The sequence below is a fragment of the Homalodisca vitripennis genome, chromosome 4 (genome assembly GCF_021130785.1).
Source record: "Homalodisca vitripennis isolate AUS2020 chromosome 4, UT_GWSS_2.1, whole genome shotgun sequence".
Lineage (NCBI taxonomy): Eukaryota > Metazoa > Arthropoda > Insecta > Hemiptera > Cicadellidae > Homalodisca > Homalodisca vitripennis.
The window spans coordinates 189472836-189599876 of NC_060210.1; the positions used below are offsets into that span (position 1 = coordinate 189472836).

Sequence of the window (127041 nt, forward strand, 5' to 3'; positions counted from 1 at the left end):
AATATGAAAGAATAACAGGATTTTGGACAATCGCCATCGTTATACGTTACAAAAGGTATAACACAGCGTTTCGAGGGTTGGAACATATTCTCTTCGTCAGGTAGAGGAGGTATTTCTTTTCCTTAATCTTTATGAAAAATCTGTAACCATTAATGTGAAAATATAACAGGATTTCGGACAATCTCCATCATTAAATGATACAAAAGGTATAACAAAATGTTTCCAGGATTTTAATCTATCCTATTCGTCAGGTGGGGAGGTATTTCTATTCCTTAAACTTTATGAAAAATCTCAAATCACTATTGTGAAAGGATAACAGTATTTCGGAAAAATCGCTATCGTTATACGTTACAAAAGGTATGACAGCCGTTTCGAGGATTGGAATCTATCCTCTTTGTCAGGTGGGGGAGGTGTTAATACATACAAAAATAAATAACAGAAAGAAGAAAAGAAGGGAAAGAAAAGGGTTCAAAAATACCCAAAAGCTACTTGGAGACCAGTCCAGGCGTTTCACTGCTTAGAATCTACTTCCCCTACCTGACAAAGAGGTTAGATTCCAATCCTCGAAACTTTGTGTTATACCTTTTTAACAGATAACGTTGACAAATGTCCGAAATCCTGTTATCCTTCCAAACCTTCCATCGTCAATAACAAACTTTAAACAAAGAACCATTAGTGTGGTTATCGCTCGTCATTGTTAAAGTTTATTCGCATTGTAACATCCCCGAAGATGTGAAACAAACCCCAGACGAGATTAGGGATAGTGGTTAAAAAATTAGAACCTAATCACCAGAAAATTCGAAACTTATCGTTTCTAAGAAATTACAGAATCTGTGAAATTATGAAGGTAAAATGAAGCATCTTGCGCTTAGTAGAAAGTAAACAATTGGCAAGATATAGAAGAATAGACTTACCTAGATGGCCAATAAAAGTTTTCCGTTGCAAAAGAGAAAACTTTGTAGGCCTCCAAGAAAATAGAAATCGTAGAATGCATGAGCGCCTGGGACTGAGGAAACCGAGGTTGGTGAGTCCCTAAGGTTGGAAAGTGAGAAGTTAAAAACGGCGCAGACCATAACGCATCAGTAGTATATGCGTAAATAGCCTACATCGTTTATAACAGGGTACCACATATATAACAAAGATCAACATCACCGTTGCATTTATTGAAGTATCTCTAATATTATTGAGAGAGAGAGAGAGAGAGAGAGAGAGAGAGGAGAGAGAGAGAGAGAGAGAGAGAGAGAGAGAGAGAGAGAGAGAGAAAGAATATTAATATTTTGGCACTGCAGTCTGTAGTGAGCATCACCTCCGCAATGAACTAAATCTTACAATTCCAAAACATAAAACCACGTTTTTCGAAAATCAGCTTGTTCATAATGGAGTCAAACTTTACAATTCATTGCCAGAGCGGCTGAGGCAGGAGAGCGGGGATGGGGATTGTTTTTAAGAGAGGGGGATTAAGGAAACTTCTCTTGTCAAAAAAACCCCTACAGTATTTGAGGAGTTTCTGTCTTATCGACAAAGGTTGACAACGAGCATATTAATATATAGTATAACTATAAGAATATAACTATTACAATTAAAAAGGGTGCAACAAAACTATGAATAGTATAGCTTTTTATTAGTATAGCTGTTTATAGGAAATTGACGCTATTGTACATTGTATACTGTTTCAAATAAAGACAATTCGAGTTTGAGTTTGAGTTTTTATTAAATATAGTTGTCTTTTTAAAGTTTCTTGTCCATGGAAGGTTTTAAAGGATAATAAGATTTCGGACATTTGCAATTATTATATGGATACATTATAATTTTTGTAACATATGACGATGGCAAATGCCCGAAATACTATTATTCTATATTAAAACTGTGTATGACTTAAATAATATCTTATACCAGTGGAATTTAGAGAAATCATGGTTCCATGATTAATTTTGTCTTCTCATGTTGGACACCATTGAACATTTTTCTGTGTGGCAAAATGCCCTCAATTAACTCAGCAATTGGGATAAATCAATCGTTGTCCACTTCATCTCGCTGCATCAAGCTTACAAAGAGAACATCATCGGAAACTGCCAATTTCACCTCTGATGTTTGTAATTGCACCAGAAAAACTAATGGTACGAATTTTAAATTTAAATAACGTGCTGTGGTATTTTAAAAATGTTTAATATATTTTGGTAATTACAATGTACATTGTTTATACATTTATGATTAATTTTTATTCGACAAAAGAATTTCTTTTATAATTTAATAATACATTAATGTATCATTTTTCGGTTGCCAAATGTTTGTTGGCTGAGCGTTAGCGAAGCACTGAAAAAGAATCTCTCGAGAAATACGAAAAAAATTATTTCTGTATGTATCTCTGTCCGTGCGATATCTCGAGAATGAAAAGGAATTTTCCATGGTGCACGTCACTGCATAGGATCTGGCTGAGCGTTAGCGAAACCTTTTAAATTTGTACTATACCTAACCATTATGGGATCAGAAAACCCCATATATTCTACATAAATCTGCAACAGATTGAGTCAGGTACAATAAAATGTGATTACGTAACACATGTAGATAGCCTAATGAAATGAGCTATAAACTTTTACATGCAACCTCATCGATCGGATATGTGGTTTAGATCTAATCCTATGTGGATGTGGAAGCTAATCCTACATTTTATTATTATTCTCCCCCCTCCCCTTGTAAGAAGAGGAAACCAGCTCTATACCATCCTCTTCAGTCAAATCAGGGACGCCCTGAAGTGAAACTTCCTGGATACTTCTCATTGTATCCTTAACGTTTTATGTTGTATGGAGTTTTACCTATGAAATTGTACATTTAAAAGCCGAAAGGCAATAGAATACGTTGGTTTATTGTAGTTATACATAAAGGAATTGTATAATATCTGTATAAATATATTATCATTACATGTTAACACAGGGAGAATAAAGCTATTATCAGTTTGTCGTAAGGTGTGTATTTGCTTACGAAAATCTATTAACTATACAAGGCAGGCTTATTATCAAAAGCAATACAGTGAAAAATAATATAAATTTCTCTCTGGAAGCCTAAATAGCTGATTACGGTTCAAATTTCTATTACTTCTACTTTCCATTCATGATCTTTGAAACCACATGTATTCAAAATATTGCAGTATGATCCAAAAAGTGTTTTGCTTTTTTCATTTTGAGCTGTGAATTCTGTTCATAAGAGCATTATTATCAAGGAGAAAACTTTTTACATATCAAAAGAAATGGCATTCAATAATGTAACATTTACTTTATACAAGAGTGTTTTTAAATGAGCTCGTTAAGTTTTCAAAAGGCTCGTAATAAGATGTGCCTTCTTTAAAATGCTCCTCATTTGTCATCATTATTTTCCTCATTACTTATAATCAAAAGATAACCGACAATAAATGACGTCTTTCTGCGGAAAATTTAATTTGTTATATATAGTAATAATGATTTTTTATTTCAGTTCGGCAATATACACTCTGTTGCAAGCGTCATCATAATATAAATAAAAATTAGATAGTAAATTATTGTATCGTTAGTCTAGTCTGTTATGTTATAATGATATTTAAATAGTAATGTTAGAGCATTATAAAGTAACTGTGTATCATATTTATCATATAATACACAACTGTCACATATTTAAGCCTAATATTTTAATTGTAAATTATGGATAAATCATTTCTTTAATACAGCAAAAATAACTATACAAAACTTAAACTTTGAAACACAATAGTAGATTATTTACTACATAATCAACACTAACTAGTCATTACTATTTTATTCTTGCTCGGTTACGATATTTTTATTATTTTACTCTTTGTTTACATTATCCCGACACAGGAGCAGCCTTATGAGGTACGTACATTTCCCTTATAGTGTAACATGTATAAAAATCTAGAAGTATTTGAACCTACTTTCCATATTTTATTACTCTAAGGCGCACGGTTTTTTTTTTTTTTTTTTTTTTTTTTTTTTTTTTTTTTTTTTTTTTTTTTTTGGGGGGGGGGTTATTGGAAATAAGTTAAGTTATGTCATAGTATTATTTATTTTAAATCACTGGCAAATGATTTTTTGTTTGAATGTTCAGATTGTTATTTTGGGGAAATAAATGATTGATTATTATTATTAAATACAAATTCCTTGTACATTCAGCCATACATGATATGATCCTATCTCACTAATCCCTTTATTATCGGATCCAGATTTGATGTGGACTTTAAATTGTTCCATTGGCACATCAGCAGGTCATCAAAAGAATACAACACAACACATAAAAGCGTGTTAAACGTGCTTTAAATTGAGTGAATTTTGGATGTTTTTAAGCATTTCAGAAAACCCGTTGATTAGCCTGACACTGAATGTTTTCAGGGGCTTAGGAAAAGCTCCTATTCTGGGCTGTTGTTGATAATTGCTCCTACCCTTTGTCTTGTAAGTGTGGAAATTCACATCCTCACCAAAGAACACTTTGAAAAGCAGTACAGAATCACCTCAAGAATGTAGAGGCTGGGGATAAAGTTGGCAACACGAGCTCCCTGAAAGTATCTCTACACGGGCCCCAAAATAGTTCTTTCACCTCAGTCGGAAGAATAAGATTGGCAACATACTAACTATGTATTCTTATGGTACTTACATGTAATCAATATCTTAATAACAGATCAAAATACATAAACATCGTTGACTACTAAAAGTTTAAGAAATATTATTAGGATTCCAGAACACTTTTACTTTTTACCTAGGTTTATAAATAATGGAGTCCACCAGATTACAATTAAACGTCGTCCCAAGCGAGCCAATGAAAGTGATCGAGATTTTTATAAGGTCAATTGTAGTACATTGAACTTGTTTCAACATTATTCATTTGCCAGTTCTTAGTTAGTTATTAAACAATTATTTTATGAACAACATGTTATCAATGTCTCAAAACCCGTTTGAGATACAAAACACTGCTGACTACTAAACTTTTAAAGAATGCTGGAAGCTTTCAGGAACATTTAACTTTTTCTCTAGTTCCATAAATAACGGAGTAGTTAATTTAAAACCACTATATTTGAACAAATGGCGTGCCAAGCTGGTCAACGAACTTGGATTAAATATTTAAAAGATCGATTTTTTACCAAGTTCCAACTTGTTGGCTTTTATTTTACAGCATGAATATAATTAATGAATATATCCCCGTACATTTAAACTGTGGAATGGGGGTTAGTTTAAGACAATTACAATTGGTTGATTTTGTATACAAATTCTACCTAAAAATAATAGATTTAATACAAAATCAATAAAGTTTTTTATTAACTTTCATCTCCATTGCATGTTATTTATTAGAAATGATCAAAACAACAGTCTATGTGAATTTATAATCTAAATGTGAAATGAGATTCTCTTTTGTTTGGCTTGCATCTACCCCAGGAGTCCTTCATTGTTTTACTCTCCTAATAAATTAATTCCGCTATGTAAAGCTGAGTTTCTACAAAGACTTGATGAAGAAAAATGTTAAAACGTCCAAAAACAAATGTTTATAAGGAGTTGGGGGAAATTCAAGATGGACTATTATTGACTTTGGCTTTATATAATGTGCTGTAATAGAATTCTTAAGCTATTGTAACACACTCGTATTGTAATTTATTCATTTGAGACAAATTTATTCTTTTTGATTATTTTATATTATAAGCTGTGTTGTAATAATGATTAAAAATATCTACACATTGGAATAATGGCTGCCCCTGATGTTCATCTACCGAAATGGAAAATTCAAACGAGTGATTGATTTAAAATAATCAATAACTAACGAAGTGCATACAGTTTTCGTTCCCCATGATTTAAAGATGCTCACAAAATCACAAAACTACTATTATTTTGATTTTCAAACTAATTATGCTCATCTATTTTAAGGAAGGACTTTTAACCGAATATTTAGAACTCGTGCTGAAGTCGGAGATCCATGGTAAATACTAAATTCTTTATACTTCCTTAACTGACATGAACTGCACTCGTGTGAAAAAGTTCTCTACACATCTTCTAAGTTTGATTCATTTTGTAATGTCGAATGTTGGGAAACCACAAATTTTGTCAACAAAACGGGCAAGAGTGTTGCCTAGAACCCAAAAGAGTTTGTACCTGTTTGTAAAAAAGTGAGCACAATCATTATTATAATTTTTAATTCTGAGTGTATTGAATGTAATACGCCTACGTTTTTATCAAGTTTGTAACTAACTTGGGTTATTCAGTTTCAGTTAGTTACGTAAGCTGACTTTATTAAGGACACGACGGGTTCCTTAAAATAGTATCGATGTCTGTATGTCTGTTCGTGTGTGCGATTCATCTTTATGAAAGATTCTAGAGTTTTTAAACACATTTAAGCACATAGGTCCCTCATGGTCCAAGGAAGGTCACTATTGATTTTGGGGTCTAAAGGCCAAAGGATAACTAAGTTTCAGTCAGCTACTATCTAACGGTTCTGTACAGGTCTTTGCATGGATATGGTAGGTAGTTAAGTATTCTGTCAGGTCCTTCGATGCAAAAACGTTGTTGTCAAGAATAGTGTTCATACAAACAAATATATAACCTTTAAGAAATATATCAAATGCCATTTGAAGGTCTTGGATGAAAGGGATTCTATATTATTGAAAGTAATAAGTAAACGTGATCACCGTCAGTAGTCATACACTTGTGTAACAAATTATCCTTCAAAACTACTTTATCATTAATTGGGTATTTATAAATGAGAGTACTCCAGATTTTAAAATTTAAAAACATTAGGAATGTCTATTTTACCTGGCGAAGTTAGAACTAGGGAGCCCTATCTAACATTTAACGTAGATACCAACGGCTTAGAGACTTCCGAACCACCACTAATGGCCGGGTAGGCGGGCTGCTTGCAAGTACAGGATCACTCCCCAGTAGGGTTCACTTTTGGCTGGTTTGTACCTTCCAGTTGAACCTACACTGGACACAGCAAAAGCCGACGCGTCACTAAATCTTGGCAACCTTATGGATGTCCAGGAGCGGCACATCACTTACCGCAAATGTCGAGATTCTGGAGCACAAGGGTAATTCGATACGTTTAGTCTACTGGGGTGGATGACTGTTGGAGTTGGTGGGATTTATTCTTTAAGAGTCAAAAGTTCTTGCCAGCCTCTACATAAGGGTGTACCACCCCACGCCTGTTTTGACTGAGGAGGCTGATTCAGAGCTGGTTTCTCCTTCTTCCTAGGGGACATGCCTGTTTTCTAAGCTTCTTTTCCTACGAGAACAAAAAAAGGGACAGGTTTGCTCAGCGGTCACCCATCTACTTTGCTTGATTCAGTTACCTGTCAGATATCTACCTTTTGTTCTGACTGACACAAAACATAATTTATATTTAGCCTACTAAGGATCAAGATAGGAACAATTCAAAATTACGATAAATATTCAATTATGTAATGCCATTATGAGTGAACATAACTAGTTGAAAAACTTCAGCCATTTCAGGTACGGCAACTTTATTGAACATGATAGTCCTTAACAGATTCCAACCAAACCTGGTACGTGTGTTATAGGCTTAATATTAATATCGTAACTCAACCCGTTCAACTAGATCTTTAAGAATGTTGGATTTATTGTTTTAACTATATACATTTTTACAGCATAAAGTACACAATTCAGTGGTCTGAATTGGATGGTTCTCCATTTATTTAACATTGTTTAGGATTGTGACCCCATACAGAAAAACAATTTTGAAATCAAAGTTATTATCCTCGGTTAAGTTATTTGTCTCGTAATATCTCAAAACGCTAAGAAAGAATTTTTTTAATAATTATTCTGACAAATTAAAACTGTCATATTAATTAACCTTCAGTTAGTTAGGCATTTAAAGACAACAGTTCTACATGAAACTTACCCTTCTTATGATGCGGCGGCTCTGAAAGAGATAATGTTTAAGAATAATACTCCTACTTGAGCTGAGAACCAGCTTGCATTGTATAAAAACCTAAACCGCTTTTCCTTCAAATAGATAGAGGAATTTCCCTCAAAAGACTAATCGTCAGGCGTGCTAGTTTTGGTGAAGATTGAAATGCAAGGCCATTACAAAAATTATAACATTTCTCAAGTTCTACATATTTTAGTTTAATACACTTAAAACTAACCACCAGAACTTTACTATTAAATGTGAAATCAGCATCAGATAAAATAATATACAGACCCTAATAGTGGCAAAATCTTAGTCTTTTTGTTTCCTGACGGTTATATAACCGTTATTTACGTGTCTGATTCTTGCTTTTCAAACTTAAAAAAATAAAATCAGAAAAAGTATTATCATTTCATGTTTTTAACTCTTTCTATAAAAACACTAGCATGGCTTACGATTGTTTTTATTCTTAGGATAAATTCCTATATGGATTTGTATAAAACCCTAAAAAGGGCAAATTGACCCTTAGTTCCTAGAAACTTTATGTAAGTATTACGTAAGTCACAGCTACAAGATACTAATCACAAAACAATTAATTTCTGACGAACATTTTCGAACTTTTATGTTGACCGACTTGTATACAACAGTGATTAAAAATCAATACGAAATATGGTATAATACTTAAATAATATGGAATAAAAAAAAATAATATCAAATTTTAGTTTACAAGTGTGGCTACTTTTAATGTAAAAACAAATTAATATTGAAATAAAACAGGTGCTTTACCGATAAAAGGACGCTTCGTCCTCAAATGTCTCAAATAACTCCTAAGCCTATGGCAGATTGTCTTGTCATTCTTGCAGATCCTTCTTATCATATAATTTTAATCAATACTGTCATTTTAAAAGATTTTTTGTACAACTTGTAAGGGGCCATTTGAGGAAAAGTTACTTTAAATTACAATAATACTGTGAGTGTTGTTAGAAATATTGAAAACGTAGATTTAATTTACTAACCTGCGCAAAAATTAAATTTTAAACTTGAATACAAAGAAGACTAGAACAAAGCTGACAGCGAAAAATGATTACTTCATAAACCGTACGATTAGAATATAAAAGTGTTCATTGTAGTAAGATTTATAATCAAACACTGTACTTTAATGGAAACAGGGACTGATTTACATGGACTTAAATAACAGCCTTCATGCAATGTTGAGTGCTGCCCGAGAGTGTTTGTCGCTCCACGTTCATGTCGTCAGGCTATCCAGTCACTGAGGGGCGGGAAACTCCGTGAAAATTAATTAAACCAAATGAGTACTTTTATAACGTAAGTTAATTCCCCTCTTTCACTACGTGAATAAAAATGCTTATTTGAGTTTTTCGTCCACGTTTGTATTACTTTGAAATCAGGATTTAGAGCGTTTAATTCCACAATTTGCATAATGTATCTTCTACGTTTTGTGGAAGCCTGCACCAGTTTATTATTAAATGCATTGCGATTAATATGAATTTAAAAATTAAAATATTTCGTTTTCAAAGGAGCTAGTTTTTGTGTATTTAGGCGTATTTTAATAAAATACTTAATGCTATGATAATAGTTTATAATTAAAACAATGCTAACCATCAATGCAAAGTTTCAAATTAATTACATAAAACATAATATACAATTTATTAATTAATACGAAACAGTGGCGTGTATAAACATGTGTTTCAGGGGGGCTGTCTAAAGTAGCTTCCAAAAATAGAGGCTTAGGAATCTTTCCACTGGAAGTTTTTGAGCTTTAAAACTTCATATATGTGTTCTAGGTTAAAACACTTCATGTTAATGTATGTCTTTCAAAATTTCGGGGGTGGCTGAGCCCTTGATCCCCTCCCCTTATATACGCCCATGATACAAAATAAATTTACACTCTTGCAATAAGTTTACATGTATAAAACTAATGCAATAAATTGAAAACCACGCATTAAAACCAATATATCAGGATTAATCCTTATAACAAATTGGAATAATGTACTTAGTACTGAAGTTTATTTTACATTACGTGTTTTTAAATAAAATGCATAACATATTCCGAATCAATCCCACAATGCAATCGTAGCTTCTCTTAAAAAATATGCATTGTCATAAAAATATATTTTAAGATTTCCAAAATAAAGGATTAATAACAAATTTAACACAATCAGTGTGATAGGAAATAAGCGATCTGGCAGTTACACCTAATGATAAAGGTCAACTCTTAAATTAAAATAAGCATTTCAAATACAGGAGATAACAATAAATAGATATAGAGAAAGAGAGAGATAGAAAGATAGCTGATTACGTCAACTGCTCGACAGATGTTATCGTCACAGAAACTGCGGTAAATTTTATCTCAGGTCTGATATCAATTTATGTTCTACTTGATTTGTTGTTATTTTATCTCGAGGGTATTTCCGGATCTCGCCTGGATCGATTGGGACAATACTTTGGTTCAGCATTCTTTATATTGGTTTTCACCCATAGTTCAATGTGCAACTTTTACATTATTCTATTTAAACAATGACTTATCATCTCTATCGACCTCGGAATATACAAACATAACCGGTAAGGGTATGAATGAACGAAACAGTGGTTTGTTTTTAACTTTAATGTAGCCCAATACATAAACTAAAAGCACTATATCCACAATGGAATGAAGGCCATCCATATTAGTCGACAGAACTGAGATAGAAAAAATGTAAAAATCAATAAAAATTTAATTTGAAATGGCAAAAATAATTGTAACATAAAACATGAGTACACTGGGTCACATTTCCCAAAACTGACCATAAATTTATTTAGCTATACATTTAATACTAAAAGTATGATCAAAGAGATCTTTCGGGTCTGTTGCGTTACACGACCTCATTTCTTTAAACGTTTTCTACGATCACTTAGAGTGTTTAACTTACCTGAAATAGTGATTTGATGTAGTGAACAAATGTTCTGCACTATATTCTACACAAAAAACACTATATTTCAATAAAACACACACACAACATAACTTAACCTAACGAACTTAACAAATGAATTCCTCAAACTGTTGGAACCAGAACCACTGTACAACAAGACACAGCGACTGCATAGGTAGACCGGGACCTGCGCCAATACCAGATAAAACACACAACATAACTTAACCTAACGAACTTAACAAATGAATTCCTTAAACTGTTGGAACCAGAACCACTGTACAACAAGACACAGCGACTGCATCCCCCCCCACCCCCCCCCCCCCCCACCCCCCCCCCCCCCCACCCCCCCCCCCCCCCACCCCCCCCCCCCCCCACCCCCCCCCCCCCCCACCCCCCCCCCACCTTTTATTGTAGGATAAAAAAAATATTTATGGTTGTGTTGCCTCTCACTTTTTACATGGAACTGATTTTGCAACATGCACAGAACACAACACCAATATTATTTCTCTTAAGAGCTAAGCCTATCTTCAGATCTGTCACCAAAGTTGCAAAGATTTCTCCTTAGACTGCAATTATTCAACTACAGTTGACTTTCTTACTTGGAAAAAACAGTAACTACAAGCTGGGGGGCTATTGTCTAGAAAAAAAAAACATTAAAAACTTTCACTACAGCACTTTGAAGCATGGAAGTGTGGGAGAAAAATGCCCCATTTCTTTATCCTTGAAAGTGAGACTTGTGTGGATAGAAAAGTTAAATGAAATTAGGTAAACTCTAGAAAGTGGTGAAGAGAGCTGCAAAAATAAAGTGAAAAAGGTTCAATAAACAGTCAATTTTTTTAGAAAAATAGAGATAAAACAGTGTGAGATAAAAATGTTGTGGGATGTTTAAATGATTTGGAAAGAAACAAAGAATATTCATTCCAAAACTACAGAAGGTTGAATTCCTGTCTCAAATTTTCTGACAACTACTTAGGCTTTGCAAAGTGTTAGAAGACTACCAGAATCAATTTGATGGCTTGGTTGCTCAGTTGAAATACACAGTTAATATTAAATTGCACCACTTGTGTAGAACAGAGAATAAACATATAAAAAACAAAACTCTAATCCAAGTAAACCTCCAAAATCAACTGCGGATCCAAGTAAATACTGATGTGTTTGAGTTAGAAAATAAATGGTATGGTTATAGAGGACAATTTGTTCAATATTTTTAGGATTAGTTCACGTTTATTGACTTACATCTGAATACTGTCATAGTGGCAATTCAAATTGTTTTTGTACTGCAAGAGATATCTCTTGAATTTCCCTCAGATGGAAGCACAGAATTTTAACAACTTGCTTTAGATTTTGGTTTTAAAGAAGTCACTGGTAGTCTGCATTACCTAATGTCCAATGAGGAAGCAGAAAAGCAGCGGGGCTTATGAAAAAGAAAATTCTTAGTAATAATTCAAATATTAACTTGAAATTACTAGTTTACATGACATGAGCACTTGAATTGGAAGTCAAATTCTGTTAGAAAGTCTGACATAAAAGTTACCAATATTTTCTAGTTACAGATCACAAAAAGAAATTAAAGAACACAATTTATCACGACAATATAGCTGGACTTAAATAATAGCCTCCTCTGGAAGCAGGAGATGAAGTATGGTCACACATATAGGTCGGTATGCCAGTATGGAAAAAAACAAGACAGCTGGTCAACCATGCTCCTTCATAGTGCATCAGAACTGAATCAAGAAAAAATTCCACCCATCCATTCTGATTCTATCTTGTGAAGAAGAGTGTGATGAAAAATAATGAATTACAAAAAAAAAACCAAAATTCTCAATGATCTCTAAGAGTTCATCCCAGATGAGAGATGTAATTTAATTATTTGATCTCTCAATATAAGTCAAAGTCAAAGTACCTTTAACACATGCTCATTAAGAACAGTAATTTATCAGATTATAATACAAAGTTATTATAATACAATTGTAATATAATAGTTGTGAATTAAAAATTGGTGTTTAAATGTTGAAGGTCATGGTAGTTCTTGCATTTGCAGATTCCAGAAACTCTTCTATAGTGTAGACAGGATTCTTAAGCAGACATTCTGTAAGCGAGTTCTTCACTCTGTCGCCTGTCAGGTTTCGGAGGAAGTCTGGAAGGAGGTTTTTAAATAAACATATCAAAATTAACTAAACAAAACCCAAATAAAGATAAATGTTTTATAAAGGTACTAATGCAAACATCCTATCTATGTTTACATATTATCAAGTATCATGTGGTGATAATGTTTTTGAATATTGTTCATTAACTTCTTTTTTTTATCTTGCATGCTATGTTGTTTTTACTGCACTAGACAGTTTTTTGGCTAATAAAATATTCTCTTTCTTTCATTGCTTTACTATTCAGGCCTGGTTTTATAAGACTGGCAGAAATCATCAGAACTCATACGCCTAATACAATGTACTTAATCTATGATGGAGATAAATTAGAGAAACTAGAACTACATTCAATAATGGCAACTCTACAGGTATTGTTTAACAATTTTAAGGTTAATAATTTGATTAATCAGCTCTGGGTTCCCAATGATTATGCTGTTCCATCATCCATCCAATTGGTCCTTTAGATTAGCGGTGTAACTAGGGTTTAACTTGAAGGGGGGGGGATTAATATGATTGAAGATCACACCACAAGAGTGTATCGAACAAATTGAACTGAATATGAATAAATCAGATAGGCCTAATTAAAAAAAAAACATTTAAAGTAAACATTTAAAGCACTTTTAAACAAGTTAGATTGGTTATACTTTAATTTTTTTTGGTACTTTGGGATTATACCGACCACACCAGTATGAAGAACACAAAAATATAAATTTTATAGAAACAAACATGATAGAACGAAAAAACAACTGTTTAATTATAAAATTACAAACTTACAGGTGTTTTCCAGGTATTGTGATCGGTATCGTTGTCGCTGTTATCTTATCTTTCTCGAGAATCCTGATTACGGCCGTGCGGCATCACATGATTTGCACGGTACATAATTGCCTTTCCATTACAATTTAAATTTATATTTCTGATCAGCCCCTCTAGAATTTGATATTTTACTGATAGGTACTATCTCGAGGATGTTTTTCTTTCGTCGACATCAGCGCGGGGCAGCACCTTCGGATACCTTAGAATAAAAACAAGTTTTAAGTGTTTTTTCAATAAAGAGTTTAGTAATGTTTGTTTTTTTGTTGAATTTTTTGTGTGTTTAGAGAAATGTAGAGGTAAAACACGGAAGTACAACAAAGCGACGAACCAGCTGAACGGGCGGCGAGACTCTGCAATCACGTTATCTACTAGACCGCTCGACTTTGACCTCTGTCTGAGGATGGGGAGGGGTTTGCGATAAGACAATTCCTGTTTTATATTGACGAAATATTGTTCTAACGCTAATCTAGTAATCAGTAGAAACAAAATGTCAAATAACGATTCATGTCTGGGTGTGGTCGGTATAATCCCAAAGTACCATTTTTTTTTAAATTCTGGAGGAGGGGCAGGGTTGTATCATTCTCAACCCCCCTCCTCTTAGTTACACCACTGCTTTATCTAGATTTTCAATTTCAATGGGTCTTATAGTTGTATGGAGAATGTCACACCCTATCACAGTATGGAGAGTAAATCACCACCTTTCAAACACATAATACTTTTTCTCTTATTTTCCAAAAATGTTCCAATTTTTACATTTTCATAACCAGGTGTAGCACTCATATCCACTTTTTGTTCTTTATTTTATAGGCAATATGAAGCAATTGATTCCAAAATTCGCTCATGCTACAACATTTTTGTGTTGCACAATTACAATTGCATACTTCCTTCTGTATCTCATTATTTTACCTACTAAAATTTTCATGCTTTTCATCATCAGAAGATTACTAAAGTAATCAGTATAATTTCTTGGAAAGAGACTGTTGTGCAAGATTAAAGAGAATAGCTGTGTTTCAACCTGTTGTCATGAACTGGAGTACTTTTGAAATCTCTCCATCTAATCAGCTTCAGATTACAGCAGCCTTGATATTGCAGCAGCCTTGATATTGCAGCAGCCTTGATATTGCAGCTGCATTGATAGTGCAGCAGTAAATCTGTGTCACTCTCAAGTTCTGTGTCTTGTCAACACACACTGCTTGACTTGGACTTTGGATGAATCCAAAACTGAGTGATACCAATCATGGGTGTATATAAGGGAAGGCCAGCTTCCACCCTGAAGTTTTGAAAGACAAACAATCTACAATCCTAATTCTAATAATATTAAAAATGTGAAAGTGAATTTGTGACTATACTGAAATTGTACATGGACATTCTTGTGGTTTTCTGAGCCTATATGAATATAGTGCTATTCATATTTTGAAAATCCCTCAGAGCTACTGGTCTTTAAAGTAGCGAAAAAAATATGTCTTGTTCTCTAAAGTTGTGTAAACATTGTTTTTTATGTTCAATTTGTGTGCATTTATAGTGAGTATTTTCTAATAGTGGTAGGAATAACCATTATTTAAAGCCGTTTTAGATTTAAGAAATTAGGTAAGAACTCATCTACCTTAGAAAATGTCCTAAATATGATATAGTCAGAATTTGACTCCAAAGACTCCCTTTGAAGGAGACAGCAAGAAATATGCTAGATGTACCAATTCCAGCTTTAAATGTACTAAAATATTAAACAAATATTCAGTTTATGAAGAAACAAATGCGTTAGGGTCATTTTGAATGTACTTTTAGCTTTAAAGCTTTAGCAAATATTACAGTATCAGGTCTAAAAGACAATGTTACTATTTAACTTTTACCATAAATTTAAAGAGTGATGTAAAAATCATCTTAGTTCACTTTTGACAGAAGTTGGCTTCTCTAGTCTGTGATAGGCTATACATTTTCTTGATCGTGGTAACACACAACAAGGTCATACACGTGCAACACCTACTATATTGCGTGCAAAGTAACGGGCAACTGCTAGCAGTGCAGATATAAGAGACAATGTAGTCTAACATCTAGAGGTGGTGCTTGTGAGTTTTATTTGCCACAATTACACATATAAGTAAACTTTGCAAATCGATTATTTATTACTATGACACCAGAGATCCTCTGTCCACCCCATGTGTTTCATCCACTCGGTACAATATATACTAATATTTTTTAATTTGGCGCCCAACAAATCATGAAACATTAGAAACTGACATAATGTCTTGATCAGTTTATTTGTGATAAGTGGAAGTCTTGTTTCTAGATCAATATAATGAAAATAATCAGATATAAAAAAATAAGACCTAAAGATGATATCTGACTCATTTTTTGTAATGAGTATGGTCTTTTCAACTTCATCTTATGTTGAAAAAGGCCGATGAATCTGATAAAGGCCTCTTTGTGAGGATTGATGGTACAGGGATGAACACTTATAATAAGCTGTTGTTGACACTTTCCCGAGAAAGAATTCATTCATAAAGCAATTGTTTCATGAATAAAGTAGCTAAACCATTTATTTATGTATTTATATCAAGAGAATTCTTAAAATCAAGACTAGTACTTTACACTTGATTATCATTTCAACGATTGACATTGACACTGACCAGTACGTGAATCACAGCTGATTGTTACGTCAGTGTTGTTGACCTTGGCAAATATGCCAAAGATAGTCCATCCCTGGCTGGTAATACGTGATAGAGATGGGCGTTATTTAACATAACAGGATAAATAACAGTGTTGCCGCGCGGCAACAGTTATCCCCGCAACGTGTTATCAGAAACTCCCTGTTATAACAGGATGACAACGAACAATGAATTCATTCGTTTCGTTGCCGGCAACGGTAAGCCTGTGCTGGTAACAGTCAATAGCGGCAGACTGGAAACTCTTCACCTGTTATTTGAGCAAACGGTGTTATGACAAACAACAGAGTTGTAGGATGACAATTATTTCATTGCCGGGAAATCTATCTACGGCTTGACAATGACAACAGCAGCTTGATCTGTTATTACCAACACACCACCCGTAACGATAATATAGTAAAAGTAAAATAATCAAAATACTGGAGACGCGACATTGCGGCTTGGGGGAGGGGATGGTGCCTGTTCGGACATGAAAACCTGACCTGATTATTCACTTTGTTTATTCTATTATGATCCCATTCCCACACCCGCAGTACAATTGTTTTAATTTGTTCAAGAGCAACATACAGTGTAATCTCTGCCTTATTAAACTATATGTGGTTTAAATTTTTATTTAAAATAACTATATTTCTTAATGTTTTCTTTAAAATAATTCTTGACAAATAATTGTAGAGTGATTAAGTTATGTGAAATAACACGTTTAATTTGTGTTTACTGTTTTTTTATTATTTATAAATATCTACATTGTAATTAATTTATATTTAAAAATGAGTGGTAACAAGAAGCAAAAAAACCAGTTACTTGTGGACATACTATACTGTGGTTTGACGCTGACATAAAAACTGCTAAGTGCGATTTATGTGGGCAAGTATTAAATTATAAGTCAACTATAACTTAATCTTAGACACCACATTGAAAAGCGCCATCCTACTGTAAATTTACCAAAAAAAGATAAAAACTTCAACTAACTTGCCAAGCCCTACGACAGCTTTAATTTCTACTAAAAACTCTACAATAGGCTCTACATCAATTTTACGTAATGAACCCGAACAACCAAGTTCAGAAGCGCTAACCAATTCAAATCCACTAAGTGCATATTTTTCATCTTCTAGTGACGGTAACCAGTCAAGTATTAGATCATTTTTACCCCAATCTAAAAAGCTGAGTGAGACTCAAACGTAAAAAACTCGATAAACTTCTCTTACAGTTGTTTATTACTGACTTTCAGCCATTTTCAATTGTCGAAGACAGAGGTTTTGTTAACTTTGTGTCGGCTTTGAATCCCGCATATAAATTGCCAAGTAGAAAAACAATTTCCAATAGTATGATTCCAGCTGAACATGAGAGATGCTTGAATTTTGTTCGGAATGAGTTAAACTCAGTACAAAGTGTATGTCTAACCACTGATACCTGGACTCTTCTACAAATGTTGAAAGTTATTTGGGTGTAACTGTCCATTACATTTCAGAAAATTATGAAAATAAAGTCGATATTGTTGGAATGTTCTAAAATGTCTGATTCTCACACAAGTGCTAATCTAGCAAAAGAGATCAAAACTATTGTTGACAAATTTCATTTATTTGATAAGATTTTAGTCGTAGTATCAGACAATGCCAGTGAGTAACATCAAAGGGGCGGTACAAAAGGACTTGAAATTGAAGCACTTTGGTTGTTTTGGCCCATACCTTAAACTTGATTCTTCAGATGCGTTAAAGCTGGTAAAAATGTTAATTGACAAAATAAAATTGATAGTGACTTTTTTTTAAAAGGAGCACAAATTGCAACTGAAAAACTGTTGATATCCAGAAAAAATATGGGCCTTGAGCCAAAAAAACTTATTCAAAGAGGTTTCAACGAGATGGAACTCTACATTTTATATGGTTTCCAGATTTGTAGAGCTGCAGGACGCGGTAAAAAACTACTATCGCTTTAATAAATAAAAATTTACCTGTTTTGTCAGAGGAAGAGTGGGGATTATGCAAAGAGCTAAGCACAATCTTACGTCCTTTTGAGGAGGTCACTTCACAGATTAGTGGGGAACGCTACGTGACAGGTAGCCAAGTGATACCCCTAACAAGAGGGCCTGATGTCCGTGTGTAAAAAAAATGCAAAAGGAGCCATTCAAACCAGTTATTCAAAATATTATTAATGAAACTGCTGCATGGTCTCGAGAAACGCATGGAAAATGTTGAACACAGCAAAACAATAGCACTTGCTACTCTTTTAGATCCCAGATTCAAACTTGCTGTCTTCAAAGACGAAAACTGCAAAGCAATTGATCAAAAAAACATGTACAGAACTTTTAGCTGCAATCTGGACAGAGACACATGGCAAACCTTGCACAGCAGATGATGAAGAAATTGGTAACACTCAAAACAAAGATGGCAACGTAGATTCCGCAAAATTTTCCGTCTGGGAGGACGTTGACAACATAATTGCCAAGGAGAAACCTACAGGTAACCGCTTTTAAAATTTTATTCATAAATTTAGAATTTTCAATAAATTAAATTAGGGTTTTTACTTGTAACTACACGTATTTACTTTTTGTTTTAACTTTAACGCGTTGTAAGCTTTTTGGAGTTCACTGCTATGAAGGAATTGGTTTCAGGTACGAAGACCTCCGCTGCAATTGTCGAGTATTGAACCGGGTACTTAGATGACAGCTATCTAGGACGGAAAAAAGATCCTATGGGCTGGTGGAAAGAGAATCAACATGTATACCCTATTATGAGCAAATTGGTGAAAATTAAAATTTAACGTCATGGCTACATCCGTCCCATGTGAACGACTTTTTTCTAAAGCAGGAAATTTTTTGACAGAACGCCGATCAAGACTGAGTTCAAAACGAGCAGAGCAGTTGCTGTTTTTGAATGGAAATCTAAATCTTCTACAGTAAATAGAAATCAAAAAATTTAAGTTATATATAAGTTCTGCAAGTTAAATATATGAAATTATGTAATTCATTTTCTTGCAATTAATCTTATATGAAGCCATAGTGTACAGTTTGGTTATATTGCCCATTTTATTTTCTAAATATGCTTAATTGTGTCTTTGAATCTCCATACATTCGTGTATCTTCATTTAATCTAAAGTACAATATTTGACAGTGTAATTGTAATGTACATTTGAACAATATGTTTATGTATGTATATATTTGTAATTTATAAAGTGTTCCTATATGATTTAATTAGAAATAGCAGTGTTAACCATTTTGTTTATATTGTGATAAATAGTTTTTTATGTATACATTTTGCAATTATAAACGTCATTTGTGTTACTATTTGTTGTAGTTAAATATAAGTTATCAGTTAAAAATATGTATGTATACATCACAGCAGTACATTTTTATAGCTAAATATCACTGTCCAACGTTTTTACTTTACACTTACAAAATCTTACTTAAGTTGTAGGCTATAATTATTTCAATATATTTTATAATCAAATATGTATTTCACATTCGTAATAATTATATTTTAGATGTAATGTATCCATTTAATGTATTCTTCATTTACATACTAGTAGTGTAACTAACACGTATTTAACGGTTTTATTTTAACTGTCAATTTTTCCGTGTAAATACCAATTTGGGCAATTAAAACACGTTATTTTTTAAGATAAATGTATTTTAAAAGAACTTTTAGTCTTGTATATAAAATTACTTTTATAAAAAAAGCTAGGGTGTGTTCATTTAATATAATAATATTTACAGAAACGTTTTATTTGGTTTGTATTATTTTGTCTATAGCTTTTATAAAGTAATCCCTAGTGTAAATTATATTTAATAATACACTAAAATATTTCATTTTTCAGTTTGAATATTTAATGTTTATCTATAGTGTAAATGTACAATGCGCTGTGAAATGTTTACATTCAAACAATAAAAACCCGATTCTGTATTTTGTACTTAATTGAACCAAAAGATACTTTTAATTATCTCAAAATAAATTATAGTAACTAGACTAAGCAGCTAAATGACGAATTTTGTACACTTAATAATAGTAACAAAGTCCGTTAACTGAATGGTGGTCCATGTTTTAGTAACGGTATTTCAGTAACGTTCTATAGGTAACAGCCACTGGAAAACGTTATTGAACCAACGTTGCGCAATGGATAGACGAGGCGCAACGGTCAGCCGATAACAGTTGCTAAAATAACACGTTGCCGCAACCTGTTATCGGTTTGGCAGAATAACGTCGCAACGCGTTGCAGCTAAACAACGACATTTTCCATCTCTAATACGTGAAATACTCTCCCCAAAGAACATGCTACACGCCGCTGCGCAAGTCTCCACTACTCGTTGTGGCACTGCTGTATTTTCTCTAAGTAAACAATTTTGTCCTGACTTAAGATATAAGAAAATGAATAATTAGAAATGTTGTTGTTGTGCAGCCGAATATGAAGAGTGAAAAGAGTAAACGTAAAAGAACTTTCTCTTCCTGATATGCCATTTTTCCAATTGACTTCTGTTAATTTTCCCTATTCAGATTTTTTTGGGCCGTTATATATTCTATTATTAAAAGTTTTAGAATCCGTTAACTACTGCATTGTCGTATTCTAAGCAAATTCAGTAGGGCAAATGTTAGTTTGTAAATAATCCAATAACAATTTTTAAGATCACAGCCGAACTTGAGTGCGTTTTTATTTGTTGACAGAATTTGTTGGTAACAGATTAGCTCACCTTTTTAGCAGCTTAGGCAAATTTTGTCCATTATGTCAACACTTGTTGCAAACGATACAGTTCAATCAGATGTTCTTATTCTTTTCGGAACAATTGTCATTGCTCAAAAGGTTATCTATATTGGATAACAAACAAAACTATACTTCGATCATTGAAACTAACCAGTCAAGATACGCCACGAACCAGTCAATGAGTCAGACTGAAAACCGACCATGCGAGCGGGAAAGTGAAAGGAGAAATGTTGCTAGAACTGATGTTCTTCACTTAATCTCATCAACATTCTTCGATCTTTACCAACTATTGGTTTGAAATGTTGCTAACACAGCAAATAATAGATCGTCAGCATGATGGATTTGGTGTAAAAAAAGGCTTAGTTAGGTTAAATATTCGGGTTTTGATCTATATACCTAAACGCTAGCACAAAGGCGACACTCAGACAGTTCTATAATCCATAACATTTTTGGAATTTTAACAAAGTCTAGTCTACATGGCTTTTTATTTACAATGACATAATAAATTTTCAGGGTTCCCTGACTTCCAACAACCTAGCATCCCCCATGGTCAAATCCATGTAACGCTCATTATTGGAAGATTTATCCGTTTGTTGCTACTTGCTCCCAACTGATAATAATACAGTATTCATATGTGTAAGTCCGTATTCACAACATATAAATTGTATATCCAAATTAAACTATAAAACTAGACAGTAATATTTGTATCGTTGTTATGTAATTGTGGTTAAGAAGTAAATCCATTAGTGAAGTAAATGAGTAAGTACATAATCGATAGCTTGATAAAGCAACGCTATTCACAGAACATTAGATGGAGGAAGATCACGTCCGTTATTAGGAACCGCTTATCAGGTGGATGAGTAGTTGTTGCACTTGGACTTAGAGCTGGGTTTTCCGTGTTGTAGGCGCAATGGTGGAGGGGAGAGTGGATCCCCGCAGACACTCTCGCCGCCGCCGGCCAGACACAGTCGTCGTCGCGCGCGATGTTGGCGAACAACCACAAGTACAGTGCGGTGCCCACCATGGAGTTGACGCCGGTCTCGTCCCAGCAGCACTCCAGTGCTACCTCCGAGGCTTCTTCCGGGGGCGGAGACACTGCCCAGGGACAGCCGGACCGCCGCCGCGGCAGACTCAACTCTGAGTTGCTGAGCGCCGTCCTGGAGGGGAACCTAGAGGAGGTCACCAGGTGAGTTCAAGGCCATTATTGTTTTGTCTTGCGTCGTCTAAAGAGCATTTAACCTAGAATCGTATTTCGTGAAGTCGATTGTATCACTTCACTAGTGTAACTGGTGAAAGTTGCAGATCTTGTCTAAAAGTTCTGAATGTTATAAATTATTTTCCTTTTATTTGTTATGGGACATTAAAACACGAAACATGAGAGTTTCTTGTACGATTCAGTTTTTTAACAAACAATTATTGTAAAAATAGTCTAATAAGTAATGAATGAAATGTGCACACATAAGTAGGTATGAAGCGGCCAGCCATTAATATAAATAGGTAAACTTTAGGTAGCACACTAAATTTGTTTGAAATAATACAGAAGTAACAATAAACTAAACTGGGTATAATGAACAAAACCCAGATAACATGTAAATTGAACTTGTAAACAACATCGTGACTTCAAGTAGGCTAGTAAGCTATAGGTCTACATATTCATATGTTGTCATAAATTAGTTAACGTATATTACTCTGCTAATTTTATGTGTAGTATAACAAGCATATTTACTTTTTTAAACATTGGACGAAAAAAGTATAATGCAACGTCCAAAAAAATATATATTACGAAATATGTAGCATAAATACCGATCACATCCGAAAAGATAGATATTATCCTTAATTATGTGTCATGCTAGAAAACAGATTCGGGTAATTCAACTATCAGCTGATATGTTAATTAAATCTAGTTTTACATAGGCTAGTACTTAAAATCAAAGAATTAAATCCACATTAGAATAGTTGTAGAACTGCCTCATTAGCTATTCGTAGGCTAATGACGGATAGCGTGAATATTATAGACAATTTTCATCACTGCATTACCGTATAACATCTCCATAACTGGCACCTCGCTTGTTTCTTCAGGTGACGAGACTTAAACACATGATCAAACATGCAGACAGGAGTAAACGCTACACATCGCATTGGCGTATATAGAACATTATCTCGGTGGGGGGGGGGGGAGGGGGGCTGACATTCTGGGCGGTTTAAGAGGTACAAAATACACACTCAAATAGGCACTCGGGAATTTACCCCCCGGGAACGTTGTTAGGGAAAAGAACTCATAAATGTAAACAAATTACTCGGTAAAATTGTAATTTTTCAAAAATTTCGAGGGTGCTTTAGCTCCCTTATGATGACACATCGATTAGGCCTATGATGCATTAAAGCACATCAACATTTACAATAGATAACGGACATGTTTCAAACGGCCAATCTTGCCGAAAGAGTCACTTTCTTTTTTACCTGTGTGTTTTGTTCAAATCAGACTTCGCTCCAAGCGATCGCCAAAAAAGAACGCGGTGCTTTACTTACTGCCTATGTATGACTCATATGATCTTTTACAGAGTGTCTATTTAGCAGTTCTGTCATAGACGTGCTTTACAGTTCGTCGACTTAACCGACCAAATAACTATCTCATGTGGCTTTTGGTAGCTAGTTGGCCGGCTATTATAGTCGTGGAATATATTTTTGGTTGCAAAACTATTATTAGTTTAAAATTCATAATTCTGTAAAAAAACTTCCCCCATAACATAAAAAGTTAAACAAGAAGTTCTTTAAATCATTATACGAGAAATTAGGTGCATTTCAAGAATGAAATTTCGCCAATTTGGGCAAAAATGTATAAAATGAACATGACGAGTTTTCCGGAAGTGACACGTTTAAACAAAAAATGTGTTTATGACTTAAGGAAGTTGTATTTTAAAACTTAAATGTAGTTCAAAAAAATACGATTATAACACATTTTCTATGAAAATTGAATTTTTCATAAAAAAACATGTTACTTCATTCTCTTACCTTTTATGTACGTAGTGTGAAAAGGTCATATCATTATTTTCAACCGTGTTTCTTTGGGCCTAAAACGTGGCTAGTAATGGTCACGGACTTCAACTTGACTGTGCCGCAATAGTGCGGCCAAGTTTGCTGAAATTAACTTGTTAAGTATACTGATGGAACTGATGAAGAGGCATTAACACCAGTCCTAATAAGAGTTATACCACTTATACCATGTCTGAAATGGTATAAGATGGAAAGACCTCTATCTAATGACAGGTTCTACACATTTTTAAAAACGCGAACTTGAAAGCAATGTAAGGGCAGCCATCTTGATTTTCACTCCATAAGAACAATGCTAAATCATATAAAACTTCGTTCTCTTATTATTCGTAGAGTTTTGCTAGATAATTAAATTAATTATCCCCTATACGCAAATAAACTTTTTTTAGTAATTTCAAGTATTATTAATAGTTTTCCAACAAAAGGATAAAAGTATGTTTATTAAAATGTTTAATTATAGAGAATTTTACATATTTGCGAAAATCCTAACAGTATTTAGTTACGTAGAAACCGTATATTACAATAACACATTTAAAAAAAGAAAAATAAGGCAAAAGGTGGTTTAAGGTTTATTATTTTTATTATTATGCAAAGACAGCAAAAATCGGTTTAGTACAATCCCACTCCTAGAATTAATATGCAATTTTATATTTTAATGCTTGCAAAAGAATGAAATGTATTTAATCTGCCACTCATCATTGCTCTCCTAAGTTATAGAAATTAAGAGTAGTGAACAAACAGGATATTCCCACTACACTTCGTCCCATGAGCGTTTATTTCAATTACAAAAACTGTAAGGCAACAAAGAATTTTCTCGGCCTCTTGCAGATCGAAGTATCTAGACTCTTTCCGCCTTTGGGAATTCTCGGTCTCTAGATCTGGATTTATTGAACTCTGGAAGCCTCCAGCCTCTAGAAAGTCATTACCTTTGCAAGACCTCTGACCACTGGGTGTTCCTGGCATATGGAACTTCCAGCCTGGGAATCCATTGCCATTTACAGCTCTGAAATGACTATGATTAGCTTGAAGTTAGTATCCATAAGACAAATTGTAGTGCTTAAAACTTCCTCCCTTTTCAAGCAAAGCAATACATCGACTTTCCTCAATTAACGTTTGTTTCATGTTGAGCTTGGTTAAACCCGTGAATATATAAAAACCTCTTATGAGTTTAATGCTAATTGCTACGAGTAACTTGTATGGTAATTACAGGTGAGTCAAACAGCTGAGCGAAGAATCATGCCACTGCCAACTTGATATCGTTATCGTTGTCTTGCTGGGACGTTACTTACAAGGCCGAGACGGTCGATATGAGAAAAGCTTTCTGACAGTTGGTTTCCTGTTGTATACTTCTTAAATAACAACTGAAACCTTTCAACAGAACGTGACAAAAGCTAGTGTTAGTAAAATTCTCTTTTGTTTATTCTAACCTAATTTACTGCATTGCATTGTATTCTATTGTTTATTTCAACTATTGTGCATGTATTAATAAATGTCCTATATCACAATGTTGCAATCGATCGTGCAATTTGATTTCGTTACGTTAATTTTTCTAAACTTTAGAGACACACCCCTTTAAAGTTTGTCTAAAGACAAATGCTTGGATCATTTCACGAGGAAATTATAGGAGATTGAAGTTGGGTTTAGGGACATTTTCAAAGTCAATGACTAGTAAAACACACTGAAGATAATGTTAAACTTTTACAGTAGGCCTATGAGTATGAATTTATTATGACTTCAGGAAATGTTCAATAATATTTATTTAAGTAAATTACTTTTTTAATTAAATATAGTATACAACATTTTGAATACAACATAAATAAATGCTTTTAACGGAATATGTTTCATTCAATTACATTTTTACTTGCATTTAACATTTTTGTAATACAAATTTCCGTAAGAAATGTACACGATTTTATATATAAAATAATATGTTATTTCCTTCAATTATCTTTCCATATACGCATTGTAAGAAACAGATACTCTCATCTTCAACTGTTTTTCTATTAAGGTTAAAGGTACCAATTCATCTTCAAATGAACAACAGTTTTTCTTGCTTTCCAAAAATTTATTTTAAAGGGTTTTAACGGGAAAATAAACCCAACCGACACCGATTACCCCGCTGACTTACATCTGATCCAAAAACAAGGTGCACTAATTGTAGATATCGGTAAAAATTACATTAATTTATTTATCTCTTTTCAAGGCAGAAAATAAAATAAAACACTTTTAAATATTTTAATACATTGGTTAGTTTTCCAGTATCTTATGCGTAGTTATAATGATGGCCAGTTGACCAAACTGCAAGTACAGTAATAAGAAAGACACTCAATATTACTTTCTACGAAGTCAAACAATAATGCTTATCTTGAATCAACCAAACCACTATTTAGTTCAGCCAAGTTCCGTTTGGCGAAGTCCAAAAATAGCCGCGCCATTCAGTGAACGTTAAACTACCTGCCTCTTCCACAAACAAAACAACGCAGTTGCCAAAATAATTTCTGCTATTAGTGAAAGCTGCGATAAGATTGTGAGTTGAGATAAAAATATTTTATAGTTATTTTTTCATTCGTCACAACAAACTTTTCAGTCTCGGTGGAAAAATATGTTATTATTAGATGCAGTGGCGTATCTAGAGTTTGACTTTGGGGGTGCAAAATTACCAATTTATATTCATAAGGAGGGGATGGATTGTTTGAAGGCAAACGTAACGTTACTGTTTTCTGTTGTTGTTATTTGATTTTGTAGAACGTGGAGTGTTTTAGTTTTTAAGATTTGTTTGTACAGAGCTATTAGAAAATTTCAGATCCCTTGGTAATGTTTGAACGCTTGCAGACAAAAAAGTTACTGTGGACTATATTAAGTTCAATAGACCGTTCGTTTACTTTGACTTATTCAAAATTTTGAATTTAAGTTGGGCCGCCTGAAGATGGTCCATGTGAAAATTTGAAACTAACAATTCCCTGTTAATGGTTGAAATGGAATGAAAAGTCAGGGTTTAACCGCACATTACAGTATGTGACATACATCTGACATATTAATTATAAACAGAAGACAAATATTAAAATGTCCGTTGTGGCCTTTATGAGAAAAATTTAGGTCACTACGACACAATTACAGTAGCGGAAATATTGGAGTACAGCGTTTTACCAAAATCAATGGATTGCCGTGAGGTTCGGTTTAAACAATCCAGAGACCAATAAAACTATGGGTGGTTTACCACAAACTATTTGAGATAAACGTAAGTTTGGAATGTAGGTTAGTTTGAATAGTGTGAAATCACTTGCTGACGTTTAAAAGAATTAGGGCAAAAATTTATTACATGTTTTAATAAAGTAACGTTATGTCCGAAGTGTTACAAAACACGCAGGGAATTTGTGACATTTGCTCTAACCTTGCTTAGTACCCTACATTACAATATCAACATGGCGACATTAGACCGTATATGGTGTAGTGCGGTCAAGGCGATGACCTATAACTGCAACATACGTAACAAACTAGAAGAGTCGGCAGTGTTACAATGTATTGAATTTACTATTGTGTGGATGAGCTTGTGCTCTCGGCCTGATTGCTAGAGCTTAGGTCACGTGCACGTGATCCCGAGCGGTGACGTTTGTAGTCACGCTGAACAAGTAACATACTGGTGGGTAATGATCGAGTCTTTGGAATGATCCGGCTCATTAAGATTAGTTCACTAAAATGAACCGGTTCACGAGCCGGGTCTTCAGATCATTCAGATCACTGACTCACTCCGATCAGATCATCGAATAAACCAATTAAAAATAAACAATTAATTTAATAAATTATTTTATCTTCATGCAATCAATTATATTAGTTACAATAATAAATTTTTACTTTTATTTTGAAAATACTATGTTAAAAAAATAATTTAGTTATTTTACGTCCTGTGTACCATAAAATGCAATTGATAAAAAAATCATCGTTAGCATTAGCTGTACAGTACAATAAATTGTAATGGTTCAAAGTAAGTGAAATACAATGGTTTTCAACGAGGTATAACAGTTATACCTCGTTACTGTCGTCCATCATAAATTCAGATTTTAAACAGTTATCTTCTACGTCTAGCAGATCACTCAGATCATAAAGAACAACGAGAACCGAGGAATGTTTAACTGGCTGGTGACTCTCAGCTCACGGGTCACGACGCGATGATTCGTTCAATCAGGAGTCGACTCACCTAGTGACCCGGTTCATTTCATCTCAGGATCTGCATCACACGGATCTCAGATCATTCCGTGAACCGGATCAGTGAACCAGTTCGCTCATGATCTGCGCATAACTACTGTTGGGATCTGAACGGAAAATGTTTGACTTGTTAGATATTAGTAGGCCTATTTGTGATAATAACGTAACAAATATTCAAAGTAACAATACATCTGCAGTAATAAAATCTAAATTTTGTAGTGCAATGTACTTGATTGCTCAATTTTGCCCTTAGGTCCAAACTTTCTCCTGGACTAAGCTCGTGTATTGTGCAATTTTACCTATTTCTGTAACAGCGTAACCAGATGCTAACGTTTTAATAATTTTAGTCAATTAAAAAACAAATCCGAAATTTGCAGTTTGCTGTGAAGATTGTATATTGAAAGAAATTCAATCAGGGCGTTTAGTTACGGGCTTAACGCAACTTTCTGTTTTTAATGCCAAATTAAATATAAATAATGGGATTAGAACAATTAATTTATAATAATAATTATAAGTTAAACCGGGTTCACTAAATATGTAACCTTTTTAAGCAGCAAAGCTTCCAGTAAACAAGCACTATTTTTGGGAATCGTTTAAATTTTTTGCATATTTGTTCTTCTTAGAAATTGACATAATGTATGACTTGATCTATGTTTATATTTAAGAATTTCATTGTACTCTCAACGAACCTACTGTACTGTCGGTAAGTTTGGAGAGGAAAGATTGCCAAAGTAATAAATGCCAAACTACAGTAGTTGCATTTCCATATGGTCTGCCATATCTACGAGGAAAGTACAGTCGCGCCACATGACTCGGAGAGGGCAGGAAACCTTACAAAAACCAGTTTTGCCTGAACTCCCCGCTATCCACAGCTGTTGCTACTTTCAAGGTCACGCTCTCTATCTGTGGCAACTGGTTACCTCAGAAGTGTAATTTGATACTAGACTGGAAACTGATAACGTCTTATCAATAGTTGTAATATATTTAAAATATTTTTAGTAGAAACGAATCGTTATGAACTAAAACTAGTAAACATTATTTTATTCAGGAGTCCAAGTATATTTAATTTATATCAGACAGAAGTTAGTCAACAATCTCACTCTTTCAAGAACCACTACTTCTATGAGCTAAATTGCTGTAAATACCGTACAGTTCTGTATTATTCCATGACACTACTTTCTGGTAATTATATTCTAGAGTCAGATGTAATGCCTATCCAAAACGCGTTATGTTACTCTAAAATTAAGTAAAAGTAATTATTTAAATATTTAGTTAATATAATAATTAAATATTAATAATCATTTAGCTTCAAATTTCAGCTTTTATGAAAATCAATGAGGAGCTATTCTAGATAAGTATTTCCCATAATTCAACTAAAAAACTACAATTTTTAAATTTATTCACATAAGTAAAATGTATAACACTATAAATCATATGCAGTCAAAATCAGGTAATTAACATAACTGAAAATCATTTCAGTGTTAAAGTATCTCAAAAATCCTGTTTCCAATTGAAATCCATGTACGAGTATATTAGAAAAATAACTCCTGTACCTACTTAGATAATATTTTAGATTGAAAAGTGGTCCTAAAATGGAAAAGATTGCAGAATGGTATAGTAATACCAAATATTTTGCATAAAAATAAAGACAAGACTCTATTGCAACCAACTTTGCACTTTTAAATGTTCTTTAAAAAGTTACAGGGGAAATGTTTGAGTGCTATAGTATTTATTATTAGAAATTTTTTAAATCTAAAGTTATTTTAAGGTGTACGAGAAAATAGTGATGACAACTAGTTTAACTATGCATAGTACAATTTGCTCATCTTATAAATTTACCTCTGAGAAAAAAATCATTCTAAAAATGTAGCAGTAAGTTACGAAAAATATTCATCTCTAATACTAGTTTTTGGTATAAAAAAGTAATGTTGGCGTCAGGAAATTAGGGTCAAGTTTTATATTTTGTTATTTGAACTAGTTATTTAGCCACCTTACATATATTTAAATATTATTGTTGACTGTGTTAACACTAGTTTTATGTATTTCTTTTAACCTTGCGAGAAAATACTAATGTATTGACGAAAATATGCTGACTGGTGTGCTTCTTCCAAACATATAAGCAAAGAATCCCAGACCACATTGAGTGCCATGTACCATTTTATTTTATGTAAAGGGTCCAGATCCTGCACTCACATAATGTATAAAAGAAAACAAGAAACAGCCTTCAAACAGAAATGCCGTCACCATGACTGCTCTGTTAGATAAAGATCGAAACTGAGCCACAGAAAACTCACAACTGATAACCGTCTGCAGTGCTGTATTTGACATCTTATTGGGGGGGGGGGGGTATAACCTAAGTACAGTTGGAGGAATTTAGCTGTGCTCGTAGGGCCCAAATACTACCCTTTCAACAAGTAAACGCTATCTGTGTGGCGGGTTGCGTTTACGTGCTAGCCGCTGAGATGAAGGCGCAAGAATCTCTTTAACGACTTTAAACTCACGATTTCAATTTGCCGATCAGTATTGACAAATAATTTATTTTCAAAAACACGTTAAACAACACTATAGCAACTGAAAAAGAAGGATAAGTCCTATTATTGCTATTATTTAATTCCACCACAATCAGCAATGACACAAAACGGACTGATTTTAGCGAGTGTGATGAGTTATTTGCGCCAATAGGATTCCTGAAAGGAGGGTTTTACTCATGAGTCACAGGAAATGTTTTCGGGACGCAGCGCATAACGCTACCCCGCCACCCCTCCCGCCTCACACACTCAAGGTCATGCGCTCAGCTAAAGTCCTCGAACTGTATATATACAGTCACGTAACTTTACGTACAAACGATTTCAATAATATGAGAGATGCCAACATTTATATTAAGGAAAGTTTACTCCTAACACGTTTATAAGGTAAATTTAGTACAACTGTACACTGGCTGAATTATCTCTGTTAAGCTCTATAGTTGGACAAGAGGAAGTGGGTTTTATGGTATTTTAAAAATAAATTAGGCATAGCCATAGTCAGTCATTTTTTATTGCAGCGACAAAGCAGTTGTGTAGCAAACGTCGTATTACAGTAATTTAAACTAAACTCTGTACTTCAATACCACAATTCTCTCACACAGACAAACGTGTTCTTCATTTCCGTTCATTCATCGCCAATGAGTCCCACTTCAATCCGGGATTAGTACATATTCTGTTAGTTTATTGCCAAAAGTTCATCCACATTATAAAATGCGAAGGACACTATACAGAGTTTTAAATGAGGCCTTGAGCGTCGGAGCATTTTGTAATCATTTGGCAATCTGTTGATCAAATGATCTCCAGCCTGCGAGGGCTTTGTTCATGAACCACCGTTCTGTGTCTCACAGTCCGGCAGGTCTCGCTGCCTTTAGTCTGGTACGAGTGTATGTTTCGGCCATTGGCCAATGCACACTTTGACATACTATATAATAATGTTTCCATTATATATAGGCTTGGCAGAGTCAACAGTTACACATTTGTAAAATCTAGCCTGCACGACTCTCTGAGCTTCAACTTTGCAGTTGCACGTATTGATTGCTGTTTGCAATTTAAACACTCTTAGGAACTGTGCGTTGGCGCAAACACCCCACAACACCAGTCCGTAGTGAGGTGTGGATAAATCAAGCCATAATAAGCCATCTTCAGGACCTGGGTAGGGCAGTACTTGGCTAAGGACCTCAAAACACGAATGTCGTAGTTCCGATTTAATAAAGACGACCCCACACTAATTAATAACTACAGTCCTTTTTCCATTTTGCCAGTTTTAAGCAAAATATTCGAAAAACTATTTTTAGTACAAATATAATTTCTAAACAAACACAACCAGCTCTCTAACGCCCAGTTTGGATTTAGAAAGGGAAAATCGACGATAAATCGACGAGAGCTGGAAGATTGAAATCGCATCGTAGGTCTGTTTCTTGACTTATCCTAAGCTTTTGATTGAGTTGACCACGTCACACTGCTTGACAGATTGGAATCCCTTGGCATTCGAGGTGCGCCTCTCTTGTGGCTTACTTCATTTCTTAGTGAAAGAACTCAAGTGATCCAAATTTCAAATCACATTTCAATAACCCTGAATATGAGCTATGGAGTCCCTCAAGGATCTATTCTCAGTCCCAATCTCTTCCTGCTGTATGTCAGTGACATAAAACCATCGCTGACGCATGGTGCAATGGTACAATACGCAGATGATACGACTCTTTGCTTCAACGATATTTCAATTCGGTTTTGAAACGAAACGTCTTTACTAGCACCAACGACTGCGTTCCACATTTGCACAGTCTTAATCGGCAAATTCTTTGAAATTCAATGTTCTTAATTTTTCTTTGCGCTCGGTAGACTTCAAATGTGGCCCAACAAAAATGGTAGAGGATACCATAATAGATGAAGTTTACTCTACACCATTTCTAGGAATTCACTTAGATCGAACCTTGTCATGGAGCGCTCATGTAGACCACATCTGCTCCATATCAGCCTCAGACACTCATGTTTTCCAGGTCCATAGCCAAATACTAGCCTACTCAGGTCCTGAATACGGCTTATTATGGCTTGATTTATCCACATCTCACTTACGGACTGGTGTTGTGGTGTGTGTACGGACTGAAACCCCATGACCACCATAGCAGTCAACGCTAGTGACTCGCAGAGTGACTTTCCGGAAAGAGCAGAAGATGCGTTAATTACAAATATTTAGTAACATTATAACATTCTCTGAATTGTTCAATAAAATTTCTTCACATTCTGTAAAATGCTAGCTGGGAATACTATGTACTAATAGGGCTTAATCATTGAAGTTGACCAGTAGGAATGACTATATACTTTTTTATGAGGGTAGGAAAGCATAGTGAGTAATAAATAAATAAATAAAAAGGCCTTTATTCATGAGCGATTTTCAACATTGATGTTGTTTTACAAAATAACTCAGGTCATGTATAAACTAAACAATACAATATACAACCAAACAATAAAAATAACTTCACAATATTCCTTAAGCTAACATTTTTTTAAATTTGTCTTTAAACGCCCTCATACTTAAATATTTCATTTCAGGCGGCAGGCCGTTGTACCGCTGGGGACCGAAGTGAGAAAAGCCCTTTTTCCCTCTTTCAAGGCGCACGCGCGGCACCGCCAGCAGGGCATCCTGTCTCGTCTTACGCTCCCTGATTATTGACCGGGCAACTAATTTACTTTTTAGATATGTTGGCCTACTGGTTGTCAGTACCTTGTGGACAAGAGACAGTTTGAATTTTGCAAGTGTCTTGTATTGATGGAATTTGAGCCAATTTACGATAAGAACTGATATGGTCATATTTCCTCAAACCATACACAAATCTTATGGCTCTGTTTTCTAACTTTGTTAAAATTAATAATTAATTTTTCTTTGGTCAAACTATTTCCAAATGCAGGAAGAGCATAATATATTAAAGGTAATATCAATGACTTGACAATCTGGAGCTTAGCTGACACCGGCAGGAACGACCTCAGCCTGCAAACAATCCTCAATCTACAAATGACCTTCTGATATATATATTTTACATGACTTGTAAACTCTAGTTGTGAGTCTATTTTAACACCCAGAATCTTAACAGTTTCACTGAGAGACAGGGGCGAGTTGTTCAACATGACGTCACCGGGAAGAGATTGGCCGGCATTATTAAATCTCAGATTTAAAATTGTACATTTATCTGGGTTTAACTCCAACCCATTGCTTTCCGACCACATTAGCACCTTTGAAAAATCATTGTTAATTTTTGTTAGTGCCGTTTTTGCTTCTGAGTATGGGTAAGGAAGCAATAGCTGGCAATCGTCAGCATATGAGTGCAGGGAACAAAACCTTATCGTGTCGGCAAGATCAGACGTATAGATGGAAAACAAAATAGGACCGAGGCAGCTGCCCTGTGGAACTCCACCAGACCTGTGCAGTATGTTAGAGGAATCATTCCCAATTTTGGTGATTTGAGATCTTCTACTTAAATAAGATGCAAAGAATCTTACAGAGGCATCATCAAATCCATAAAATTTTTAATAATGGGTTTGTAATAAGGATGTTAGTTGTTAATAAGGCATAGCTATATTTAGAACATTTTTATTGGCTGTAGGTTAGCACAATTGCATTATCCTCCTAAACTACAAGATCCTCGGGTTGTATATCCTACTGAGTGTATATCAATTTCTCAGACACTTTCCATTGAAAACCCTACATAAGCTTGCTGCAATGTCTTCAGATATATTTTGGTAACGATTAGATTACTGAGGCATTGGACTTCTTTTATACCTTGGAATTTTCAGGGCTCTTTACTAGAGTCCATTTACTGATACGCTCTTTCTTCCTTAGAAAACTCGAGTTTGGAGCATCATCGAACGCGACATGTCGGCGAACACGCACGACAGCACTTCAGCTCGCGGTCGCCTGTGGTCTTCCGGAGATCGTGCATCTTCTTCTGTGTCGTGGGGCGTCTGTCCAACGACGGGACCGCGCTGGCCGCCAAGCCGTGCACCTTGCCGCCGCCCAGGGCAACGTGATTCTACTGCAGCTCATCCTGGACTCGGACTCTACCCTCGTCGATAGCCATGTGGCTGACGATACTCATACCGCAGAGTCCTCGGACAGACACAATCTTGACTCCTGGAGCCACAACCATGACTCTGTAGCTCAAATGGTGAGTAGAATTTTTCGCAATTCCGATTAGACCAGTTGGTAAACAACAAATATTTTACTAAAATTGTTCACAACTGTTGTGCTCTCTAGATACCAGAGCTCACGAGAGGAGCCACTCCGCTCCACATTGCTGCCCAGAGACTACACCTGGAGTGTGTGTCGGAGTTGATTCGGCGTGGTGCCAAGGTGGATCTGCCAGACGAGCGAGGGATCACTCCTCTGGACGTGGTGGGTGAATTGCCACCTCCACATTCCGGGGACGTGGATGCCACGGCTGATGCCCTACTCTCCCCTGACCACGACCTCTCTACAAGGATAGAGAACATGAAGCAGAGAATCTCCAGGATGCCTTCAGTTAAGCCGATGCGCATGAGGTTCGGAGTTCCCGATAGCCCGACACCAGCACCGGACCAACCCTCTGAGCCGAGCAACAGGATGATGTTCTTCCCGGATCCTTCCCCCTCTTCCATCACTCTCCCTAATGACTTCCGGCCGAAAGACCCTACTATAGTGATCACTCCGAGCTCTCCGGATAGGAAAGTTCCAAGCTTAGCGCAAAGAGTGGTAAATGAACTAATCAATAGAGGAGCCAAAATGCCGAAGTCCAAAGTGATCGTGAAGCAAGGTGGTATCCAGAATCAAGTAACGATGCCTATGACTTGCTTGCACACTGCGGTTGAATGTCAGGATCTGCAGCTGATCGAGTATCTCCTGGACAACGGCGCTTGTCAGCTGACGTGGAACAATGCAGGCCTCACTCCTTTACATCTGGCGGTGTCTAAGCGGCGACTGGAGTCTCTTAGGGTCTTACTAGAGAAGAAACCATCCGTACAAGTCGTGGACGCTCGGGATAGGTTCGGTCGAACTCCTCTTCACCTAGCTGTGGCGGATGAGTGGTTTGCTGGAGTCAGCTTGTTGCTGGAAGCTGGAGCAGATGTCAAGGTTACCTCCAACGACAGTCAAACCGTTCTGCACTTGGCCGCTAAGAAATCCGAGTCACAACTGCTCGAGGAACTCCTGACGATACCCGAGACTCTAGAGGTAACCTTTTAAAAATTCCAAAACTTATGTATGATTTTGTCTTACAATGCCTATAATAATTTCAATCGCAATACGTTAATTTTATACTTAAAACGAATCTCTTACAACTCAGTAATTTGTTTCCAGAATGAATTAACAGGCTACATTAGAATAGAGAACTATAAAACTCATGACATATTCGAGAATATAGATTAAGAGAGTTTGGGTTTTTTTAAAGTCATACAATTATTTTTCCATCTTTTTGTAGTTCTATATACGAATAATCTTTCAAAATGATTTCCTAACATGAATTATTTTTATTGCGAAGTCAATTTTTCGTGCAGTAAAATGCTGGAACATTATTGCTCCCATTATAATAAATTTACCTAAGAATTATACATAAAGTTATATTTGGGTGCTAAAACGCCATTAGATTTTAGTTTTGAATTCACTGTTCAGATCATTGACTCCCGCAACAACTTGCACGAGACCCCGCTGTGGTGTGCTGTATCTGCGGGACAGTTGCCTTGTGTGAAGCTGCTGTTGTCGCGGGAAGCGGATATCTCGACAAGTCTCCCTGGGGATGTGACGCTGCTGCACCTGGCCGCGGAGCTAGGTTATGGTGACATCCTGGGGATGCTGCTGGGGGACCGGCGGATCTCCGATCTGCGGAACGTCCGGAGCAAGGAGGGCAAGGGCGGGACGACGGCGCTGCACCTTGCGGCCCTCAACGGCCACGAAGACTGTGTGGCCAGGCTGCTGGCTGCGGGCTGCGATATCTACTCTGTGACAACAGTCACTCCGTACTATGGGTCCACGGCGCTGCACTTGGCTGCAGTCAGGGGCAACATTGGAGTAGTGAAGAGTATCCTGGAGCACGACAAGAACACGCTGTGTTTCAAGAACGCGGACGGCTGGTACCCGTTGCACGTGGCTGCAAGGTTCGGGAAGAAGGATTGCGTGAGGTTAATGCTCCTGAAGGGTGCCAACTTGGCCGCTACCATATCGGACTCCGGTGGATACAAGAATACCGCTTTAGACATCATCGTGTACAGTATTCTTCGTCCTCTTTCGTTTCTAGAGAGAATCTTTGACGCTTGTATCGAGGTTAACGAGTACCCTCTGAACAACCCCAAGTGTATCGCCAAGGTGAACTATGACATTCTCCAGCCTCTGGGCCCTCACCGGAAACAACTCCGAGTGCTCGACTCTCTGCTCAACTGCGGGAAGTCAGTTGTCCAGGAGAAGCTTCTGCTGCACCCGTTGGTAGAGACCTTCCTGTACCTCAAGTGGAAGAAACTGCGGATCTTCTTCTTTCTGATGATGCTTCTCTACATCGTGTTTACCATTTCACTCACCACCATGTCCATGTTCTACTACGTTTTAAAAGTTCAATCTCTGGCAGTGGACACTTGCGTAACGACATGTCGCTGCACACTTTGCATATCTCTCACTCTAATCACTCTGCAGGTAAGTTGTGAACGAAATAAAATAGAAGCAAGTGTAATACAGGTGTGGAGTTTATGTTGCAGGGATTAGGCTGTATCTTTTTTGAGAAATGTTGCGAAGTAAGAAACCATGAAGCATTAGGCCAGATAAAACTATTGGCCAGATGGCATAAAATCTTGAAGGTTTCTACAGTAAGGAGGCTCCCGAGGCCTGGCAATTCCAGAGACAGAATCATCATTTAAAGATTGGAGTTTAGAGGTGGTGACAGGAGGCCTCTAAATGCTAGGTGTTCCAAACATGGTGGAGGTTCCTAGAGGCTAAATGGAGCCTTCGCAACAATAACCTATATCACATATGAAGCTCGTTCTACGGGTTGTACACCAAACCTGAAGTAACCTCTTTTCTAACACAAATTTTTGTTTTACGATGTTTTTCAAGTCCTTAAGTTGGAATTGTAGGTCCTTCAGTGATCTGTTACTAGTGTTGTGGTGCAAGTTACATATTACCTCATATGTCTTAATACAATAACTGTTCTGTGATGTGGAACATAGCCAATAGCCAATTTTTAAGCTGCTGTCTTCATATATTAGCTATTTCTTTACAATTTTTGAAATTTAAAAACACATGAATGGTGAAGTAGAATGTAAGAAATACTGATATTACAATCTCGTCCAACTGTATTTAGTAAGAAATATATTAGATACTTCCAACACTCCATGGTCGCTTTTGGGTTCTTCCCAGTTATCACAATATTTTCCACCTTGGTTAGATTGACAAAACACATCCTACTGATTTTTCCACCTTATTCCAGGCAATTTAAATCCTTACTGGGAGAATACCCTTTTATACAGAATGTCAAAGTATGTATTTTATCCCTACTTGAATCTTTATTTGGGTTTAGATTACCTGAAGATCGCTAGACTATCAAAAATACAAAACTAATATAATTGTCAACGTGTAACCCACAATAACAACATTGTACAGTAAGAAATTAATTTGCAGGAGCTGCTTCAAGCGGCCAGAATGCAGAGGTACTACATCAAGGACCTAGAGTCCTGGGTCAAGTGGGTGACGTTCATCTTGGCTACGGTGGTGGTGATAGGACGTCATCCTGCTCCTTGGCTCGTCCACGTGTCTGCGGTCGCTGTCCTGATGTCCTGGCTCGAATTGTTGTTCCTGATGTCGCGGTGGCCTTCAGCTATGGGATTCTACATCCTCATGTTCTTCGCCGTCGCCAAGAATGTTGTTCGGGTGAGGGGTTAAATAAAAACACATTTGCCAAAGAACTAATGCAGAAGAATATCAAGTTAAGGTATTTTAATTTAACTGATTTCTTCAAGTATTACAGTAATTTAAACATGTGGAACATAATGTCTATAAGATCTGTAATAATGTCGTTTTACAAATATTTGTTAATATATCTTCAAGATATAAACAAAGTAGTTTATATTGAAGCATACCACGTACCATGAAGTTCACCATATTTTTAGAGTTCCCCGTAGATCACTTACTCTTCAGCGATTCCAAATAATGATTTTATCGAATTATTCCTAGAGAGATATTACATTGAATAGTATGTTTAACAAGTCTTATGCTGAAACATTCTTATGTTGAATGATTTACCCAAAGGTTTTGGCCACGTTCACGTTCGTCATCCTGGGGTTCACCTTCGCCTTCATGATCCACTTCGAAGCCAAGGCACCGTTCGAGAACTGGTGGGAGGCGCTGGTGAAGGTGATGGTGATGACGCTGGAGTTCGACTACGGGTCGCTGTACGAGGGCATAAGCGGGGTAAACGCCACCTCCATCGTGAGCCGCTCCATCTTCCTGTCGTTCATGGTGTTGGTGGCGATCGTGCTGGTGAACCTGCTGGTGGGGTTGGCGGTCAGTGACATCGCTACGCTGGAGAAGCAAGGCCGCGCCCAGAGACTCGCCAAGCAGATAGACTTCCTCAGCATGCTGGAGATGTTCGTCTATAACCGCTCGCTGTTTTCCTGCTGTCCGCGGAAGGTGACCGAGGCCGTGAAGCGTTGCCGAGCTGTGGAGCCCAGCCTCGTCCTCGAGCCCGGAAAGCCGCTCAGGAATACTCGTGATACCCTCTCACAGCAGCTGCGGCAGGCGGTCATCAACAGCATCATCAACAGGAAGAAGAACGGAGACGACGACGACTGCGAAGATAGCTCCGACGACAGCTCTTCTGCGGACTTGCCTCTGGTCCCTCCTTCAGTGAAGCAGCAGCATGAATCGTCTCAAGAGGTTCCTCCCTTCGACGATGAGATAAGAAAAAGATTGGAAATGATTATGAATGAATTGACGTCTATTAACCGTGAAATTAAGAGTATGAAATCAACCAACACAACTGACTTTCCGGTGTATGAAAATATTGAATCAAATCAAGGAAGGCTGTACAGAATATAATCGCTTGTGCAATTAAGTGAACTAGGCTTAGTCTAGCCTAACATTACGTTTGTTTACTCTACGAGATAAATAATACGGTGCCGTACTTTTAATTACGACTGAGATTACCTATTAATATATTGACATGCTATGTTCATGCTGTGTGATATGTGATATATTTTTATAACAATAAAATAGGTTTGTTATTTTTGTAATATAATTCAATTATTTCAAAAACACCTCAGTGTAAAACCTATTTTCCTTGGAAATAATCGACCGTCTTAATTTTGGTCTTATACATATGATGTCAACATATCTGTATATCTAGTTCTTTTTCCTTTTTAAAATCGTGTCGTGGTCTGTCTGTCTATTTGTCCGTCTGTGTGGCAACTCTTGAACGGACGACCCATGGATATAATCGACTGTCTTAATTTTGACTCTTTAAGGAAGAATTAAAGAGATTAGAAACTTGGCACTTGGCTTACTCTAAGTTCAAGCAAAGTTAAAATGAGTTTTATCCTGAGTTAGACAGGTCGTATATATATTTCTCTCTCTCTCTCTCTCTCTCTCTCTCTCTCTCTCTCTCTCTCTCTCTCTCTCTCTCTCGTGTTCCATATATACATGTATTTATTTCTCTTTTTCTTTTGTACTCTTCACTGGTCGTGACTGGCTGTCGGTTGACTTCTGTTTTGGACTGTGATGATTTCATGATGACATAGATTAAGAGTCAGCGCCTTGAATCATCAACAGATGTAACGTTTTCGGTACTACTCAGACAATTCAATACGATGTTATCAGCTGTATGTAGTACAGATTCTGATGATTGATTTTGTAAATTTCTGCCAGCCTGATAGCAGTGGAAGAAGGTTGGGACAATTATTATCGAGAGAAATATATACATTAGTGCTGCGAACATTATAATTCCAAAAATTATGTAGTAAAGTGCGTTGTCTTTTAGTATTTCTGCTAGAATCGGTAATCTCTGAATCTTCAGAGTTACAGCTTCGATGAGAGATGGCGTTGATTTGATCGTTATGTACTAGAATTCCTTTGCTGTTGATTTATTTGGTTCATGAATGAACTAAACTTATGATGAACTCGTACAAGTATGAAACTTGAAGAAGTTTTTGGTGAACAGGGACTTTTGGTTGTAGTTCACTATACTATAGGTTATTGATTTCAGGATCTCGTCTTCTTCTCACACATAAAAAGGTATAATAAGTAGACGGAAACCGATCACAATGATCTGTTTGTTGTAGTTCACTATACTGTAATTTTTTGAGTTCAGGATCTCGTCTTTTCTCATTTATAATACACGTGTAATATGTAGAGGGCAGGCCGGTCACTTGGATCTGTTTATTGTACTATATTGTCTTTTGCTGATTTCAGGATCTCGTCTTATTCTCATGTACAATACAGGTGTATTAAGTAGAGAGCTGGCCGGTCACTCTGATCTGTTTATTGTAGTATACTGTCTTTTGCTGATTTCAGGATCTCGTCTTCTTCTCATGTGTAATACAGATGTATTAAGTAGAGGGCTGGCCGGTCACTCTGATCTGTTTATTGTAGTATATTGTCTTTTGCTGATTTCAGGATCTCGTCTTCTTCTCACGTACAATACAGGTGTATTAAGTAGAGGGCTGGCCGGTCACTCTGATCTGTTTATTGTAGTTCACTATAATTTAGACCGTTGAGTTCAGGATCTCATCTCTCATTTATAATAAAGGTGTAACATGTAGAGGGCAGGTCGGTCACTAGGATCTGTTTGTTGTGGTAAACTATACTGTAGGTTGTTGATTTCAGGATCTCGCCTTCTTCTTACATATAAAAGAGATGTGATAAGTAGAGGGCAGGCTGGTCACTATGATCTATTTATTGTATACTGTAGGTTGTTGATTTGTTGATCATTACAAATGTGAAAAATTAGATAGTGAAATTAAAACATTCATTGCTCTATCGCAAACAAGATGGATTGCCATTATCAAATACTTTTGTTTTATTAGCCCATTTTTTGGGTTGGAGGGAGGGTTCTGTCTGTCTATAACCCCCCCCATAATTACTCTACTGTGCGTAAAATATGTTCAACAGACAACAATCATAGCCTTCAAAGTTGAAACATTTGCTCAGTGTGGATCCAGATTTACTTTCAAAATCAATCAAATTTGTGCTGTCACACATTTGCTTCCCACACCGTGTCAGAACACTCCCATACAAGTAGCCTACGTCTTGAGATATTTCGCCCCCCGCTGTGGAGAGCGCTCTTCAATCAAGTGATTTTTAAACCTAAACACATTAGTCTAACATTTCACGAATTAAGAGGCTCCAACCCCCCTCCCCGAAATTTTGAAAGACAAACAAAAATACTACATTAAATAATTTTCTTCAAGTTCAAAATCGATTATGAGGTCTTAAAGCTGAACATTTTCCCGGGGAGTGATCCCCGAGCCCCTATTTTTGGAGGATGTCTTACATCTACTAAACAGCTCAGTGTGTTAGCCTCCCGAAATAATTTTAGATATAGGTACGCCATTCGTGAGTTATGAACAAGAAAATGGTTTCTCAACTTCACAAATAGTGTATTTAATCACAAATTGAAGATGTGGTTGAACCTATATGTATTTTGTATCCCTTAACCACATAAGCACAATAATAATGTTTTCTGTCTTTCCCATCCCATGGGATGAACTCCACTGGTAATACATGACCAAACTTCAAAAACTGATAGAACTATCAAGCCCGCTGAAGTCATCAAACCACCTTTTGGCCGTAGAGCGTGATGCTGACATTCTAATAACGCCACTCATTTTCTGTGCCACGGCACTCTTGTGTGCAATGTAACACAAACATTTAAGAGCCAACTGTAATCAAAAGACCTTGGATTTTACCTTGCAAGAGCAATATTAAACTTTGATGCTCTTGTTTTAAATTATAGAATCATGGCAGATGGCTCATTTTAAACATATGATAAATATTCATACAAATGCTTTTTAAATGTTTTGCAAATTTTATTTTTTAAATATTGTAACCATAAAGTTAAAAATGTTTAATGTTCTTTCTGAATATCCAATAAAAATATCAAAAAGTTATTGGGATGCATATGCCTTAGGATGCGTATCCCTTGGGATACATATGCCTTGGGATGCATATGCCTTGGGATACGTATATATTGGGATGCGTGCTAATAATATATTCATTATTAAACATCACCCATAACTCCAAGATAAAAATAAGGGGCTAAAAGTTTCTATTACGCTGTTCCAGTACATAATGTAGCTATGGTGGGAAGGGTTGATTCAATCCGGATGTTGAACTCAGTTCTATTTCAACTTCCGCTCAGCGCAGCATTGGAAGTATGACTGCCACAGATTTGTATGCTGGAACCTGTAGTCAACGTCCGTTTGAAGAGATTCATAAAAATTGCATGTTAAGTAGCAGAGTGTTCTTTTTTCAAGAAGTAGTCTCTCTTGGCATTAGAAGGTGCTTATGAGTAGTGCACAGTCAATTTTCAAAGAAACACTTATTAACTGTATATATTTGGTTCTATCAAACGATAGCTTATGGGAGATCCAATAATGCAAAAGTAATAAGGTCTTGGCATACAAGCTAGGACACTTCTATTTTGCCATTTCCTGTTTATAGTAAATTATGCATGTAGATAACTAATTTAAAATATAATGAAATAAAATTGTATTACTAATTTGAAATTCAAAGAATTTGCTATTACAAAATATGTGTTATGTAGTAGGCCTACTTGGTGAACAAAACTACAAGATCAGGTAGAAAATCCTCCTGCTCTCTCCCCTCAGTCCATCCCCTCCCCTGATCTTATCTGACAATGAGGATATTACCCTCTGAACTTTGAAAATCAGTATTCTACCAACTAAAGTAAGTTTTAGTTTCGCTATTTTTTGAAATATTCAATTGTTTTTAGAGAAATGGTGAAAGAAGACGTACATTCAACTCTGACAAACACAATATTGACAATATCAAAACCTTTTGTAGTAGTTATTTTTTAGTTTCCTTCATGTTCAACTATACTCTCATTCAGATAATACAGACGTAAAACTTTGTCAATACAATTATAAAGAAGTCGGACTATAGAAGCGATTTGTGTTGTAAAGGTAATAAGGTTGCGTGATTATAATACTTTAGTATTACTGTAAAGTAAATTATGTACTGAATTATATTATGAGTTCCAATTTCTGACTGTATATATATATATATATATATATATATATATATATATATATATATATATATATACTGTAATATACAGTGTGTTCTAAATTTTAGGTATACTGAAGCAATTTTGAAACTATAAGAGATACAGCAAAGATTAAACAAAGTTATGGGTAATAGCAAGACCAATAAACTATAATAAATAAATAATGAACAAATTTGAAACTACCATGCTCTTTGGCAAATTAATTAAAAAAAAAACGTCAGTTACAATAATTTGTAGACTGACCTTAACTGATACTTTCTATATTTCACTAAACAACCGATTCCAACATTGTGTGCAGTGAAATATCAGTCAAGTTTACCCAACTATTCGAATAGTTTAATAAAGGTTCCCTTCCCATAACTATACACAAACAGGGGTTTATTGATTATTTGATGAAGACCACGAGAAATGTATATAATGTATAGTATTTCTTAAAAGTCAGTGAAAATATAATTTTTATTAAATTGTTGCATTACAAAATTTGAGTCGAACATGACACGTCCTGCTTGATGGTTTTGAAAATTTTTTCATTATAATACTTAAAAAACTAGAAGAAATTTCATGTAAAAAACGTTTCAATATAGGTACACATAATAGAGCTGTGACAGTTTAAAATGTTTGACCAAAAACTCTTTTTTGGGCGCACCGACTAATGACGCAACCAGTAATCAACTTGACACATTAATTTGTTGGTCTTGTTATTACGCACAACTGCGTCCGTTTAATCTTTGCTGTATCTCTTATCCCCTGTAGACCCCTTTTGTATGTATAAAATTTGGAACAGACTGTACACAATTAATGTTTACAATTTTGGTAAATGTTATAAGGCTGCGACCTTCAATCATAAACGCCATAAACCGATAAGAGAAAGGGAACCAACCTAATACTATATAAGAAGAGATAAGGCTAAAGTCAAGGCAGTGTTGTGACACCTATCGGGATGGTGACAGATAACACTGATAAGGTAAAATGTTGAGTAGTCTCTGCCGATATCTGACAGTCGTCTTGTGTGCGCGAGTGAGGAATATGCTATGGTAGACTTTCAGTTCCATGGATTATTACCACAAGAAGTCCACACGCAATGGCCGATTCTCTGGACTCAGGTTAAAGATTATTACTCTTTTACAAATAACTCAAAATATACCTACTTAATCAATCTTGAAAAGCGACTTAAAAACGATTTACAAGAATGCTTCAATGTTATAACATTTAAAAATGTAGAAATCTGGATAACTCCACTAGCTTATACAATTTCTTAGAAGTTTTAGGGGTAATAGAACAACTGTTATTGGAATAATGATCTATTAGTGGAATTTACAAGTGATTTAAAAGCTTAAGGAGACTTACCGTTGAGACCTTCAAAGTCATTTTTATTGTCAAATATGTCAGTAAACAACTGGGTTTTAAAGTATATTCAAATTTAAGTAACTTAAATAAAACATTATGTATTCTAATACATTATAATTTAAATGGTACAATCACAATTTCACTATATATTTTTTGTTTTAAGTTTATTATTGACAATGGATCGTTTAAAAGGATAATATCATCATCCTGGAAATTTGGATAAGTCCACTAGCTTATATAATCTCTTAGAAGTTTTAGAATTAATAGAAAAACTAACTATGAAATTGTCTATTAGTGGAATATACACGCTAATTAAAAACTTAAGGAGACTTAAGTATAAATCACCATCTTCCAGAAATGTACTATTTTCTCTTATTTTCTACAAATAATTATTACATTTTATAGGAAATATGAAGCTCTTGATTCCTAATTTCACTTATGGTACTAAATATTCATTTTGTCGCAACACTGATTCTTCTTCTCACTTCTTTATGTAATTCTTTCACTAAATAAAGTTCTCCTGCTTCCCACCATCAGAAGATTGCTAAAGTTATTGAATGCTGTAATCAGTATAATCTGGTAGAAAGAGGCAGTTGTGCAAGATTATTAAGAATAGTTGTGTCAACCTGGTTTATATCATATGGAGTACTTTCGTAATCACTCCATCTAATCAGCTACAGATTACAGCAGCCTTCATATTGCAGCTGCATTGATAGCCTAGTTGTAAATCTGTGTCACTCTCAAGTTCTTTGTCTTGTCAACACATACTGCTTGACTTGGTCTTTGGACGAATCCAAAACTGACACCGATCATAAGCGTATATATAAGGGTAGGTCAGGGGGCTCCAGTCATCCCCTTGGAATTTTGAAAGACAAACATTAAAATAGCAAACAGTAGTTTGTTTCAGCAAGAGCATATTTTTGAGGTCTTAAAGCTTAATTTGCTGGAAAAGATCCCTTAGCTCCTATTTTTGGAGGATGGGTTCTTTTCCGTTAATTCACTACCATTAGTTTTATGGTCTGGAATTCCGTTCTTGCCCGCTGCGCAGCGCTTTGCGCTGCTTGCTCTTAAAAAAAAATTAACTCGAGCTTGCAAAGTCCAAGCCCAGATCAACTCACAAAACTCAGACAGAACTAACGCAGGTTTCATTACAGGCAAAAGATAAGCGGCGCGCGTTTATCACTGATAAGATAAGACGAGTTGGTTCTTTCCCGTTAAATCACTTCATTCCTGGTATTTACTATTATTAACTAACACAATTGGCTAAAGAAAACCAAAATTTAATCTAATTTAAGTACAAACATCATTGGTTGTGAATTAACGGAATTCCAGACCATAAAACTAATGGTAGTGAATTAACGGAAAAGAACCGGAGGATGTTTTATACTTATTACCCACTCAGTGTGTCAGTCCACCTTTCAAAATAATTTTCTATGTACCTCATTGATACCTACTGAACAATTCTTTCATTTGGAAGTAAAAACAAAGCAGCCATGTGACTATTCACCAATTTCATAAGTTCAATTTATAACTCAAAATGTGCATTTTGAGTGTCTGTATAGTTTAGTAAATACATAAATATTTTTAAAGGGACCTGTTAATAAAAATCTGTTATTTCATATTTTTTGCATTGTCTATTATTATTCTATAATTATTTCTGAGTACATTGATACCAAATACATGACATTTCATACTCATATTCAGGTTAAAAATACATTTTCTGACTTTGAATACACGGGGTAGAATATGTCTGTTCCTGGCAGCTTTATATACTACTGCACAGTACCGTAGGTCTAGGTCTATCTCTTACTCCGCCATTTTATTATGCTACAACCAGCTGCTCAAGTAATCAATACTTTGTACTCAAACATTAGTGTTTATTACCATATTGCTTTATACGGAATTACAAAAGAATTGTGTTGGACTTAGAAACATTAAAAACATGGAATGTATGATGTTGTAATATGTTATAATGAGGGGATTTTAAGGAAAGGGAAAAATGGTGTAAACAATATTTGGAAGATATGGTGCAAATTGTACTGTTGGACCAAAGCGTGAAAATTTGACTCATGTGTGAAGCAAGATATATATATATATATATATATATATATATATATATATATAATATATAGAATATAGAAAATATTTTAAGAAGTATCTGATGCCCCAGCTGTGGATATGGAGCTCACTAATGGAAGTTCACAGCAATCGTTGCTTTTTAAGTCTATAATAAATATATTTTAGTTTTTTAAACTGCCGAAATATTTTTTATTACTTAGGTACCAATATTTACTAATATATTTAAGCTTTTATCAAAAAATTTTCACAGGTCACTTATAGCATTATTTATAACAATAATAAACAGTTTCTAGTTAACTTGAGTATAAAAACATTGTTTTTATAGATTAAAGATTTAATTGTTTAAAGTTTTTATATATATATATATATATATATATATATATATATATATATATATATATATATATATATTAATATATATATATATATATATATATATATATATATATATGATTAAGCATAAATAAATATAACTGCTACAAATTCGTTTCATATAATTTATCTTTCTTTATCGAGCACTAGAGCAGACCACTTTAAATTTCATGAAGTTTCATTCATTAGTTTGTTAGAGATATGTACCTAAAAATAGATAATTTTACATAGGCGAGATAGGCGCTGAGAGGTCCCCTTAGTAATTTGCAGCAAATAGTTAAAATGGTAGACTTGACACCTTTCACTTTAACATTAATATTAGAGGCATAGCTACGAGCTCTACAATCAAATATAAAAATGCTATTACAGTCTTGTTAAACTTTATGAGGTTATTTCTTCACTGGGTTTACTAATAAAAATGCATATCTAAAGACCGTTTATTCAAGTCAAATGTAATTAATAACGGTGTTGTATTACATTTGTAAAATAAGAATATTTTGTTCGTGCTGCGAGTCATCTGCAGGTGCGTGCCTTTTCTCTCTACTTCAGAGTAGTCTTAAAAGCTCCTTCACTAGAACGAACTATAATTTATTCTGGATGATAAATAGTGGACTCACTAAGTTTAATCGTGGATTTGAAATGATTTTATTTTTGCCAAGTGCTCTTAAGGGACTTAAGAATGTTAAATGTATTGCAGTTGTCTGGAGTTGCGTGAGATGGAAGCATTAGCCTGGAGTTGCGGAATTACTTAAAAGCAATTTGATTACATTTTCATAAATAATACGAGAAGTGTCTCTACTCCAATGGTCGCATTGTCATCTGCAACAGGTAGTCTCCTTGATATCAGAAGGTTACGTGTAAAGTCTTTGCAAGATAGCTCTCCGTCTGTCAGCATCACAGAGGCTCATTAAAGTCAAGACACAATTTATTATGGAAACTTTCTTCCTCAAGATATTTCTAAAATGTCTGTTATGTGAAAATAGAATACTTAGAAAACAGTGGGTGCAGAATCAGCCAGGGATAGAAACCTAACCCATGCAAGCAAGACCTTAAATTCGGCGCCCCTCCAAATCCACCACCCCTTCACCCACCCTTCCATTTTAAGACCCCTAATGGTTATATTTTCATACTATATTTTGCAATTTGATCAATACCAATATATGCTCCCTTAAGGACCATTCTACTAAATTTCCCAACAGTAGCAGATTTAGTTCAAGTATTTGATACTTGTAAAGAAATGGGGGAAGGTTGATAGCAATTACAATTACACATCAGGATTTGAGTTTGAGAGCTAAATCCACGAAATCATATATTACTGTATGTATACGAAATTATTGATTTTTAATATTATTTATACTTCGAAGATATAATATGCTTCGAAAATATGGACCAACATTTTTAGAAATAGTTAAACACATTTTATTGCCCAGGAATTTCAAAGAAACAAACAGCTTCTTTGACCATTTCATCTCCTTCTTAGTAAAGTGAATGAAACCGTTTTCTATCTTCTATTTAGCTATGTATAATGAGACCTGATGAATATTCTCCTTATCAACAGCAGTCGGCTCTGGGAACACTTCAAAATCGGGTTCAAGGTATAATTAAATCCCTAATCTTCACACAGGCAAGCCATATCAATCTACCAACCATATTCGTTAGATTTAAGGTAATATATGTCTAATTGTCACTCTACAAATGTATGATATTCGCAAACATGCACCGCGATGAGATGCGGGAGCCTGACCGTGGTATCAACGACTCCGCTGATGAGATCGGGTGAAGTAAATTTATCGCTCCTAAAATACTATAAATAGATATTTAGCCTTTAAACTAAAAATTCATGTTTAAATTTTATTTTAGGCTAACGTTACAAGTAACTTATCGTAGAATAGAACCATCCGCGTCGTCAATAAACAAGAGGGGGGCGAATAGGGGGTCCGGGCAATCCCCCGGAACATGTAGGGGGGTCCCGGAAATTAAAAAACAAAGAGAGAGAGAGAGAGAGAGAGAGAGAGAGAGAGAGAGAGAGAGAGAGAGAGAGAGAGAGAGATAATTTGTGTCTTTTAATAACGCTTCATTCTTACTTCATTAATTCATAAATACGTATTGAAAAAAAATCATCTACTAAAATGCCTATAAATTCAGTGCTGTGGAGTGATTCATTTTATCTTTTTTGCCATGTTATTTGAAATATCAAAATAATACCGTACCAAAGGCTATTTGCGCCATCTTTAGATTTAATAAGAAATTGTTGACACCTTCCCTGAAAAGCCATCAAACATAAAACAATTGTTTCATGACAAAAGTATCTAAAGTATTTATTTATATCATGTCAAAAGAGTTCTTAAAATCAGACGAGTACTTCACAGTTGATTATCATTTCAACTGAGACGAGTACGTGAATCACAGCTGAATCTTACGTAAGTGTTATTGACCTTTTCGTTTGTAATTATTATAATCATAATCCAATAACAATTTATGAGATGAGAGCCGACTTTGAGCACGTTTTCATTTGTTGACAAAAATTGTTGGTAACAGAGTAGCTTACCTTTATAGCGGCTTTGACAAATTTTGTCCAGGATCATTACATTGGCCAGCTTGTGCTATTATAAACCACTAAAATAAACAACCTAAGATATTTTATCTTTAAGAACAACAGTGAATCGAAAGGTTAACACTGTACTTAAATTATTTGTTACCAAGGCCTTTCTTTTTGTACTCTATTTGAAACTGCGATACTGGCTTGAATTGTATTTCACTAGATATGACATTTTACGCGTAGTTCATTATGTATTTGTAATTTTTAATCAGGATCATTGAGTTACAGTGGATTTGTTGCAAACGACGCAGTTCAGTCGTGTTGTGATTATTTTCGGGACCATAATTTTCCCAAAAGGCTATCCATATTGGATAAAAACAAAACTGTATTTCCCACAATTGAAACTAAGATACGCCACGAACGAATCAATGAGTCAGACTGAAAACTGGCACCGACCATACGAGCGGGAAAATGAAAGGGGAAATGTTGCCAAAACTGATGCTCTTCAAATTGCCTCGTCACATTGTTGGCAATAAATGTTGGCAACATTGTTTGATCTTTACCGGTGTGAAATGTTGCTAACACATCAAATAGATCGTCAACATCCGGTGTAAACGCAGCTTAAACTATTGATTAACCCGCAACAACCTAACCCTGAGCAATATGGATACAGGGATAAGTCGAGTAATCACGCAGCGTGTTCATTTATTACTGTTATTAGGGCTTGTTAGAGTTAAGTTGAGTTAACCTTAAATTGTGTTTGAGGTACATACCTGAATGTAGGCACGACCTCAGCAGTGTAAGACTACAATCTACAATATTTTTTAAATTTAAAGAATCAAATTAGATTGAATGTACAATGGGAAGATTATAAAAACCTCCATTAGTCGCCGAATATTGAATACTAATAATACAAACTCGTATACATGCAAAAGTGCCTTTATTAGGTTTGGTTCCTTTCACGCAAAAACTACTGAACCGATTGTACTAAAATTTCACATGGACATTGCTAGGTTCCTTGGATGAATATATAGCTATTATTTCAAAAATCCCTCCGAGCTACGCCCCACTGGTCTCTAAAGCATCGAAAAATCTCAACTTGGTCCCTAAAATTTGTGTAATCTGAATTGAAAGAGCTTGATAAATGTAATCAAATATTCTGTGGAAATATTGTATTATGACAGCTCGACCATACGTTTAATTAATGTAACCAATATTTTCAATTTGTTTAAATTTATAGAGTGTATGCATAGTAAAAGTAACAACACTTCTGATTTAAACATCGCAAAGAAATACACGAAACACTAAATGCGATTTTGACGTGACAACGTCTTAAATTTGGTTGCGGCTCGGAGTCACTCATGAAAAAAGTGTAACGCCCGGTAACGTTACGATGCCCGTCCAGTGGGTCCGCCGCACGGGATCCGCACGGGATAAAACAGATAACTGTGGGTCCGCCGCACGGGATAAAGCAGATAACTATGTTTATTCGTGAAAATGTGGAGTGCTTAGATTCGTCATTTACAACAACTACAACAATAAAGGTAAATAATTGTACACTGATATTTCATTATCGTAAACTATGATTGATTGATTAATTGTTAGATTGACTCAAAAGTTGAGAAACTGAGTTTATAGGTTATGTCATACTATTGACAAATGTTGATAGTGTTAAGTAAATTATTAGTTTAAATCACTCTGCAATCAATCGTAATTCAGTCGATTGAGAAGAAACAGCGCGTATTGCTAGTCAAACATTTAAAATAACAAATTATAACCTATAACCTGTCATAACAGTGCGACCAAACAAACGAACTAAACCGACCAATCACCACGCGCGGAGTTAGAATTTAACTGTGTTTAGCAAGAATTTCAAATTCCAATTTTAGTAAATGTTTTATTCAACTTTACCATTTACAATAACAAATTTTAATTAATTTCAAATTATGTACAATGTTTTAGTAAACAAAATATATTTCTATAGTTAAAATTTGTGCAATTCTTATTTTAATTCAATTCCTTGTTCCTATTCTGCAATTTAATAATATTCATATCAATAAATATTCTACCGAGAAAAAGACGTCACGTAAAATCTTCGCCCGTAAAACCGACTTTACAGGCAACCATAATTTTTTAAATTAAAAAATCAAATTAGATTGAATGTACAATGGGAAGATTATAAAAACCTCCATTAGTCGCCGAATATTGAATACTAATAATACAAACTCGTATACATGCAAAAGTGCCTTTATTAGGTTTGGTTCCTTTCACGCAAAAACTACTGAACCGATTGTACTAAAAATTTCACATGGACATTGCTAGGTTCCTTGGATGAATATATAGCTATTGTTATTTCAAAAATCCCTCCGAGCTACGCCCCACTGGTCTCTAAAGCATCGAAAAATCTCAACTTGGTCCCTAAAATTTGTGTAATCTGAATTGAAAGAGCTTGATAAATGTAATCAAATATTCTGTGGAAATATTGTATTATGACAGCTGGACCATGCGTTTAATTAATTTAACAAATATTTTCAATTTGTTTACATTTATAGAGTGTATGCATACTAAAAGTAACAACACTTCTGATTTAAACATCGCAAAGAAATACACGAAACACTAAATGCGATTTTTATTACAGAAAATCATCCAGAGGATGACGTATCCATTTCTCACTGATAAGGTATACGATAATAATTAGGTATGTAAATACTATAAATTCCTTGACTGAACCGAGGAAATAGTATGATATTGCGAAAATGGATTGGGAATGGAGAACACATACTTTCCTGTATCATGCACGATCTTTAATAGATGACAAGTGTCATAATGTAAGTATTGAAATGTGTTAGTATTATTGATGTCGATTTTAGTTTTTAATTTTCAATAACAATATCTATATCGGTACAATTTACAAAACTGTACTGTTTTGAGTGCAACCTCGTTACAAAATTGTGCGTAGGTATTGTTTCTGGGGGCAAAATAGCAAACTCCAATTTTGCTTTGGAAATGTAATTCATTTAAACTAGGGGTGCAAAACCTGACATTAGAATTACTCGCAATTTTACTGCCTGGTCCTCTTAATCACGAGCATTGAAGAATGGGTACCTGTTGAATGATATACGAGTAACTCGATTAAAAAATATCATGGTACCCCATCGTATTACATCACAAGGGCTTTCACTTAGAAAGCTTCTAAGTGAATTTCCTCTACATTGATCTAAAATAGTTCTGAGTTACTGAAATCGTGGGAGATATTTAAAAAAATACACGGAATGTTACGTAGAAGTTACCGGCGAAGCCGCAGATATTTGCTAGTTTAATATAATTGTACATTTATATAGTTTTACACGACCACAAGACAAGAACGTAGAGAGAAGAACATTGGGTAGTGGTAGGAGGGGGGGTCCAGACGACGATGTTTTCCCTTAGTGAACATAATAAAGAAAGATAAGTGCATTCAACCGCTTATTTCCCTTTTTGTTATTTGTACAGTGACCTGCTTCAATGTTGAGAATGATCCTTCAGCAGTACATATCAATAGCACTGAAATATTTAAAAAATAATCATTGCAGATTTGGGGGGGGGGGGTCCCAACCACTTGGATCCCCTCGCTGCCTACGTCACCAAATTACAAGATGGTGACAAAATAATTTGCAGCAGATGGTATTAGTGTCTAAATGGTTTTTAACAAAAAAAGACTTGACGAGGTTCCCCAACTTCTAACAAATTCTCCATAAGCAAATCCTTGTAATGCTCTTTTGGAAGATTTATCCTTTTGGTTTTTCGCAACGGGTATTCAGTAATGTTCGTTTATGAATCTATCTGTATTCACAACGTATAAATTGTTTATATTGTATTTACATATCAAACGATAAACTAATAGTAGATAATAATTACTGATAAATTGTGGTTAAAAAATATAATGCGTGGGTGAAGTTAAAGTGTAAGCACAAAATGGAGTAGCTTGCTAAGACAACGCTATTCTCAGAACATTAGTTGGAAGATGATCACGTTCGTTATTAGGAACCGCTTATCAGGTGGATGAGTGATTGCACTTGGACTTAGAACTGGGTTTCCCGTGTTGCAGGCGCAATGGTGGAGGGGAGAGTGGATCCCCGCAGACACTCTCGCCGCCGCCGGCCAGACAGTCGTCTTCGCGCGCGATGTTGGCGAACAACCACAAGTACAGCGCGGTGCCCACCATGGAGTTGACGCCGGTCTCGTCCCAGCAGCACTCCAGTGCTACTTCCGAGGCTTCTTCCGGGGGCGGAGACACCGCCCAGGGGCAGCCGGACCGCCGCCGTGGCAGACTCAACTCCGAGTTGCTGAGCGCCGTCCTGGAGGGAAACCTAGAGGAGGTCACCAGGTGAGTTCAAGGCCATTATTGTTTTGTCTTGCGTCGTCCGAAGAGCATTTAACTTAGACTTATTTCGTGCCGTCGATTGCGTATAACTTCACTATTATTATTAACTGGTGGAAGTTGAAGATCTTGTCTAAAAATTCTGAAATTTTTAATTATTTGCTTTTGAGTTGTTATGGGACATTAAAAAGTAAGAGTATAAATTCCCTTACAGTTCAATTTTGTAATATACAGTTATTGTACAAATGGTCTGATACGTAAGTAATGATTTAAACGCGCGCACAAAAATAGGCATGAAACAACTATTAAGTTATATATTAATAGGTAAATTGAAATTTTTATTTCCACTCTAAATTTATTGAAAATGTAACTTATGCATTACGATAACTAACAGGTATATATAAAAAATATGAAATTAAAAAAAATCCAATAACATGTAAGTTGAACTTGTAAACCACATCGTGACTTCAAGTGGGCTAGTATACATTTCCATAGGATGTCATAAATTAGTTAAAATATTTTACTCTCAATAATGTTTTGTTTATAACAAGCATATTTACGTTTAAACTTTGGACAAAAAAGTGTAATGCAACGTCCAAAAATATATTACGTAATATGTAGCAATGATACCGACCAAATCCGAAAAGATGGATATTACCTTAAAACATGTGCAATGCCTGATGGAGAACAATCAAACCTTGTGATGGTAATACCTTGTAACCGGGTAATACCTTTTTAACCGGGTAATCCAATTATTAGCTGAGATGTTAATTAAATTTAGTTTTCATAGGCTATTACTTATAATTAGAGAATTAAATCCACATTAGAATAGTTACAGTACTGACGCACTAGCTATTCATAGTAAAGTATAGCGTGAATATTATTAGCAATTCCTATCATTGTATTATAAAATTTCAAGAACTGGCATCTAGCTTTTTTCTTTTGGCGACGAAACGTAAAACATATGATAAAACTTGCAGACGGATTAAAAATAAACGCTACACATCGCAGTGGCGTGGATGGAAAATTATTTCGGGGGAGAGGGGCTAACAGACAGGGTGGTTTATAAGGTACAAAATACCCTTAACCATAACTTTTGGTTGCAAAATTATTTTGAGTTTGAAACATTCTATTAAAACCCTAGAAGACGACATGAAAAGTAGAGAAACGGTCATTATTTTAATCAATCTACGTGAATAACCCGCATTTAAAGAATTTAATTGAGTGTCTTGATGAGTATGATGCAATAATGCGGCCACTTTCCCTATCTTTTTCTTTCTCTTGGTTTCTCAGGGTTGGAATACCACCCAGAACATTGCTTGCTGGAAAACCTCAACCAAGTGTGTTTCATGGATTGTTGCTAATGTTAAAATTATGCAGACATTAACTTGTAACGTATACTGACAGAACTGATGAAGAAGCATTAACAGCAGTCCTGTTAAGAGTTATACCACTTAAATCCACGTCTGGAAATGGTAATTAATGCGTAATGAACAAACTTCTACCTAATGACGGGTTCTACACGGTTTACAAACGCGAACATTAAAACTTTTCTTAGGGCAGCTATCTGGTTTTTTACGAGAACAATGCTGTCATGTTCCTTTATTATTCGTAAACTTTTTGGAAGATAATAGTTATATTATCTTAAACTCTATTCGCATCTAAATATACCTTTTTAGTAATTTCATATATTAGTGTAGTATTCCACCGAAAAAATTAAAGTTTGGCTATTAAAATGCTTAATTATAAAGTAATATACACATTTGCAAAAATCTTCACAGGATTTTGTTATGTAAATCCGGACATTCAAATAACATGTTTAAAAACGAAAAATGAGGCAGAAAGTAGTTTGAGGTTTGTCATATATATTATTATGAAACGACAGCCAAAATTGGTTTAGTGCAATCAAATTTCGTTAACCAATACGCAATTTTATATGTGATTGATTGCAAGCGAATGAAATGTATTTAAATTATCAATCATCATTGTCCTCCTAACGTATAGAAATGTACGAGTGCTGAACTAAACAGGATATTCCCACTCCCCCTTGTCCCATGACAGTTTATTTCAATTAGAGAAACTGTAAGGCAACAAAGAATATTCCCGGCCTTTGCAGCTCGGAGCATTTAGACTCCGCTTTTGGGAATCCTCGGTCTCTAGATGTGGAAGCTCCCAATCTCTGGATATGTTTAACTCGGGAAGCCTCTAGCCTCTAGGAAGTCATTGCCTTTGCAAGATTCCTGACATGTGGGTGTTCCCGGCATATGGCAACTTCCTGTCTGTGAATCAATTGCCTGTTACAGCTCTGAAATATGATTAGCTTGAAGTTATGTGTACATAAATCCATATTCAGCTGTGATATAAATTGTGGTGCTTAAACTTCCTTCCATTTCAAGCAAATCCATACATCGACTTTCCTCAATTAACATTTGTTTCGTGTCAAGTTTGGTTAAACCCGTGAATATACAAAAAACCCATTATCAATTGAATGCTAATTGCTACGAGTAACTTGTTTGTGTCCAGTAATTACAGGTGTGTCAAACAGCTGAGCGAAGAATCATGCCACTGCCAACTTGATATCGTTATCTGTTGCTGGGACGTTACTTACAAGGCCGAGGCAATAGATATGAGAAAAGCTTTCTGACGGTCGCCCTCACGATATAGCAATCGATTGTGCAATAGTCTTTTCGTTGTGTTACTTTTTGTAAATTTTATGTCACAGCCCTTGGATAGTGAAAGATGTTTGCATTATTTCATGAGTCAATTATAGGAGATTAAAGTTAGGCTTTCGGACATTTTCACAACCAAGGACGAGGAAAACACACTGAAGATAAGAGAATGTTAATTTTTTATAGTAGGCTTATGGGTACGAATTATGATCACAGGAAATGTTTTTAGATTAAATATAATACACATTAAAAAAATCAAATATTATTTAATAAATGCTTTTCATGGAATATATTTCATTAAATTATATTTTTAAATACAATAACAATCATAAGAAATTTACACTTTTTCAAAAATTAAAATGTTATTTCAATCAATCATCTATCCATACATTGTAAAAATCATATCTTCATATTCAACTGTGTTTCTATTAGAGTGATTTCATGGTGCCAATTTCATTTTAAATGAACAAAAAAATGGTGTAAGAAACAAAACCAAACCGACATCGATACGCTGTCGGCTTATAGCCTATCTGATCCAAAACATAGTACACTAACAGTAGATATCACTAAAAATTCATTTTATTTATAGATTTTAGAATTTCAAAATCAAATAAATCACATTTAAATATTTTAATAAACAATTATTTTGTGTGGTTCGTTACTTCTGTTGTAACGTATGCGTAGTTATAATGATGACTAGTTGACTAAATTGCTAGTACAGTAATAGGAAAGACACTCAAGATAATCTTTTACGAATTCAACACTAGTGGTTATCTCGAATCAATCAAAACACCGACCGGACTATTTACTTCAGCCAAGTTCCGTTTGGCGAAGTCCAAAAATAGCCGCGCCATTCAGTGAACTAACTACCTGCCTCTTCTACAAACAAAACAAAGCAGTTGCCAAACAATTTCTGCTATTTTTTCCCTTTTAGTCACAACTAATTTTTTCAGTCTCGTTAGAAAGTTTACTTTATCATTAAATTTCGCGAGTCATGCAGTGGCGTATCTAGAGTATGAGTTTGGGAGGGGCAATATCACAAATTTCTATGTAATAAGAACTTAAATTGGCCTCGTATCCTTTGGAAAATTACTTATCATAATTGAAAAATGTGAACCAAACGTACAAGAAATGGGTAAAGGGATTTGAATATCCAAAAACTACAGAAAAATTAGCTTCTGTCCATAACGCAGGGAAGCGTAGAGTCAATATCAACGTTGTGTTACCTTCATCTTCATCTTCCTCTTAGTGCAGTGTCTGGATTCTAAGAAATTAAGCAAATTAGGGTCAAGTTTTACGATTTGTTATTTAATTTGATTATTTCCATCCAATACCATGGTATTAGAATATTATCGTTGACTATGTAAACACTCTTTTTGTAGCCTATTTGGTTGAATTTTGCGAGAAAGGTGATGTAGAATACACGAAAATATACAGACTGCTGTCCTTTTCCTGAACAAATAAGCAAAGAATCACCGAACACATTGAAGCCATGTACCATTTTATTTTCTGTAAAGGGTCTAGATCTTGCACTCACATTATGTATAAATGTCCTTCCTATTTAATAAACCAAACAAGAAACAGCCTTTAAACAAAAATAATCTCTCTACGACTGATCTGTTAAATAAAGATAAAGCTGAGCCACAGACAACGCACAACTGATAAGCGTCTACAGTGCTGTATCTGACTTATGGAACTCAACGTCATCACGTCCGCATTTCGGAAGTACGGAACTTTATACAGCTGTTTTCAAATTTAATTATTTTGATTTAATCAATTTTATTTTTATATTTTATAAAATTATAAACTATGATCCAACTTGAAACTAAAATGTTACTTTACTAATCAATTACAAAAATGTCAGTAACAGTCATTTTTAGAATGACCTTGTCTGATAATTTTTATATTTTACTAAACAGCTGACTCCAACACTGTGTGCAGTCAGGTCTACCAACTGTCAGAATAGTAGATACTTCCCTTCAAACAACCATATAAAAGCGGGGTTTTATGAACTATTTGACGAAAAACACGAGGAAAGTATAACATATACGGTACTAGCTGTTTCCCGCGGCTTCGCACGCGTCTCTTAAGCTTTGCCCGTATATTTCTTTGCCTTCAAATAGTGTTTGGATATTTTAGTATACGTAACTACTGTGTTGTAATTGCAGTTTATAATGTGCAGGCGCTTTGATAACTTTTATATCTTGCAGTACAGCCTGGTGGTTAGTTACATCAATGGGCATTGCGTATAAACCTTCTACATAGAAAAATACAAATTTTCATAGTGATCGGTCCAATAGTTTCTGAGTCTATAAAGGACAAACACACAAACATTCATTTTTATATATTACTAGCGGGCCCGGCGCGCTTTGCTGCGCATTTCAATAATTTTTTGCAAAAGTTGCCCGCGGCTTCGCACGCAATTTCCCGTTGAAAACAGTACATTATATTCACTTATTCTTTTTCTATCACATTCTAAACATTGCTGAGATAATTTATAGTCGTTCCATCGTGAGCCTCTTGGGCGTATTATGAAGGTATGTACCATATTCCTGCCTCTATCTAGCTGTTACCCACGGCTTCGCACGCAAATCTTAAGAACCGAAGTCCTTATATTACTTAGTAAATTTTTTTTTTACTATAATAAATTTTAGATTAAATTAGTTATATCTCCGATGCCACGATTGAGCTTGCTTTGTTGTCTCGATCGAGAGAATATGTACACACGGAGTTTTGAGAACCATACTTCTGTCAAAAAAAAACAACTAAGGTTGATTTTATAACATTCTTTATATTTGTAGCCAACGTAAGATAGTAATTATGATATCTGCATTACTCTTCTGATCAAGCATGAGCATGGTTTATATTAAATAAATATTGCAGTTAAAGGTGAATTTTTACGTCAAATTTGAATTGTATTATCTGGATAGTAAAGTCTATGTTTAACAGTGATTGCAAAAACAGTTTAAACAAAATTTGTCGTTTCTCTTAAGCTTACTCTATGCTTTAAAACTATAAGTGTAATATATGTTTACAAAGAACAGCTGATTAAAAATTTGAAAAGACGTTAACATATGTTTGCTGCAATGCATTTCTTATGGGTATTTCTGTAACCAGTGGGGCGGAATCCTGAATCGGGAAAGGGATGGGCATAGCTTATAAACCTTCTCCGTGGAAAAATACATATACGTACAAATTTTCATCATGATCGGTCCAATAGTTCACGATTCCATAAAGGACAAACATACAAACATTCATTTTTATATATATAGATGATTGCAGAAACAGTTTAAACAAAATTTGTCGTTTCTCTTAAGCTTACTCTATGCTTTAAAACTATAAGTGTAAAGAAATTTATATATAAATATATTTTTTTGTCGCATTATATATGTTTACAAAGAACAGCTTATTAAAAATTTGAAAAGACTCTTTCACTTAATAACATATGTTTGCTGCAATGCATTTCTTACGGGTATTTCTGTAACCAGTGGGGCGGAATCCTGAATCGGGAAAGGGATAAAAAGTATCCTATAACCTTCTACAGATCAAGACGAACAAATTAAAAAAAAAAATTAGGCGAATCCGTCCAGCCGTTTGTGAGTGATGCTGTTACACACGAACAGTTTCATTTTTATATATATAAAAATTTTTGAATGAGTAAAAAGTCATCTAGACCATACTAATTTGTTGGTTTTGTTATTACGCACAAATTTGTCCATTTAATTTTTGCGTATCTCATATAGTTTCTAAAATCTCTCCAGTGGGCATAAAATTTGGAACACCCTGTATATCTGTTAATAGTGTGGAAATTGTTGAGTTTAACTCCAGTTCACTTTCTCTTACGTGCAGCATCTTAGATCTGATGCAGTTGCAGACTTGGATGCAAAAAGACTGATATCGAACAAACATCACCTGTGGAAACGGGGCTAAAAGATCATATTTACAATTATAATAAAAGAAAACATTGAAAAATTGATATTAGTTGAACATACTATAAAAGAAAATCACCATATAAATTTTGAATCATTAAGTAGTAGAATATTCCTGGACTGAAAGAAAATGAATTGAAAGTGCATATATGACGGTTTTCAAAGATAAATGTATTTCCTAACCTTCTGTAAATTTAAGTGACATTTTTCTACTATTAGTAACAAAAGAAATAATCCATTCAAAAATTATCCATATTTTACAACATAATAATTTTATAATTTATTAGTAGGCTATTCGGTCTTTAAAATTAGTTTAAAATTTTGTTCTAACTATTTTATCACATGTCTTTTTGTAAAAAATAACTCACGATGCCTTAACCGGCGAAAGCACTTTTAAAATAAATTACAATTGTGGAAGAAATAAAAATGTCTTTTGTATTAAATCTTTGTGACTTCCATCAAGCATACAAAGCAGAAAATTGATCTCAGATCTCAGACGAGGAAGGTAAACTGGACCAAAACTCAACAATCGTATCGAATCAGCCCTTCCCACTAAACCTGCTTTTTTTGTAGTAAAGGAGTGTTTGTAGTAGTAGGGGGGGGGGGGCTGCAGCTCTCTCATATCCCCTTTCATTACGCCACTGTGGAGAGCAATGAGTCATTCATTGCGGTCATTGTCTACTTGTCAGTAAGGAAACCCTGACCAGCATCAAACTAGTCAAAACTAGTGACTCACGTACGACTACACGTACACGTACTCTGTATAATTAATAGTACTGTGTACTCTGTAGTTTACTGTGTAAAATATGATATGAGCGAACATTCTGGCGTCGGACTTAGATCTGAGTCATAGAAACCGCATGGTCAAATCCTGTCTGTGACCGTAGCAGTTTATCAATACCATGGACCTTGTACTGTATTGAGTCATAGAAGTCTTAGAGGACGGTTAGTTACTTGCGATGATCGTGACTACCAGCGTTCTCTGAAAAAAAAAGAAAACAGTTTTACAGAGTGAATTTCCAAAAAGGTCATAGCGCAGAAGATGCGTTAATTAAAAATATTCAGTAACACTGTAACATGATCGGAATTGTTCAAGAAACTCTTTTCACATTCTGTGAAATGTTAGTTAGCTTGGAAGAGTATATAATAACAGGTTTTGATTTATTAAATTTGGCCAGTGACAATGATTCTTATTTATGAGGGTAGTACAAAATAGTGTAACTGTGGTAATAAAGAATTAGATTTAAAATCATGGAAGCCTGTAAGGCATTGTAATACTTAGAATATTAGTATGGATTGTAGGTTGGCACAATTGCATTATCTTCCTAAACTCCAAGATCCTTTGTTTACATCCCATTGGGGTTCATCATTTATATGATGTCATTGAAATCCCTGAAATACGTTAGTAACGATTGGATTACTGTGGCACTGGACTTCTTTATGCCTTGGGATTTTCTGGACTCTACGAGAGTACTTGTACTGATACCCTTTTTATTCTATCAGAAAACTCGAGTTTGGAGCATCATCGAACGCGACATGTCGGCGAACACGTACGACAGCACTTCAGCTCGCGGTCGCCTGTGGTCTTCCGGAGATCGTGCATCTTCTTCTGTGTCGTGGGGCGTCTGTCCGACGGCGGGACCGCGCTGGCCGCCAAGCCGTGCACCTTGCTGCCGCCCAGGGCAACGTGCTTCTGCTTCAGCTAATCCTGGACTCGGACTCTACCCTCGTCGATAGCCACGTGGCTGACGACACTGATACCGCAGAGTCCTCGGACAGACACAGTCTTGACTCCTGGAGCCACAACCATGACTCTGTAGCTCAAATGGTGAGTAGAATCTTTTGCACTTTCTATTAGACCAGTTGTTAAGCAAAAAGGATTTTACTAAAACTGTTCACAACTGTTGTGCTCTCCAGATACCAGAGCTCACGAGAGGAGCCACTCCGCTCCACATCGCTGCCCAAAGACTTCACTTGGAGTGTGTGTCGGAGTTGCTTCGGCGGGGTGCCAAGGTGGATCTGCCAGACGAGCGAGGGATCACTCCTCTGGACGTGGTGGGTGAATTGCCACCACTGCATTCCGGGGACGTGGATGTCACGCCAGATGCCCTACCCTCCCCTGATCCCGACCTCTCTACAAGGATAGAAAACATGAAACAGAGAATATCCGGGATACCTTCAATTAAGCCGATGCGCATAAGGTTTGGAGTTGCCGACGGCCCGACGCCTTCGTTGGACCAACCCTCTGAGCCGATGAACAGGATGATGTTCTTCCCGGATCCTTCTCCTTCTTCCATCACTCTCCCTAATGACTTCCGACCGAAAGACCCAACTATAGTGATTACTCCCAGCTCTCCGGATAGGAAAGTGCCCAGCCTAGCTCAAAGAGTGGTGAACGAACTAATCAACAGAGGAGCCAAAATGCCGAAGTCCAAAGTGATCGTGAAGCAAGGTGGTATCCAGAATCAAGTGACGATGCCTATGACTTGCTTGCACACTGCGGTTGAAAGTCAGGATCTGCAGCTGATCGAGTATCTCCTGGAGAACGGCGCTTGTCAGCTGACGTGGAACAATGCAGGCCTCACTCCTTTACATCTGGCGGTGTGTAACCGGCTCCTGGAGTCTCTCAGGGTCTTGCTGGAGAAGAAACAATCCGTACAAGTCGTGGACGCTCGGGACAGGTTCGGTCGAACTCCTCTTCACCTGGCGGTGGCGGACGAATGGTTTGCTGGAGTCAGCTTGTTGCTGGAGGCTGGAGCAGATGTCAAGGTGACCTCCAACGACAACCAAACAGTTCTGCACTTGGCAGCTAAGAAATCTGAGTCACAACTTCTCGAGGAACTCCTAACAATACCCGAGACTGTAAAGGTAACCTTTTACGAATTTCTAAACTTATGTGATTGAGGTTATATGAACACGTTAACTTTCTATTCAAATAACGTTAAACTTTTATTACTCGTTAATACATTTCCAGTATGAATTAACAGGCTACGTTAGAATTGAGAACTACCTAATAAATAATATGTCCGGTAATACAGATTAAGAGAGTTGATAGTTATCATTCCTATCTTTTATCGCGTTCGTTATAATAATAGATACTTATCAGTCCTAGATTCTAATATTATTCCTTAAAATAATGTAGGGTTATGGTACCTAGTCCAATGTGTTGGTGCTAAAATAGCGTTAAATTTTAGTTTTGAATTCTCTTTTCAGATCATTGATTCTCGCAACAACTTGCACGAGACCCCGCTGTGGTGTGCTGCATCTGCGGGACAGTTGCCTTGTGTGAAGCTGCTGTTGTCGCGGGAAGCGGATATCTCGACAAGTCTCCCTGGGGATGTGACGCTGCTGCACCTGGCTGCGGAGCTAGGTTATGGTGACATCCTGGGGATGCTGCTGGGGGACCGGCGGATCTCCGATCTGCGGAACGTTCGGAGCAAGGAGGGCAAGGGCGGGACGACGGCGCTGCACCTTGCGGCCCTCAACGGCCACGAAGACTGTGTGGCCAGGCTGCTGGCTGCGGGCTGCGATATCTACTCTGTGACAACAGTCACGCCGTACTACGGGTCCACGGCGCTGCACTTGGCTGCAGTCAGGGGCAACATTGGGGTAGTGAAGAGTATCCTGGAGCACGACAAGAACACGCTGTGTTTCAAGAACGCGGACGGCTGGTACCCGTTGCACGTGGCCGCCAGGTTCGGGAAGAAGGATTGCGTGAGGTTAATGCTCCTGAAGGGGGCCAACATGGCCGCTACCATATCGGACTCCGGCGGATACAAGAAGACCGCTTTAGACATCATCGTGTACAGTATCCTTCATCCTCTTTCTTTTCTGGAGAGAATATTTGACGCTTGTATCGAAGTTAACGAGTACCCTCTGAACAACCCTAAGTGTATCGCCAAGGTGAACTATGACATTCTCCAGCCTCTGGGCCCTCACCGGAAACAACTCCGAGTGCTCGACTCTCTGCTCAACTGCGGGAAGTATGCTGTCCAGGAGAAGCTCCTGCTGCACCCGCTGGTGGAGACCTTCCTGTACCTCAAGTGGAAGAAACTGCGGATCTTCTTCTTCCTGATGATGCTTCTGTACATCGTGTTTACTATGTCACTCACCACCATGTCCATGTTCTACTACGTTTTCAAAGCTCAATCTCTGGCAGTGGACACCTGCGTAACGGCATGTCGCTTCACACTTTGCATATCTCTCACTCTAATCACTCTGCAGGTAAGTGAACGAAATAAAATAGTAGCAATAAGTTTAATACTGGTGTGGAGTTTATGTTGCAGGGATTAGGCTGAATGTTTTTCATTTTTGAGTAGAGCTTCAATGCTCTTCATGTGAGAAGCGAGAACCTAGTGGCCAGATGGCCACAAAATTTTGAAGGCTTCCACAGTAGAGAGGTTCCTAAGGCATGGTACTTCCAGTAGCAGAATCATACTTTAAAGACTGGAGTCTATTGATAGTGATAGGGGACTTCCAAATTCTAGGTGTAAAAAATATTTTGTGGGAGTTGTAAGAGGTCTACTGGAGCCTATTCAACAATAACCTATATCACATATCAGGCTTGCTCTATGGGTTCTACACCAAATATAAAGCAATCTCATTCCTATCGGAACTTTCTTTATGCTACGTTTTTCATATCCTTAGGTTGGAATTGAAGGTTCTTCAGTGATCTGTTACTAGAGTTATGGTGGAAGTTACATATTACTTCAAGTGTTTTATTAAAGTGTGTTCTGTGTTGTAGAAGTAGTAACCTACCCTTGTAATAGCCAATAGTTAATACTTAATATAATTGTGTTCATTTTTCAATCTTTTTCCTTAATATCTTAGCTATTTATTTACAGCTCTTAAAATTTTTTAAATGTAAGAATGCCGAAAAGGAATGTGAAGAATACTAATATTTCCATCTTGTTCAAATGTATTTATTAAGCAAACATCAGATATTTCCAACACACCATGGTTCCTATTGGATAGATAACAGTTATTAAAATAATGTCCACCTTAATTAGATGGACAACACAAGTTATACAGATTGTTTTACGTGACTTCAAATTCTTACATTTAAATTTAAATCCTTACAGAGAAAAGACTCTTTTATACAGAATGTTCACCAAGTACGTAACTTAGGACTACTTGAACCTTTATTTGGGTTTAAAGGACCTGAAGATCATTTGACCGTCAAAAATACAATAGTAATATGATTTTTCAACGTATTACCTGGAATAAAAGCACTGTCTAATAAGAGCTTCAATTGCAGGAGCTGCTTCAAGCGACCAGAATGCAGAGGTACTACATCAAGGATCTAGAGTCCTGGGTCAAGTGGGCGACGTTCCTCCTGGCGACTGTGGTGGTGATCGGACGTCATCCCGCTCCTTGGCTCGTCCACGTGTCTGCGGTTGCTGTCCTGATGTCCTGGCTCGAGTTGTTGTTCCTGCTGTCACGGTGGCCTTCAACTATTGGCTTCTACATCCTCATGTTCTTCGCCGTCGCCAAGAATGTTGTTCGGGTTAGTGGTTTTGGACAAGACATATTTGCTATTGAACTAATATAGACGAAATTCCAATTTGTGAATTATAATTTAACAACTTTTGGGCAAGAATAAGAGCAATTGTAACTTGTGGAACATAATGCTTATAAAATTTGTAAAAGTGTTAATTTATATATACTTGTTTACACTTATTATCAAGATATAAACACAGTTGTTTATTTTGAATCATTCCACATACCAACATGTTCGCCATATCGTTGAGTACCCTGTGCATCACATATTATTCAGCGATTCCAAATAATGATCTTATCGGAGTATTCCTAGAGAGATTTTACATAGAATAGTACGTTTGATATGCTGAAACATTTTTATTGTTTATTTTGTTAAATATTGTTTCCCAAGGTTTTGGCCACGTTCACGTTCGTCATCCTGGGGTTCACCTTTGCCTTCATGATCCACTTCGAGGCCAAGGTACCGTTCGAGAACTGGTGGGAGGCGCTGGTGAAGGTGATGGTGATGACGCTGGAGTTCGACTACGGGTCGCTGTACGAGGGCATAAGCGGGGTGAACGCCACCTCCATCGTGGGCCGCTCCATCTTCCTGTCGTTCATGGTGTTGGTGGCGATCGTGCTGGTGAACCTGCTGGTGGGGTTGGCGGTCAGTGACATCGCTACGCTGGAAAAGCAAGGCCGCGCCCAGAGACTCGCCAAGCAGATAGACTTCCTCAGCATGCTGGAGATGTTCGTCTATAACCGCTCGCTGTTCTCCTGCTGTCCACGGAAGGTGACCGAGGCCGTGAAGCGTTGCCGAGCTGCGGAGCCCAGCCTCTTCCTCGAGCCCGGGAAGCCGCTCAGGAAGACTCGCCAAATCCTCCCTCAGCAGTTGCGGCAAGCGGTCATCAACAACATCATCAACAGGAAGAAGAACGGAGACGACGACAGCTGCGATGATAGCTCAGACGACAGCTCTTCTGCGTCTGACTTGCCTCTGGTTCCTCCTTCAGTGAATGTGCCGAAGCAGCAGAATGAGTCATCGCATGAGCTTCCTCCCTGTGACGATCAGATGAGAAAAAGTTTGGAAATGATTATGAATGAATTGGCTTCAATTAAACGTGAAATTGAGAGTATGAAGTCAACAAAAACTACTGACTTTCCAGTGTATGAAAATATAGAATCAAATCGATTAAGGCTGTACAGAATATAGTCCCTCTTGCATTGAAGTTAACTTGGCTTGGTCTAGCCTATCAGTATACTTGTTTATTCTATGAGATAAATAGTTTAGTACGTTACCATAAGTTTAATTGTGACTGAGATTACCTATTAATATATTGACATGTAATGGTTATGCTGTGTGATATGTGATATATTTTTATAACAATAAAATGTGTTTGTTATTTTCGTAATATAATTGAATTATTTTTAAAAATACCTCAGTATATTGTCCACGAAAACATGCAACTATCTTGATTTTGGTCCTATAAATATGATGTCAACATCTCGCTTATACAGATCCTTCTTAAAACCATGTCGTAGTCTGTCTGTCTCTCTGTGTCTCCGTCTGTGTGGCAACTCTTGAAGGAACGATCCTGCAGATTTAAGACTTAGCACTGGAGTTATTATTTTTTCAAGGGAGAACTTTTTCAAATTACAGGTCAAAGACCATGAAAGTTATCAAAGAACCAGTTTTGTCATAAGTTATTTTAATGGCGTTATGCAACCACCACTGCCAGCCAGCCTCATAACTTGCGGTCTCTTTTTTGATTTGTGCTCATATCTTGCGGATTTGATTCACTGATCCTTAACTTCGCGTCTTTGTCTGTTTGGCTTTGCAGTAATTCTAGTTAGAAATGTTTTAGAGGCTTAGCTTTTGGTATTTGGATTACTCTTGGTTCAGGGAAAAACTCTATTGATTTTGGAATCAAAATGTTAAAGACAATCAAAGTTAGAATAATTTTTTCAAGAGGTTCCTAGACCGTGACAGGCAACCATCACTGCCTCATAACTTGTGTCCATTTCATGGGGTCAATCTGAAACTTTCCACAATTAATAAGAATGATAAAAAGAACAGTTTTAGCAATCGATCATCAATTTTTACTAATCCGGGAAAGGTTGTCATGTCGATAAAGACTTTCACTACGTTATGTTGGATACTTCGATATTCCATTGCGTCCGTCATGTAGGAATATGTGAATATGTAGGCTACAGTTTCAATATAAAAAGACTACGAGTTTGCATGTAAAAATAGTATGTATTTTTGAGATGATATATCTTAAGAAGCTACAAAAGTATATGTGTAGGAAAAACTTTTACTTTAAATCAGTTAATGTGGATTACATTTAAGTCTAGTGTTAAAGGAGAGGAATAGTTAGAACAATTAATAACTGTTGAATCAATATTTAATTAAAAATGCAAATTTAATTTGAATTTTTGTAAAACTCTCGCCAGGTTTAAACATATTTTACCAGTTCTTACGTGTTTAAGGTTATTGGGTGTAATGGAGAATAAAACCCAGTTAGTAAAGTAAAAGAATAAATGGTTTTAATAATCTCAAAACAAACCATACAAATTTAATGCAGTTGAACAATACAAAATAATAAAATAAGTTTTTGACAAAACACGTGATATAAAAATATGACCATTTCATTGAGGATTATATGGTATAGTTCTACTTGCCGCTTTGCCTTTGGAGTTAAGAAAGTCTAAAATATTTTGACATGAAAGATGAGCCTCTGTCAGTGTGAATATAAGAAGGTAATCCAAATAAACAAAACAGGTCACTTAAATTTTCCATTACTGTGCTCATATTTGTGTCAGGGCATGGATAAGCAAAAGGATAACGCGAGAATTCATCAACAATTGTCAGTAAATATTTATTTTGGAGTTTGTTGGCAATGGACACTTAAAATCCATGTTCAACCTATCAAATAGAGCAGTTGATTTTAAAAGCACTGTTTCTTGGGGTTTATGAAATCGAGACTTTGCTCAGATGCGGCATGTAGCAGTCATCTTTATTTCCTCCAAAGAATACGGCAGATTCCGACTTCTTACCCAGTGGGCCAGGATGACAAAGTTGAGCATGGAGTTGATATATTTTGTTGCAGCAGCCTGTTGAACCGCAAACTCTGAACTCGGCTATCTCATTTTGTTTACCAGGTCTGTAAACAATGTCGTATTTATATCATGAAAGTTCAAGCGCCATCTAAGTATCTTCTCGTTTTTAATTTGACTAAACTATTGTGAAACACGAAAGAGACAGATTTCTGGTCATTGATGAGTCTGAAGTGACGACCAATCAGAAAGTGTCGCCACTTTTTCAAAGCTTCAACGGTAGCGTAAGCTTCTTTTTCTTCTGCAGAGTGTCTTTGCTCACTTGACGTCAAGGTTCATGAGAACAATTCTACTGGACGTCTATTCTGTGAGAGGCTAGCAGCAATGGAATGTTCATATGCATCCGTTTCAACTTCAAAAAATCTATAGCAGAAATGGCTGATTTCATTGTTTCTTGTTTCACGTTTTCGAAGTCTGAGGGCAGCCTGAGATGAAACTGGAAATGTTTTTGTTTGTATTAAACTTCGAACTTTGTCTGAATAGTGCGGTATCCACTTAGAATAATGTGATAGCATACCAATGGTTCTTCTTAACGAAACTGTGTTTGTTGGCAATGGCATATTTTCTAGTAGTTTCAGTCTGTATTGATCAGGTCTAATAGTTCTGTTATTTATCTCATAGCCTAATAGTTTAATTGACTGGAGAGAATAACTGCTTTACTTATCATTTATAGTAAGTCCAAATTTCTTGACAGCAGCAAGGAACTTATTTAGGTCAATATAATGTTTATATTGATCCTTGCCACACACAAATATGCAAAGGTTCCATCTAGATTTTCAGATTGCATAGTGCCATCGATAACCCTCTGGAAACAAGCTACACCATTCGTTATCCCAAATGGAATTCTGGTAAGTGATAAAGCCTACCGCCAGCTTCAAAAGTGTATATCTTTTCATCGTTTCGAATGGGAATTTGAAGATAAGCACTAGACAAATCTATGGTGCTAAAAACAGAATATTTCGACACTTGAGAGAAAACGTGCTCTCTGCTAGGTAGAGGATAATAACCTAAGAGAGTAAAGCGGTTGATAGTTTGAGAGTAGTCTATAACCATTCGCCCTTTACTTACTTGATACTTGGTGACATCCCACTAGAAGCACTTCTGTGCCGTGGTCGTCATATTGAAATGGGCCTCTTCACGATTCTAAGTATTCTTCTACAGTATTCCACTAAGGGCTGGAGACGACGGACCATGAAGCATACAGCTGACAATTTAGTTGACATTTGCTCGATGTGATGTTGCCATCTCAAGTCATCGGCAATAGTTATGCCCAGATATTTTATACTTCTGTCTATGCATATACTTGATCCTTCTAAACTAAGTGATGATTTTCATATCCTTTATGGTTTTCATTAGTAGTAGCAATAGTTTGAGCTCGCCGTGGTGATTGCCTTTCTTCTATTCCATCTGCTGATTATTTTTCAACTTAATTCCTAATGAATATGTTATCACTTACTGAATGTCTTAGAGACTTACTAGCAATCGGTCGTACATTTTCAGTTAGATTACTGAATAAAGTAAGAGGTTCAACTCGAGCACGAATCACAGAACAGACAACAAATGGAGATTTTACTTCAGTTGAATTTGAGAATGATGTTTCGGTAAATTATGCACCACTATGACATCAGCACAAATATCTTTTAATACAGCTATTTTTGCTCTTGTGTACGAATGCTCAAGGAGTTTTACATTTACAATACAATACCCAACAATTTGAGAACTAAGTAAAGCAGTTGCCATTGAAACCCTGCCAGATCCAGGGAAAAGTCTGATTTTACTCCGACAAACAAAGAAATCACTTAAAAACCTCTCTGAGCTTCCAGTGTCTATTAATGCCTCAGCATATTTGCATATTTGGATGACATTAGAGTGTGTGGCAAGGATCAATATAAACATATTGACCTAAATAAGTTCCTTGCTGCTGTCAAGAAATGTGGACTTACTATAAATGATAAGTAAAGCAGTTATTCTCTCCAGTCAATAAAACTATTAGGCTATGAGATAAATAACAGAAGTATTAAACCTGATTAGTACAGACTCAAACCACTAGAAAATATGCCATTGCCAACAAAAACAGTTTCGTTAAGAAAAACCATTGGTATGCTATCACATTATTCTAAGTGGATACCGCACTATTCAGACAAAGTTCGAAGTTTAATACAAACAAAAACATTTCCAGTTTCATCTCAGGCTGCCTCAGACTACGAAAACGTGAAACAAGAAACAATGAAATCAGCCATTTCTGCTATAGATTTTTTGAAGTTGAAACGGATGCATCTGAACATTCCATTGCTGCTAGTCTCTCACAGAATAGACGTCCAGTAGAATTGTTCTCATGAACCTTGACGTCAAGTGAGCAAAGACACTCTGCAGAAGAAAAAGAAGCTTACGCTACAGTTGAAGCTTTGAAAAAGTGGCGACACTTCCTGATTGGTCGTCACTTCAGACTCATCAATGACCAGAAATCTGTCTCTTTCGTGTTTCACAATAGTTTAGTCAAATTAAAAACGAGAAGATACTTAGATGGCGCTTGAACTTTCATGTTATAAGTACGACATTGTTTACAGACCTGGTAAACAAAATGAGATAGCCGAGTTCAGAGTTTGCGGTTCAACAGGCTGCTGCAACAAAATATATCAACTCCATGCTCAACTTTGTCATCCTGGCCCACTGGGTAAGAAGTCGGAATCTGCCGTATTCTTTGGAGGAATTCAACTGAAGTTTGGTTTAAGTAAATCTCCATTTGTTGTCTGTTCTGTGACTCGTGCTCGGGTTGAACCTCCTACTTTATTCAGTATTCTAACAAAATTGTGATGGGAAAATATGGGCCTAGTCCATAAGAGGCTTCGCTGTAAGGCACAAGTGTTCTTAAAAGGTTTAAATAGTTGTTTCAGAAGTGTTCCACAGGACATATAATTATTATACATATAAACATATTTACTGTGGGACAATTTTAAACACAATGTTATTTTTATAACTAGTAAACTTTTGATATGCCTCTTAATGTTTTATATATTTTCACAACACCAAAAATGTCAAAACAGAAAATATGAGTATTTAAGTTATGATGAGCCACCCACCCAGACATTTTGAAATTAAGTAGAATAATAAATTATTTTAAACGTTTCCAGTATATAATTTGACATTTACGACATTTGTTATAAACAATACTCATTAGGTCCATATTATTGTTCTCTAAATTAAATGAGATTATGAATATTACTGTAGGACAATTTTAACCACAATGCTATTTTTATAACTAGTACTTTTTGGATATACCTCTTAATGTTGTGTATTTTGCTAATTACGTATTTTCTTCATATCAAAGATTTCAAAACAGGAATTATGATTATTTATGATGAGCCACATACCAAGAAATCTTGAAATGTAACCAGAGTAATAAATGACTTTTAACGTTTTTCATCATATAAGTTGAAATTTACGACATTTTTTATGAACAATAATCATTATACCTATGTTGTGGTTTCCTGTTTTAAACGAGACTATGATTATAAGTTTGACTTGGTTACAGAAAACTCTTAAAGGCATCCTGTTTAAGTTTAAAACTCATATAAATTTTAAAAGTTCACTATTAATTTTGGTTTTTAAATGTGAGAACATCGAAATTTTTAGAAAAATATAGCAACAAAACGTTACATCCTAGAATAATTGTATAAAACGCTCTCGTGTGTATGTTCCCCTACCAAAGCCGAGCGGCAATACTAATACAGTAGTTGCAAACTAAAGTTGCAATGACACGTTCGCAGGCGTCAATGATGTTCTTGAGTGCCACGCCGTACTTAGCACAACCGGAAATACGCTAAGAATGTATTACAAAAGCAATTAATTTCCTCGAAATTTATTTAAAAGTCATAGATGGCCAAAAGGAATCAAACGAAAACTTAAAATCAACAACTGAATAACTCTTACAAATTACAATACACTAATAATGCAACTTCTTTAACCTAAAAACCTTCTTTGTTTGAAGTTTATTTTTGACGATGGAAGGATTGTGAAGGAAACAGGATTTTTCCGGACATTTGCCATCGTTCAGTGAAACAAGAAATCAGGAATATTACGTTTCGAGATCTGCAATATGATCTTTTCTTCAGGTAAATAACTAACCTAATACATAATATTACAAACTAGGTTAAAATAAACAAATCAAACCAAAGCGTTGTGGCAAAAACGCCTTAAGTCAGGAATCACAACCACCATGTTGTGTGTCAACTTCACTAACTCTAAAAACATGCACTTAATACAAAAATATACACAAAACTAATCATTAAAACTGAACTACAGAATACAGGTCACAATACGTCTGCATTCGTCTAGGTGGTTGGTATGATTTGTTTATATTAACCTAGTTTGTAATTATGTATTAGGTTAGTTATTTAACTGATGAAAAGATCATATTGCAGATCTCGAAACGTAATGTTCCTGGTTTCTTGTTTCACTTAACGATGGCAAATGTCCGGAAAAATCCTGTTTCCTTCACTAAAAACTTTCCTGACAAAAACTTAAATATTGTATAAAATTTCTGAAAGTGGGGTCTTAGAGAGGGGCTCAAGCTGGATTTAATAAAGATCTGAGTCAAATTTGAAGTTTATTTTAGTAAATGACATTCTTGCAAAAAGTGAGTGACGGCTATCGGGCTAACATGTGGGTGGGTCTACTCACATGTCCGGATCGTTGTGACTCATCAGGAGCTTGAGATCTAATAAAGTGACGTTCTTAGGTAGTCCTAGAGCTCTCTCTCCCTAGTCATATAACACTACTTGATGCTTATTGATCAGTTCGTATCTATTGTGTACTGAATACCCATAAATGATATTGTCCAGAGTTGACTGGCTAGGATTGGTCCGCAGTTTTGTCCGAGTCATTGCGACATTTGTAGCGTTACCTTCCACCAGCTTCCTCAAGGAAAACTACTAAATTTCATTTCTCATGAGAACATAGATTTGTTCTACTTTAAAATGATTGATTGGTAAACCAATGTTATGTCATAATAGAAGAGATTTTAGATAATTAATTGAGTTAATTTAATTTATCTTAATTTAAACATCCAAATAAAAATAGTTTTAGTAACCAAAAATAACCACAGGTTATTTAAAAGACGGCACATTTTTATAAGAATTGGGATTAGTTATAAGCTTTATAAAAGGCAATTGCACCTAGCTAATGCTAATGCTAATCAACAATTTTGAATGAAATGCCAATAAATTAGAATCATAGTTACAATAAATAACAAATTTACCCGTAGCACATTCACCCGGCAAGTGAGAGATCCGGGTTCGAGTCCCGGCGGAGCAAGTACTTTTTGCGATTCAATGTTTATTGAAATTAAATAAGGCTATTGACATTTATACAAATTTAATGTAAATAAATAACAAATTTATAGTATTTAATACATCTTTATAAATGTATGATTGTTTAAAAACTGAACAATAATTTCATATACAGTAATTTTAAAGTTTAGTGTTACTGATAAATTTACATTTTAAAGGTAATTTGATTTTGGGTTTCCAAAAAGAAACCTTACGAATGCACTTCAGAGAATAGCCTAGTTCTATGAATGAATGAGTTCTGGTAAACCAAAACAATTCATACCAATAAAGACTGAACTTCAATTTTCTTTGATTTTTTCACTATTTCCTTTAGAATATCCCTTTACATTTTTACTGGCATTAAAACAATAACTTCTAAAACAGATAAAAAGTGGTTATTATTAATTAGTTTTATTATTTTATTGTAGCCACTTTAAAACAACAAAAAAAGCCACAAAAATTGTTTCAGCTTTTTTAAGCTGTGCCAATTTTATTCGCTTGTTTACAGAAAAAAAAACTGAACGTTCGAATCGTTAAAATCTAGGTTACATAGATTTAGAGTTGAGAATCCTTCAAGGAGCTCGACCTGCATACGTTGCCCTGTTTATACTTGAGACAGAGTTACGGTTAAGTCTCTTCAAATGTAGGTTGTCATATGTGGGGCAGTGTCATGGAGGAATATTATAATACAATATTGTCCCTCTATGGCTGAGGTGTGCATAAAACATACATTATTATCACATACGCGATTATAAAAAAACTTGTTACACCGAACTTACTTGTTAAAGATCCCATTGCAGATTTGACTAATTGTTTGCATAATGGTCACAACATGAAAGTTCTTATAGAAACAAAAGTGTTAGGAAATTAGTAATACCACGTTGAAGGAAAAGTTTTCAAATATTTCTTTACACAAGTGCAATTGTAGGAACCAGCCACAACAAGTAAGGCAAATCCTCAATTATCCCAAAGTAGGAATTATGTTTTTCATTATAGCACTTGTAAATAGACGTTTCGATATCAAGGGAGCAACGAAAGTTTTTTTGTTCTCTTAGGACAAGAAGCTTATAAATTGCACATAGTCCTAAAAAGACCTTTGGGCTACTTCCAGAGTGATAGGATATTTTGGATGGGTATCTTTGGGAGGGGGGAGGGTAGGGGCTCCTGTCGAGATCCATGAGGAAGGATTTTGGGCATTAATCTCAGTCTTGTCTCCTCGAAAGGAGGTGAAGCCAGCTTTGAGCTAACCTCTTAATCAAAGTAGGCAGGGGGCGGCACGTCCTTGTGCCCTTATATCTAGGCTAGCAACAGCCCTTAACACTAGGGGAGCCCCACCAACTCCAACAGCCATCTCCCGCAGTAGACTGGAACGATCGATCTAACTTTGCGTCCCAATATCAACATATCAACAATTACGGTTAGTGATGGTCATCCTTAAGGTTGCCAGATAAGTCATAGGTTTTTGCTGTACCTAGTGTGGGTTCTACTGGGAGGTATAAACCAGCCAGAAATGAACTCTCCTGTGGTAGTAACGAAAATTATTAAGGACCCTACTGATCCTTTTTGAAATCGTCTTTGTCTGTCTGTTTGTCCGTCCATAAATCTTGACAGAAAAGCTCTAGAAATTTGAAAATTGGTACGTAGGGGCCCTCTTGGCCGAAGAAAGAACTCTATTGATTTTGGGGTCAACAGTTCAATAGGTAGTAAAGTTACAAAGGGCACTAATTCGGGAAAGATTACAGTCAGTTAGGTTTAGACTGGTTACGTACTGTCGGTTCTTCCCCTGTATAGTTTTATTGATTTCCAAATCACCTGATCACAATTTTCGTCACAGATGTATCGTTATTGGAGTTAAGCACAACTGATGGCCTGGAGTTGAACGTTTTGAAAATCGGGTGTCATGTAATTTATATATTACTTTATAAGTCATTGTTTTATATAACAAGTGGAAACACAAAGAGTTAGTAATAATAATCAATTGGCGTATACAGATACAATTATTTCGGAGTAAGCCGGCAAATTGGGTGGTTTAGGAGGTACCCTCCAAAAAAGGTACACGGGAATCTTCTCCCGGGAAAAGTTGTTCAACAAATCGTAAATGTGTTCTAGTTAAAAATAACTGGGAACAATTTAATTGGTTGTATTTCAAAATTTTTGTAGGCTGGAGCCTTCCCCCCCAATATATACGCCTATGATAATACTAAATGTGGGGGTGAGATGGAATCCTAGTGCTAGAACCCGGGCAAGAACGTAGCCAGGACAATCTTTTTTGGGGAAGGGGTCCAGACAATTGATATGTTCCGGTACTGGACAGAGAGTAAGACCCCATTTTGTTCCTTAAAACGTTCCTGGCCCGTTCCTTTGTTGAGAGCGATCTTTCATGAGTACATGTCAGAAATACTGAATTATTTGAATAATAATAATAGGTTACTAAACAAGTAATTAAAAATTTGGGGGGAGGGTCCGGACCCCTTCGATCCCTCGCTGGCTACGTCCATGAACTCCGGTTTCATTTCTCATTTGGTAGTTAGGACACGCTTCTTCTAAGCTTTAGACTACCCAGGGGTGAACCCATCGCGAAAACTTTCTAGTACAGAGAAGAGATCTCTCCTTAACTAGCAACTTATTTGTGGCTCCTAGGCAGTTTATGCAAAGCCCAGATCATTCCGACACAGAATTACATACATTTTAAGCCTTTTATGAGAACGAAGAAATTCTTCCGAATTTGTAGAACCAACTATAAGAACATAGACATGGTTGGCGGTTGTTTATATCTTAAAGAGTTCGTCATTTGCTCGAATACACAGATAGTTGTCGCTACCTCCAAGAGATGGCAGCACATGTCGCTCAGTGGTTTAGCGCTCTCTGTGGCGGACTTTCTCAACTATCTTTCAAAAACAAATCACAAATTAATTTTACACATCCTTCCTTTATATGATAATGCGTTCAAGTTGTAAATCAACTTAATAAATAAGTAATAATAAGTTAAAGAGAGTACTTATTGATAGAAATGTTAATTGTTTAATTTCAAATGTTAAATATTATGTTAATGTGAAATATACATTTAGTGGTTAATATTTGTAGGTTAGGTACGTCAAGATTTTCACTGAATACTTTTAAATTGAAATAATTATAATAAATGGGAACAATTACACTTTATTGGATAAAGAAAGTGTTTTAAATCTTTCACTTCTATGTTTCTGCTTTTCTCCAGAAATAGATGACAAAACACTGCACGTTAATTAAAATGTGTGTGCTGTTTATTAATGAGTAATAAACAGCTATTTTAGAACGATTGAAATTTCCTGTTACCATCTAAGATCCACTAATTTTGAACAAAAAAGTGTATTAAAGTTTAAATTTTGCGAAGTGTTTCATGATATTATCCAATTTTATTATGCTGAACACTTTTTGGCAAACCGTTTTGTTTTACCTTGTCTCATTCTCAAGATAACAATTACAAAAATAAATGAAATTCAACTATTCCGAAAATTTTACTTTGAAGATTTCAATAATTACTATTAATCTCCGATATAAAACATGAAAATCACATTTTTAACCGAATCTTGACTAACAATATATGTATTCTTTCTGATAAAAATGCGGCGTTATAAGAAACAGATACCTCTTGTATGATAGGATAAATCTGTAGGTGCACCCGACTCTTATTACACGTTTTCACTGTAAAAAGAATATTTTATTGTTTATTTTTTTTAATATTTTTATTATTCCAAAAGAACCAAATTTTTTCTTCAACAAAATTATCTAGGTCTCATGAAATTCGGTTAAACGAGACTTGAGCGCTCGTTTATCTCTTATAATTTTAGATTTGTAATAATTTATATATCTGTTGTTTTAATATGTCAATAAATCTGTACAGTAGATCATCAAAATTTCGGACTGTCCATAATCCGGATTTAATCATGGCGAAAAATATTTCGTTGATATACGTACAGATTAAAAAAAATCTTCAAAAATTTTGTAATTAAAGTTATTTATCAATCACAGTTTTACACTATAATATTAGTTTTATATAGCCTATATGTACTTTAAAGAAAATACGACTACAGTATTTCTTTCTGTAGGTTAAAAACTGAAAGCTTTTATTTATAACGTAACGAATAATTTTAATTACCCGCTCCTCGTAAACAACATCGTGATTTATGCACGATTGCACATAACTTTTCATTACCTCTTTTTTGGTTCATTTCGAAAATGCGGACATTTCAAATATCCGGACAGGGTCGGGTCCCAATTGATCATCCGGATTATTGACGCTCTACTGTATCTAAATGATACCATTGGGAGTGCCGATGGCCGAGTGGTCTAAGACGTTGGACTTTGGGTCTGAGTTAGAGATAGCGCAAGTTCGAATCCTGTCTGTGACCCTTGCACTTTTTATCAGTACCATCGACCTTGTACTGTATCGACTCTCCCCCTTATTCTGTTTGAAAAGATCCTCGCACAGGCCAGTGGCCCATGAGGACGGGCAGAATAAGGCTTAAAAGGGGAACGGCTTCTCCTTTTTTTTTTTTTTTTTTTTTTTTTTTTTTTTTTTTTTAATGACTCTCGAGTTAAGCTCCAGTAGACCTATACCTTCCTTTCAGTGCAGCGTCTGGAATCTGACGCTGTAACAGACTTGACTCCTGGAATCTGGAGTCATTTTCGTCCGAAAAGATAAAAAACGTCGGTGACGAACTGGAAAGGTGTTTTCTCATTGTCTCACCAGGTATATTATTGAATGCTCAACGATGTTTTAGACACGATCTGTAAGCACTGAGGAGTAACCTAGATTTTTAAACTACAATAGCACTCACTAACAGTGCGTAATAGGTTTCGCTGAGGTTGCATTCAGAAATTATAATCTATAACTAATTTAATTAGAAATGACCTGCAGACAGATCGATAATCATAAGAAAATGACACAACAATTACGCTCAGCCAAATTTCAGGGTTGGGCATGCTTCATCTAGAACAAATTCTTGTCTATGCAGAAATGATTCATTCACATTGAAAGTCTACTGATGAAACCTTTCTCGGGATATGATGCCACGTAATACATTAACATTTTTTTCTCTACGTTATGATTCACAGCAATGTTTAAATATAAAAGTTCCGGTGAAATAGTGGGAGGGGGGGGTACTATAACGCAAGATTGCGCTGAAACAAAATTTGTTACCGTGTTTTAATATCGGCTTTACATTCAATTATTGTTCCGTTTTACTCTATGATTAAAAATTCACATAGGCTATTCAAATCAAATAATATGATTGTACGCAGTTTGTTTACAAATGTATTTATTTTGCAATTTTCTCGTTGCCATCATGGTTATTCATTGGACCAATGTAAAAATATTCGATAATGCTCAGACAAATCCCAAGGAATGACGTGCACCATCATCAAATTCAGTGCCGCTCATATAGAAATGAAGCTTCATGCAACATTTCAATTTCTAGGTTAATTCATTTTCGAGACACCGTGCGGATAGACAGATAGGAATGAATTGTTCCAGCCTCTCGAGTAATAGGCTTAGCTAACGATCAGCCAGTTAGGACCAGATTTATAACCCTTATTGATAACTAACTACATAATTTATTTTTATATGGTAGGCATGATGTGGTATTAATTTATGGCAGCATTTTTCTTTGATTTATTAATGCACTTAGATTGTGACTAATAAAATGTCTGTCTAGAACCAAGTATAATATTTTTAATTTATGTATATTATTTAATATTTAAACCAGCATATTTAAAATGGTGTACATCTTGATATTTACTTACGTTTAATATTTTTATGGAATCCCTTGTTGACCACTTTTTTGGATTTAAAGTCAGTTATTACTGTAACAAATTATTTTTTACAAAGTTTGACTTTCCCGACTTTCCCAAAAGAATTTTAAGCCGTCTACAACAGGATCTACAATGTTTCAAAACTATAAACGCGTGATAGGCTTCGCTATAGCTCAGCCATTACAAATCTTTTTACTCAAAAGTCTAACGATTTGGCGTATCCAATCAAAATTTTGCAACTAGATTACAACTCGAATACATATAAAATGTCAAAGACAGCAAAAGTAGCGAGCTTGTTACTATCCTTTGTTATTTTAGTTGTCTCTGAGATGCTGGACACGCATGGCATCGTCCAATATAAACCAGGGAATGACCGATGGGAAGAATAAACTTGGGCCTATGTTTGGAACAATTGAAGCGGATATTCGGACGTAAGGACATGGGACGATCAAGTGGGCCGTAACATAAAGGCGAAGTGTAGACACGGGGCAGCATTTCCTGGAACCCCGGTTCGGGTCAAAGTCCATTTCTATTCCTTAACACATTCTTCAAACGAAGTATTTAATACTCGTATATTCAGGTTTTAATAGGTTTTTTTCCAGGTTTTAACATATTTTTAAGTTCTTGCGTACTAAACGTTATTGGGTTCCCAAAAGCATTTATTTTTTGTACTAAAACTTGTTCTAACTAGTAATTTCCCATTAGAGATACTCAAAATTGAGATGTGAAAATATGGACCTAGTCAATAAAAGGATTCGCTGCAAGGCACATTTGTTCTTAAAAGTTTTAAGCACTTGTTTCAGAAGTGTTCCACCGGACATGTCTAATTATTGTGCGTATAAACATATTTACTGTGGGAAAATTTTAAACACAATGCTATTTTTTATAAGTAGTAAAGTTTTTGATACGCTGTATTAATGTTGTATATTTTAGTAATTATTTTTTTATATGAAAAATTTCAAAGCAGGAAGTATGCGTATTTATGATGAGCCAGATACCAAGAAATCTTGAAATTTAACCAGAGTAATAATTGATTTTTAACGTTTTTCAGTATATAGTTTGAAATGTACGACATTTTTTATGAACAATAATCATTATACCTGTGCTGTTGTTTCCTATTTTTAATGAAACTAATGACTATTCGTCTTCATTAAAGTTTGACTTTGGTTACAAAAAACTCTTATGAGCTCCTGTTTAAGTTTAAAATTCATATTTTTAAAGTTTTAAAAGTTCACTATTAATTTTGACTTTTAAATGTGACAACATCGAAATGTTGAGAAAAATTTAGCAACAAAACGTTACATCCTAGAATTGTATAAAAACGCTCTCGTGTATATGTTCCCCTACCAAAACCGAGTGGCAATACTAATACAGTAGTTGCAAACTAAAGTGTACTAAAGTTGCATTGACACATTCACATGTAGAAATATTATTAGTCAACAGTGCTCTTAGTATATTATAGATGGCAGGTTACCTAATTAACCATCAAGCTGAAATGAAATTTATGTATGGAAAAGATAACGTTAATAGTCGTCTAGCGTCCCGTCTGTATTGTGAATCATTACCAAATTGACAACAACCTACCCATTTGTTTGTACAACGTTTGCTGCTGTTTTCCACCGACTTAAGAAGACTGGCACTTTGTTACCCTTCTACTGCAGACCGAGGTTTACAGAGACAGCCTAGAACTCGTGATATGGAAGAAAACTTATAGCGAGTAGATCGTGACATGAAAAGATAGTGAGTTCTTCATGAACAGATGGTATATATGTATATCAAAATAATACAAATTAGTTTTAGATTAACATTATATTGGTACTGTAAGAAGATTGCTGATAATTCTGGCTTTGATCTGAAAGTCCCTCAAAATACCCATTTAAAAGTATTTAATTCTGAAACATTTAAAAAATATCGATTTTTGAAAAAAAAAAAAAAAAAAAAAAAAAAAACAAGAAACTTTACATGTGAGAGGTGAAAAATATAAGCTATGACGGTTTACACTAAACAAAACTGATTTTTATGATTAAATATTGTCATGGATGTTTTAAAATGAAACCAGAGAAACTGCGAAACAATTGGAATAATTCCCTCACAAACGAGACACTTCTTCATGAGCTCTAAATCAGAGTCGAATCTGTTGTCAGAGGGATTGTGTTCGCTTTGATACACAATATACCCAGTGTCACTTTGTTCTTGTCTGGGTAAAGTAGTTGCTTACTTGTGACATTTACCACGTGGAAGAGCGTTCTAACACACAGCTGAGGTTGAAATTACGTTGTGGCAAATTACTGATCAAAGTAGTCCCTTACTTGCGACATTTACCCACGTGGAAGAGCGTTCTACCACACAGCTGAGGTTGAAATTACGTTGTAGCAAATTACTGATCAAAGTAGTCCCTTACTTGCGACATTTACCCACGTGGAAGAGCGTTCTACCACACAGCTGAGGTTGAAATTACGTTGTAGCAAATTACTGATCAAAGTAGTCCCTTACTTGCCACATTTACATCGTGGAAGAGTGTTCTACCACACAGCTGAAGTTGAAATTACGTTGTGCAAATTACTGATCAAAGTAGTCCCTTACTTGCCACATTTACATCGTGGAAGAGCGTTCTACCACACAGCTGAGGTTGAAATTACGTTGTAGCAAATTACTGATCAAAATAGTCAAATTACTTGCGACATTTACCACGTGGAAGAGCGTTCTACCACACAGCTGAGGTTGAAATTACGTTGTGGCAAATTACTGATCAAAGTAGTCCCTTACTTGTGACATTTACTTCGTGGAAGAGAGTTCTAGCACACAAGTGAGGTTGATAATAGGCTGTGGCAAATTATTGGGCGAAGTGGATGAGTTACTTGGCCCGGCGCAGCCTCCGCAGCTCTGATGGTAAATGGTATTCCACTACACCGATATTCCACCCAGAGATATGAGTTGTTTTTTGAAAAATCCTAAGAACGACTCTTTTAAGTGTTCGAACTACAAGACCTTACCTTAAAACAAATAACTCTTTTCGCTAAAAATACCAGATATTGCAAGATGTGATTGTGCAAGACGAAAAGACGATGTTATTCCATTTAACATTCAACATGGTAATTTTAATAGCCGACTGTAGTGGAAAAAACTTGGGGTTTGCATCATAAAGACAATATTAACTTAAAAACATTTTAAGTCTTTATTATTGTAGTAAAATCTCAAATGAAAATATAATTAATAGAAGTATATAGGTTTTTTAATTTTCTGGTAAATTATATGTTTTAGAGTAAACGATAAAATAGAAAAAAGTTAGAGATTTGTTGATATGACCATGAGACCATTAAAACCCCAGGAGTTCTAATTTTCATTGCACTTCTAGAGATTATTCATCAAGAAGAGACGAAGAAATTTTAGATTCTATGATAATCTCAAACGTTTTACTTTAAGGAGTTAAAACATTAAATTGGAGATGGACAAAAAACGTTTTATAAATATTTACATCTACCAATTCAACAACTACGCCTTGAAAAGTACTGAAGTCCAAGTCTAGGCTTTTTTGTCAATTGAATTTTACATAACACGGAATAAGATTTATTTATATTACAAAATTTGTTTGGTTCGAACTCATACTCATATACACTTTTGAATCATATGAATTTACTAAAGCTATTTAAATAATATTATTTTTGTTTAATCTGAAAAACTACCATCCACATAAGCTAAAAACAAATAATTTAGAAATAACTCATAAGAGGGTTATATATTTTCTATATGGATTATCATATTCAGTTTAAATACACTTTTAGAATTTAACCTTTAAAATTTACGCAATAAATAAAATAATTAGCATACTGAATTGTTTTAGTAAACTTTTTTAAAGGTTCTTTGTTATTTAAAATCAATTTAATCAACATGTGATTTTTTGTGTATTGTGTTTTTTTAAGTTTATTGTTTTCGCTTGGAAATAAATAAATTTTATTATTACTGTACTTCTGTTTTAGTTTAAATATTTATATAACTATTGTTTTGAATAATTACTGTACAACTTTTTTTCAAATTTAAGCTCCATATTTCACTAAAACGCCATCTTCAGTTGCATGTATGATATAAGATATATAATATAAACTTATATGGAGAAAATAAAACATGAAATATAATAAATATGCTGTGAACAAAATATTTTTTCAAATTTTTCATACATAAACACTTACCTTTTGGTAATTTTAAGCTTACCTGAAGTAAATATTTTTATTTAAATTTGTACAAAATTTAATAAAGGGGTTGGAACCTTTAAGATATCTAGTACTTGTATTAGTTATTTAAATACTAAATAAATAACATATATTCAATCAAGAAGGGGCATTTTTGTCAATTACTTAATTTTATCATGACTAACGAATCAGATGAAACAAAACAAATTCATTCGAAAACTGTATTAGTGTTTTGCGCTGAAAAATTGAATAACAGATTTACAAGGGATGAGAGGGCTAGGGGTGGTAATCAGCGCTGAACTATTGATTTTATAATTGTACCTGGACCTACAGCAAGTGCTGTCCCTCTGTTATATTCTGTTATTACACATATAGTAATATTTCACTGGTTGTACTGACTTCAAAGAAAGATTCCATATTAATCTTAATCTATAACGTCGTTACTTTCAGATTGTTTAGATGTGTTTCAAAATCTATGAGCTGTATATTTTGCTCAAATATTGTTATTCTTGCTTTTTATTCTATGAGTTGACACAATATATCATTACATATTTGTAATCATGAGTAATAACATACACACTGTTATTTTTAATCGCGAATTTGAGTTTTTTCTTATTTGCAGTAGATTATGCAATAGTGTGCAAATTATTTGCACGAAAACTCCCAATTTATTTGCACAACAAGTAGTTGGCTACATGAGTGGTGTAGTACTCAGATGTTATTACAAGAAATGCTTATTTAATTAACTCTAACAAATTACAGAAATCTTAAGGAAAAAAGTAAATTTAAACTTTTAAAAATACGATAGATCAGTCCACGAATTGTGTACAACAAAAATTAGCTGTCAGAAAATAATACACGGATTTTTTTTAAAAATTTCAGCCAAACTGCTTATGTTTAGATGAACCGCATCAGGGCCGTAACTAATGCTTGTTTTGTGGGGGGGGGGGGTTAATGTCAGAATTTTCAGTCAGAAATGGCAGCGCATAATGTACTTCACAATGTGTAACTAAAACAACCCGCCATTTCTAATTGGATAAACCTTTTGAGATGCAGTTTATGGCATTCAACTCTACTAAGTGAGCTCTTTAAATTGAGGTATCACTCGACCCATGCTTTAATTTAAGATTTCCATGTTTTCCTCTGTGGGCCGTCCCCCATGGTTGCCATGTCATGGTAACAGTAAGGAAAAATAGTTTACAAGGCCATATGACACTGTGCAAAGTTTATAGATATTATCTGCAATGGTTTGTAAAATATTAAGCCGTACCCACACTTTTCAAACACCTTGTATATATACCTAAATGACTGTAAAAAACTTATGTATTTCAAACAAATGTAATATCTATTATAAGAATTATGTTTTTTCAGGCCCTTGTGCGGGCTTTCTATTTTTCTAATTCTCCCCCTAGTTTCGCCACTGAATACCTTAGACACTTGGTATTTTGTCCTGTTAATTGTATAACTTTGTATTATTTCTATTCTGTTGATCCATCAGAAATCACACTGTTGATTCTTTTAAACTTATCAACATTTTACCAATTAATCAAATTCACCGACGTCAAACTCCACCTCGCTCGTAGCTTGCAGGGAGTTGTTAATGACAGACTGACGGCCGCCAATTAATAATGAGGCTTTGATTTTACTAAGAAAACTATAACTTAAAAAAAAATATTCAAAGGATTAAGAACACAATTTATCAATTTAAGGCACTGGTTTGATTAAATCGTTAATTTACTGCGACAAAAAACTGATGAAGTATTTCTAATATTTAATTCTCTACGATTTTAGTTGACGTAAACAATTAAATCAATTCAGTAATCAATGACTGTCGTTATAGAAAACAGTTCAATATTCAATTCGAGTTAGCGCATGGCTCCAATTCCACTTCAGTAACTATTCAATAGATTGACATATACATATAGATTGACAATTAATTAAATGTAAAATGTACCAGGTGAAAAAGTTCAATTTGATTCTCCACGGGTAAAATTATACTAAACAAGTGAAACATGTACTCTGTATGTTTCTTGTCATGTCCCGAAACTTCGGGACATGACAAGAAAGAGAAAAAGTAGATTGTTTATAGCTTTATCATACCATCCTCATGGACTTTTGGACTTGAGTAAGCATCTTATCAAACCGAATAAGGAAGATAGTTCAATCTCATCTAATCAAACAAGGGAAAAGTCGAATCTTATCACACCGAATAAGGAAAATATTCCAATCTTATCTAACCGAACAAGGAAAAAGTCAGCTCTTATCTCATCCAATAAGGAAGATAGTCCAATCGTATCTAACCTAGCAAGGAAAAGTCCAATCTTATCTAACCGTACAAGGAAAAAGTCGAAAATAAGGCAGATAGTCTAATCTTATATACCCAAACAAGGGAAAATTCAACTCTTATCTAACCGAATAAGGAAGATAGTCCAATCTTACCTAACTGAATAAGAAAGAAAGTCGACTCTTATCAAACCAAATAGAGAAGAAAGTCAATCTCTTATCAAACCGAATAAGGAAGATAGCCGATTATAGTACAAATGTGATAAAAATAATATTGATCACTGATAAGATATGAACCTCATGCCCTATTGCCAACCTAACCTAGATACATAAAAGGTTCCAAAAAGAACCGTTCGGTAGCTTCCAGTTCTTTCTAATTGAGTATTTATTGTTTAAAATTGTATTAACAAGTTGATTTATTTTTTTTATATTTATTAATATTTCACTTGTAAAGTCACAGTAAATAATTTGATAATCAATAGTCCATACATGAAACCGCATGCGATAATATATAGTACTAAGTACTTCAAGTGTGTAACTGAATTATAAAATCAGTTTGATTGTTTTTTTTTTTTTTTTTTTTTTTTTTTTTTTTTACTTTCAATTAAATGTTAGTTTCAGCTCTTAAAGATGTCATTCCTGTAGACAGAAACATTGTTTTAATCATTATACAAGGAATGGTAGAAATTTAAAGGGGGATTTTGGAACATCTTACAGTTATTCCCAAAAAACTCTTGAAGATAACATATCTGACATTGGAAGTATGTATAGAAAGACGACTGGAGCGAATTACCTGTTTTTTAATTTATAATTTTATAAAGAATCTCATAACAAAATTGCTAGGGTAACTTGTTCTTTTTTATCCTATAAAATTAAAGATTATGATTTAATAAGTCATAAATGGATAAAAGACTTGTTATTCCTTAAAGCCATAACTCGAGTTCAAATAAAATTACAATACAAAATCAGTATATCCTTCAAATTTCATATTTTAATTTTCAGGCTGTTTTTATTTGGGTGGGATTACAAAATTAAAAAATTAAAATTTTTGGGAACAGTAATTACATAGTGACATAACATTTTTTTACTTTTTTGTATTCCAGGATATGTATAATTTATGTATTTATTTATAATCCTAAAATATGTCTTCCCGAAGACATATATTATAAAGGACTTTAATAATAATCCTGCACTTGGTAATTCCCGAACAAATTCAGTCATGCATATCCACAGCTAGAATATCAGATTCGATACTCAGGTGACATGTATAAATTGTTGATGAATTAAGGAAAAAATCGGAGATGCCTGCTACATCATCACACCTGAAACTTACAAGATTTGAGATGCTGTTTTGAATCCAAACTTTAATTTTTGTCAAGAAGTACATGGTAGCAAATTCAAGCATCTCATATGAGTGATAATGAGCTGAATTTTCAAGATATTGTAACGCCCCACCTCCCAAATTTATAGGTCCCGACTTGTTCAGTGGAGAAGGGTGTGGGTTAAGTTCACTGAGATCTACTCCTACTGTAATGTCACTAGCTAAGCTCTGGTGGAATGCAAGGGTATTTAATAATATTTTGTAAGGGCACCACCCCATTTGTAGTTATGTAGATGAATCTGTAGGACGACAATGGGGAATCAATCCTACGGCCCAGGTGGACAGTGACTCAACAGTAAGGCAGATCAAGCCCAAGGAAATTACATATAAATACGGTACAACTTAAGTACTAATCATTGGTATAATCATCCCAGATGTCCAATTGGATATCTCCTAATGGAAGCGCGGCGCGAATTGTCCGTAGGCCTATGCCTACACGTTCCACGGGTAGTACACTGAAAAGTCTATGATTTTATTGGTTAGCCAATGTTTAATTAAACGGTATAGAATTGTCCCAAACAAAATTATTCATAGAGTGTCAGAGTTATCGGTCGAGGAATGCGTGGTCGATTCCGCAACAATGCAGTGGCAGTCCACGGTAGGGAGGCTCGTGGTAGCCCTGTGTCCGGTCAGTTGGCCGTGGCAGGGCGCGGAGCGTCCAGGGAGGTTGCGCGTCCGTGCAGGCTCTGACAGAGCGGCAGTGATTGTGACCGTTCCAGGGCCGGTCGTAGCCGTAGCTGAAACCCTACAAAATTCCTGTCTTAATAGTATCACATAGCTATGGGCTTAATATACATATAAACATATATTTACATATACTGTACATACATAATTACAGAAATAACTATTGTGTTGTGACTTGACATACAATACATACAGTACATATTCCTAACAAAATTTTCACTTATCGACATAAATTTATTTATCGCCATATTAATCTTTACAAAATAACTACTGGCTGAGATCATAGTCTAGTTTCAACTATTTTGGACAATAGACATAAATGTTAAGCCAGCAAACATAAAATTTACAAACTTTAAGTTGTCCACAAATAGCTAGTTACAGTTTCCCTGTTTAGAACATAATACAAAAGAAATAGTGACTGTACGTTTTAAAGATAAAATTTGTTTGGAGTGCTATAGGCCCAATTTATTAAATTTATTTAAGAATAAACTTTTGCAAATGGCCTATTAATTAATGTCTAGGCATGAATAGTCAACCAATTTCAAATATCATTAATTGCCAATAAGTTAATATCACCATAAATTTTCACTGTACATAGTTACAAAATCATGATTTTAAATGAAAAAATTCTGCCTTACCTCTTAATAAAATCCAGAGGGTTTTTAAATAGTCAGAGAAGAGGGTTCCTGACGAACTTTACATCAACGGAGGTCTAAAGCCCCCACACACTATCGAACATGTTGGTCGAGCAGTTGGGGAACCCAACGTCTTGTCGAACATATTCGAGAGTGTGTGGGCTCCAACCCAACATGCGCGATGGTTTTGTTGGGTTGGATGCTGGGTACGAACAGCACCACCCAACTCCAACCGCGCGCGCCTGTCATGTTTGGGCTGTGTGTGGGGGAACTGTCGAGCGGCTCGACAGGCTAGACCTCAGTTTCCCTAGTGCAGTGGCGTAGTACTAGATTTGTTATTTGTTTTTTCGGAGCGAGGCCAGTTTCATAATGTCGTTTAACGATAATAAACCATTTTGGTGTGAGTTTATTGAACTTTATAGGGAGCAACGAGCTTTATGGGACATAAAAAGTAAAAAATTATTCCAACAAAAATATCAGAAAAGAAGGATATTCCGTTCTCGTTGAAAAATGCAAGGAAGTTAATCCGGATTGCGACGAGAAATTTGTCAAATCCAAAATCGAAACCTTGAGGGCATCGTTCCGAAGAGAGCTGAAAAAGGTTGAAAAATCAAAGATTACCGGAAGTGGTCAGGATGATGTGTATGAACCATCTCTTTGGTATTTTGATTTACTGCTTTTCATAACAGACCAAGAGGTAGTCAGGAAAGGTGTATCTTCGATCGGCAAAAGATCCAGAAAGTATTGCGTCCCTTGAAGAAGATGAAGAAGGAGTGGACGACGTGGAAGCGGAAAACGCAGGACGAAATAACCAAAGTAAGTGTCAGTTTAATTGTTACAATTTACTGTTTATTACTTTCCTTATTTTTACTTAGGATTGAGCGCTAGGTCATTATTTGGACAACACCTCGTACGGTTAAGTTAGATTACAATAAATTATATTAAAGTTAAAAACAGCACAAAACTAATTTATATATATAAAACAGTATAATAACATTATATCAATGATGTTTGAAAAATTCAACTTTATTCCTTAATTTCGTAGTACGTTGCAATAGACTATAATTTTGCCCCCAAAGATAAAAAAACTATTTAATAATTATGATAAATAAATAATAATAAATAATTAGGATAAAACTCATATCCTTTGCGTGTTAATGTTGTGCAAGTTTTCTAACATTTATAGATATTCAGTCATTTAACTTAACCCCAACAGAGGTGTAGCTTGAGCATTGCTCATGGTGATGAATAAACGCGTATATTTCCTAGGAATTTCATATGTTTTGGTTTTACTTCTATCTACCTTCCTATTTATTTTTACTTAGAACTGTCTTCAGAGTAACATACCTCAATATTAAAAATATCGTGGGTGACAAAAAGCTCTTTGGCACATGTTTGAAGGGTAATATAAGTTAATATTTTTTATCTAAATAAGTTTACATTAATAAAAGTTAAATTTCAAGAATGAATATATTAATCAAAATTGCAATATATAATTGCCAATACAGTAATATTTAGGCATACGTTAAAGGGAAAAACAAATACACTTTAGTTTTTTTCTAAGTTCAATATAATTAAATAAACTACAACATTGCTTTTTTCCAAAGTTAGCGAATTAAAATATAAATAAGGACACAGTTATGGTATCTAAACGAATTAGAAAAAATGTACAAAGTTCACCAATATTTAGTTATCAAATTGAAAAAGATAGGACTACATAGCAAAATCAACATATTTTATAATTTTTGTTGTTGTTAACTATATCATCGCACTTGTTTACACTCAATACCGAACTGTCAACGCTTATTAATCATTTTTTTCTTGGAAATCAACACTTCCTTCGTTGTTATAGAAACTTTTTATACCAACCTCGAACTGCATTGGCAATTGATTGTTCTCTGCCATCCCGCCTCATTCTTTTAAACCCAAGAAGTTCTTGCGTGTTCTGCCTCCACTCACCCTCATTTAACTGGGCCTGCTGAAGTGTCCTCCCAATCCACACTACTTTGAGTTAGGTAGGTTGGACTTTTCTGGCGTAGAAAATTATGTAAAGTACAACACGCCAAAACATGATTTCTGCCCTCTCTACACTAACATTCATTGTCGAAAGAAGGACTCTAAATCGAGTCGCTAAGATGCCAAACGCATTCTCCACCACTCTCCTAGCACGGCACATCCGATAGTTGAAAAATCTTTTCGTCGTGGGTGATTCCTTTGTTTGGATAGGGCTTCATAAGATTTTCCTTCAGAGGAAAAGCTTCATCTCCAAGGAATGTAAAAGGGAGGCAAAACGTCTCTCCTGTCATCGAAGCTTGTTGGTGACGGCAAGTGCAATTCCTTATTTTCCAGCAACTCTCCAAAATCAGTTTCCATAAGTACGCCACCATCGGATACTCTTCCATTAGTACCACAATTTACATAGATGAATTCATAATTAGCATTGACCACAGCAAAAAGAACAATGCTGTGGAACCCTTTGTAGTTTTAGTAGTATGACCACTTTTCGGAGGTTTGACGAATCGCTATGTGTTTTCCGTCTATAGCTCCGACACAGTTTTCAACTTGCCAGTACTTTTTGAAGTCCACAGCTATGTTCATCCAGTCCCGATTCATTGCAAGGAAACTTGCAAAAGTAAACATAAAAGTTAAAATTATAATATATTAAAATTAACAATGTTATATTGAGGTAATATTGATTGACGTGCTGTTATATATAACTGTTTTTTAAACCCAGTTTTTGTGTTTTTTACAGGCTCAAGATGACGCATCTACAGGGATACACGCTGATATACGCCCATCATCACCATCAAGTACACCAGTAAGTCGCCCATCAGTATCAAGTAGGTCTAACCCAGGATCAACTACTCGAACAAACCGAAAAAAGATATCTGATTTTGAAAAGAAACAAGAACGATTTTTGGATACAGCTACGTCTGTCTATGTAATCAGAATAAGTTCCGGGCTTTTGGAAACAACGTGGGCTTCCAACTGGAAGATATGGACCGTCAACAACAAGTAATTGCAGAAAAGCTTATATCTGATGTTTTGTTCCACGGTAAGTTAGGCAGTTTGAAAGCATCTGCGGCCATATTGACAGAACAACAGCCAAACCCAACGGAATATACCATCACTTAACCATTTTATGGACACTAATCAAAAACAACAATCCATATCCGTATAGGCCGGCTGACGCTGAATATTTCTTACAAGATCAAAATTATCAACATCAGACATTCAGTTTTGACCCATATTATGTGCAAAGCCAAATCAACCCTACTCAACATCAGGTACAACGACAACATCTACAACAACAAGTACAGCAAAAAACATGTACAGCAACAAAAAAGTAGATATTTCACCTCAAACTGTACGTTGTCCTAAGAATTTTTCTTTACCAGAACCTGCTCAAAGTCAAACGGCAGCAACTAAACCTACCGCAGGTCAAGCACTAGCGATTCAAGAAAAAAACTGCTCAACAAGAAGTTCGGAATGAACTCAAACAGTATTTGAATCTACCCGGTGTCAGCGAGGACAATGTATAATAAGTTGCTTTTTCATCTTTGTTTGTTCGTTTTGTTTTTATAATAGGCTATTACATTGACAACAGCATCTTCTGTTACAGCTTTTTTTTTGTTATTTGATGACTTTAAATTTGATGTTTTTGAAAAGTTTATAAAAGATAGATTTGAAAATAAATTTTTTTTCTGAAATTATGTGTGTTTTTTTAGACCTAAAAAATAAGTAATAACGTAATAGGATAAATTTGAAGCAAAATAGGTTATTGTCGCTCTCGGAAGATGGTTATACTCATTTCGTACCCTTCCTGCTTATTCTCGCGCGACAATAACCAATTTTGCGCTCAAAAAACAATTGTGTAAATTATGGATTATAATAATGTAAGAAGAAAAGAGTGAGTTAAAACTAATTAACAAATATTTGTACTTACCTTTAAGAAATCTTCCTTTAGAACATCAAAAATAGCTGCACAAGTTTCTGGTATGATTTTTCCTAGTGCTTGCGGAGATATTGCACAACTAAACTTCAGATTCTCGTAGCTCCTACCACTGGCTAGAAACTGGAGAGTGGCTGCAAGACGTTCTTTTGCAGGAATTGAGGTTCTCAAAAAGGCTATCTTCTTTTTCTATGTGCTCACACAGTCTTTCCGAATAGATATTCAAAGCTTTCCTCGCTCATCCTTAGATAATTTTTGAAGTCTTGAGGCTCACTAATGGCAAGTTCAGCAAGAAGCGACATATGGCTAAACTTACTCGGTCCAAAAACCATTTTTTAGACCACAAGCGTCGATCTTTTTCTTCTTTTGTCGTTTCAGACAAAAAGCGCCAGCACAAACAGCTACACTTGTCTCGAAATCCATAATACAACTGACAAGACACCCAACCTGCTCGATCGCACGTTCGACAGTGTGGGGGTAAACGTCTAACTTGACAGGTTGGGCGTTGGGTACGACGCCAGGTCAGGTTGGGTGAAATGTTCGAAGGTGTGTGGGGGGCTTAACGCCAACTGCCTGTAGAAGAATGTCGTACATCCTGACTGTAACTCTCGTGTACAAACTTGTGGGGTCCATACTTCAATTGGGGAAAGTACGGGTGGCAGCGTTTTTAGCGGTTGGAATTTAATTGCTCCTTCAGTACAGGATAGGCAAATGCAAGTCTTGACTGTCACGGAAATGCAGGGTTGTTGAAGGCGTCCCTCCAACATAGCTAAATTACGATCGGTTGATCAGACCGATGACCCCAAAAGTATTTTTCACGTAACGATGACGTTACAATTTACAGTTTTTCTTATTGCAAAATTAATTCTCAAGTAAATGGGGTTTTATGAAACAGTTCAAACTTTAATTAGACACAACATTTGATAAAGTAATACTAGAGACCTCTAGTTTTAGCCATTCCATTTTTATAATACCTCTAAAATAATGTTTCACTTGCTAGCAGTTCCTAATGAAAAATTTGGACTCATCCCCCAAACTACCCCATTTTTGAAGGGGGACTCTCAACATTTTCATACATTAAAAATCTTTTCAGTTGGCCATATAAATATCCCCAGTAAATCTCTTAATCTCGTTCATTCATAAGAACGTTTATTTGAGTGTGTGTGTGTGTGTGTGTGTGTGTGTGTGTGTGTGTGTGTGTGTGTGTGTGTGTGGGGGGGGGTGGGACATTTAAGACATCCAGTTTAAATGTACATTAGCATATATTTAAATTATAAGAAAATATATTCTAACTAAAAGTTGCACTATCTTTAATATTAGTACTAAACGTATAATGGATATTTTATGGGACAAATTGTAATAGAGAATTAAATATTAAATAATTGCATGTAGAAAAGTGTATAAACAGTTTAATATTCCATACTTCTTTAGTAAAAGCGTAGTTAAAACTTAATACTGAATATTGTACGAATGAAACTCTAATAAACATCTCAGGAAGTTTTAAACTTCTTGTGTGAAGTATAAAAATGTAATGAATCATGTGAAGTGATAAAGAATAAATTATGCTCTATTTCTAAAATTATGTAGGCCAGCAGGTGTCCACAAATCTACCGAGATTGACTAGTAATCCCCGAGTTCCAGCAGTTTAAAGCAGTAGTCAGGGAGTGACTTGAGTAATGCGGAAAGTTCAGACCTCACCACGTAACAAAGCTTTAAGACTTGGCAGGTAATTCTAGAGTAACCGTTCTCTGCTCTTTCTCACTTCTTAGCATTGGTTTATAATTTCATTAGTTTAACTTTATTCCCAGTTAAAACTCTCAAAGTGATCTTTCTTAACCTGAGCTGTGAAACATATAACATGGTTGGAGTTCTAGACGAAATAAACTGGTTTTTTTATTAACTCGACTGGGCATTCTTATAATCGTGTCGTTGTATGTCCAGCTGTGCGATAACTCATGTTAGAAATGTCTTAGAAACTTCGAATTTTACACTTGGGTTACTATTGGTTCAGGGAAGAACACTAATAATTTCGGAGTCAAAAGGTAAAAGACCATCAAAGTTAGAATCAGTTTTGTCAAGAGTTAGGTAGCCAGTGACAGGCAACCATTACTGCCTCATGCCATGCGTCCCTTTCATGGCGCAGTGTAGCGGGTATAGCGGTTATCGCGAGATACTGTAACCAAATCAAGCAACGTCGAGCGTGGCTGCTGCTTGGATGGTTGACCGCTGAGCGATCCTGTGCTTGCAAGGAGCTTGCATGCCCGGCCATTGGTGGTGGTTCGGAAATCACTTTTAATCCGTTGGTCCCCAGGTTAAGTGTTAGAGGGGCTTCTTAGCCATAACTTCGCCTGGTATAATAAGACATCTTTGCTTTACTTGGACTCATTATGAAACTTTCCACAATACAATAAGCACGAAAAAGGAACATTTTGAGCTATAGTTCATGACATTCTGCTATTCCATTCAGAAAAGGGTCACAGCCATTTCGTCAGTCCTTCGTTAGGTACTTTATGTTTGGTCCTGCGATACGCAATAGAACCGGTTTATTTAATAACAATTTACTTATACCATTTCACAGTGGTGTGTTTTTGATCATTTAATTAAATGGAGAAGGAAAGTGAATATGTTTAGGAAACTGTATATGTTGAAGCTGTTGATTTTGTTTGATTTAACACAGGATCCGAACCACTTAAGTATTGGTGTGATTGCTTTACTGCATGTTAAAATCGTCGCTCAGTTCTCATGTTGAAGCAACGATATAGAAACATCACACACACACCTGCCGCCTAAAAATGTTCCTCTGATAAAACCGAATGCAGTGGGGTTAATACTCGTATAACTTGTCGTCAACCCCCGTGGCATGCTGTACGTGTTATGTAAACCTGCACGATTTTAATGCGTTAGAGTGAACTGTAAAACTGTTTTACGATTTTTTAAGTGTTACATAATATTAATTTCAAAGCCATCTAAAGGATTATACTGATAGACTGTTAAAGTACCTTTGAAATATGTAACCGAGTAGCACTTCAACCAAAACAGCTGCTATTTAAATTGGATTAAAACCCCTTTTAGGTCCAGCCTCACAGGACGCCTGATTCGTTAATTAGCGTCATTAATTGATCACTGGTCTTGTACTCTATAATTGTGAAAATGATTACTACGCCGGTGCATGATCGTTGAAGCTAATAATTTAAACCAATTGATAATGACGTTTGCAAATGCAATGTAAATTGGTTAACTCAATAATATTAGGTAGTGCGATTGTGGAAATAATAGAAATAGCAATGGTCAGTCATCTTTACGTGTCCTGTTTCTTTTAATGTCACAGAAACTGGATTTCGATTTACTGTTGCGCTTGTTGAAAACCATGGCAGAATCCAAAATCTAACACGGTGTGAGCAATTCTATTTCGAAATTTCATATATATATATATATATATATATATATATACTGTATATATATATATACACATATATAATTCTATAAAATAATGTAGGAAATTCATACATTTTAGGAAGATTTCTAACAGAAAGTCTCAAATAACAATCTAAATTGGAAAAAACAACTCAATCATAAAAACTATTCTTGGGAAAAAGAGGAAGCCAATTCAATTTCAAACAAAATATAGTTAAAAGATCATTGTAACCCACTTTTAAAATACGTTTTATAAACAATACTGAAGAATTTGTTCAGAGTATTTTTGTGCTACATTTTGGCAAAACTGCTCGAGAAGCAGCGGCATGACCATGCCTTACTTCTTTCCATGCCAAACCACTGCAACAAATAGTTGTTTAGTCTTTGAAGAGGTGTTTTTAGAAAATGTTTTAAAAATGATTAGAAAGATTCGGAAGTTTATCAGATCCATCTAATTTTCGACCAATTAGTTTAATACCAATAATTGGCAAGATATTTGAAAAATGTTTATATGGGAGATTATATATTTATTTGGTAAAATAGAGTACAATTTGTGGTCAAGAAAGCATTACGGTTTTTGAATTAACAAAACCACAGAAAAAGCAATAGATTTAGTTGTTAACAGCATTGATAAAAACACACTAGTTTTTTCTTTGAACTTAAAAACCTTTTTATATTATATATTTTAAGGTATGGTTTTACAAAATAGAAAAACAAGGAATAAGATGTAAGATTTTAGACTTAATCAGTAACTATCTTGATAACAAATTTTGTAATTCAAAAATCGGCAAAAAAATTTCAAATTTAGAAAAATATCTCCTGTGGTGTTCCTCAATGAATTTGTCCTGGTCCTTATTTGTTTTTAATCTAGATTAACAGCAGTACAATCTAAATTTAAACGAAGATTTAGTACATTCTGCAGTCGACACAGCCTTAGTTGTTAAAAAACACAAACGAGGACTCAGCTAAAATTCAAAGTAGGTTGCAATAAAAATTTAAATTTGCAAAAACGGAGTACGTAGATTTTTCAAAGACAGGCTAGCAATTGCTCATTAAAAAAAGTAGAATCTTATAAGTATTTAGTCTTTATTATAGATATAAATTTAAATTTTAACCAACAAAATAAACATGTAGAAAACAAATTTAAAATCTCTTAAACCGTTATATGTTGGAAAAGAAGAAAGCTTTTTTTCATACCTTTTTTGAATTATGCAACAACAATTTGGGGTGGTAAAAATATTTCAAAAGCTATCAAACATCCAACAAAATATTATGACTAGATTTAAGATTAAAAATATCATATACTTAAATGAATAATATGCTTAGTATTAAGTTATTTAGTAAAAATAATTTAGCTTTTAGTAGATTGACTGACTTAGAACTTTGATATGAATCAAAATTGTGAATGAAGCATATGACAAGATATATCGAGAAAGAGTTAAACTGTAGACCTGAATTTTGCATGAAACTTTATTTTCACTTAGCAAAGAATGCGTTCAATAATTTTGATTGTACAACCATGGAATTTGGCTGAGCGTCGTTGGGTAGCTCTTTTGTATGCCCAATGGATGTAAAATTTCATTTCTTTATGATTGTCTGTCGTTCAATAATAAAATGAGCTATAGGCTTGAAATTGTGCATTGAATCACTGCGTGTGGCGTACTCCTACCTTGTGTATAACAGTAGTATGTGTAAAGTGATAAAGCGAAAATGATTTTTTAAATATTCAGAGATCTGGTCTAAGTTGACATGCACAAATACGTGGAATCACAACTGTAAGAAGATCAAGTACCTCGTCAAATCCTTCACAAAAAGGGTTCACGGCCAATTTTGGGTCAGAATGAGATGCTTTACGTTTATGGTCACTTCCACTTGATACTCCGGAAGTAAAGAGGAAGCGGCAATGGTGTAAGGAGCGAGCGCTCAACTCGTAAAACTGTAAAAATGTTTTTTCCGAGTTTCATTGCCTAACTCGACTGCCGACATGTGACTACCCAAGGAGAAAATATTCCAAACCTTCCAACAGATAAACAACAATAAAAAAAAACAAAAACAAATAAATTTAAAAAGTAAAGTAAATTTAAATAATAAAATTAATCGATTAATTAATTATTTTTTTAAAATTTAACTATTTTTATTTAATTTATTTTTCTATTTAATTTAATTAAAGTTTTTGGTCAATAAAATATAAATTTTAAAGAACAGAATTATTAAAAACAGACTAAGCCTTTACAATTTCCCAAATTTGATAATCATGTTGAATTAAATTACAAGAATAAACCAAAAGACTTTTCCGTCTCTTCGCAATTAATTTTTTTAAAGCCTCATGGGCCACTGGCCTGTGTAGGGTTTTAATCAAACAGAATAAAGGTGAGAGTCCATACAGTACAAGGTCGATGGTACTGATAAAAGTGCAAAGGTCACAGGCAGGATTTGAACCTGAGCTATCTCTAAATCAGATCCAAAGTCCGACGTCTTAGGCCGCTCGACCATCGGTACTCCTTAAACCGAAAAAGGAGGAAAGGCAATTTTACATGTGGCTGTCGTCTCTAAATGTCAAACAACAAGTATTATTGTTTGAGATTTAAATATTATTATTAAACAATAATATTTAAATTATATAACATTAGACTGAAATCGATATCGTAGACTGAAATCGATCTCGTAGACTGTAATCGATCTCGTAGATGAAATCGATCACGTAGACTGAAATCGATCTCATAGACTGAAATCGATCTTGTAAACGGTGCCAATCTCGTAGACGGACACTAATCTCTTAGGCTGACACCAGTTTGATAAGCGGACGCCAATCACAAGACGAACTAATAGCCCATTCTCTCTATGTAATACAATAATAAAGGTACGAATAATATTCTCTTTTATCACATTTGTAACAAACAAATTACAAACATTGTATGATAGGTGACAAAATAAAGTCAATAATATTTCTATGAAGCTGGAGTATATAAAGAGTAAGTGGATGAAGTGGCTCTGAAAGAATTTTCAAAGGACTCAGTAAGATCTGGTGGTCCTCAGCCGAAGAGGTGATTGGCCGAGACCTCGTTACTCAGTGGTGTGATCGGAGTTACCTTTGATCCTTTCGCTCCAAATTTTGTCACGGAACTAGGTTCTTTAATTTTTTGAAACTGAATTTACAACTGCTTTATGTAACTTACATATACTGTGTGTTGTGTTTATAATGCATATGCAGAGAGTAAAAATAATGTATTTTAGTGAAAATAAAATCATACGCGTTGTGTCATGCACATTTGGATTCTACGTATTCTTTTATTTGGCCCTGATTCCGAAAATTGAGAAAGATGGATCCCAAATCACAACACGAGAGAAGAGGTAATATAAGAGAATGAGTCTTTATAAACATAACTTATCTCTCACAAGTAAAGAATAATAGTGGCGATTGCACATTTAATACTGTACACTAGATTAAGTAAGCACAATCAATTTAGGCAAAAATGTTTTTATATTTGAATTGAACCTAGATGTTGAATTCCAAATTCTGGTTATTATATACTGGGAGATATACATTATTATTTAACTACGACGAATTTAATATACTTGATAATTTAGGTATTCCACGTTTTATTTAATTGATTGTTTCTTTGATTACCTTAAATTACATTATTTATAAATTGAAAACATGCAGGTAAATTACACTTTTATAATCGAAGAACGAATTAAAAGAAAAATTATTAGACGAACGTTTCGGAGTTCCTAATTTTCAGCAGAAAAGCCAGGAAAATATGAAATATCTATTGTATTTTTCATACTACATCGGTCTTCCTCTAAGAGTCTCTTACCCACGCTTCTCACGTTTTACCACTATTTCATGTCTCACTCCGAGCTTCTCATTGAATTTGAGATTTTGATAAATGTTACTTTGTTCTTTCCTGGTTGTAGATGTACTGTAATGCTATCTTATCAAACGCGGTTTTAATGGAATATACTACAGAAATTGTAAATGTAAACAATAAAAATATTTATATTCCTTTTTAAATATTTGTCAATGCATTTTTTATATTAGAACAATAACAATGTTTTAGAAGAAAATATTTCCTTTTACATTTACGCCTAAAATCCAGTACAATCTTATAAAACAAACAATTACATAACAATACAATATAAGTGTCAAAATAACACAGGTTTTTCTTTTCTATACTTACAACAAACTAAAATATTCAATTAACATAATGAACACACCCAAATCCATAAACAACAATTGTAAAATTGTTAAGAGATTAGTTGAAATGATTTAAGTAAATCGGATACAGATATTGGGAGGATCGTAAACTAGGCATATATTTATTGAAGGACCCTTGATTATATGTTTAGTTTAAGAACGCTAATAATCACGAATTTATACTGTTAACAATATCTTATCACTTAAATTGAATTTTCTTATATAGTTATATCATCAATTACAAGCAGGCAGTGCTATAGTCTCATTGGTTTACTTAATTTAGCTACTAACAGACCAGCCGAACACTAATTTAAATTGTATATAGTATTTAAAACTCTATACGTAAAGTTATGTGTGACATTTTTTTTAAATGATCCAAGCATTCTTCACCAGATATCAAGCATTCTTTACCAGACATCAAGCATTCTTCCCCAGACATCCAGCATTCTTCACCAGACATCAAGCGTTCTTCACCAGACAACCACCATTCTTCACCAAACATCCAGTATTCTTCACCAGACATCAAGTATGCTTCCCCAAATATCCAGCATTCTTCACCAGACATCAAGAGTTCTTCCCCAGACATCCAGCATTCTTCACCAGACATCAAGCATTCTTCCCCAGACATCAAGCATTCTTCCCCAGACATCCAGCATTCTTCACCAGACATCAAGCATTCTTCCCCAAACATCCAGCATTCTTCACCAGACATCAAGTATGCTTCCCCAGATATCCAGCATTCTTCACCAGACATCAAGAGTTCTTCCCCAGACATCCAGCATTCTTCACCAGACATCAAGCATTCTTCACCAGACATCAAGCATTCTTCCCCAGACATCCAGCATTCTTCACCAGACATCAAGCATTCTTCCCCAGACATCCAGCATTCTTCACCCAGACATAAGCATTCTTCACCAGACATAAAGAGTTCTTCCTCAGACATCAAACATTCTTCACCAGACATCAAGCATTCTTCACCAGACATCAAGCATGCTTCCCCAGACATCCAGCATTCTTCACCAGACATCATGAGTTCTTCCCCAGACATCCAGCATTCTTCACCAGACATCCAAGCATTCTTCACCAGACATCAAGAGTTCTTCCTCAGACATCAAACATTCTTCACCAGACATCAAGCATTCTTCACCAGACATCAAGTATGCTTCCCCAGATATCCAGCATTCGTCACCAGACATCATGAGTTCTTCCCCAGACATCCAGCATTCTTCACCAGACATCAAACATTCTTCACCAGACATCAAGCATGCTTCCCCAGACATCCAGCATTCTTCACCAGACATCAAGCATTCTTCCCCAGACATCCAGCATTCTTCACCAGACATCAAGCATGCTTCATCCAGCATTCTTCACCAAGCATTAAGCATTCTTCACCAGACATCAAGCGTTTTCCTCAGACATCAAACATTCTTCACCAGACATCAAGCATTCTTCCCCAGACATCCAACATTCTTCACCAGACATCAAGCATTCTTCCCCAAACATCCAACATTCTTCACCATACATAAAGTATTCTCCTCCTGGTTAAATGGATAAAACCAGAGGGCTTCCGCATGTCAGAAGCTGCGTTCTATTAGATTATCTAGAAGGCTTCGACAAAACCGACTGGTAATTGGACCGATTGGAGAATACCATAGGCAGGCAGTCATCAAGTCTCCTACTGGTCTTCTAGTATACCCGATTGATGGAAGAGCCAGGGTTTAACCAAATTTGGCGGGCCCCGGTAAAGTAAGTGTGGCGGAGCCCGTACCCCGGTAAAATTGCCCAAAAGGGGTTTGGGGAGCGCTACATATCTTCTACCTATACCAAGCTCAATTTCACTAATTTACACCCAATTTTATCTGATCAATACATTTTTTGAATATGTTTCCATGATGTTTCCCAATACTATTGTAGCAACATCATATTCACACGAAAAGTGCACGAGAGTGCAGCAAAGAAGACAGATGGGGGGCGTGGCTTCTACAGCCGCCACTTAGCCTTATCCAATCAGAGATATGCGTTGCAAAACTATCCTCCCGCTTGGCAGATACTTGCTCAGTGAATTGCTCAGTCTTTAACCTTATCTCTCTGAAAATATATGAGAGCTGTTCTTAATCAGATGCTATATAAACCCCTGAAAAGGCCTACGTTTCGGTAAAAAAATCATGTCTTTAGACCCAATATTAAGGCGATGATATACATTTTTTGTATTAAAATGTCATCTTTAGTCGAATTAAGAATTTGCAACAGAAGCTAAGTGGAATTTTTCCATCCAGAACTATAAAACAAGAACATTATAAGAACTGTTTTTTTCAGGGAGTGAGAAGATATGGCAACAGCAACGACGTACCACGTTGCTATTGGTCGCACCTGCTCCCGGGTGTAGACACGTTTATGAGACGGAACCTTCTTACTGGACTAGACTGACTATCGTTATAAATAATCTTTTACGTAAAATCCACTGCTGATTATAAGTGTAGGCTGAAAATAAGTCTAACATCAAAATCCACCCGTTCACAACCAAATACTTAACAGGACTCTTTGGCTCTCAAATGGTTAATACATAAACATGTGGTTGACCTTCACCGTGGCACAGTGGTAACGCTGCGGCTTTATAACCGAGAGGTCCCGGTTCGATTCCCGGAGAGGGCAATAAAAATTTGTGAATACATTTAGACAGATTTTCCTTAAAAAACGTGTGGTGTAATCTATTAAAATGCCATTTGAAAAGAAAGAAACCAGAATGAAGAAGCAAAGGATGAGCAATAATTTCAATCAATGCTAAATGTCAAAACATCGGGAACGTTTATGTACTCGGAGTTATATGACTGCACTACAAATATGGATTGCAATGACAATATTAATTAGTGGTCCATTATCTACTGTTGTATTAATTAATTAATTTGACTGTGTAGTGTCAGTCCAAGATTAATCATGTGGATGACGTCCTCCCGAATCATATTATCCAGCCGCGAACTGAGTTGCACAATCAATGTTCAGTGCACCACTTTGCATTGTTTGTAATATTATATAAATCTTAAAGCTATAAAGATGTAAATATAAGTTGAATAAAACTAGCTACTTATTTACACTATTGTAGAGTATACACGCATTATAAGACACGGTAGGGCAATAATGAGCATGACTATGACCTAAGTTTTCAGGTTTATACCGTGAAAATCTTGAGGCAATTCTGTTATGCTATGGAGAGCCATCTCAGTCAACAAAGGGGCCTAAATATCTTAGCAATGCTTAGACCAGGCCTTTAGTTTGTATAATATTGTACTTTTATAATGCATATTAACTTCGTAACTAAGTCATTGAGTGTGAATGACTATTGTAGATCATATTTTTCACTTTGAAACAAAAGGAGATGAAAATCCTGCAAATGAAATGTTTTTGTTTGACTAACTATTTGTTGTGATAAAGTGATTTTGATCGAATGTTCTCTAAAGTACCTAAAAAACCGAGAATTTTGTTTTTCAATTCGTATTGCAAACTTATATTTAACGTCTGAAACTCTACAAACGTAAGAAATAAAACCAAATTGACATTGTTTAAATTGTGGGGTGAAATATTTTATTCAGTAGGGCTAGAAATGCGAGTGAATATTTTAAAAACTAACAAATGTTGAGGGCTTGTAACAGTATTGTATTCCCATTTAAGGAAATAGTCGAAACGTAATCCTTCCTCAGTGCGTTGGTGTAACCTGATATCGGGTAGATCATAGAGGGAAGCGGTGGCCCACACGACACTGAGGGGGGTGGGGGTGGCGCCGGCGCGTCGGGACGCCTCCAGTCAGACCAGTCCAGACGTCTCCTCCTCCAGCTCCAGACATGGTCCGCGCTACGCTCCAGCTGAGACTGCTACTGGCCTGTGTGTTGGCGGTGGCCTGCGTGGCCTGGCCACAGACCGTCATGGCCATCGACCTGAGTCGCCTCTACGGCCACATGAGCGCCAAGAGAAACAGTAAGTGTCCGTGTCCGTCTGTCTGTGGCTTGGCTACCTGTGGCACAATCTGTTGCTGCCATCGACCAACCCCCTCCCCTCCCCCTGCCACCCCCTCTCATTGCACAACCGGACCTCACCGGAATTTCTTGTTCTTTGTTCTCGCACAAACTGCACTTTTTCCTCCTGAGCTACTGGGGAACTGTCACATGTACTGGTTAATTTAGGAAATATTTCCCAAAGAATCACCGAGGAATTCTTCTCAAGAATTAATGAAACGACGGCGGTTTTATTGTAGACGCAGAACACTCTGGGTACTTACAAAGAAATATTAATAGTATTGGTCATTTAAATTTCGAAATTTGGCCGAGACGATACTCCTGTACAATACTACATACAGAAATGTGATTATTTTAAAGAAAAGTTGAATATTGATACAAATATTTCCTCTGATGGCTTTTTTATTTTGAATTTGGGAAACATAAGTATTTAGGAACTAAGTAACAAAACAGAAAATACACTAAAACCTAAACAACATATGTTTTATTAAAGAAAATAAATCAATAAAATACGTGGAAATGAGAAGGACGGAAACAAAGAGTTCCAATATCATTTCTAAACAAATTTCTTGGACGCGCTTGTCGGACGAAGTTAAAAAATATAAATAAATTTATACGTTATTGTCACAAAAATAAAGGTTTACATTCTAATTCCGTTAGAAATAAATATTTTATATAATAATCACCCATTTCTTAAACAAGTATAAAAAATGGTTTATTATTTTAAACAAAACAAAAAATAATACTTAATAATAAATTCCACCTAATATTCTAAAGATTGACTTTTACATCTTTAACATTGAGAAGTATTACGTTTTAATTAAACGTAATTGTTTTGTTTTGTAATTAATATTAAATTATAATTGGTTATTTAATTAAAATAAATCAGAACGCATTAAAAATCAAAAGTCTTAAAGCAAAAATCGTAGTACATTAAAAAACAAAAGTAAAACATAATGTAACTTATCTTCTTCATGCTGATGATTTAGTGGTCTTTCCAAAGCAACACGATACCGGAATTGATAAGATTCCTATAGTTATTTCAGGAAATAAATATATATTTTATTTACGTATATAATGAAGAATAAAATCACTAATTTTGTCTTTGAACACATTTTACCGAAAGCTAAAGCTATTCTCTACAGTTATTGATGCCAATATAAAAATAAACTATAACAATAAATTACCATCAATTATTTCATTTGTGAATATTTTGAAGAATTATATTACTACTATATTACTATGATACTAATATAGTACTGTATTATTTTTATACAAAAAGAATCGCCATTATAATAAGTACCAGCATATACCCGCGGCTTCTTCCGCAATTTCTATGCAACATCCTGTGTATTTGATTGAATAGCTTCCACAATTTTAGACTAATGTAGAGGAACTCAAAAGTCAAAGTTCATAGCTTCCTCAGGGAAAACAACTGTGACGTAATAAAATAGGGTCCTATAACATTTAAAATATGGAATTAGTCATATATCGTACGTCAGGTACTCTTCTTTCAGTGTATAATTATTAATTGGATCAGAATTTGTGCAAAGTTTCGAATAATTCTTATTTCGGGTTTTGCACTTCTAGTTAATTTTATTTAATTAATTATACTTACAACGCAAAATTGAAGTTACCTTTTTTCCCTGAGAAACAGTATACATAGACCTACATATAATTATTTTAATGGATTCAAAACGGTAGTTTTCTAAATTTTATGGGTATAGGTTTTGTTATTAAAAATTTAAAACAAAAATCAACATCAATAGTACTAAAACATTTTTAATACTTGCATTATGACAGTTATCGTCACTACGTAAAGATACAGTAAAATTACGTGTTCTTGCTTCCCAATCCGCGTTCGTTAATTCCTCGGTCCAGTCTAGGAATTATACCAGTATTTATGGTACCTAATTAGTATCGTATACCCCATCAGTGAGAAATGGATGCTAATATTCCCTCGAAAGTTTTTCGACATAAAAATTGCATTTACTGTCTCGTGTATTGCTTTGTGATTCCACTTGCCATAACACGCACTCACTCACTGCGCTCGCTTGTTTCCTCCAATTGTAGTCACAAAACGAATGTTTTTTTTAATCAAGCTAAAGCACAGTATTTCCGTTTTTGGTCCTTAAGCTACTGTAAATATGCCGTGCCACAATGTCTAATAAAATCATATTCAATACTTATATTCACACATTCACAATGCTGATCATCAAGTAAAATACAGAATAAGTTAATTGGCTTGCCTTGTTGTCACGAAATAATGAAATAAGTGTTATTACAGTCAAACTTACTCAATGCTTTCACTCTATAAGTGTAAAAATTGAAAATATTGGTTAAATTATTTAAATATATGGCCGTGATGTCGTAAAACAGTGTTTACACATGGTTAATTACCTATACACATGGTTGATTACCTTTAACAGACTCTTAATTTATATTTCGCAAATTTGGAGACCAATATGTGATATTTAACTGCTATAGAGATAAGCTGGGCGTAGCCCGGAGGAACTTTCGAAATAACAATAGGACTATATTCATCCCAGGGACCCTAAATTGTAAAATTTAATACATTCGGTTGTATAGTTTTCGCGTGATAGCAAAACAAACAAGCAAAGGGACTTGCGAATTTATAACATTATTAGGATTCAATAGTTACCAATATAAATGTAGGAACTAATATAATATTATAACGTTATTAAACTTCTCACTTTTTCACAAGGAAATCAAAAATAAACGCACAAAATTTTAAACACTAAGTGTAATTATTTTTTGTTTTGTTTTTGTGCCAAATAAACTCTTCAACCTTCCGAAATGAGATTTTTGAATGAGACTCTTTAACAACCTATGAACTACGAGTTGGGATCATTATTCCAATCTCATAAATTACGAAATAATGAAGTTATATTTCTTTAAAACCTCCTCAAAATAGAAAAGCAAATGCGCTTAGCTGATACAGACTAAAGTAAGTCATTGTTAAACTATTATAACTCTAAGCTGATTTCTTCACTGTTGTTGGTTTTAATATTTCATCTTATTTTCAAAAGAGATAGTACTTAAGTACTAAGTAACAATAGAAATATTGGCGAGGAAAAGTGTTTAATAAAGTTCACAACTTTAAAACTTTGTTCCTAACACAAAGTAGTTATTTATTAATTGTTTGAGTGATATTTTAATTAAAATTTGTTTACTGCACAAGTTGTGGCTGGCGTGAATACAGTAATTCTCTGCAACAGAAAATTCAGCGTCATTAACAACTTTTAATACTTGTACTGATTTATATTTCAAAACAACTCATGTTTTACCACACTGCATTATTACAGTGTAAAAGGCATAAGAAAATAATGAATAGTAAGTTGTATGTGTCATGGAATCATCTCAGCTCTTTCGTGACAACTTTGCAAGTTTTATGTGTTGCAGTCATAAAACTATACTATCGTTAATTTTATTTATGCTACATTATAAATTTAAAATACACTAATTGTAATAATTATGTTTCATTGAACCATACGTCATTGCTTGATTGTTTTATTTTTATGATGAATATATCTTTATTACATTATCACGAACCGTTCGAAAGGAAATCTAATTTCAATTTCTTTGAGAATTTGGTAAAATAATTTAGAATGTGATCAAACAGAAAAAAAACTTTTGTAATATTAAAATACATAACTATTTTGAATAGTAAGTAGAGAAATTGTAAATGTTACATAAAATAATATTAGTTTATCGACGTTAATATGAAAACTCTGCGCTCTTTTTAAAAACGATTCGGACTTTTGAAGTTTTATTGGAAGGTAATTTACTATTTGAACTGTTTGAAATCGGGATGCATGTAAAAAGTTTATTCGCAGCAGCGAATGGTTTACAAAAACCTGAATCTCTCAAGAAAAGATACAGCTAAAAGTTTTTTTTTTCAGTTTAAAAAATATTGACCTCGTTTTGAGTTCTAAATTAAGAAAGCATTTTGCGCATCATCTATTTAAGCGGTCACAGAATATCAGTCATATCATAGGGTTCCTAGGTGAATTCCAGGAAATTTATAGTTATGTACTATACAGTATTTTTATTGAATTTCTTCACATTCTTCATTTCAACGAACATTTGAATTGTCAATTAAAATGTGTTGCTTTAGGTTTTAGTATACTTTTAAACAGTATTTATAATTTTATCATATGATATTACTTATTATATTTATATTGGTAACTACTGTATCCTGATAATATTATAAATGCGAAAGTGCTTTTGTTTGTTTGTTTGCTTTAACGCGTAAACTATTTAACCGATTGTACTTACATTTTACATGGGCATTTTTAGGATCCCTGGAATGAATATAGCATATTCTTATTTCAAAAATCTCTCCGGGCTACGCCCCATCGGCCTTTAAAACAAAAAAAATCACATATTGCTCTCCAAAGTTAGGAAATATCAAATAAAGGAGTCTGTTACACGCAATTAACTGTTCTGTGTAAACATTGTACTCTTCAATAATACTTCAACAAGACTTCAATAATTCATTTAAAGCTGCTATTGCTAATTAAAAAAATGGAGAGTAAAATGTAATATTTTTTTTACGTTAAAGAATTATTTTAATTTGTTAAATATTAAAAATAATAAAATAAAATAAAATAATAATAAATAATATATTAACAAATAAAGGAAACAAAATTATACAAACAAAGTTTGTAAGAGAACAAAAAAAATATTCTACTATTTATTAAAATGATAAAAATGTAACAAATAACTAAAAGATCTTGAATATTTTCAAAATTTAAAACAAATATTTTACGCCTGTCGTTTAAAATTGTATAAAATAGGTAGATTTAATACATTTACATTCAGAATTTTACAAGTTTATAGTGTCAACTAAATATCTTGGATCTATGTAAACATATGTAATGATGTTAATAAAGTTGTGATTGTATTTAGGTAGCATATCTTTGGAAAGACGACATGTAAAAATATTTTGCAGTGTGTTAAATTTATGAAAGAACACGGATGAACTAATGTACAGCTAAATAATATTCCAGACTTGCTTTCCGGAGACTTTGTAATAAGCCTTATTAGAATCGGCTTTCTAAATATTAGCATAATTAAATTAATTAATTGCTTAACTAATGGCTCGGTTGGTATCCAGTAACACCTACTAATTAATGTCAACTAACCGTAACTCTTGCCTTCCACATTTATAATTACGTGTTTATGATGAGGTATACCTGTATATAATCAAATAAGCCTCGATACTCTAAGGATAACTTGCCAATCGTACATTTATGGTATTAGATTGAATTTATATCACATATCGCAAACTGTGATTGATACATCAGTCATTTATTATTGTCAGCGTTACTGGTACACTGGAAATATGAAACCAAGAAGGAATATTTTTTCAAAGTTTAAAAGAAAATTCATCTTAAGATTGAATTCGGATTTGACTGTCACGGTAAGGGCCTACGTTATGTTAGTAAATCAATTCAATAGTAAATTATATCATGGAAACAAGATAAAAGTAGCCTAGATTAAATGGAAAATTACAGTTGAAAAATAAGCAAGCGCAGTTTTTATAGCAGATATATACATTAAAAGTTTGGCATTAAAATAATATAACATAATAATCGAACTTTTATAAAATATAGTATTTGAATTGTTTAAATTTTGATAAACTATAATTTAACGCAATATTAGTAAAATAACCAATGTTATTGTTCTTTCAATACATTATCATTAAATATCATTACATTATCATACATTATTCATTGATTGAATGATTCTTGTAAAAATAGTGTATTTTGAAAATGCTTCTGAAAATGGAAATGTGACATTGAAACGTTGAATGAAACATTTCGTAAGTTTTTTGGGTGTTAGCAGATTATTATATTCGAAAAATCAGTTAGTAAATTGTGGACATAGTTTAAAAAAGGGGGTTTTTTTAGAGGTTCGAGTTTGTAAAGCCAACAGCACAAGCGGCAATGGACAAGGCTAAATAAATATGAAGACCTTCGGGAATAGGATTTGACATTGGAACTGAATTTGTCAGGTTTAATAAATAAATTTACAGTTTTTTTTACTTCTTCCAAATTTATAATCTGTTCTTACTTGATATAATGCAACCTGCCGTGGAAAAAATGACACTACATTATTTCAGTTTAACAGGCATTTTTTATGTCGTATGATGTCTATGACGTCAGATGCTAGATCCGATAGAGAGAGATAGTTCAATCACAAATCCTATCTGTGACCGAAGCACTTTTTACCAGTAATATCCACCTCCCCCCTCCTCCCCCACCTGCTTGATAGAATTGTCACACATGCCTTGGATCTAAGGGGTTGGGTGGAACGGGGTTAAAAGAAAATCAGACCTCTCCTAACATTGAAAATGTACAAATTTGATTTGGCATCGACGTAACTGCTTCATGTAGAAATATTAGTTTTAAAGCTTTCAACGTAATTATTGGCTGAGCTTTAGCGAAGCTAAGCTATCTATCTGTCAGTACGATATCTCGAAAAACTGTGCTTGAATAGTAAATGAAGCGTCATTTGCATTTGAAGAATGCCAAGTTCGATTATGGTGCATGTAACTCCATGGGATTTGGCTGAGCGTTAGCGAATATGTTTTCATCGGTTGTATGGATAAATATGGACAAAAAAAAACAGCAGAGTTAACAAAATTTCAAACAAACTGAAACCACCCATAGGAGATTCAAACGTGGGACCTACTAACAAATGTAGCCTAACTATCCCATTACATGCATCATTTTATTGTGACTTAGTGTAGTGACTTTTATTATTTAAACACTGATGTGAGACCCAATTTAATGAAAACTTTTGAATGTGTGACGTGGCAAGATATGGCGAGAAAGGTTTCATTATGTAGATTTTAAATGTTGCATGTAGCTACAATAATGAGTAAAATGATGCCTAATTGTTTTGTAAACTTCTTTATTGTATGATTGAATGTCTGTTGGCCTGTCCGCAGGAGAATGAAATTAGCTACAAATTATAAAATTTGGATCTAAGCGAAGACTGTAACGACACCTGGTGTGGCGTACTTTTAACTACGTCATACGCGGGAATGTTTATTATCTACAGCATATTAGAAAAAAGCTTGTACGGTTTCGTTAGGAATTAAGTAGTTGAACTCGTCCACAAATCAAAGTTAAGTTCTTATAGTCCTTTCAAGCTCAAAATCGTCTCTTCTCTTACAAACAGCATTTTACTAGCGATTACTTAACAATGGGAGACTCTTACTGATAAGCATATAACATTGAGTGGGACATCGCTATTTGTTTCCTAAGATTTCGTGGTTACCCTGGTTTATTCGTGGTTAAAGTATGTGCCCCCCCCCCCCCCCACCCCCCCCCCCCCCCACCCCCCCCCCCCCCCACCCCCCCCCCCCCCCACCCCCCCCCCCCCCCACCCCCCCCCCCCCCCACCCCAAGAAATGACACATAATTAGGATATTCTATCTTTTCGATGTGTCGGTATTTATGCTACATATTTCGTAATATATTTTTTTTGGACGTTGCATTATACTTTTTTCGTCCAATGTTTAAAAAAAGAAAATTTAGCTTGTTATACACCATAAAATTAGCAGATAATATACGCTAACTAATTTATGACAACATATGAATATTTTAGACCTATAGCTTACAGCCTACTTGAAGTCAGATGTTGTTTTACAAGTTCAATTTACATTTTTACTGGTTTTGTTTCATTATACCCAGTTTAGTTTATTGTTAACTTCTGTATTATTTCAACAAATTTTGTGTGCTACCTAAATTTACCTTTTTATATTAATGGCCCTTCATACCTACTTATGTTGCACATTTCATTCATTACTTATTAGACTTTTTTTTACAATAATTTTTGTTAAAAAACTGAATCGTACAAAAAAACTCTCATGTTTCGTGTTTTAATGCCCCCATAACAAATAAAGGAAAATAATTTATAACATTCGAACTTTTATAACAAGATCTCAACTTTAAACCAGTTACACTAGTTGAAGTGATACAATCGACTTCACAAAAATACGATTCTAGGTTAAATGCTCTTTAGACGACGCAAGACAAAACAATAATGGCCTTGAACTCACCTGGTGACCTCCTCAGGTTCCCCTCCAGGACGGCGCTCAGCAATTCGAGTTGAGTCCTGCCGCGGCGGCGGCCCCGGCTGTCCCGGGGCAGGGGTCTCCGCCCCCGGAAGAACCTCGGAGGTAGCACTGGAGTGCTGCTGGGACGAGACCGGCGTCAACTCCATGGTGGGCACCGCACTGTACTTGTGGTTGTTCGCCAACATCGCGCGCGAAAAGCTTTTCTGGCCGGCGGCGGCGAGAGTGTCTGCGGGGATCCACTCTCCCCTCCACCATTGCGCCTACAACACGGGAAAAACCCCGCTCTAAGTCCAAGTGCAACACTACTCATCCACCTGATAGCGGTTCCTAAAAACGGACGTGATCTTTCCCCCATCTAATGTTCGTGAATAGCGTTGCTTATCAAGCTATCGATTATTACTTACTCCCTTTACTTCACTAATGGATTTACTTCTTAACCACAATTACAAAAACGATACAATTACTGTCTAGTTTTATATGTTTAATTTGGATATACAATTTTATGTTGTGAATACGGACTTACACATATAATACTGTATTATTATCAGTTGGGAGCAAGTAGCAACATACGGATAAATCTTCCAATAATGACCGTTACATGGATTTGATCATGGGGGATGCTAGGTTGTTGGAAGTCAGGGAACCCCGAAAATTTAAATTTTGTCATTGTAAATAAAAACCATGTAGAACTTTTTTAAAATTTCCCAAAAATGTTTTGGGTTAAGAATTTTCTGAGTGTCGCTTTGTGCTAGCGTTTAGGTATTAGATCAAAACCCAATATTTAACCCCAAGCCTTTTTTACACCAAATCCAACATGCTGACGATCTATTATTTGCTGTGTTAGCAAAATTTCAAACCAATAGTTTGGTAAAGATCGAAGAATGTTTTATGAATTAAGTGAAGAACATCAGTTTCTAGAACATTTCTCCTTTCACTTTCCCGCTCGCATGGCGGTTTTCAGTCTGACTCATTGACTGGTCTTATCTCTGTTAGTTTCAATGATCGAAGTATAGTTTTGTTTTGTTATCCAATATAGATAACCTTTTGAGCAATGACAATGGTTCCGAAAAGAATAAAGAACATCTGATTGAACTGTATCGTTTGCAACAAGTGTTTGCATAATGGACAAAATTTGCCTATGCTGCTAAAAAGGTGAGCTAATCTGTTACCAACAAATTCTGTCAACAAATGAAAACGTCACTCAAGTTCGCTGTGATCTTAAAAACTGATGTTATTGGATTATTTACAAACATTTTGCCTACTTTTTAATTTGCTTAGATATACGACAATGCAGTAGTTAACGGATTCTAAAACTTTAATAATAGAATATATAACCCCAAAAAACTCTGAATAGGAAAATTAAACAAGAAAGTCAATTGTGAAAAATGGCATATCAGAAGAAAAGATTCTTTTACGTTTTACTCTTTTCACTCTTCATATTCGGCTGCACAACAACAACATTTCTAATTATATCATTTTCTTATATTCTTAAAGTCAGAAAAAATTGTTTACTTAGAGAAAATACAGAGTGCCACAAACGAGTAGTGGAAGACTTGCGCAGCGGCGTGTAGCATGTTCTTGTGGGGAGAGTATTTCACGTATTAGCCAAGATGGAAAATCTTGTCATATTTTGCAGTCAACAGCTTGACGACTTTGTATTCCTGGTCTGCACAATCGTTAAAGATTACGGAAAGTACTAGTTTATTTTAGAATTCGTTGTATAGTACAAAATAAAGTTAGCTAGTTTATTCCATGGACAATTGTTTAATAACGTTTTCTCAGTGAAAGCTGTAACAATAGAACTTTTATAAGTTTACCCTGTACTAATAACTCATGAGACCTACATTCATAACGGCATCTTGTAACATAAATAAGTGTGACAAGACCATTCGATCATTACAAGCTTAGTATATTACTATATTCATTATTTGATCTAGATAAATTCAAACAAATATTTTTGCTTTTTTTTTTTTTTTTTTTTTTTTTTTTTTTTTTTTTTTTTTTTTTTTTTTTTTTTTTTTTTTTTTTTTTTTTTTTTTTTTTTTTTTTTTTTTTTTTTTTTTTTTTTTTTTTTTTTTTTTTTTTTTTTTTTTTTTTTTTTTTTTTTTTTTTTTTTTTTTTTTTTTTTTTTTTTTTTTTTTTTTTTTTTTTTTTTTTTTTTTTTTTTTTTTTTTTTTTTTTTTTTTTTTTTTTTTTTTTTTTTTTTTTTTTTTTTTTTTTTTTTTTTTTTTTTTTTTTTTTTTTTTTTTTTTTTTTTTTTTTTTTTTTTTTTTTTTTTTTTTTTTTTTTTTTTTTTTTTTTTTTTTTTTTTTTTTTTTTTTTTTTTTTTTTTTTTTTTTTTTTTTTTTTTTTTTTTTTTTTTTTTTTTTTGGGGGGGGGGGGGGGGGGGGGGGGGGGGGGGGGGGGGGGGGGGGGGGGGGGGGGGGGGGGGGGGGGGGGGGGGGGGGGGGGGGGGGGGGGGGGGGGGGGGGGGGGGGGGGGGGGGGGGGGGGGGGGGGGGGGGGGGGGGGGGGGGGGGGGGGGGGGGGGGGGGGGGGGGGGGGATTTTCTGAAGATTGGGAAAATTTTTTGCCCAAAAATAAAATTTCAAATTTTGAATGTAAATTAAACCCAAATATTTAAATTTTAATAAGGAACATGGTAAATATTTGAAAATTTAAAATTCAAAAAAGCATTTGCAGCGAATATATTTTGGGAAAATTTTTTCTATTAATTTATATGGGGTCAACGCGTAAAACCTTTTGACATTGAAATTAAGAGTAATAAAAGTGGAATTTATAAAATATACCATTTAAGGGGTAAATATATTTGTGGTAGTATTTAAATGAAAAAACCTATGATGAATTTATTTAAGTTTTTATTAAAAAAAAATTTATTTTAAAAAAAAGCTTTAGGTTGCAAGTTTTAATTTCTTTTTGGTAAATTTAAGAGATGGCCTTTAAGGTGCAAAAATTTTATTAAAATTTCCCAAAAAAAACAGCTCCCACAGAGTAGGCAAAAAAATTTTCGTTAACTATTTTTTAATATTTCTTGATTTTTTAAAAACAGTAAACTTAAATTATTCAATTTAAACCCTTACAATATTTAATTTTAAAAAAATAGAATTGTTTTAATAAAAATTCCCCCCCTTTTAATACGTTCATGAGTCTAAAAATAAACAATTACTGGGTTGGAATTATATAGAAAAAAAAGAAAAAGGTTTTTTTTGGGGCCACCCCCCCCAGGTCCCCTTTTAAATATTCTTCTTTTATTACGGGGTGTGTTTAACCCCTTTGTGTTTGTCAAGTATAGTTGCATTATTGTCTCCTCATCGGGCAAAATTTCCTACGGGGGTTTTCCAAGGGGAAAATTTAAGGTTTTTTTAAAAACAATACTTTTGGGTTCCTTTTAAGGGAGTTCTGAAAGTGGGATCTTTCCGCGGGTGTTTTTATCCGTATTAAATCGCCCCTTTGATTCGGCGGGTATTTGGCAAGAGGAAATGAAATGGGTTTGTATGGGCCTTTGAAGAATCAATTTGGGTATTTGAATTAAATTTTTAAAAATACTTAATTTTTAATTTAAAATTGAGTGCTTTCCAATGTCCCACTGTTAATTTTAAGGACATCAATTAAAAGACCTCACGTATTACCAAGCCAGGGATGGACTATCTTTGGCATATTTGCCAAGGTCAACAACACTGACGTAACAATCAGCTGTGATTCCACGTACTGGTCAGTGTCCATCGTTGAAATGATAATCAAGTGTAAAGTACTAGTCTTGATTTTAAGAATTCTCTTGATATAAATACATAAATAAATGGTTTAGCTACTTTATTCATGAAACAATTGCTTTATGAATTGAATTCTTTCCTCGGGAAAGTGTCAACAACAGCTTGTTATAAGTGTTCACCCCTGTACCATCAATCCTCACAAAGAGGCCTTTATCAGATTCATCGGCCTTTTTCAACATAAGATGAAGTTGAAAAGACCATACTCATTACAAAAAAATGAGTCAGATAATCATCTTTAGGTCTTATTTTTTATATCTGATTATTTTCATTATATTGATCTAGAAAACAAGACTTCCACTTATCACAAATAAACTGATCAAGACATTATGTCAGTTTTCTAATGTTTTCATGATTTGTTGGGCGCCAAATTAAAAAATATTAGTATATTGTACCGAGTGGATGAAACACATGGGGTTGGACAGAGGATCTCTGGGTGTCATAGTAATAAATAATCGATTTGCAAAGTTTTACTTATATGTGTAATTGTGGCAAATAAAACTCACAAGCACCACCTCTAGATGTTAGACTACATTGTCTCTTATATCTGCACTGCTAGCAGTTGCCCGTTACTTTGCACGCAATATAGTAGGTGTTGCACGTGTATGACCTTGTTGTGTGTTACCACGATCAAGAAAATGTATAGCCTATCACAGACTAGAGAAGCCAACTTCTGTCAAAAGTGAACTAAGATGATTTTTACATCACTCTTTAAATTTATGGTAAAAGTTAAATAGTAACATTGTCTTTTAGACCTGATACTTAATATTTGCTAAAGCTTTAAAGCTAAAAGTACATTCAAAATGACCCTAACGCATTTGTTTCTTCATAAACTGAATATTTGTTTAATATTTTAGTACATTTAAAGCTGGAATTGGTACATCTAGCATATTTCTTGCTGTCTGCTTCAAAGGGAGTCTTTGGAGTCAAATTCTGACTATATCATATTTAGGACATTTTCTAAGGTAGATGAGTTCTTTACCTAATTTCTTAAATCTAAAACGGCTTTAAATAATGGTTATTCCTACCACTATTAGAAAATACTCACTATAAATGCACACAAATTGAACATAAAAAACAATGTTTACACAACTTTAGAGAACAAGACATATTTTTTCGCTACTTTAAAGACCAGTAGCTCTGAGGGATTTTCAAAATACGAATAGCACTATATTCATATAGGCTCAGAAACCACAAGAATGTCCATGTACAATTTCAGTATAGTCACAAATTCACTTTCACATTTTTAATATTATTAGAATTAGGATTGTAGATTGTTTGTCTTTCAAAACTTCAGGGTGGAAGCTGGCCTCCCCTTATTGTAGATTTGTATCACTCAGTTTTGGATTCATCCAAAGTCCAAGTCAAGCAGTGTGTGTTGACAAGACACAGAACTTGAGAGTGACACAGATTTACTGCTGCACTATCAATGCAGCTGCAATATCAAGGCTGCTGCAATATCAAGGCTGCTGCAATATCAAGGCTGCTGTAATCTGAAGTTGATTAGATGGAGAGATTTCGAAAGTACTCCAGTTCATGACAACAGGTTGAACACAGCTATTCTCTTTAATCTTGCACAACAGTCTCTTTCCAAGAAATTATACTGATTACTTTAGTAATCTTCTGATGATGAAAAGCATGAAAATTTTAGTAGGTAAAATAATGACATACAGAAGGAAGTATGCAATTGTAATTGTGCAACACAAAAATGTAGCATGAGCGAATTTTGGAATCAATTGCTTCATATTGCCTATAAAATAAAGAACAAAAGTGGATATGAGTGCTACACCTGGTTATGAAAATGTAAAAAATTGGAACATTTTTGGAAAATAAGAGAAAAAGTATTATGTGTTTGAAAGGTGGTGATTTTACTCTCCATACTGTGATAGGGTGTGACATTCTCCATACAACTATAAGACCCATTGAAATTGAAAATCTAGATAAAGCAGTGGTGTAACTAAGAGGAGGGGGGTTGAGAATGATACAACCCTGCCCCTCCTCCAGAATTAAAAAAAAAGTATAACCAATCTAACTTGTTAAAAGTGCTTTAAATGTTTACTTTAAATGTTTTTTTTTTAATTAGGCCTATCTGATTTATTCATATTCAGTTCATATTTGTTCGATACACTCTTGTGGTGTGATCTTCAATCATATTAATCCCCCCCCCCCTTCAAGTTAAGCCCTAGTTACACCGCTAATCTAAAGGACCAATTGGATGGATGATGGAACAGCATAATCATTGGGAACCCAGAGCTGATTAATCAAATTATTAACCTTAAAATTTTTAACAATACCTGTAGAGTTGCCATTATTGAATGTAGTTCTAGTTTCTAATTTATCTCCATCATAGATTAAGTACATTGTATTAGGCGTATGAGTTCTGATGATTTCTGCCAGTCTTATAAAACCAGGCCTGAATAGTAAAGCAATGAAAGAAAGAGAATATTTTATTAGCCAAAAAACTGTCTAGTGCAGTAAAAACAACATAGCATGCAAGATAAAAAAAAAAGAAGTTAATGAACAATATTCAAAAACATTATCACCACATGATACTTGATAATATGTAAACATAGATAGGATGGTTTGCATTAGTACCTTTATAAAACATTTATCTTTATTTGGGTTTTGTTTAATTAATTTTTATATGTTTATTTAAAAACCTCCTTCCAGACTTCCTCCGAAACCTGACAGGCGACAGACTGAAGAACTCGCTTACAGAATGTCTGCTTAAGAATCCTGTCTACACTATAGAAGAGTTTCTGGAATCTGCAAATGCAAGAACTACCATGACCTTCAACATTTAAACACCAATTTTTAATTCACAACTATTATATTACAATTGTATTATAATAACTTTGTATTATAATCTGATAATTTACTGTTCTTAATGATCATGTGTTAAAGATACTTTGACTTTGACTTATATTGAGAGATCAAATAATTAAATTACATCTCTCATCTGGGATGAACTCTTAGAGATCATTGAGAATTTTGGTTTTTTTTTTTTGTAATTCATTATTTTTCAGCACACTCTTCTTCACAAAGATAGAATCAGAATGGATGGGTGGAATTTTTTCTTGATTCAGTTCTGATGCACTATGAAGGAGCATGGTTGACCAACTGTCTTGTTTTTTTTCCATACTGGCATACCGACCTATATGTGTGACCATACTTCATCTCCTACTTCCAGAGGAGGCTATTATTTAGGTCCAGCTATATTGTTGTGATAAATTCTGTTCTTTAATTTCTTTTTGTGATCTGTAACTAGAAAATATTGTAACTTTTATGTCAGACTTTCTAACAGAATTTGACTTCCAATTCAAGTGCTCATGTCATGTAAACTAGTAATTTCAAGTTAATATTTGAATTATTACTAAGAATTTCTTTTTCATAAGCCCTGCTGCTTTTCTGCTTCCTCATTGGACTTTAGGTAGTACAGACTACCAGTGAACACTGTAAAACCAAAATCTAAAGCAAGTTGTTAAAATTCTGTGCTTCCATCTGAGGGAAATTCAAGAGATATCTCTTGCAGTACAAAAACAATTTGAATTGCCACTATGACAGTTTCAGATGTAAGTCAATAAACGTGAACTAATCCTAAAAATATTGAACAAATTGTCCTCTATAACCATACCATTTATTTTCTAACTCAAACACATCAGTATTTACTTGGATCCGCAGTTGATTTTGGAGGTTTACTTGGATTAGAGTTTGTTTTTTATATGTTTATTCTCTGTTCTACACAAGTGGTGCAATTTAATATTAACTGTGTATTTCAACTGAGCAACCAAGCCATCAAATTGATTCTGGTAGTCTTCTACACTTTGCAAAGCCTAAGTAGTTGTCAGAAATTTGAGACAGGAATTCAACCTTCTGTAGTTTTGGAATGAATATTCTTTGTTCTTTCCAAATCATTTAAACATCCCACAACATTTTTATCTCACACTGTTTATCTCTATTTTTCTAAAAAAATTGACTGTTTATTGAACCTTTTTCACTTTATTTTTGCAGCTCTCTTCACCACTTTCTAGAGTTTACCTAATTTCATTTAACTTTTCTATCCACACAAGTCTCACTTTCAAGGATAAAGAAATGGGGCATTTTTCTCCCACACTTCCATGCTTCAAAGTGCTGTAGTGAAAGTTTTGAATGTTTTTTTTTCTAGACAATAGCCCCCCAGCTGTAGTTACTGTTTTTCCAAGTAAGAAAGTCAACTGTAGTTGAATAATTGCAGTCTAAGGAGAAATCTTTGCAACTTTGGTGACAGATCTGAAATAGGCTTAGCTCTTAAGAGAAATAATATTGGTGTTGTGTTCTGTGCATGTTGCAAATTCAGTTCCATGTAAAAAGTGAGAGGCAACACAACCATAAATATTTTTTTTATCCTAAAATAAAAGGACCTCATAAACTGTTAAAGCTTGTTTGAGGTATGAGTCTGTAGTATATCTAAACTGTCACTTTCAGACAAGGAAGTGATTTGATATTTCTTAAAAATCTTCTACCTTTGGTAGTATTCACAGACATAACTTTGCATGTGCATCCTCAGTCATTGAGCTAAAGACCAACACATACTCTAAACGGTATGTCTTAATTTCATTGAAATATGTGTTCCAGTATCCAGTCTTCAGAAATGTCCAGATGAAATTTTATATTACAGAGTGAGGAAATCGCCTTTTATGCGATGTTTTAGACATGATCCTAAATCACAGCGAAGCATCCGAGATTTCTACTCATAACACAGTGGTTCACCTGATAAGAGAATGAGAACACCTCTTCATCTGGATGACAGTGGATGGTTGCTGGGTAAACCAGAGAGCCTTGTTTTGTGACCAGAGTGTCCCTGATGTTGAAGCGATGCAGGGTTCATTTTGAAAATCTTTGTCAGCGACTTTTATTGGCTTTCTTCAGACAGACATGTACTCCAGATTCTAGGTGTCAAGTCTGTAACTGTCAGATTTCAGATGAACTCTACAGTGGCGCACCCAGAAATCTTCTCTGGGGGTGTCTGGTACACTGTTGATTCGGGGGTATGGAAACCCCCCCAGACCAGTAGGGGGACTGGGGACACTCCTCCGGGAAGTCTTTGAAATATTAGGTTCTAAAATGGTTATTTTATAGTACTTTTGAACGTAGGAACTAATAAAAGGAGGGCAAAGTGGAGGGTCAGATTTTATAAAGTTTGCAGTAAAATCACTCTACCACCAAGCACCAGTAAGCTTATACTGGGATAATTAAAATCTTCTGCAACACATTCAGTTTATATGAAATTTGTTTAAGGGGAATCTGTCGTCACATTTAACAATATTAAATTTGTCATATATCTGTATGAGTTATTTAAAATCTACTGTAGCCAGGAAAGCTAAACTTGTTGTAATGACTCATTAACTAACTGTAATACCTCAAATTTAAGTTTTTATGCTTTCAGAATTTATATATATATATATATATATATATATATATTGAAGCCGTGAGCAGCAATCAACTGATATCTCTCAACTGTAACATGTTTGGTGATCCTGCCTTGTGCAAGTGTATCTTAAAGTGTTCGTGCTCGTTTATGTGATTTCGTTGAAAAAAGTACTGTTAAAATTGGTATAAAAATTTTATAATGAATTTGATTATCATTGACTTCAAAGTTCCAACAAAAATGTTATTTTTAGTCCAAAATAAACTGTATTTATAAATGTATTAATTCTCTTCTCACCTGACGAAGAGAATAAATTTCTATCCTCTAAACCTTCTGTTATACACTTTGTAACATATAAAATTGGCAAATATCCAAAAAGCCAATTATCCTTTTAAACCTTCCATCGTCAATAACAAAAACTTTAAACAAAGAATAGATGATGAAATTGCGAAAAGTAAGATATCTCAGCTAGGGCTGCTGGAAGTAATGAGAGTCAAGAAAGTCAAGTATCTGGGAGTATCCGTAGATGATGCTTTATCTTGGCAATGCCAAATGGATCATCTATCTAAAAAACTCAGCTCAGCCCTACATGTGTTGCAAAGACTAAACAAAATTAGTGATGAATAAATGACAAGAACTGCGTACTTTGCTCTATTTGACACACAATTAAAATATGGACTGTTAGTCTGAGGTAGTTCTTCTTAGACAAACTTGCAAAGAATTTTTATCCTCTAGAAGAAAGCAATCCGAATACTGGCAGATTGGAACCCCAGGACTCGTACTGTGATGTACTTACAGATCTTAAAATTCTGACTGTGGCACCACTTCATTACTGAAAGTGCTCTGTATGCTTACAAACAAAACCTGAACAAAGGCACTGACATCCATGGGTACAACACCAGAGTCACCAACAATGCAAGCCCACAGACTGACGATCTTTGAGAAGCAACCAACATATATCGGTGTCAAGTTCCTGAATATTTTATTTAGTTCTGCCAGAGGAAGTGAAGAAGACCAGTGCTGCTGAAGTAAACACTAAACTTTCCAAGTGGCTTTTCGACAGAACCTACTACACTTTCGAGGAATTTGAGAATTGGAGAAGACAACAATAACTTGAACTGTAACAAAAATAAGCTGTAACATAACTTTTAGTGTAATTAACAATTTATTTTTTTCTTTTCTCAACTAAATGTTATATGTGACACCAAAACTACAGTATTCTCTATGAATATGTTAATAAAGATATTTTTCTATTGTCTATTGACTTCTTTTGTAGTTATATTTAAAAGTTCCACATCTGTTTGATCTGAATGAGAAGTAGTACCTGAACATGAAAGAAACAAAAAAAATAATTTTCTACAAAAAACTGTTTCTACTGTCAAGGGCACAGCCAGCAAAGGGATTCAAAGGGGTCCGGGCCCTGCCAAATTTTCAAAGTTTTCAATTACGTTTTTTGTAAACGATTATTATTATTTAAATAATTCAATATTACTACTGAAAGATCGTTCTCAACAAAAAAAAAATAAACGGGTCAAGAAACTTTTTAAGCAACAACATGGGGCCTTACTCTTTGTCCACTACGGGAAAATATCAGTTGTCTGGACCGCTCCCAAAAATTTTTTCAGACTAAGTTCTTATCTACTGTCAATATTGTGTTAGTCAGAGTTGAACGTACGTCTTCTAAAAACAAGTAAAATATTTAAGAGAGTTAAATTAAAACTGACTTTAGTGTATACAATACTGATTCTAAAAGTTATGTGACATACTGGAGGAAGAAAAATCTCTATATAAAAGTTAATATCCCCATTAACAGACAGGATCAGAGAGAGGATAAGTGTGGGGGGAAGGGGCAGCAGGGAAATTTTCTACTAGATCTAGTTTTGTTCACCCAGTACCATGCAACAACCATTTGGTAATAGGAAGTAATTAGAATGTCAAATTAATAATAAATTTGTATTACGATATCTTTTAAAGGAGCAGTTGCCTAGGTAGCAAGTGTCATGTGCTACAAACAGGAAAGGGCCAAAATAAAAGTATCCTACCTGTACAGGGTGTAAATTAAGTCCTGATACACCTGGATATATTCCAAACGGATTGAGATATTAATGTACAATCTTCACCATACATATTAAAATAATTTTTTGGACTTTTTGGAGGATAAAAATATTCCCCCCTTAAAAGGGAGTAGAGGGGGTTCAACTTTAAATTTTCAAATTGCAACCCCTATCTTGTGACATGTCATTTGAAAAGGTAAAAAAAAGAAACACAATGAAATGAACAAAACATCTCTACGACAACCCTATCAAAAGTTATGTGCAAACAACCACTTATATCTAAAGGTTTAATTAAGTCCTGATATGCCTGGATATATTCAAAATATATTGAGATATCAATGTACAACCTTCAACATCCTTATTAAAATAATTTTTTGGATTGTTTGGAGGGTAAAAAAAGATCATCCTCTTTTCAAAGGGGGGTAGAAGGGGTAACTTTAAATGTTCAAATTGCAACCCCTATCTTGTGATATGTCATTTTAAAGGTCTATTCAATGGAAACAACTGTTTTGATACTGTGTGGGTACGAAAATGTAGTCACATTACAAATTTGACCGAGTTTGAAAGTAAAGCTGGATTCACTCTGAGCAAATGTTTTTGTTTGTTGTTCAGGTTTTTGCGCACAGTGGTGTAGGTATGGGCATAGAGGAAGATAGAACCACTCCCCAAGAAGCCTAAAAGTCAAAAAATTGTTAAAACATCAATTCAACTTGTTACGAAATACAGCATTTAAATTTTTTACCTAGACTATCTAGTTTTTCACATTTATTCCAAAACCCCTCTGGTGAGGTGTGCTCTTCAGTGAAATTCACCTCCCCCCCAACCCAAATCCTAGCTAAGCCACCACTTGCACAAACACATTGGGGTTAAATAGTTGATTGATGAAGGAAACAAGATTTTTTCCAGGCATTTTGCCATCGTTCAGTGATACAAAACCCTTTATTTTAACCTAGTTTCTAATTATGTGTTACCTTTGTTATTTACCTGAAGAAGAGATCAGATTACAAATCTCGAAACGTAGTGTTTACTGATTTTTCATATCACTGAACGATGGCAAATGTCCGGAAAAATCCTGTTCTCTTCACAATCCTTCCATCATCAAAAACAAACTTCAAACAAATAGTTGATTAATAAACAAAAATCGATAAATTTTAAAGTTTTCTAAAATCTTGATTCAGATCTCAATAAGATTTTTGTAAATCTAGAGAATTTGACCTGCATCATCGTCATTAACTCGGATAGCCGAGACCTTGGAGGTTATAGGTTATAACCATTACGCTATGGTAACAGCTGACACGAATACTTTATAATCATAGTTTCTATTGTTTGTATCTAGATAGCGCGCAACAAGATCATTTCAGACGGTGACAGATTTTAACATTGGATGATATATCTTCTCATAGACTATTAGACCAGTAGCGGACTATAAGGGGGGGCTTAGGGGGCCCAGGTCCTTCCCGAAATTTTGAAATACACATTAAAATTGTACCCAGTAGTTTTTTTAAAGCTAGAACACATTTATGAGGTCTTAAAGCTTAAAAATCTCCAGTGGGAAGTTTTTTGGAGAGAATGTAAAATTTCTTAAACCACCTAATGAGTTAGTCTCCTCCCCCCCCCCCCCGGATATTATTTTCTACGACACTGATTAGACCTAATCAAAGGATTCTGTAATTTTACCTGGAGTATTCTCTCAATTGCAACAAAACAAAATGGTTTATGGACATTTACAACTCTACACAGAAATAGTACTCTTAAATAGTAGGCTACCTTAAAGGGTTATGAATTAAAAATAAAACAC

At 35.0% G+C, this 127041-nt stretch overlaps 2 protein-coding genes across 2 annotated transcripts; both read left to right on the forward strand.

Annotated features, from left to right (window-relative positions):
- The first annotated feature begins 22087 nt into the window (after nt 1-22087).
- Nucleotides 22088-68340, forward strand: LOC124361338. The gene is made up of 13 exons (XM_046815388.1): nt 22088-22312; nt 34741-35065; nt 35155-36105; nt 36544-37554; nt 38536-38784; nt 39163-39948; nt 41114-41142; nt 54580-54858; nt 62954-63278; nt 63368-64318; nt 64664-65674; nt 66708-66956; nt 67341-68340. Exons 1-13 carry the CDS (start codon nt 22110-22112, stop codon nt 68139-68141), a joined length of 7170 nt encoding a protein of 2389 aa, XP_046671344.1. The 5' UTR covers nt 22088-22109; the 3' UTR covers nt 68142-68340.
- Nucleotides 68341-105694: 37354 nt separating this feature from the next.
- Nucleotides 105695-106071, forward strand: LOC124361339. Its single transcript, XM_046815389.1, has one exon. The coding sequence runs from the start codon at nt 105733-105735 to the stop codon at nt 106069-106071; it is 339 nt and encodes a 112-aa protein (XP_046671345.1). The 5' UTR covers nt 105695-105732.
- Nucleotides 106072-127041: the final 20970 nt, after the last annotated feature.

Excerpts from the sequence above, each read along its gene's own strand:
- LOC124361338 (XM_046815388.1), top strand. The coding sequence starts at position 22,110 with ATGTTGGCGAACAACCACAAGTACAGTGCGGTGCCCACCATGGAGTTG. Across the intron at positions 22,313-34,740 it reads AACCTAGAGGAGGTCACCAG|AAAACTCGAGTTTGGAGCAT; the intron begins GTGAGTTCAAGG and ends TTTCTTCCTTAG. Across the intron at positions 66,957-67,340 it reads TCGCCAAGAATGTTGTTCGG|GTTTTGGCCACGTTCACGTT; the intron begins GTTAGTGGTTTT and ends TTGTTTCCCAAG.
- LOC124361339 (XM_046815389.1), top strand. The coding sequence starts at position 105,733 with ATGGTCCGCGCTACGCTCCAGCTGAGACTGCTACTGGCCTGTGTGTTG.